The sequence below is a fragment of the Neltuma alba genome, unplaced genomic scaffold, assembly GCF_004799145.2.
Source record: "Neltuma alba isolate B1F8T4 unplaced genomic scaffold, ASM479914v2 tig00010970_pilon, whole genome shotgun sequence".
Classification (NCBI taxonomy): domain Eukaryota; kingdom Viridiplantae; phylum Streptophyta; class Magnoliopsida; order Fabales; family Fabaceae; genus Neltuma; species Neltuma alba.
The window spans coordinates 343,338-483,672 of record NW_021635733.1 but is presented as its reverse complement, the minus strand read 5'-3'; the positions used below and the strand labels follow the sequence as shown (position 1 = coordinate 483,672).

The window sequence follows — 140,335 nt, the reverse complement described above, 5'->3', positions numbered from 1 at the left end:
AGTGATTTCCCAACATAATAAAAAATCCCTTACTTTGTGTTTGGACACATTTTGTCCAAACCACAATAAATTAATTGTGTGTTAATTTAATTTTTTGTATCATTGTTTCCAGTCAAGCAAGAATGACGGAAAAGATCCATTATATATAAGAAAACATAATTAAGATCACTTTTTTTTTAACATTTCTTTTCATATCATTATCATTGTTATTGTTTTTTTTATAACAATTATTATTATTATTATTATTATTATTTAGATCACTCCTTATGTTTTCTTTTCCAACAAAAATGACTAAACACAGCCCATTCCCTCATTCCATCAGGGTGAGGTGGGGGTTCAACAACTCCTTATTATTATTATTATTATTATTTGGATCACTCCTTATGTTTTCTTTTCCAACAAAAATGACTACACACAGCCCATTCCCTCTTTCCATTAAGGTGAGGTGGGGGTTCAACAACTCCGTCCTCGTTAATAATGTCTGGCCCAGTTGCTCAATTGGCACAAAAAGGGGAAAAAAACACAACATAATAAGAATTGTTTTTTTATTTATTTTCTTATCTCTTATATTTTTATGGGGGATACTTGTGTCAATTGATAATTGATTTGTACCCTTTTCATCTTTTAACCTCCGATTTATAATACGAATAAATTGTTATATATCTTTTCATCGAGAAAAAAATTTAGGGAGAAGACTTTGTATGATTTTTGGTCCCACAACATTATGAAGATGCTAATCGGTAAGTTATTCTTAAGAATTGAGGCTTCGTGGGAAACTAGGAGGAAAAAAAAGCACAAAGAAAGTTATTCTTTTTTTTTTTGAATAAATAACAATGATAACAGTAAAAAGATACGACGCAATAAATCCCTATTTTAAAGAACAGGGGTGTTAGAGTTAAAAATAATAATAAGGTTTTTATCTCAAGTATATAGTTCAAAACTAGAATAAAACTGATAAGAGCACTGATATCTTCTGCAATGACATTTGAGAGCATAACTAATTGAAACTTGTAATGATAAGGAACCTTCTTGAAGCCAATTGCTTTTACCAATTCTCGTGGCAAATTCCTTGAGGAACTGTAAATCATAATCCAAGAGCAGATTCTTTGAAGGCACATGAGGAAAAAATTTGGCGATGTGGTACATACCCTGATTCCTTACCCATACAAAATGGTGAATCAAATCCCCGCAATACCTAATATTGATATTGATGAGAAAAGAAGTTTCCTTTCTTTTAATCTTTTTGATCCAAGTAGTCCATCATTGCAAAAATTCATTTGATTGGAAAGCTGACATTTAGCAAATCCAAAGGGTAGTGACAAGGAATTGAATTTCGCCATTTGCAAGCTGAGCTCAAGTAATGGAAAATGCCCTTGAATTCCATTATCATCATAGAATGAGGATTAAATGAACCTTTGAGTGTACTGCTTGATTCCTCTTCCTACCAATTAAATTTAGGAAAATGACGATTTGTGCCATAATTTGGGTGTTCGTGCTCTCAAGAAGATATGATATCATGTTTCTAACCTATACTATTGCACCCTACAGATAGATTAGGTCAATTCGGATACCAAAAGTCCCAAACCAAGCAGCTCTCACTACAAAAAACAACTAATTAGTGACAAAATTTATAACGGAAACAAATTCCGTCGCTAATTTCCGACGGAATTGCGACGAAAATTCCGTCGCTAATTTTTTTGACGGATTAGTGATGGAATTTTTCCGTCGCTAATAGAGAAAGGACAAACGAAAAATAAATGATCTATAGTTTCTTCATCATGACATGCAAATAAGCATAAAGAGGACACATTAAGATAATGAGCTATGAGAATCTTTTCAATTGGAAAAAAGCTTTCAAGAATTTTCATAAAAATTGTAAATATAATGAGTTACATAGATACATAGATTAAAAGGTATTTATAATTTATAATTTTTATTAATTAAAAATACTTTTTGATTATTTTGAAAGTGTTTTTTGAGAAAGTGTTTTTTTCTTACACTTAACACACGCAAGAGAAAAAGAATTAAGTAGTTGTGTCCTGCCCCACCATGGCACGTGAAGCAAGGAGTTTTTGAGTATATTTCTGAGGATTTGAGGATTTCAGCAAATGCCCGTTCTATCTTGCTTATTTAGATACAATAGTAATAGTAATTTACAAGTTAGTATGCATCATCGTGGGGATATCTTTGACGATTGAATACATTAGAATTTTTTTAAAAAAATTTTGTAAGCATGTATAATCTTTCTTTTATTTTCAAAATAATTTTAATGCCAATAGTTTGAATTTAATTTATATGTTTTAAATGAAAATATGGCATTAATTCATTCTAATAATAAGAATGCTATGCTTGTGTGTTTAAGAGAGTATGCGTAACACAAAAACTCTAACAAGAATGTTATTCCTAATCAATCACCAAGTTACTTATTTTAAAAAAAATCATGTTATAATTAATTGTATTTTGTTTAGAGAGTGTACAACGAAAGGGTGTCCTGAACTATTGGATGATTAAAACAAGATATCTACAAATTAATTTTTTAGAACTATTATGATTATTATTATTATTAAGAATAAGGAAATTATATAATCCACAAAGAAGATTAGAAATGATTATAATGTGAGAGTATTTTTTTTCCAACTAAAATTATGTGATAATCAATTGAGACCGTAAATACAAAAAAAAACATTGAAAATAACAATGTACTTGAATATGTGTGACAATTTTATGGACACTCTCTCGTTTGATACAAAAAAAATAAAATTTAATATAAAAATATCAAATAAAATTATTTTATGGGCATCCCATGAACATTGATTTTCAATAGCATCCGAAATTATGTTGCACCATATGTTTGGTTGACTTTAGAATCATAAAGTCTACCGTGAATCCTTTAGTTATGATAACCGAAATTATGAAATTAAAACTGGTCATAATCAAATGTAACTAATTATAGTTATGAATTCAAGTGGGGAAAAAGAAGAGTAGTTGGAATAGTTTGGATATTATTTGTCTATAAAAGGCCAAAGAATCACTTAATCAGATACACATTACCTATACTTCACTTTATCATTCAAAAGAATTGCAAACATGGCGATCAACATGTTTAGCCATACTTCCAATCTCTTTTTCTTGATTGCAACCTTGTGCGTCTCTATGTGTGCAAGAATCCCAACATGAAGAGTTGTGTTGAAACAGATGAGAAAACTCTTCTAAAGTTGAAAGCTGGTTTCATTGATCATTATGGAATTCTTTCCTCATGGAAACACGAAGTTGATTGTTGTGAGTGGAATGGAATTTCCTGCAATTATTTGACAGGTCATTTCACCAAATTGCATGTCCTATCTAATGATCTAATATATTTAGAAGGTAAAATCGATTCTTCATTGGGCCTGTTTGAGAAGGCTTAAGAAATCTCTTATAAGTACATTTCATGTAAGACAAGACAGAACTCCTCTCATATGCCTGTCTTGTATTCCTTAAATCACTATTAAAAAGCTATGTATAAGTTACTTATAAACTGTTTCAAACGGGTCCATTATGTACAAGATGTATACTTTTATAAGCTACTTATAAACTGTTTCAAATGGGCTCATTATGTGCAAGATGTAGGCTTAAGTTCCTATCAAGTAAAGCCCATCGAAGTTCGAGTAGTTTGGACCTGGTGTGTGTACGTATCTCAACTCAAAAGGCACTTTTGTCCCGAGGCACAAGGAAGTTTCAGTTTCAGCCCATGGATACTTGTAAACTGTTGGGCAAGATTTAAATGGTGCTGCCGTCCTTAATATAGACTAATAATTTGAAAAGATTAATAAAATTACTAAATCATCTAATTATAAGTTAGATACTTTTTTTCAAAATACTTCTTTTATATATCAATTTATGAGTGATGCAAATTAATTTTTTAAAAACTAATAAATATAAATAGTTTAAAATAATTTAGTAATTTTATTTTTTTTAAATTACTTAACTTGGTCTTATATTAAAAACTATAAGTAGTAATGCCTTTGATCCAACAAATATTGACCCATAACATATCTAATGTGCAGCAAATTGAGAAACTAAGATCACCAACACAGTAAACCATCACAAAATCAGGTTTCAATTTAATTCTATATCGGCGTATTGAGACCAAACGCGCATGCTTCGTACTCATTTTTATGCCGTAAAATAGTGAAAACAAATTACGGTCAAAGAAGCTGATGAACATATCATTGACCCTTCAAATTCAACCTGCCAGTTTCTGAGAATTTCTAGTGTCGATATAGCTTTGTTGTTGCAGCATGATTGTGCACGGTCAGAGTATGCACGTGCGCACCTATATATATTTTCTGCCACGTCCCTTGTTCTATCTGGTTTTTATTTTTATTTTGGGTTAAGATGCAATTTTAACAATAAAGTTTACCCAAAAGAGCACTGGGCACTATAAAGTTTATTTGGGTGCAAAAATATACATGAAGTTATTAAAAGGGAGCATCTTGCACCATGCCGTTAACATCTGTCAGTTTACCATTAGAGGGGCCCAGAAAGTCAGTTTTAAAGTGCATTTTTAACAACAAAGTTTGCATCAAGGGGCATTAGGCACCATGAAATTTACTTGGGTGTAAAAATATACATGAACTTTGTAAAAGGAAAAAAATAACAAAATTCTTCAACCTCCATAAACATCCATTAATTTTATTCTTTTTGGTCTCACCAAATGCTATATTTTCTCTCTATAAATTTCCACATTCAAGCCAATCCATCTTTCTCTCATCATAGTCAACACGCATACTCCCTCTGTCATGTTGTTTTCTGAGCCTCCAAGCTTTTTATATGTATTTAAGCAAAACACATCTTTCCCTTCTAGGATATGAGGTTCATTACTTGCACCCGAGTACTACCTCCAGTCCTTAATATAGGATCCAATGGACTAATTTGAGGAGATTAAAATAAATAAATAAATTACTTTAAATATTATATTATTTATTTATTTGACGCAATAGCATATAGTACATGATCTCTCTAAAATATTTATATGCATCATTAAATTATATATTAGTTTACAAGCCAAGAAAATTAATTTGAAGAAAAAACAATAAATATAATATTTTAAAGTAATTTATTTATTTATTTTTAGTCTCCTCAAATTAGTCAATTGGATTCTATATTAAGGACTGGAGGTAGTACTCAGGTGCAAGTAATGAACTTCATATCCTAGAAGGGAAAGATGTGTTTTGCTTAAATACATATAAAAGGCTTGGAGGCTCAGAAAACAACATGACAGAGAGAGTGTGCGTGTTGACTATGATGAGAGAAAGATGGATCGGCTTGGAAGTGGAAATTTATAGAGAGAAAATATAGCATTTGGTGAGACCAAAAAGAATAAAATTAATGGATGTTTATGGAGGTTGAAGAATTTTGTTATTTTTTTCCTTTTACAAAGTTCATACATATTTTTACACCCAAGTAAATTTCATGGTGCCTAATGCCCCTTGATGCAAACTTTGTTGTTAAAAATGCACCTTAAAACTGACTTTCTGGGCCCCTCTAACGTAAACTAACGGATGTTAACGGCATGGTGCCAGATGCTCCCTTTTGACAACTTCATGTATATTTTTGCACCCAAATAAACTTTATGGTGCCCAGTGCTCTTTCGGGTAAACTTTGTTGTTAAAATTGCACCTTAACCCTTTTATTTTCTATACAAATATTTCCCTTTCTTCTCCGGGGACAAAAAGAACGTTCATATAATAAATTGGAAAAATAACTGTTGAAATTTGAAATGACAAAATAGACATGCAAATAATTGAAATCACCAAATGAGCATGAGATATCAATATGGAATTTTGACAATTCGGTAAAAAGACTAAAATGTTCCTGACACATATTTGGAGCCAATTTCACAACTCTGGTAATGATAATGACAACATTTGTAATGTGAATTATAATTTTTATAATGAGAGTTATCATCTCGCTATTGCCATTTGCAACTCGTTTCTTTCAAACCAAATAACATGTATTTGGAACCAATTTCACTACCCCGGTAATGATAATGACAATATTTGTAATGCGAATTACAACTTTTGTAATGAGAGTTACCATCTCGCTATTGTCATTTGCAACTCGTTTATTTCAAACCCAAATAACATGTATTTGGAACCAATTTCACTACCCCGATAATGATAATGACAACATTTGTAATGTGAATTACAACTTTCGTAATGAGAGTTACCATCTCGCTATTACTATTTACAACTTGTTTCTTTCAAACCCAAGTAACATGTATTTGGAGCCAATTTCACTATTCCGATAATGATAATGATAATATTTGTAATGTGAATTACAACTTTTGTAATGAGAGTTACCATCTCACTATTGTCATTTACAACTTGGTTCTTTCAAACCCAAGTAACATGTATTTGGAGCCAATTTCACTACCTTGGTAATGATAATGACAATATTTGTAATGTGAATTACAACTTTCGTATTGAGAGTTACCACCTATTTATGTCTTCAAAGAGGTTCAGGGACATTTTAGTCTTTCTATCGAATTGTCAAAATTCCATATTGATACCTCAGGCCCATTTAGTGATTTCAGTTATTTGCATGCCTATTTTGTCATTTCAAATTTTAACAGTTATTTTTTGGTCATTTTTCCTAGTAAATTGTTAATATAGGATAAATGGTATCCGATATGTCATTGTATATTTAGTGATTTTATTACTTAAGAGTGCCCAGCAAAACAGTTAGTAAACAAAGAATAAAAATAACATGAAGCATCAATTGAAAATCGAGATCCCTTGGTGGAGATATTCATCCTTTTTTTCAACTGAAAGAGCTCAATTATTATTTATAAATAAATAATAAATATAGATTCCACCGCTTGATTTTGGGTGAATCAACATGCAAGTCAATTTGAAAGCCAAATGTTCCATGCATGTGCGTCTACAATTATTATAATAATTCCCAACGGCACTGCGATTAGAAAATGTGTACTCTAATTCTTTGTTTTTTTTTTTTTTTTGCCTGAATACTCTAATTCTCAATGTATGTATTACTTAACTAATTTAAATAACGTAAAAAAAATTAGTTAAATCAATTAATTCTAACTTATATAAAATGATTTTTCTAATTAGATTATATATTAATTTAAAAGTTGGATAAATTAATTTAAAAAAAGATAAATATAAAAATTAAAATAGATTAGAATCTTATATTTAGTATAAAAATCAATTCTCTAATTAGTTTTTATATCCAGAACCATAGTAGTATTATGAACCCAAAAAAAAACTTCAAAAAAAGGCATAAAAAGCATAGTAAATTAAGGGGGTGTTTGGATGAAACTAAACCATGGTTTGGAGAATAGATTCTGAAAAAATAGATTTTGTGAAGAATAGATTTTGTAAAAAAGTGATTCTGATAAATGAGAGTGTTTGTATAGTTGTTATCAGAAGAACTTTTTATATGTACAAATTTTACTAAAAAAAGCATAAGTTAATATGATAATTACATAAAAGATAGATTTTATAATATATTTTAATTTGAAAAAATAAAATTGTTAATAATATATTTTTTACCAACATAATTAATAATATATAAAATAATATAATTAATATGTATATATATTTATAAAATATAAAATTAAATATGTTTATAAAAAAATAATTGAGGAATGTTAAAATCATATTATCGTTGAGATCTACTCTATAGGCACAATTATACTCTGCCATTTGAGCCAGAAGCAGAATGGATTCACTTCTTCTGAAAACCATGGTTTTGAGTCAAAACCATGGTTTCTGTTTTTTCCTGGGTATTTGGCAAGTCTTGGACCCAAACCATAATTGTGCCTGACAAGCTGACAAGTAATTAATCTAGAGCAAGACCATGACTTTTTGACACAATCCTGCAAACAATACTCAATTTTTCCAACCCAAAAAATAATTATGTGTTGACTGACAAGAAGAGAAGATGGGGATGCATCATAACGTGAAATAGGGATTGGAAAGTTGGAAGTGGAAGAACTTGATCAGATAGCCCTATTTGCACAGTCCACAAATTTGACTAGATATTCTGCTATAATTACTTACGATAAGCATAATTAATGAAAGTGTTTCATTGTGATTACATGAAACTGTGAATATGACCATTAATAGGGTTTTTATATAGAGAAGTGGAATGTAACGATGAAATCAATCACTCCGCAAGAAAGAGAATCAATTTCATTAGTTTTGAGTTTCTGGCACTGAAGAAGATAATTTCAGAGCCAGACCATGACTTTTTGACACAATCCTGCAAACAAGACTCAATTTTTCCAACCTAAAAAATAATTATGTGTTGACTGACAAGAAGAGAAGATGGGGATGCGTCATAACGTGAAATAGGGATTGGAAAGTTGGAAGTGGAAGAACTTGATCAGATAGCCCTATTTGCAAGGTCCACAAATTTGACTAGATATTCTGCTATAATTACTTACGATAAGCATAATTAATGAAAGTGTTTCATTGTGATTACATGAAACTGTGAATATGACCATTAAGTTGGTTTTTATATAGAGAAATGGAATGCAGGTCAATATGTAACGATGAAATCTACTTCTCCTCAAGATAGAGAATCAATTTCATTATTTTTGAGTTTGTGGCACTGAAGAAGACAATTTTAGAAGGGAGAGAAATAATTTTCTGAACCTAATAGTATCTCCAATAGCTAGCTCGGGAATCAAGTTCATACTTTCTCGAATTCTTCGAGCTAATTTAACTTTTAATTTAGTCATAAATATGAAAACACAATTCACTTTGTCTTTTATATTTTTCTATTTTTTTAAGATAGTCTCTATAGTAGTTGAACATATTAAAAATTTCATTAAATAATAGTTTTAACTAATACACTTAATTAGTAAGTGTATTTTTGGAAAGATAATACATATTTATTATAGACAATTAAGTTAACTAATTTTCTCAATTTACTTAAACTAGTCAACTAACTCTTATATTAAAGATAGGATAGTACATAATTACAACTTATCTATACCATTTGATTTAACTAATATAACATAAACAATATTTTTTTTGGGTGCTAACATAAACAATATTTTTATAAATATAAAAAAGTTATGATAAAAAAAAAATGCCCTCGCTAAATAAAGACAGGGAATCTGTGATTACTTATTGAGTTCCTGATATTGATTTTGTTATGTAATTAAACAAACTTATAATTTTTAATTCTTGAAAAAATATATGATTTCAATAGGTATAGTTATAGGTATAATAACCAAACCTTCCATCTTTAAACTTTTATAATAAAGATATGAAAAAGACACAATTGATGGTATAAAATTAAACATTGTCTAGGTAGATTTTTTGAAATAAACAGTTCACCGATTTGGTCCCGGTACTTTTTTTTTTAATCCTTATATGCTTAACCAATAATTTAATTAAATTATTTTAATTATCAATAAATCTTAATTCATCCCTAACCTTACATGAAAGAGTCCCGATTCAAAACCATTAAAATCATTTTGCAAGTGGGAGAATTAAACCTTAAATTTAGTCAAATCAAAGTTACCAACAAATTAATCACTCCGACCTTGTACGTTCATTTTTCTTTGGATGCAGGGTTAAATATGTTATTAAGTGATAGTATTTATATATATATATATATATATATTTATATTGATATAACAAATACGTTGGCAAAAAAGGAAGATATAACAAATACATTAAAATTTAGTATATACAATATCAGGTCTTTCTTCAATGAATAAAAAAAGTTATTTAAGTTGCCAATTTCATTAAACTTATAATAACAAAAAATTTATAATATTTTATTTTTAAAAACATAATATAAACAATATTGTTATAAATATAGAAAATTTATGACAAAAATTGCCCTCATTATTAACTAAAGACCAGAACCTACCATTACTTGTTGAATTTCTTTGTGTTCTACTTGTCAAGTTCCTAACTGTTCGACGTGTAATTAAACCCTCATTGAGTTTGTTGTGTAATTAAATATATTTACGATGTTTTTCTTGACTGATTAAGTTCTTTTTTTATTTTTTTAAAATGAAGTTTAAGAAATGAAGGTTTTTCTAAGTACAAGAGCCATTGGATTTATTGAAAGCTATTATTTTTCTATAATTTTACGATTAAAAATTCCTGCATTGTATTAGCTCATAAGTTATATTGTCTATTATTTTATAAGTGGAATAATTAAAAATGAAATCTTAGTCAACTCAAGATTACCAACAAATTAGATAAAAAAAAATCCGTAAGCGTTTCTATTATTTGATATATAATTATATTACATAAGTCGCAAGAAATAATGATATGGCATAAATATAACTGTAGAATAATTAGATGTGCCTAGAAAATGGGACTACCTCGTTGGATGGGCTTGGCGGAGGAGTTGAATAAATATTAAATATACATATTGCATGCACTCCTCTTATAAATCTGAATGTCATTTTGTATTCAATTTCATTTTACTTATAATAAAAGTTTTTAAAATATTTCATTTAAATTATATAACATAGAAAATATTTTTAAAAACATAGAAAATTTATAATAAAAATTTTCCTCACTAATTAGAGACCTGAAATCTACAATTACTTCTTAGGTTCATCAATGTTCCGTGCTTAATTAAATTCTTATTTATTTTTTTATGCAATTAAATAAACATAAAATTTTTTTATGCTTGAAAAATATATGACTTTTATAATTAATTATTATATAACTAGAGGGCTAATAACTAACATTCCTATTTTAACATAATAAAGAAATGCAAAAGACATTTATAGATAGTTTAAAAATTAGTGAATGGCTGAGAAACCTTGACTGAAAAAAAATCAGAAGAGAAGACTCCATAACAATGACAATCCAACAATCTCCGAGCACAGCATGTGCTTATGCCCTCTACAACACTTCAGATGATTGCCGCATAATCAATTTAGAGTAAGAACTTGGCTTTTTGAAACAATCCTCGAAACAAAGCTTAATTATCTCAACACAAAGAATATCCATGTAAGTGACAAAAAAAGATTAAGATGAATATTTGTCTTAAAATTTTTCAGGGATAATGGCAAATAAAGACCCCTCAACATGTGAAATTATAATTTGAGACTCTAAATTTAGAAAATAGCAAATAAAACCCGGTCTTATATTGCAAATATGAAATCTTAGTGAAATATTTAAAATGCCCCTTAATCAAATAACAAGTTGACTATGGAAAATAACAAGTTTACTTTAGCGAATAACAACTTCAGTAGACCAAATCACAACTTGACTAAAAGGCATTTCAGATATTTCACCCAAATTTCATATTTACAATATATGATCGAGTCTTTATTTGCCATTTTCCAAATTTATGGTCCCAAATTGCAGTTTCACATATGGGGGTCTTTATTTGCTTTTTTTTTTTTTATTTAGGAGCGCGAGCACCCTATTTTTTTGGATGTAAATTTATATCAAAAATTTAAAATCATAATAATTTTATTTTTTATTGTTAAAAATTAATATTAACTGTCAAAAAAATAATATTAACTATTAATATTTTTAATAGTAGGAAAGAGAATTATTATAGTTTAAATTGTTTTTGAGTAAATTTGCAAAAAAAAATCTAATTGCCTAACATTTCTGAATACACGCAAGCGGAAAAGGAAGTGAAAAACGCGTCACGTCACTTTCTTACACTTAATACACGCCAGAGGAAAAGAATCAAGTGGTTGCGTCCTGCCCCACCCACTATTGAAAATAAGATATCTACAAATTAATTTTCTACAACTATTGGTATTATTCTTATTATAAGAATAAGGAAATTATATAATCCAACTAAAATAATGTGATAATCAATGGAGACCGTAAATACAAAAAAAAAAACATTGAAAATAACATTGTACTTGAATATGTGCGACAATTTTATGGGCACTCTCTCGTTTGATACAAAAAAATAAAATTTAATATAAAAATATCAAATAAAATTATTTTATGGGCATCTCATGAACATTGATTTTCAATAGCATCCGAAATTATATTGCACCAATATGTTTCGTTGACTTCGGAGGATTACTTAATCTGACACACATTACCTACACCTCACGTTATCATTTAAAAGAATTGCAAGCATGGCAATCAACATGTTAAGCCATACTTTCAATTTCTTTTTCTTGATTGCAACCTTGCGCGTCTTTATGTGTGCAGGAATTCCCAGCATAAAGAGTTGTGCTAAAACAGAATCTTTGTCTTATTTTTCATATCTTGATTTTCTCGGTTGATATATATAAATTATCCTGCCATATTTTTCTTTTTAGTTTCATATCATATATCATATATTATAATAATAATAAAAAGACTTATATACATCTGAAATACGCCTAACAAAAAAAAATAAATATTTTTAGGGAATGCTCGGGCAAAGACAAAATAGACCTCTTTTTTTTTGTTAACAAAAAAAATATCTAATGAATCATTATACATTTTAATTTGAATTAACAATTTTGCGTACAAATAGCTCTTCTAAAGTTAAAAGCTGGTTTCATTGATGATTACGGGATTCTTTCCTCATGGAAACATGAAGTTGATTGTTGTGAGTGGAATGGGGTTTCTTGTAATCCTGTGACAGGTCATGTCACTAAGCTGCATGTCCCATTTAATGATTCAAGATATTTAGAAGGTACAATTGATTCTTCGTTATGTGATTTGCAACATCTAACTCACTTGAATCTAGCTTCAACGATTTTGGAGGAAATGAAATTCGAAAATGCATTGGTTCTCTTAACCAACTAAAAGAGTTAGATACTTTTAGATGTTGGTCTCCGTGGTATTATCTCACATGAATTGCGAAATCTATCTAATCTTCAAACTCTAGATCTTGGGAATAATTATGATTTGATTTCAAATGACCTTGAGTGGATTTCTAACATTTCTTCTTTGAGGCATCTTGATTTGTCACAAGCTGATCTAAGTAAAGCTACCGTTGGCAGTCATCTTTATTAAGAAAAAGGTCCTCAATTAAGAGAGTTGATACTTTCAGATCTTGTTGGCATTATTCGTCATCAACTAAGAAATCTATCTAATTTGATAAAAATATATGAAATTTAAAATTAATTAATTATTGTGAGCATGATTATACTTCTGCAATTCTAAATATAAGACCTATTTTGTAGTGTAATTTAGTACAAAATATGTCTTATAATATCTAACATTTTTATGTTTAAAATTTTATAATTAAAATATGAAAAAGATACAGGTAATCTAAAAATTAAACAAAATCTTTCGTAGACTTGACTTGCAAAAATTGTGAAAAAGACTTCATAATAATGACAACCGGACAAGTCGACAAGTAATTAATCTAGATCAAGGCCATGACTTTTTGACACAGCCCTGCAAACAAGACTCAACTTTTCCGACCAAAGAATAATTATGTGTTGACCCGCAAGAAAAGAAGATAGGGATACATCATAGTGTGAAATAGGGATTGAAAAGTTGGAAGTGGAAGAACTGGATCAAATGGCCCTATTTGCATGGTCCACAAGTGTGACTAAATATTCTACCATAGTTACTTACGACAAGCATAATTAATGAAAGTGTTTCATTGTGATGATATGAAACTATAAAACGGAACATGTTGATTTTTAAGATTGTATTATGTTCAAGATTTATTGCAAATGTGTTTTGAGGATATAAAGCTGTTAATTTAGGATTAAAACTTGTTTAATTACAAAATTGAACTTATTAATTTTGGAGAATGTATGGTGATTAATTTTTTTTTCCAAAGACTTGCAGCAAATGAGTTGTAGAGACTAAAAATTATTAATTTATAATTGAAACGTGTTAACTGTGAAATGAAACATATTAATTTAGAATTCTCTTTTAGTTTTTAATGAAAGGGCATTAGAGTTATTTTATAAAAATTTTAAAGTCTCTTTTTGGATCATGTAACTTGATTAGGAGTTTAGCAAATTTAATGACTCAAATAAAAATTTAAGTCATTTAAGTTTTTTTTAAGAAATTTTCCCTGTTTATCACCCATATGCAGGTGATAGGAAGGAGTTTATAATATATGACACAATTTAATTGTTTTATCTCATATAACTGTGGATTTAGTGGCACCAATATGGGATCATTTCTTTGGACATCATCAAGTTGGATGGGGTTGGTGGAGTGAGGAGCTTGTTCAATCTTGAAATTATCATGTCAAGTTTGAATCTATAAAACTTTGATCCCCTAAGTTCTTTTTTTTTTTTTTTTAATGCATAGTCAAAATATATGTTAGTAAATTAATGACAGTATATTATATATATACACATATATATGTGTGTAATAAGAGAACTTTTTTTTTGCTTGAAAAATACGAGAACGTATAATTAATGGGAAAAATCCCAAAAAAATACCTCTAAATTTTCTAAATCTCAAATGACTACAAACTGTGTTGTGATTTATTTTTCAAATGTTGTTAATTGTTATTAAAATGCAGTAGATAAAACTGATTTGAAATTTGAAATTAAAATTTTTTCTTGAGATTCTCCCTAATTAGTATATATTATGTCATGTATTTGATCGAGATCCAAGTTATGAAATTGGTAATAGTAATGTGAAAAGTATTAGACCGTCGAGTCCTCATATAAATGTCATTTTATGTCGTATAAAAATTATTTTAAATTGTCAATTTCATCTAACTTATGATAAAAATTTTGAAATTATTTTATTTAAATAATGTAACACAAGCAATATTTTTCTATATATACTTATGATAAAAATTGACCTCACCACCTACAAAAGACCCAGAATGTATCTTTACTGATTGGGTTCCCCATATGTTCTATTTTGAATAAAAAGCTCCCCTTGGTTTTGTTATGTAATTAAACAAACTAATAATTTTTATTCTAGAAAAAATATATGATTTCAAAAATTAAAATTTGTGATAGAAAATATATAAATTACTCTCACTAACTAAAGTAAAGAGTCCTAACCAAAAATAAAAAACCTAAAGTAAAGACTCATAATCTACCAGTATTTTTTGAGTTCCCAATATGATCTACCTTTAACTAAATTATCATTTTTTTTAACCAGAATTATCATTTGTTAATAAGTAGTTAAACAGATATATAATATTTTTCATTCTTGATAAAAATATATGAAATTTAAAATTTATTAATTACTATATAAGTATGATTATACTTCTCCAATTCTAAATATAAAACATATTTTGTAGTGTAATTTACTATAAAATATGTCTTATAATATCTAACATTTCTGTGTTTAGAATTTTATAATTAAAATATGAAAAAGATACAGGTAATCTAAAAATTAAACAGGATCTTAGATAGACTTGACTTGCAAAAATTGTGAAAAAGACTTCATAACATTGACATTTGACAACCAGGCAAGCCGACAAGTAATTAATCTAGAGTAAGACCATGACTTTTTGACACAACCCTGCAAACAAGACTCAATTTTTCCAACCCAAGGAAAAATTATGTGTTGACTGACAAGAAAAGAACATAGGGATGCGTCATACCGTGAAATAGGGATTGGAAAGTTGGAAGCGGAAGAACCTGATCAAATAACCCTGTTTGCATGGTCCACAAATTTGACTAAATATTCTACTATAATTACTTATGATAAGCAAAATTAATCATTGTGATTACATGAAACTGTGAATATGACCATTAAGTTGGTTTTTATATAGAGAAATGGAATGCAGGTCAATATGTAAGTTTGTAACGATGACATCTACCACTCCTCAAGAAAGAGAATCAATTTGATTATTTTTGAGTTTCTGGCACTGAAGAAGAAAATTTTAGAAGGGAGAGAAATAATTTTCTAAGCTTAATAGTATCTCCAATAAGTAGGTCGGGAATGAAGTTCATATTATCCCAAATTTTTTGAGCTAATTTAACTTTTAATTTATCATAAATATAAGAACCCAATCCATTTTATTTTTTATATTTATTTATTTTTTTCAAGGTAATCCTTATAGTAGTTGCACATGTTAAAGATTTCATTAAATAATAGTTTTAACTAATACATTTAATTAGTAAATGTAGTTTAGAAAAGATAACACCTATTTATTATAAACAACTAACTTAACTAATTTTTTTAATTTAATCAAGTTAGTCAACTAACTCTTATATTAAGGATCGGGTAATACATAATTACAACTTATCTATACCATTTGATTTAACTAATATAACATAAACAATATTTTTTTGGGTGCTAACATAAACAATATTTTTATAAATATAAAAAATTTATGATAAAAAATGCCCTCACTAAATAAAGACAGGGAATCTATCATTACTTACTGAGTTCATAATATTGATTTTGTTATGTAATTAAACAAACTTATAATTTTTAATTCTTGAAAATATATCTGATTTCAATAGTTATAGTTATAGGTATAATAACCAAACGTTCTATCTTTAAAATTTTATAATAAAGACATGAAAAAGACACAATTGATAGTATAAAATTAAACAATGTCTAGGTAGATTTTTTGAAATAAACAGTTCACCGATTTGGTCCCGGTAATTTTTTTTTTGTCCTTATATACTTGACCAATAATTTAATTTAATTATTTTAATTATCAATAAATCTTAATTTATCCCTAACCTTCATCAATCACCACTAGTAATAATACATGAAAGAGTCCCGATTCAAAACCATTAAAATCATTTTGGAAGTGGGAGAATTAAACGTTAAATTTAGTCAAATCAAAGTTACCGACAAATTAATCACTCCGACATTATACGTTCATTTTTCTTTGGATGCGTTGATATAACAAATGCGTTGATATTATAAGTGATAGTATTTATATATATATATATTGATATAACAAATACGTTGGCCAAAAAAAGAGGAAGATATAACAAATACATTAAAATTTAGTATATACAATATCATGTCTTTCCTCACTGACTAAAAAAGGTTATTTAAGTTGTCAATTTCATTAAACTTATAATAAAAAAATTTATAATATTTTATTTAAAAATATAATATAAACAATATTTTTATAAATATAGAAAATTTATGATCAAAATTGCCCTCATCATTAACTAAAGACCAGAATCTGCCATTACTTGTTGAATTTCTTTGTGTTCTACTTGTAAGTTCCTAAATGTTCGACGTGTAATTAAACTGTCATTGAGTTTGTTGTGTAATTAAATATATTTATGATGTTTTTCTTGACCGATTAAGTTCTTTTTTTAAAATAAATTTTAAGAGATGAAAGTTTTTCTAAGTAGAAGAGCCATTGGATTTATTGAAAGCTATTATTTTTCTATAATTTTATGATTAAAAATTCCTGCATTATATTAGCTCTTAAGTCATACTATCTATTATTTTATAAGTGGAATAATTAAAAATGAAATCTTAGTTAACTCAAGGTTACCAACAAATTAGATTAAAAAAAAAAATCCATAAGCGTTTCCATTATTTGATAAATAATTATATTACATAAGTCGCAAGAAAATAATGATAATGCATAAATATGGCTGTAGAATAATTAGATGCGCCCAGAAATGGGACTACCTCGTTGGATTGCATAAATATTAAATATACATATTACATACGTTCCCCTTATAAATCTTTTTTTGCCAGGGTCCTCTTATAAATCTGAATGTCATTTTGTATTCAATTTCGTTTTGCTTATAATAAAATTTTTTGAAATATTTTATTTAAATTATATAACATAGAAAATATTTTTAAGAATATAGAAAATTTATAATAAAAATTTCCCTCACAGACCTGAAATCTACAATTACTTCTTGGATTTCTCAATATTCTATGCTTAATTAAATTCTTATTGATTTTTTTAATGCAATTAAACAAACATAAAAAATTTTTATGGTTGAAAAATATATGGCTTTTATAATTAATTATTATACTATAGGGATAATAACTAACATTTCTATTTAATATAATAAAGAAATGCAAAAAACATTTATGGATAGTTTAAATATTAGTGAATGGCTGAGTAACCTTGACTCAAAAAAATCACAAGAGAAGACTTCGTAACAATGGCAATCCAACAATCTCCGGACACGACATGTGGTTACGCCTCTTACAGTCCTTCAAATGATTGCTGCATAATCAATTTAGAGTAAGAACATGGCTTTTTGAAACAATCCTCCAAACAAGGCTTAATCATCCCAACACAAAGAATACCCATGTAAGTGACAAATAAAAAAAGTGTAAGTGACAAATATTAAAAAAAAGATTAAGATGAATATTTGTTTTAAAAGTTTTTATTTAGAAACGCTAGATACCCAATTTTTTCAGATGTAAATTTATATAAAAAATTTAAAATTATAATAATTTTATTTTATTGTTAAAAATTAATATTAATTATTAAAATAATAATATTAACTGTTAATATTTTTAATAATAAGAGAAAAAATTATTACAGTCTAAATTTTTTGAGTAAATCTGCACACACAAAAATTTCTAATTGCCTAACATTTCTGAATACGTGCAAGAGCAAAACGAAGTGGAAAACACATCACGTCACTTTCTTACACTTAGAGAATGTTTGGATGAAAATAAAATCATAATTTTAAAAATAATTTTATGATATATAAAATAAATATGTGGAGAAGTTTATCTCGATTTATAAAAAAATATTTTTAAAAAACATCTATGACAATAACGAAACACCCCCTTTTAATACACGCAAGAAGAAAAGAAACAAGTAGTTGCGTCCTGCCCCACCCACAGGCACGTGAATCAAGGAGGTTTTGCGTATATTTATGAGGATTTGAGGATTTCAGCAAATGTCTTTTCTATCTTGCTTATTTAGATGCAATAGTAATGGTAATTTACTAGTTAGTATGCATCATTGCAGGATATTTTTGACGATTGAATGCATTAGAATTTTTTTTAAAAACTTTTTGCAAGCATATATAATCTTTATTTTATTTTCAAAATAATTTTAATGCCAATAGTTTGAATTAAATTTATATGATTTAAATGAAAATATAGCATTAACTCGTTCTAATAATAAGAATGCTATGCTTGTATGTTTAAGAGAGTTGCGTAACACAAAAACTCTAATAAGAATATTATTCCTAACAATCACCAAGTTAGTTATTAAAAAAAATTCATGTTATAATTAATTGTATTTTATTTAGAGAATGGACAACGAAAGAGTGTCCTGAACTATTGAATGATTAAAATAAGATATCTACAAATTAATGTTCTAGAACTATTGTTGTTATTATTATTATAGGAATAAGGAAATTATATAATCCACGAAGATTAGAAATGATTATCATGTGAGGGTTTTTTTTTTTCCAACAAAAATAATGTGATAATCAAGTGAGACCGTCAATATAAAAAAAAACATTGAAAATAACAATGTACTTGACTATGTGCGACGATTTTATGGGCACTCTCTCCTTTGATACAAAAACATAAAATTTAATATAATAAAATAAAATTATTTTTATGAAATAAAAATTATCTTATGGGCATCCTATGAACATTGATTTTCAATAGCATCCGATATTACGTTGCACCAATATGTTTGGTTGACTTCAGAATCGTGAAATCTGTCATGTCTGGTTGTAATCAAATGTGACCAATTATAGTTATGAATTCAAGTAGGACAAAAAGAGAGTTGTTGGAATAGTTTGGATATTATTTGTCTATAAAATGCTAGAGGATTACTTAATCTGATACACATTACCTACACTACACGTTATCATTCAAAAGAATTGCAAGCATGGTGATCAACATGTTAAGCCGTACTTTCAATCTCTTTTTCTTGATTGCAACCTTGTGCATCTTTATGTGTGCAGGAATTCCCAACATGAAGAGTTGTGCTCAAACAGATAAGCAGGCTCTTCTGAAGCTGAAAGCTGGTTCCATTGATGATTATGGAATTCTTTCCTCATGGAAATATGAAGTTGATTGTTGTGAGTGGAATGGGGTTTCTTGCAATCCTTTGACAGGTCATGTCACTAAGCTGCATGTCTCATTGAATTATTTAGGATATTTAGCAGGTAAAATCGATTCTTCACTATGTGATTTGCAACATCTAACTCACTTGAATCTCAGCTTTAACGATTTTGGAGGAAATGAAATTCAAAAATGCGTTGGTTCTCTTTACCAACTAAGAGAGTTGATACTTAGCAATGCCAATCTCGGTGGTATTATCCCGCATGAATTGCGAAATCTATCTAATCTTCAAACTCTAGACCTTGGGTTTAATTATGGTTTGATTTCAACTGATCTTGAGTGGATTTCTAACGTTTCTTCTTTGAGACATCTTGATTTGTCACAAGTTAATCTAAGTAAAGCTATCAGTTGGCAGTCATCTTTATCAAGAAAAGCTCCTCAATTAAGAAAGTTGATACTTTCAGGTGCAGATCTTGTTGGCATTATTCATCATCAACTACAAAATCTATCTAATTTGGAAACTCTTGACCTTAGTGGAAACGATTTGATCATGAATGATCTTAAGTGGATTTCCCAACTTCCCTCTTTGAGGCATCTTGATTTGTCTCATATAAATCTAAGTCATGCTATTGATTGGCAATCATTATTGTCAGAAGTTTCCTCTCTATTTGAGCTTGACTTAACTGCATGTGCTCTACCTCAGGTCAATCCTAAATCTTTGGTCCACAATAATTATTCCACTCCTCTCACAAGCCTTAGCCTTAGCGCTAATGACCTTGACGCTTCAATCTTGTATTGGGTGACTAATATTAGCAAAACCTTGGTAGAAATTGATCTCTCTTTGAATTCTTTCCAATATATTCCTGCTGGCTCATTTTCAAATATGAAATCTCTTAAAATTCTAGATCTCTCGTCAACATCCTTGCAACATGTTGCTTCAAGCGCCTTTACAAATACCACTTCTCTTGAACACTTAGATCTTTCCAAAAATAATCTTACCAATGATATAGGGGAAGCCATCTCTCATTTATGTCTATTGCGTGAGTTGTTGTTATCCTTCAACAATTTATCTGGTCCATTAAGAGATTGGGTGTCACAGTCGTATTGTGCCAAACATAGTATAGAGGAATTGGACTTAAGCGACAATTCATTTAGTAGTGGGCCATTTCCTGATGTTTCGAAATTCTTATCCTTGGTCTCACTAAATCTTCACAATACTAGTCTTAATGGGCCAATACCACAATCACTTGGGCACTTACATCATCTTTCAGATTTGGATATAAGTCATAACAATTTGAGTGGGCCATTCCCAAAGCTTCATGAACTTTCATCATTGTCAGCCTTATATATGTCTGACAATAAGTTCAATGGTGTGGTCAATGAAGTACATCTATCGACTTTATCCAACTTGCGAAGTTTGGATGTCTCTAACAATTTCCTTTATTTCAACTTTAGTTTCAAATGGGTTCCACCTTTTCAATTGGATGAATTTTATGCGAGGTCATGCAATTTCAGCGTTGGCTTTCCAATGTGGCTCAAGCATCAAAGGGAGCTTTGGGCATTGGACATTTCTGATGGCTCAATTTCAGATTCAATTCCTGAATGGATATGGCTATTCCCGTATTTGTCATTTTTGAATATTTCGCATAACCAAATCTATGGAGAATTGCCAAAGTCGTTACCAAAATCTGGAATTGTCTGGGATTTTAGCTTCAACAATTTGTCAGGTGCCATACCGCAATTTTCACGACAAGTAACATCCTTGTTTCTCTCAAATAATATGTTCTCAGGCTCCATATCTTCTTTATGTGCAACATTGCAATCTCGATTACGTCATCTTGACATGTCAAGTAATTTGCTATCAGGAAAGCTTCCTCACTGTTGGAGTCAATTTCCTTTCTTGGCAATTTTGATATTGGCAAACAATAATTTCTCAGGGGCAATACCATCTTCGATTGGTGCTTTGGAGTTTATTGAAACTATCCATTTAAATAACAATAGCTTCTCTGGAAAGATACCATCTTTAATGAACTCTCTACTTTTGGAGTTCATTGATTTTGGCCAGAATAATTTGTATGGAGAGTTGCCGACATGGATTGGTCTTTACTTGCCAAATTTGATTGTTTTGCGTCTCCAATCAAACCAGTTTCAAGGAAATATACCTACAAGTTTGTGCAAGTTATCACTGCTTCAAATTTTAGATCTCTCACAAAATAATATTACTGGGACAATACCCCATTGCCTCAGTGACTTGAGTGCTTTGTCAAATTTACTACTTCCAAGGAATACCATTTCTTATATTGGAGACATTTTTTATTCTCAGTCTCAACGATCATCAGTTTTCATTGAATATGCAATGTTGAATTGGAAAGGGAAAGTGGTGAAATATGACAAGAATCTTTGGCTAATGACAGCCATTGATCTCTCTGGTAATCATCTGACAGGAGAAATTCCTCGTAGCCTAACATCACTTGCGGCATTGGCATCCTTGAATTTATCGAGAAACAACCTGACAGGATTCATTCCTAAAAATGTGGGTCAAATGAAAATGTTGGAATCACTTGATTTGTCAAGTAATTTCCTTACTGGTGGAATCCCAAAAAGCTTCTCGGCTTTGAATTTTTTGAGTTTCTTGAACTTGTCTTTCAACTACTTATCAGGAGAAATTCCACAAACCACTCAACTTCAAACATTTGATGCTTCCAGTTACATGGGAAATCATGGACTTTGTGGCCAGCCACTCACAAAAGGATGCTCAAGAAATAGTGACACTGATCCAAATCACAAGGCAAGTCTTAGTAATGATGCAAATGAAAAAGATGAACTCGTAACTTTTGGATACTACATCACCATGGTTTTAGGATTTCTTGTTGGATTTTGGGGAGTTTGTGGAACTTTAATCCTTAAAAGTTCATGGAGAGTGGCTTATTTTCAATTCTTCACCAACATGTATGACTGGATTTATATTCGCTTGGTGATTTTCAAGGTCAAAATTAAAAGGAGATTCCAAGACTAACAGGTATGTATAAATCTTCATTAGGTTATCATTTGATATACTATATGTCGCGTAACAAATTAAATGATCCAATGGCTTCATCCATTTTTAAATGGATATAAATTAAATAATTTGTGGTGATTTTTCTCCCAAATTATGCAGGTGGTTGGATGAAATAGTTGAAATCCCAATCCTTAGTGAAGACTTAGCCATGGGTTCTTGGAATTTCAAGTTTGCGAAAGCTAACGCTTCTTAGTAGTTTTTTTCCTTATTAAATCTATTAAATTTTGGATGACTGTACTGGATAAATATAATGTGGCTTCAATTTTTTTTCTTTTTAGCTTTTAGTTGGTCCTTTTGAACTTACATAGTTGAATATTTGAATGCTATGATATTAGTTGTGAATGTTGTTGAATTATGAATTTGTTCTGCCATTTAAAATAAAAGTATAGGAAACATATATATTATGACATAAGGGGCAGCGCTCTCTTCACTTGTCTCAGACCAGGGAAAGCAATGACGGCAAGTTTCATATATCTTCTCACATATAAGTGTTCTTGCTCTTATAACTATTTTATTTCTTCAAAAAATTATTTCTCTTAATTTTCAAATATTTGTCATACTAGAGCTTTAGCTTTTTCATATATCTTTAAATTAATTAATTGGTTATTTTTGGAAAAATGTTTTACCTGGTAAAATTGCTTATTTTGGGCCTTAGTTTGGTGGACCAAATTTGTGAACTTCAACCTGTTTTAAATTTTTTTTAAATATTGTTTCGTTTTATGTTGAGTTATTTATATCTACTTTTATTCGTTTTCTCATGATTCCTTTTGTAAAAACTTTTGAAACGGGTTAAAAATTAATGATTAAAGAAGTAAAGTTTTTCGTTGACTCTGATCCATGAAATTTACTTCATTATGCATGTTGTATTAATTCAAATTTGGATATACTTTTCTTAAATTTGTTATTATAACCAGGTAATTATCCTTGATCAAGTGAAAAAAGAAAGCCTACAGTTGCTGAATTGAGAAGATGAATAAAGTTTTTGAAGGAAGCAGATAAACAAGGGCAATAACAAAATATTTGTAAGTCTCCTGCTTGAAAATGAAAAATTCTCACTTAAAATTTCAAAGATTTTCAAAATTTGTGAAGGTTGAAAATGACAAGACATTGATATCATCATGTGAATTGATTTGAGTCTTATAGATAGCTGAGTGCGAAGAAGAACTTTCAAAAGGTGAAGACACGAAGCAGAACGTACTACAATTATTTTGAAAAATGATACAAAATATTTGTGGCACCTCATTTTTTATTTATTAATTTTTAGTCTGAGTTAGCTTTGTAATGGAGACAGCTATATGTAAAATTTAAGAGGGGAAGAGGCTGCTTCCCCAGTGCAAGTTATATAAGGTAGCATAATATCTTGTATTTTTAGTGATTTCCCAACATAACAAAAAATCCTTTACTTTGTGTTTGGACACATTTTGTCCAAACCATTGTGTTAATTTAATCTATTGTGTCATTGTTTCCAGTTAAGCAAGAATGACGGAAAAGATCCATCATATATAAGAAAACAAAAAGGAAAAAAAAAAAACACAACATAATAAGGATTGTTTTTTTATTTATTTTCTTATCTCTTATATTTTGATGGGGGATGCTTGTGTCAATTGATAATTGATTTGTACCCTTTTCATCTTTTAACCTCCGATCTATGATACGAGTGAGTTGTTATATATCTTTTCATCGAGAAAAAAAAATTAGGGAGAAGACTTGTATGATTTTTGGTCCCACAATATTATAAAGATGCTTATCAGTAAATTATTCTTAAGAATTGAGGCTTTGTAGGAAACTAGGAGGAACAAAAGCACAAAGAAAGTTATTCTTTTTTTTTTTTGTAATAAATAACAATGATAACAGTAAAAAGATACGACACAATAAATCCCTATTTTAAAGAACAGGGGTGTTAGAGTTCAAAAATAATAAGGTTTTTATCTCAAGTATAGAGTTCAAAACTAGAATAAAACTGATAAGGGCACTGATATCTTCTGCAATTGGGAGCATAACTAATTGAAACTTGTAATGACAAGGAACCTTCTTGAAGCCAATTGCTTTTACCAATTCTCGTGGAAAATTCCTTGAGGAACTGTAAGTCATAATCCAAAAGCAGATTCTTCGAAGGCACATGAGGAAAAAAATTTGGTGATGTGGTACGTACCCTGATTCCTTGCCCATACAAAATGGTGAATCAAATCCCCGCAATACCTAATATTGATACTGATGAGAAAAGAAGTTTTCTTTCTTTTAATCTTTTTGATCCAAGTAGTCCATCATTGCAAAAATTCATTTGATGGAAAGCTGACATTTAGCAAATCCAAAAGGTAGCGACAAGGAATTGAAATTGGCCATTTGCAAGCTGAGCTCAAGTGATGGAAAATGCCCTTGAATTCCATTATCATCATAGAATGAGGATTAAATGAACCTTTGAGTGTACTGCTTGATTCCTCTTCCTACAAATTAAATTTAGGAAAATAACGATTTGTGCCATAATTTGGGCGTTCGTGCTCTCAAGAAGAGATGATATCATGTTTCTAACCTATACTATTGCACCCTACAGATGGATTAGGTCAATTCGGCTATCAAAAGTCCCAAACCAAGCAGCTCTAGAGAAAGGACAAACGAAAAATAAATTATCTATAGTTTTTTCATCATGGTATGTAAATGAGCATAAAGAGAGTACATTAAGATGATGAGCTTTGAAAATCTTTCCAATTGGCAAAAAACCTTTCAAGAATTTTCATAAAAATTGTAAATATAATGCGTTACATAGATACATAGATTAAAAGGTATTTATAATTTATAATTTTTATTAATTAAAAAAATACTTTTTGATTATTTTGAAAGTGTTTTTCGAGAAAGTGTTTTCTTCTTACGCTTAACACACGCAGGAGAAAAGGAATTAAGTAATTGTGTCCTGCCCCACCCACTATGGCACGTGAATCAAGGAGGTTTTGAGTATATTTCTGAGGATTTGAGGATTTCAGCGAATGCCTGTTCTATCTTGCTTATTTAGATACAATAGTAATAGTAATTTACAAGTTAGTATGCACCCTCGTGGGGATATCTTTGACGATTGAATGCATTAGAATTTTTTTTTTAAATTTTTGTAAGCATGCATAATCTTTATTTTATTTTCAAAATAATTTTAATGCCAATAGTTTGAATTTAATTTATATGTTTTAAATGAAAATATGGCATTAACTCATTCTAATAATAAGAATGCTATGCTTGTGTGTTTAAGAGAGTATGCGTAACACAAAAACTCTAATAAGAATATTATTCCTAATCAATCACCAAGTTACTTATTTTAAAAAAAATCATGTTATAATTAATTGTATTTTGTTTAGAGAGTGTACAACTAAAGGGTGTCCTGAACTATTGGATGATTAAAACAAGATATCTACAAATTAATTTTTTAGAAATATTATTATTATTATTATTAGTATTAGTATTAGTATTATTATTAAGAATAAGGAAATTATATAATCCACGAAGAAGATTAGAAATGATTATAATGTGAGAGTATTTTTTTTCCAACTAAAATTATGTGATAATCAATTGAGACCGTAAATACAAAAAAACATTGAAAGTAACAGTGTACTTGAATATGTGCGACAATTTTATGGGCACTCTCTCGTTTGATACAAAAAAATAAAATTTAATAGAAAAATATCAAATAAAATTATTTTTATGAAATTAAAATTATTTTATGGGCATCCCATGAACATTGATTTTCAATAGCATCCGAAATTATGTTGCACCATATGTTTGGTTGACTTCAGAATCATAAAGTCTACCATGAACCCTTTACTTATGATAACCGAAATTATGAAATTAAAACTACTCGTAATCAAATGTAACTAATTATAGTTATGAATTCAAGTGGGGAAAAAGAAGAGTAGTTGGAATAGTTTGGATATTATTTGTCTATAAAAGGCCAGAGAATTACTTAATCTGATACACATTACCTATACTTCACTTTATCATTCAAAAGAATTGCAAGCATGGCGATCAACATGTTTAGCCATACTTCGAATCTCTTTTTCTTGATTGCAACCTTGTGCGTCTCTATATGTGCAGGAATTCCCAACATGAAGAGTTGTGTTGAAACAGATGAGAAAACTCTTCTAAAGTTGAAAGCTGGTTTCATTGATCATTATGGAATTCTTTCCTCATGGAAACACGAAGTTGATTGTTGTGAGTGGAATGGAATTTCCTGCAATTATTTGACAGGTCATTTCACCAAATTGCATGTCCTGTCTAATGATCCAATATGGGGGTGTTTGGATATAACCAAACCATGGTTTGGAGAATAGCTTCTGGAGAATAGATTCTGGGGAGAATAGATTTTTTGAAGAATAGATTTTGTGAAAAAGTGATTCTGAGAAGTGAAAGTGTTTGAACAGTTGTTACCAGAAGCACTTTTTACATGTACAAATTACTAAAAAAGGCATAAGTTAATATGATAATTACAGAAAAAATATATTTTATGATATATTTTAATTTGAAGGAATAAAATTGTTAATAATATATTTTTTATTAACATAATTAATAATACATAAGATAATATAATTAATAAATAATTAATATGTATATATATTTATAAGATATAAGATTAAATATATTTATGAAAAAATATGTTTATAAAAAAAACAACAAGATACATATCCTATAGGCTCTCACACTCTCCCTTTTTTTTTCCAAAAGCAAAAATTTTTTGTTTTTCCCAAAACCATAGTTTTGGTTTTTTTAAGGGTGTTTGGGTGATTTTTTCCCAAACCATGGTTTGGGTTATCACCCAAACACCCCCTTAGAAGGTAAAATCGATTCTTCATTGGGCTTGTTTGGGAGAGCTTAAGAAATCTCTTATAAGTACGTTTCATGTAAAACAAGACAGAATTCCTCTCATATACTTGTCTCGTATTCCTTAAATCACTATTAAAAAGCTATTTGTAAGCTACTTATAAACTGTTTTAAACGGATCTATTATATGCAAGATGTAGGCTTAAGTTCCTATAAAATAAAGCCCATCGAAGTTCGAGTAGTTTGGGCCTGGTGTGTGTACGTATCTCAACTCAAAAGGCACTTTCGTCCCGGGGCACAAGGGAGTTTCAGTTTCAGCCCATGGATAATTGTAAACCGTTGGGCAAGATTTAAACGGTGCCGCCGTCCTTAATATAGACTAATAATTTGAAAAGATTAGTAAAATTACTAAATCATCTAATTATAAGTTAGATACTTTTTTTCAAAATACTTCTTTTATATATCAATTTATGAGTGATGCAAATTAATTTTTTAAAAACTAATAAATATAAATAGTTTAAGATAATTTAGTAATTTTATTTTTTTTAAAATTAGTTAACTTGGTCTTATATTAAAAACTATATGTAGTAATGCCTTTGATCCAACATATATTGACCCACAACATATCCAATGTACAGCAAATTGAGAAACTAAGATCACCAACACAGTAAAACATCACAAAATCAGGTTTCAATTTAATTCTATACCGGCGTACTGAGACCAAACCCGCATGCTTCGTACTCATTTTTATGCCGTAAAATAGTGAAAACAAATTACGGTCAAAGAAGCTGATGAACATATCATTGACCCTTCAAATTCAACCTGCCAGTTTCTGAGAATTTCTAGTGTCGATATAGCTTTGTTGTTGCAGCATGATTGTGCACGGTCAGAGTATGCACGTGTGCACCTATATATATTTTCTGCCACGTCCCTTGTTCTCTCTGGTTTTTATTTTTATTTTCTATACAAATATTTCCCTTTCTTCTTCGGGGACAAAAAGAACGTTCATATAATAAATTGGAAAAATAACTGTTGAAATTTGAAATGACAAAATAGACATGTAAATAATTGAAATCACCAAATGAGCATGAGATATCAATATGGAATTTTGACAATTCGGTAGAAAGACTAAAATGTTCCTGACACATATTTGGAGCCAATTTCACAACTCTGGTAATGATAATGACAACATTTGTAATGTGAATTATAATTTTTATAATGAGAGTTATCATCTCGCTATTGCCATTTGCAACTCGTTTCTTTCAAACCAAATAACATGTATTTGGAACCAATTTCACTACCCTGGTAATGATAATGACAATATGTGTAATGCGAATTACAACTTTTGTAATGAGAGTTACCATCTCGCTATTGTCATTTGCAACTTGTTTATTTCAAACCCAAATAACATGTATTTGGAACCAATTTCACTACCCTGATAATGATACTGACAACATTTGTAATGTGAATTACAACTTTCATAATGAGAGTTACCATCTCGTTATTGCTATTTACAACTCGTTTTTTTCAAACTCAAGTAACATATATTTTGAGCCAATTTTACTATCCCGATAATGATAATGACAACATTTGTAATGTAAATTACAACTTTTGTGATGAGAGTTACCATCTCACTATTGTCATTTATAACTTGGTTCTTTCAAACCCAAGTAACATGTATTTGGAGCCAATTTCACTACTTTGGTAACGATAATAACAATATTTGTAATGTGAATTATAACTTTTGTATTGAGAGTTACCACTTGTTTATGTTTTCAGAAAGGTTCAGGGACATTTTAGTCTTTATATCAAATTATCAAAATTCCAGATTGATACCTCATGCTCATTTAGTGGTTTTAGTTATTTGCATGCTCATTTTGTCATTTCACATTTCAACAGTCATTTTTTTGTCATTTTCCCTAATAAATTGTTAATATAAGATAAACGATATGTCATTGCATATTTAGTGATTTTATTACTTAAGAGTGCGCAGCAAAACAGTTAGTAAACAAAGAATAAAAATAACATGAAGCATCAATTGAAAATCGAGATCCCTTGGTAGAGATATTCACCCTTTTTTTTCAACTGAAAGAGCTCAATTATTATTTATAAATAAAAATAAATATAGATTCCGCCGCTTGATTTTGGGTGAATCAACATGCAAGTCAATTTGAAAGCCAAAATGTTCCATGCATGTGCGTCTACAATTATTTTAATAATTCCCAGCGGCACTGCAATTAGAAAATACTACGGCCGGTCCTAATTATAAGAGTCAGTTAACTAATTTGAGGAGATTAAGGAAGTAAGTTGAGTTAGTTATTTGTCTTAAATATGTGTTGTTTTTTCTAAAATATTCTTACTAATCAGGTGTATTGACTAGAACTATTATTGTTAGAAAGGTTACTTTGAAAAAAAAATATAAATATGAGAAAAAAGTAGATTGGGGTCTTATATTTAGGACCAAAATAAAAGTCAAATAGGGTCTTATATTAAGAACAGGAGGTAATATGTACTCTAATTATTTTTTTTTTTGCCTGAATACTCTAATTCTCAATGTATATATTACTTAACTAATTTAAATAACTTAAGAAATTAGTTAAATCAATTAATTCTAACTCATATAAAATGACTTTTCTAATTAGATTATATATTAATTTTAAAGTTGGATAAATTAATTTTAAAAAAATGATAAATATAAAAATCAAAATAGATTAAAATCTTATATTTAGTATAAAAATCAATTCTCTCATTAGTTTTTATATCTAGAACCATAGTAGTATTATGAACCCAAAAAAAACTTTAAAAAAAAGGCATAAAAAGCATAGTAAATTAAGTTTCTGGTGACGGTAACGGAAGCACGCAAGGAATGAAATTCACGAACCAATGCGAGCGCGTGCGTGCCGCTGCCAGCCGCTGTTTCCAAAGCCCCATATTGATTAGATAGCACAGCGTCTAAACGCTGAGCGAATATAAAAGCACAACGAATGGACGTTCAAAAGCATACCTTTCTCAATTAAACAACCAAAAAGGTTGGGGGGTTTAGGGATGAAGGATCTGAGAAGTCAAAATGCTGCCTTTATGATGAAAATCTGCTGGTACATGTTAACTAAACCTGATAAACTCTGGGTTCAGTGTTTAAAAGCCAAATACAAATGTGGGACAAATGAGGTTCCAGAGATTGTACCCAAAAGCTGTGCGTCCCTTACTTGGAGATCAATAACACGAGTTTGGGATCAGTTTCTAAAGGGAGTAGGAAGGAAAGTGAACAATGGCCGAAACACACAATTTTGGCGAGACCTTTGGCACCCATTAGACCTCCCCCTTGCTGCCTATACCTGTCCCGGAACAGCCTTCAATGACCAAGACAAAGTTTGTGACCACCTTCTACCGAATGGAAGATGGAATGTAGATTCTTGGTACACAATCCTACCACCACAGGTAATCTCAACTCTTACCAAGATAACACCCCCAAACCTTCAAGTGCAAGATGGATTTACGTGGAGGAACGGTAAGGAAGGCTGCTTCTCTGTTAAAGCAGCTTACGAGTTCATACGTCAGAATGGCGATCCCTCACAAAACCACTTCTGGAAAAGACTTTGGAAATGGCAGCTACCGGAGAAGGTTAAAACTTTTATGTGGCAGATGTCTCATGACAGATTAGTTACCAATTCACTCAGAGCTAAAAGAGGTCTAGCTTCATCTCATGAGTGTCCTTTTGAGTGCCATCGTGAGGAGAGCGGTATACACACCTTGAGAGATTGCGACAGAGCGAAGGAAGTGTTGGAAATATTTTTTAAAACCTAACTCTTTTCCTAGTTTTTTTACTGGTTCTTTGCAGGGATGGTTGCAGTGGAACGTGACTCATAGCCCGGCCAACAAAAGATTCAAAAGCTGGTCTTGGCCTCGCGTGTTCAGCTTGGTATGTTGGTTGCTGTGGACATCCAGATGTCGAAAAGTTTTCGAAGGAAACACTTCATCACCCAAAGAGATTGTTCATAAATGCTTTCACCTACTGACAGAATGCGTCATCAACAATGAACTCAAACACCAAGTCTTTTGGGGAATAGAAGCACACGAAAGCCGATGGACACCACCACCAGAAAACTTAGTCCGTATAGACGTTGATGGATCAGTGTGGCCAGGACAACAAGCTGCTTGTGGAGGCGTCATTCGAAACTCCAGAGGTGAATGGCTGATAGGCTTCCACCAAGATATAAGCACATGCTCAGTACTGGAGGCAGAGCTACGGGCGCTTCACACTGGAATAACTCTTGGGAAGAATCTGAGGTTAGGAAACTTACTAATCTACACAGACTCACTTGAATCAGTTAACCTCCTTTGGAGAGGCAATACTACCGAGCATCCTCTTCGAGAACTCATAATAGAGTTAAGGGAGATGATTTATGAAGACCAGAATATTCAGGTTTTCCACACTCACCGGGAAAACACCAGATGTGCGGACTACATGGTAAGACAGGGCCACACAGGATGGACAGAAATGACTCTCTCTTGGGAGGTGCCTAACGGTTGCAAAGGAATATTCCTGGAAGACAAGATGTTAACATGATTGTTCTGTTGTTTGTTTGTGTAGCCTTTTAAGGCGTTATTTTCCTCAAGCTTCGGCTTGCCTTTACATGTTAAAAAAAAAAAAAAAGCATACCTTTCTCGGCCTTTTGGCTAAGATCAAGTGTAGTATCTGTTCTTATCAGTTTAATATCTGATATCTGATACGTGGGCCACAGGCCCACATGATATTAAATTTATTTTTCTAGGGGGAGGGTCCACCCAAGTAGCTTGCTATTGGGACTCTCAAGCTTCGGCCATGCGGTGCACTGCCGCACAGGCCTGGCGCGCCCCACCAAGCCCAACTATTAAACTTTTTAGGCCCAATTCTGAAGCTATGATTGGGCTTAAACATAAGCCCGCTACTCTCGGTGTAGGTCTCTCGTTTTGGTTTCTTTCGAGTCACCGGAGAGTGGAGACTGAATTCAAATTTCGGGGAGTGGACTGCAGAGCTGAATTTTCAGCATCTTTCACTTAATTGGAATAAACGGAATACGTTGCTTCCAGAAATTTTATTGCTTTTTTTTTTGTGTGTAGAAAATTAAATATTAGTCATCGGCCTTCAATATTTTATGGTGCTCAACGGGAGAAAATGCAAAATTATCGGTCAAAAAAATTGTTTTACAATTGCAATCATTGACTAAGGGAATCTTAAGAGTCATTACTATTAAATTCAATGTTCAATCACAATGAGAGCATCTATCAATTCAACAACCTAATTAACAACTCTCTTCAATTGAAATGTTACACGTCCTTTAAAAACGGGAAAAAACAAATACCAAATGTTTAATTTAAAAATAGATTAATATCGTCGTGAGAAATATCGTTTGAAGTTTCATTAAAAAAAAAAAAAGAAATATTGTTTGAAGAACATCATCATGTGTTTATCTTACTGAGTAAAGTGGACTTGATTAGGTATACATAGCTGTCCTCCATAAATTAGTTTATCTCTTAAGTAGCTTAAACACTCTGTAATTTCTGAATACAACAATCAAATATTGCATAGACAATGAGTCAGACAAAAGGTTAAAGATTTGCCAATTCCTTCATGCATCAGTTCTTCAGTTGGAGATTAAACTTAAAGAAATTGATTTATAATTTTAATTTAAAATAAAATTTTGGCATTTTGAAATATGAAGACATAAAGATTTTTATTATATTTATTGAAGTCCACTCAAATTATTTCATACATGGAATTGTTTGGTTGGGGGAAGTAAAGAGCACTCGGAACTTTTGGGCAAATAGTGAGATTAACATTGCTTGGTTTATTTTTATTTTTTTAAAAAAAGAACTCCGCAGAAGGTTATGATCCCAATTTTTCTAATTATAAAAAATTAACTTACTAACTAATATCTAAGGTTTTTTTTTTTTCAAACTGTTATTAGTTTCCAAACTTACCCTTACCGTATAAGCTATCATGTATTAGAAACTTCCCTAATATTTGTCTTCTAAACCAAAAAAATAATATATTCATTTGGAAAAGTAATTACTGGATAACTTTTTAAGAAATACAAAAGCAACCAAAAAATTTTTAACTTTTGAAAATTTTAAGTTTGCGTAACTAAACTAAGCGAGGCCTAAATGTTTGGTTTATAATTGTTGAACGAATTGTCACATGTGTAACTTTCAAAACGTAAAATATATATATAAAAGATAAAAAAATTTGTCAGACTATATATATATATAGACAAATAATTAAACGCTTGGTTTTTTTGTTTTTTTGTTGGCAAAAAAAAAGGTGCGACTAGTTTGGAACAAATCGAGATTGATTAACGTCTTAGGAGATTTGTTAACATCACGAGAGATTATTTCTATGAATAACAAGCTAATTGACCACCATGGTTTGCTCTAAGCATTTTCAGCATACTTCATACAAATAAAAAAAAGAATTTAAACTGTATTAACTCTCTATTAAAATATAACAACTTTTAAACTTTATTCTTATTTAATATATACACTTTTCGGGAAAAAAACTTCCTACATTATATTAAATGAAGGATAAAATAATATATTCATGTTAAAAATTTAATGAAATGATTTATAAATAGATAAAAAAATCTTCTCTCTATCTTATAAATAGAACAAAAAAAGTACCACTTCTGGTTTTAATTATAAGATCTCATTTATAGTCTACAAATGAGGTTTTATAATTAGGACATGAGGTAGTATATTACATTTAACTAATCCCTACCATTTTTATGCACTGTAATTTATCGACTGTCATCTTTAATTAGTGGCTTCAAATTTATATTCATTTAAGTATATAAAATACAAGTTTCAGTGTCGATATACTTCAATTAAGATAGGGTTATGGTGCATTTAATATTCTAAAGTATTTTCTCAAGTGCATCCAGTATTTCAAAATATTTTATAGTGTATCTAAGGCTTGAAGTATTTTCTAGATGCGTCAAGCATCCTGAAATATTTTTTTTGCCTTAGTACTCGATGCACCAAAAAATAGTCTTGGGTGCTGGACACACCTAAAAAAATATTTTGAGATGTTGGATGTACTAAAAAATACTTTACGGTACTGAATACACCTAAAAATATATTTTAGAGTGTTGGGTGTATTACAAAATATTTTATGATGTGGCATGCATCCAAGAAAATATTTTGATATGTTCGATGTATCTTAGCCCATCAAATAATTGTTCCACGGAAAACTTAATTCTGAAGTTTGAATTTTTTCAACAGCACCCATGAAACTCTGTAAAATCAAGTAATTTCTGCTTATAATGGGAAAAATTTCTGTCGGCAAGGTGTTTAGGGCAAAGCAGCTCTATAAGTTGTATTTTTTTTTTAATTTTTCCTGTATTTATTTATGAGAAAAAAAACTAAAATACACTAAAAAATGTTATAAAAAAAATTAGGTTATTTGAATTTCAAAATTTTAAATCAAGTCCCTTGTACTATTTTAGAATTTTAAAATATTATAAAATAATAACACTGTCCTTATCATCGATGACTACTTTTATATAGTTATTGACTACTCTAATTTAACTATTGACTATTTTTATTTTCAAAGTTTCAGTGACTACTTTTATATAACTATTAATTACACAAGATTAGTAAATAACCAAACAAAAAGTAGTCACTAGATCTCCAACAACACTTAATATATTTTTAAAATTTTTAAAACAAAAACAGTTAATAGCGAAATTAGAGTAGTCAATAGCTAAACAAAAATAATCACTCAAATTTTTGAAATGGAAGTAGTTAATCACAATACTGGAGTAATTAATAACTAAACAAGAGTAGTTATTGAAGTTCTAAAAACAAATGTAGTTAATAGCTAAAAAAATAGTCAATATATAAGAAAGGGCAGTTACCAGAGTTCCGGGAACATGTTGTCGAAGCTCCGGCAGCTGGCCACCGACAGGATTGCTGGTGTTGGAGCTTCAACGGTCGAAAGTGCTGAGGTAGCAATTTTTTTGGGAAAAAAAAAGTAAAAAGCATTTATGTAATTTTACAATATTAAAAAAATTTGAAAATGGTATAAAGGGTCTGAATTAAAATTTTGAAATTTATCCACACTGATTTGTCTTTTAACATTTTCTAGAGTATTTTATTATTATTTTTTTCCATTATTTATTCCTTTTAAATGAGAAGAAAAGAAAATACGTCGCATGTTTGTTAGGGGTCGAATAACGCCTACGCGCTCAAAGGGTCGGCGATAATCATTAGAATTTTAAAACTCGTTTTGCAAATAAAATAAACTGATAAAAAGTATTTGGACTTTTCTTAATTTTGGCAGTTGAGCACTGCAATTATACATACGTACATCTATGAACAAATTATATTTCTTCGCAGCCACACCATAATTTCTAGAATCACATTATTTTTTTTAATAAAAAGAAAACTTAAAAAAGCTGAAAAATTCATGAGAGTGATGCTCAATTTCTTTATAATACTTTATACAAATAAAGTGAACCTCATGTATTTAATATTTAGAGCTCAAAATAAGTTACGTGGATCTATAAGACAGTGTGCCAATTTTTTTAAGGACAACTTTCCATAATTTTTGTTTCATGTGTTAATTAATAATTAATTACATATGAAAATGTATTTTATTTTAGTAAGTAAAACGTCACACTTATTAGGTACTACAAATCAAAGCCAAAAGCATATGAAAATATCAAATACAAATTATTATGAAAAATGCATTTGAGCTGCCATGCATTTTTTTAATTTTCTTAAAAAACTACATATTACCAGGAACACGTCAAAATTTCTTCCCAGAAAATTATTTTTCTTAAAAGGAATAGTTTTCAAATAAACTCCGATATTCCGCAATACCCAAAAAAATAAGGCTGAACAAATGTTCTGGTTTTTAGATGTTGTTAATTGTTATTAAAGTGTAATGAATAAGGCTAATTTAAAATTTAAAAGTTTAAAAATATTTTTTGAGATTCTTCCAAGTAAGTATATATGTAAATATTGGTTGTACAAAAAGGAAAAAGTGCATGAAAAATAAGATAATTTCTCATGTAATTATATTTAATTATTTTCAATTTTTATTATCATTTTTAATAAATATGTGAAAAATATTGAAAGTTGCATGAATAATGTACATTCAATGCATTAGGAGAGCTATCTTCTAAGGTCCCTTTGGGCACATCTTATCAAGTTGGAATGACACAGTTATCTTCTAATGGGAGTCAATAATGCTCAAATTTGACTCACATAATTATATAAAAAATGTGGATTCAATTAATTGACAAAAAAAATGACTATGCATAGAATAAGTGGAATAAATTATAGGTGGGAAAGAAGAAATGGAACAATAATAGAGATAGGTGGTTCAAACGATCCTGATATAAAAAAACAATTATGAGAAATTAAAGAATAAGTGAATAACTTCATTTTTCTTCTTAAAAAGTATACTGATTGTAAAATAATAAAGTAACAGTAAATGTCGTGTATTTCTGTAATTAATTTTTGTTTTTTGCCAGCCTACAATTATTAGTTTATTTAAGACATGTAGTGATTCAGATATATAATTCATACATTGACGAAATGGAAGATAATGGGTCATATTTCCAGGTCAATGTCATGCACACGTCAGATGGATGGACCGATAATTCATCTCCGGTCATTTAATTACTCTTTCGATTCTTAATATAAAATCTAATTAAATTAATTTTGATCATAAATATAAGATTTATTTTTTATATTTATTATTTTTTTAAATTATCCTTCTAAATACTCCGGGGTGTGTGCATTAATTGAACAGGGACAATTGACATTTTAAAAAATAAATTATATTTTGTTTGAGATATTCAAATGAACACCGCTTTACTTTTAATTTTTCTTTAAGTTTACACTTTAATATTTTTCACAGCAAAAAGTTACTTTAATTATATTTATTTTTATATAAATATTCTTACATGTCATTTTTATATTATAATAAAGATTATTAAATATTACCTTTAATTGTAAATATAAGATTTTGTAATATAATTCGCATTACAACTAACATATATACAATGCAATTTTTCTAGGCCAAGCGTAAACTTAAGTCTGCAATCTTGCCAAGTTTTTGAGTGATGAACAACATAATTTATTTTAAAAAATTATATATTTTTCACAAGACGTTAATATTGCTTGCATTTTCAACTTGAAACACTAACTACATCTCACTTAGCCCATGTCATGTGAGTTTGTTTGATATTATTACTGCTACTACTAATAAGTAATACTAATAACGGTATCGTAATCGTGAATCAAATTTTTATGCACACAAGTAAAAAAAAAATTTATAATATATTGTTTAGATAGCAGGATATATCTATCGAGAGAGAAAAACATATAATTTTAGTTTGGTTCTTTCGTATTTTATGCCTCTAAATATTTATTTTTTTGTCCAAGCTCTAAATATTGATTTATGTTGTAAAATATCAAATACATTAATTACCTTATAAGAAATGATCATACGAGACGTTGACTTTATATTATTAGCAATAAAATCTTTTGAAAAGTGTATATATCTTTTATTCCCTCTAGTCCTAATTATAAGAACTAGTTGACTAATCTGAGAAAATTAAAAAAATAAGTTAAGTTAGTTATTTGTAATAAATAAGTGTTATCTTTTCTAAAATATTCTTATTAATCTAGTGTGTTGGTTAAAACTACAATTATTAGAAGGATTATCATGGAAAAAATTGCATAAATATGAGAGATAAAATGGATTAGGATTTTATATTTATGACCAAAATAAAAATCAAACGAAGTTTTATACTCCCTCCGTTTCTTATTATAAGAGACATTTGATGCTTATGGCATGTTCCTATATATAAGAGACACTTACAAGTTGTTTCTACTTTTTTATGTTGATTGACTATTTTACCCATATTTATTATCTCCAACTCACACTCTCTCTCCCTCCCACTTCTCTTTCTTTTAATAATTTAATTTTTTTCTCTCATGCTCTCTCTCCTTATTAATGAGGGCATTTTTGGAAAAAATTATACTTTTTACACATTAATTGTTTTTAACTAATTTTAACTGTTTTTTGATCAACGTATTTCGGTTATTGTCTCTTATAATAAAGAACGGAGGGAGTATCAAGTAGCGGAGGTAGTATAATGACAACAATAAAATAATCGCCGCCGGGAAACTTTATTGCCAAATGCAGAATCACTTCACCGTGACTCATTGACGGCTGCTCTACATACATACATATATTTTATGTCTATATATATATATATTATATGTATGTGTGAGTGTGTATATTTATATACATATATTTATATGTGTGTGTATTTTGCAAATTAATTAACATAATGATTTTTTGTGCATATATTGAGCGTGTATTAATTGACCTGTTTAGTCTCAAAGTTCAACAATGATATCATCCAGGATCTTGTTACTTGCTTATAGATAGTTAATCTTAAAAAATTATTTAATTTTTAGAAAAATAATTCCCTCTTATTCCCTTTTTTTTTTTTGCTTGCGAACTCCCTCTTATTCTTTCTCTATATTTTATTAAACTTGTTAATAATTTTAATTGTTTTTCAAAATCACCCTCAATCCCCCACAACTAATTAGTCCCTTTCAGTGAAAAAAATTAATGCGTCGGAAAATTTACAAAGGACCTTATGGTAACAACAATCATGAAAACCTTCTAAACAAACCCTATAATAAAAGAGCAGATGGGAGTAATATTTAATGAAAACATATAAACCCAATTAATCTAAAACAAAACCAAGATAATTAATTAATTGTATGTATCAATTTTGCATATATAGCAGACATGCGTCCCACATTTCTTGATAAAACTTTTTTTTTTGGGGGAATATTTCATAATACAATTTTAATTACTGGGTAACAATTTCAGTCCCCTGATTTGCTACCTAACATTGACTTAATATTAAGATCTGAACTTTCAAAGCTCAAAATTGGCAGGCACGTACATTTAGCATAAGGTCAATGATTTTTGTTGGTTAGGTTCTTGAATTATTAATCCTCAAATCTTGATACCAAATCTTTTTATATTTTGAACCTATGTGACTTCATGCATGCGTGTGAAGTAATCAGAAGACGATCGAAGGAAGAATATAAAGCGATATTAGTTTATGTTGTTTTTTTATATAAACAATCTGTGATTAGTATTAACAATTAATTTATTAATAATTAACATGTCTAACTATTTTGTCTGGGACCAAAGGGGTGGTTGCATAATTATTAACTTCTTGACATCATTTTATATATATATCCATTAAAAAAAATAATAGTAGCTTCATTTTTAAAACTCTATTAGGTTCACACGTATTCCTTGAGAAGCAAGAGACAATATATAAGATACAAAGTCACCCTACTAATCCCGCCTCTTCATGCACCCCACCTAAACTATAAAAGAATTAGAAAAATAATCTTATTGTTGAAATGTCTTGCTCTTCTCTACCAAACTAATCGTTTTAATATGTTCTTATATTTCAATTTATGAATCAGTAAGGATTTACAATCACATTCTCTGCCGACAGACTCCTTTGCTCTTAGTTTCATACTACTTTCGTGTGTGTTTCCCAGAAGTTCACACTTTGGTTGGCCAAAGCTGAACTTTTTTTAAAAAAAAATTTTTTTTTAACCAATTAATATAACTGAGAATGCCACTAAATTATATGGCCAAAAAAGATGGTCCCAATGGAAACTTTAATGTTGTTGATATCAGATATTATGGTTCACGCTAGCTTGTTTGCTCATCAAGAAAAAAATCCATTTGATGCAGAAGTTGAGTCTGCAAGTAAAATTTGACTTGAACCATGTGACACTAAATATGGGAGTGTAATGATTGATCTAAAGCTGTTTTAACGAAAGCTTTTTAGTTGGTTTATAGCTTTCAATGGTGGAACCTATGGCCGACACAGAGTGCAAAAAATAACCAAATATTAATCATTGAAATGGATGCTTCTCTCTCAACAGTGTCAGCCTAAATCTCCTTTTCATTCTTTTATCTTATCAATTTTAGAATAAAACAGAACAAAGAATAGAAGAAGAAAAAGAAATAAGATATTGATTAAAGGGCTAACAACTACGTGGGGAGCAACAGTTTATAGATATGGCATGTCAGGGACCTCCAATTGTCAAGTACAAGTATCTCAGAACATTGCTTTATCCTCTCTACTCAGAACAACCTCAAGGGTAGAGTATATGCCAAAACTTCATATCTGAAGAATGGCATTGCAGTTGTGAGAATATATATATATACGAAGATGATGTACGATTCAATATTTTCCAGAAGCTTTAACAAGCACGAGCAGAGAAGACTTAAATATGGAGCCTTTGTGAGCTGCTTTCTGCTTTTTCTAAGTCTCTGCACAGTGTTCAAGCCTTACTTGGGTCCTATTCAAGCTTGTGAGTCCTCAGCTCTCTCTCTCTCTCTCTATTGAGACTCTACAAACATGCATGGAGGGATGTCTCCTTCATTGTGCCATGAAATTCTGAAATGTCTTTTGGTTTTGCAGTGAATCTGAGGCTGTCAGTGGGTGATGGAGTCAAAATGAGAATGGTCAGCGACACCCCTAGCTCTCCAAAAATAGCAAAAGGTAATCTTTTTCTGAACGTAAATAAGATCAATCCACTGAGAGCTTGCTCAAGTTTCATGCATGGAGTATTGAAGGTTCTTGACTCTGACACTGACAGAACTAATGTGTGATTATTTTTTATGCAGCAGTTGAAAACATAGTAGCAAATATTATTGTAAATGACTCCAGAAGCTCTTCACAAGTGGAAGAAGGTAAGATTTTCTCAATCTTACAAATGGTTAGGAGGATAATAGGGGCTAAATAATTTAACACTAGGAATTTCTTTTTGGCTGCAGTTGAAGCCATTGAACCTAAGATCCTTGTCAATGACACTAGCAGCTCTTCACCAGTGAATGAAGGTAAATTTTTCTAAATCTCAATGAGGCTAAAAGTATGAGAGCTAGCAAATTAAAAATCCAAATATTCCTTTTTTGCAGACAAAGACATTATAATAAAAGTTCCTGTCAATGACACCAGCAACTTCCCGCGAGTAGCTGAAGGATCTGAAGGTAAGATATGCTCAATCTTAACAAGGTTAAATCCAGTAGAACTATTCCTGTTTTGGATGGTCAGACATGAAATTGACAGCAATGTCTTCGCCTTGTAGCTGAAGAAGACAAGTCGACTAAGATTCCTGTCAATGACACTGGCAACTCTCATATACAAACAGATCCAGGTAACTTATGCTTATTCTGATAACCTCAATAAAGCTAGATGAGATCAGCTTCATTCTGAATAGTAAAAGATAACACATGGTGTTTTGAGACTAATGGTTCACAAAAAAACTTTTTCTTTTTTTTTTTGGGTACACAGTAACAAAGAAAGAGGAGTCAGAGCTAGTATGTACTTCGGAAGTGAGAACAGATTTCTGTGAGAGCCGGGGTGACATTAGAGTCCAGGGAAGTTCCTCCACTGTCTATGTTGTGTCACCAGAAACAAGCACCTTGTCAGAAAACATGTCAAAGATCGTAAAACCTTATGCAAGAAAGGGTGATGCATTTGCATTGACCATGGTGAGAGAATGGTCAGTGAAACCATTAAAGGGTAGCAAGCAAGTCCTTCAGTGCTCTCAAAATCACTCTGTTCCAGCAATCCTGTTCTCCACTGGAGGTTATGCAGGAAATCACTTTCATGACTTCACAGACATTCTCATTCCCATATTTCTGACTTCAAGGAAATATAATGGAGAAGTACAGTTTCTTGTAACTAATTACAGAGCTTGGTGGCTTTCCAAGTACCAAGTACCTCTGAAGAAGTTGTCAAACTATGAGTTCATTGACATCAACAAGGATGACCAAGTTCATTGCTTTCCAAGTGTGACTGTTGGTCTCAAACGGTACGAGAAGGAACTGCGCTTTGACCCTTTAAAGCACTCTTATTCCATGAAAAATTTCAGGGATTTCTTGAGAAGTTCCTATTCCTTGAAGAGAGACAAAGCTGTCATCTTAAGAGATGGTCAAAACAGAAAGCCCAGGCTTCTGATCATAACAAGAAAAAGGACAAGATCTTTCACTAACCTAGACCAGATAGCCAAAATGGCAAAGAGGCTGGGTTTTGAGGTTATCACCATGGAAGGAGGTGGCAACTTGTCAAAATTTGCAGAGATTGTGAATTCCTGTGATGTTGTAATGGGAGTTCATGGGGCTGGCCTTACCAACATAGTTTTTCTTCCAGAAAATGCTGTTTTTATCCAAATAGTACCATATGGTGGGGTGGACTGGCTTGCAAAACAAGACTTTGGATTGCCCTCAAAGGAAATGAACCTAAAGTACTTGGAATACAACATAAAGGTGGAAGAAAGCACACTGATTCAACAATACCCACCTGACCATGCGGTTCTAAAAGATCCTTCATCAATTAAAGGATGGGCTGCATTTAGGTCTGTGTATTTGGAGAAGCAAAATGTGAAGCTTGATGTTGATAGGTTTAGGCCAACTTTGCAGAAAGCCCTTGAGCTTTTGCATGAGTAAGTTGGGTCGTTCGTGATCATTATTTTCCGTTTGTTTTTTCGACATCTTAGTGTACATAATAAAGGACAGAGAAACATAATATACTTATATACACGAAAGGAGAAAAGAAGTTCATCCACATGAAGACATTTTGCAGTAAGCTTGAGCAATGATGTTGATTGTTGCTGTAGTCTTTTGTTATTTCCCTTCATTAAGTTGCCTTTTTTGTGGCAAAATGATTTTTGTTGCAATGGAGCAAATTAAATTATTGATTTTAGTTTGTTATTGGAGATTTTATTCAATGTGGAAAAAGCTCAAGTTGCTAAGCATATTACAAGGCCCTGGCGTACGTTAATGGAAATGAAGTCGTGGATTTTCTGCTTTAAAATTGACACAATTATTATATGACATCGTCTCTTAATTTAAGGATACAACAACTATTTTCACTAAAAAAAGGACTAACAACTATTAAATAAAACAATTGTTGAATAAGATGACCAGCTCAAATTTTTCTACTTGTGACCATAAAAATCTACAAGATGCCTTAGTTAAATTTAACGAAGTAAAATAGACAACAAATTTGAGAGGAAAGTTTAAATTTCAATTCTTTCTTCTTTTTTTTGGATTTCTCCATCCGGTATCCCAGGGCAATAGGCATCTTTCAGCCGTGACAGCGGCCCAGACTAATCCGGATCAAAGGCTTGCAAGGAACCTTTCGGTCGGCGCCCTCTGGCTCCAAGGGTGCTGCATTCCCACGGCTCGAACTCGAGACCCGTGGTTAAGCTAGGACAGTCCCAGCCAGCTAACCTAACCCCTTAAAAGCTATGTTTGTTACCAATGTTAGCCTTTAGAAAAAAAAACATCAATGAGTACGGGAAAAAATAAAAGAAGTTAAAAAAAAAATCTTGAAATGGGGAAACAGTGTTGGAAGTTCAGAATTTTGCGGAGAATGGCTTTAAACCTTAATTGAATTATAAGGTATTAAGCCTTGTATAGGGAACATATTTTGGGAAAATTAATTTATAGATTCTCGTAGTTTCACGAAAATTTTAATCAAATTGCCGAATTTTTTAAATATATGCTGCATTGAAATTGTATATGTTTGTCAATTTTTAAATAGAGATGCGTAATTTAAAAATTACTGAATGCTAGACTATTACAGAGAACGATAGATCATTTTTATTTTTATTTTTCTTTAGAAGAACCCTTGTTTTACATGATCCTTGTCAAGGCAGTGCTTCCAACTTAAACATAAACCATGATTTCATAGTTTAATCACATGATTAAATATTTTGCAGAAAAAATTTACATACTACATATTTATTGAATTAAGTGGTAACAGACGGTTCCAAAAAAATAAACGTAAATAGTCATTTAAAAATTGAAAGAGAATAGGTCAGCAGAAGGGAAAAGTACAGTGAGATCCCAAGAGAAGAAAATAATTATTAATAAGTCCCAATAACAATGAATAGCTGTTGTTTATTACCTTATACTTCATAGCAGTTCTCCTAAGAAAATATATTCTGGATTCTTAAATGTTATTCCACTCAATCAGGTCAACAGCACCCAGATCCAGCGAGCCTTATTCATTTTATGGGCTTCAAAGAATACCTTTCGTTTCGTCTTATCTGTTGGCCGAAATTGTTCATCATATCAAACTCCTTCCAAAGTCTAGCTTACAATCCCAGCGTCGTGCAAGGGCATTCATTACCCTTTCTAAGTCCTAACATAATATATTATTTTACTCACTGATATACATCTTCCAATACATAAATTATATTAATTAATACATGATTAGCAGCAGGCGCGGTACACAAGGCTTACACAATATGTTCCCACGCATCAACGAAATGCCAAGGTACTATGGAGTATGGACTGTAATTTTTTTGCCCGGAATGGACCAGGGCAAATGGATGCCCTTGAAAAGCACATCTGCCCACAACACAATAGAATAAAAATAATATGAATCCGGATCCTTTATATAAATTAATGTATATGATACATCTAGAAAGAGTGAGAAAAGAACTGATAGTGTTAATATATGATGTGAACTTCACGAATAACTACATTCTTTTGTTTCCCTTTTTCCCCCCGAAACATGTAAAGGATCTGACCTAAACAAGGCATCATTGGTACCTCCGTATAATTGCTGCTTACTCCCCTTTCTAGCAAGAAATTATGCTCAAGTACAGAAGACACCTCAAGCAGCAGTTGTTCAACCAGTGAATCTCCGGGCCCACGTCAGGCCTAGACAATTCTATAAATATGCCATTTTAAGTGCCTAAAAATCCAGGAAGACTGGATACAATCACCCTTTACAAAAACAAGGGCTAAGGCAGTAGCTGTCAGAATAAAGTTCCTCAATAGCTCTGTACACTCTGTTTGACGTCAACTGGAAACAGCTCCGTTTCATCCAGTGTACCATAGGCTTCACCACAGACCAGGTCTTCCTCAGTGAATTACTGTGCTATACTTGTTATCTAATCAAGAGCTTGATCTTTTCAAGTGAAGGTACATCATCTTCTTTTAGCACCATTCAGTGAAATTTTGCTTCTTTTCTTGCTCTTTTTGAAAGGCAAAGACATATGGTCAACGTCATCATCATTTGGATGTGTATCACCGTTTAACCATTGAAGAGCCTCAGCAGCAGCATCCCTTTCTGCTTGTTTCTTGCTGTTGCAAGGGAGGCCAGCAAAATTCAAGCCATTGAATATAACGGTAGAGCGGAATTGGTTGTTCTCCAGTTGTTTTGTTTTGTAAGTTGGTGGTTCATGTCCAGCCCGGACAAGCAAAGTTTGCAACTGGCCTTTACAATCACCTCTCTCAACAGAACTACTTCTGGAGTCTTTTGCCTTATTTGATGGTTTATGTCGAGCCCTGCCAAGCAAAGATTCCATCTGGTCAATATCATCACTAGATGAACGTGTATCCCCCATTAACCACAGAAGAGCCTCAGAAGCAGCGTTCTGTTCAGCTTGCTTCTTGCTGTTGCAAGGCTGGCCAACAAAATTCAAGCCATTGAATATGACAGTAGAGCGGAACTGGTTGTTTTTCAGTTGTTTTGTTTTGTAAGTTGGCGGTTCATGTCTAGCCTTGGCAAGCAATGTTTGCAGCTGGTTTTTATAATTACTGCTCTCAATAGAAACATTTCCAGAGTCTTTCGCCTTCTTTGATGGTGATAGCACTTGACGACCGAAGACAAATTTGCCACCACACTGATCCTCCGATACCAGCAATCTGACAGCTGAAAGAAGCTCATCAGATGGTTGTATATCCAACTTGGGATCCAGAAGCTGCAAAATAATACAGTGCATGACAGAGTAACTATGTCAGGGAATTGCAGAGATGAGAATTCCAAAAAAATGATACCCCAAGTCTCGGAATATTAAAATCAAGGGATATGACATTTGCATAAACTTACTTTTCTATGTATTAATTCCTCCAGCTCCTTCTTCAGGCTCAAGTAAGTCTCAGCTAATGTAGGATTCATGAAAAACTCCAAATAACCCCCCAGCATTTTCAGGTGACCGTCCTATTATAGGTTCCATATTACACCACAGTATGTAAAAAGGAAAACACTTGCAACTCTACAATCATGAAGATGAAAACTGATCATAGGAAAAATGAACGAAAGTTAAGAAACTCACCAGTCCACCTCTGTAAACACTCCCACCAAATAACAGAAGCATTGAATCAGATATACCAGTTGAATCCCGGAGGAATACTGAATTCACCTTCACCTTTTCATTGAATACCAGCCACGGGAATGGAATTTTGGGTACAGCAGCATTTACAGAATTCTGCGTGTGCATGATGCAGCAACGAGCCATAATAAATAGTCAGAAGTACGCTTCGGAATTTGGATAGCTTACACCTCTCCAATTAAAACTGGATCATGAGGATTCAAGGATTGATAAATCAATATCAGGAAGAGAAACTTACAGCATACAGGAGAACTTGACCATCCTCCATTGTTTTCAATGCTATTGACTTTTCTTTGTTCTGTAAAATACAACTTACACAGACTTACTCCGCAGCAATCACTTAAAATAATTGTAATTAAATTACAAACAAACATTACAGAAACAACAAACTAGTCAACACACATTCTCAGAAACATAATTCTTCAATTCTTCATCATCTATAAAGAATATGAACTTAGTGTCCCACTTAAAAATTTTGCACAAGTTGAAAGAAAGATTTAAGTTCTTAACGTTGATATCACCAATAACAATCAGCTTTAAATGCAATATATTCTTTATGGTGAAGAAGACAAGTTTGTATAATGTTAATTTGTTGCTTTCAATAAAAAGAAATATGAACATAAGCAGCATGAGAAAAACAATTTAAGTGACAAGCAACGGCATGCATAGCAAAAGCTTCAGAAAAATGGAAGAGAAGTAGAGTGGATTACCACAACAGAGCATACTCCAGGAAACAAACCAGCTGAAATGACCGCCCGGACCAGATGCTCATCATGACTCCATGCATTGCAATTGTCAGTACTATGACCAACCAAACCTAAGTCTTTGAGCAGGTAAAAAAATTGCTTCCGAAGAGAGTCAATGGCTCTAAGTGTTTGTGAAGAAAGGAAATTTCTCCAACAGTACTCATAACCTGCTTTCTGTGTTTCTGCGTCACTCCAACCCTCATAAGCTCGAACAAGTGCAATATGATCACTATAGGCACCAGCAGCAAACTGGGCCTTGGCAGACTCCGCAAGCTGCGTAAGAGGTGAACAGCAAACATTCAAATATGAATTTATGTTCTTCTCGATCTAACAGAAAAAAGTAAGAATTCTATCTCGTTAATAATCTAAGATATGATTCAAGTCCCCACGTTTCATTCACCAATACAGTTCAAATATCAAAAGTCATCATCAGAATCGAGCTAAAAAGCAGCTATACAGTCAGATTTGGCAGTTATAGTTATGAAAGCAAATAATGACCACAATAAGGATCTTGATGTGACAACAAATACCAAAAAACAATATTTCTAAATAAAAAAAATAAAGTCTTGGTATAGGTGAGCAGATAGTTATTCTACAATTCGTGACTTCACACCACTTATTTTGATAGAACTCCACGTCCCATCCTAGTTTACTCTAGGAAAAAACGTTCAGTTTCAGGGTAGTTTTATGAAGTTCCAATCTTATCTTAAGTTTGAAAACAGTTATTTTCAGTTATCATGTTGTTAGTTATTTCCTTTTTATTTTTTGGCCAACATTATTTCAATTTAGTATTTAAACCTATCATCTAGAAGAACCTGTCTTGGTCCAGTGACAAACACTAAAAGCAAGATTAGTTCTAGAACGGAAAACTTGTCTTGGAAAGTGAGAGTATGTAGTTATTCAATAATTTGAAACTTCCCGTACTAAAATTCTTTTAGATAACCACACAGGGCATTTCTAGCTCAAATTATCTTTCTGATAAAAAAAGTAACAACTATTTTTTATAAGAAGCAAATATCATTATTAAAACAAAAATATTAGAAATGTTTTGTTAAAGACCCTAGTAGAAACCTCCAAAGGACTAAATGACTGAAGCAACATGAGACATCATTACAAAGGACATTTTTTAACCAAAAAGTTCACATGAAACTGGTCTTAGACATAATCTTTTGCGATCAAAGTAAGCTTGATGATCCCATGCCTCTTCCCTTTCCTCTGACCTTCATCCCCAGTTTCCATGTGTCGAGGACCTCATTTGTAGGAATATATACATGTGTGTGCTGTGAGGGAGAAGTGCCACAGTTCGTATTACTATAACCAACTAATTCATCTTGAATAGCCACTCTTATTAATGCCATTCCATAGCAAATGCAATATATTAAGGCCCTGTGTTCATTTTTGTTGAAGAGTGATGCACTATAGCCCTAATTCTAATGGCTTTGCGGCCAAAACCAAGGGCTCTCTATGTGTGTGGCGCCCCTCTGCAGATGGTGATGATTTTGTTTTTAAATGGGATAATTAATCCACAGCTCCTTATAGTTTCAACTAATTTTGAATCAGGTCCTTATAGTTTTTTTTCTTTTTATCAGGTCCTTATACTTTCACCTGTTTTTAATTAGGTCCTTGTATTTATTTTTCTTTTTATCAAGTCCTTATAAGTTCACCTTATTTTTAATTAAGTCCCTGAATTTTTTATTCTTTATTTTATAAATTCTAATAGTACTATTATATAAACATAAAATAGTATATATTATTTAATATTAGTTTATAAACAATAATATTCTAAAGATATTGAATTATTATAATGATTTTAATTTTTTCAGTAAAAAAATTAATTGTTCTAAAAAAATTTCCTGAATTAATTAATTCTATTACTTTTTATTACATAATTATTAATTTAATTTAATTATTAATATTTTATATTTCAGTATTAATCTATTTAATTAAGCTTATATTTAATTAATAAATAAAAATTAAAACTACATGGACCTGATTAAAAATTTAGTGAAATTATAAGGACTTAATTAAAAGAAAAATAAATACAAAGACCTAATTAAAAAAAGGTAAAAGTATAAGGACTTGATAAAAAGAAAAAAAACTATAAGGACCTGATTTAAAATTCGTTGAAACTATAAAAACTTGCAGATTAATTAACCCTTTTTAAATTACATCTCCGTTTTATTCTGTTTTTATCTAAAATATTATAGGACAGAATCAGTCTATCTTATCCGAAATAATTTAGGTTTGCCCTAGATTATCTAGCTAAAGGAGGGAGGCTTGTTGCCTTCCCTATATATGTTGCTGTCTAATGAGAATAAAACATATTGCACTGAATAGATTTTTAGTTCAGGCGAATTCTTCGATTTTAAAACTAAAAATGTCCACTGAAAGCAATGACCAGAGACAAGGGGGTGGAAGGAAAATGATAGACATGATCATAGAAGTAACTTACATCTTTCTTGTCAAATGGCATCAAAAATGGATCTCTTACACTAAGACCAGCAGCAACAGTCATTATGGGGTCTAAACAGTTGAAGATAGCTCCCAAGATAAGCATCTTTCCAAGCTTAGGCTCTACAGGGAGCATTGACAAGTTACGACCTGCAAAGGAATAACCCAATAAGTAACTTATCTCTAATAGGAAAAAGGAAAAAAGTTAGGATGAACCAAAGAAAAGAGAAAATGAAATTAACTTGGACTAATGTACAAATTTTACCTAAAACTGTCAGATTCTCATCTTCGTCCAAGGCCCCAATAATCTTCAAATATTCAACCGCATTTTGAACCTGCAAAATACAAGTAATAGGCAAAATAATAGATTGAATCAAATGCATTAATTATAGAGGTATGATAATATATCATAAATAGTACCATATAGAAATAGAATTGATTATTAATTAAGTCACTTCACAAACATCTCATTTCAGTGAAACTTCCGGAATAATCGGGAAATGATTTTTACCGACAGAGGCTCTGGTGGCTGCAGAGCTCTGGATAGGAATTCTGAAATACTTCCAAGGTTTAGACTTTTGATTTGAAGACACAAGGACTGTAAGGGTGTTCTTAAAAGCTCCGGCAATTGATAATCAGCAAAAGTATCATAAACACATCTAGGATAAAGATGGTAACATTCGCCGGGTTGAACACGACCTGCCCTTCCTCTTCTCTGCAAAAGGCAGTAAAAGCTGTAAATATGGCCGTACAGACCAAAAACTGCATAAAAAAATTGCATGCTGCAACACAATACTATTGATGGGAAATCTGAAGAGATATATTTTATGTTTTTAGCAATTTATTTTTTGTTTTGTTCCTTTATTAGGCTTATTTTTTGTTTTGTTCCTTTATTAGGCTCTCTGTTATCTGAAGTTGTTTCCTTCATTATGCTTTCTTTTAATTTAAGTTAGCGCTTTGGGCTTCAAATAAACAGCCCTAGGTTATTCTCCTTTGTTAGACTTCAATGAATTGCTATTGAGACTACTAGTATGCTATCAACGATCTCTTCTACTCTTCCTCCCTCCTTCCCCATCCCCTTTTTTTCCCTGTCCTTCATCAACTAGGTTAAGAAGCTGAGAAACACAAGTCAACCAATTACAAAAACGATTTTTCTCATCTATGTTGCATAGTTAACTGTGAATAAACACTCATAGTCCAGTCTCAGACCAGTCAAAAGCTTTAGTTATGAGCATCTGTTTCCAAATTCTATATTCAATAAGATGTGACGAAATATCTTGAAAAACCAGAATAGGGTTACGTTTAAGATACATCACTGAACACCTTAATTATTTTTCAGTGCTCTTAAAATATATCGCAAGGGAAACAACACCACCCAAGTATCACGCCAACAAATTTTGAGTTTTGTGTTGGAAAAAGGAGTCACTCGGTGAAATTCTTTTCTTTATAGTTTATTGCACATGTAAAACAATTCAACATCACAAGCTGTGATCCCACACGTAGCCAGAAGTCACCATTAAATATGTATTCAGTTGAAAGGAAAAAGAAAAGAAAATATGTATTTACATGATAATACTCAAAACAATTTAAATAAATCCCAGATACCTGCCGAGCAGCAGCCTTTGAGATCCAAGATGGGAGTAAACAAGGAGTGTTATTTAGTGCATCATAAGATGTCTCTTTTGCTTTCCCACAATCAATCACGAAGACAACATCATTGATGGTAATACTAGTCTCAGCCATATTAGTGGCAAGAACTATTTTCCTCACTCCTCCTTCAGGATTTTCAAATATCAACCTCTGTAGATGAAGCAAATCAAACATAATTTTGAGATGGAAGATCAAACAGAAATACAGCTTCAGTGAGAATCAAAACTATCGAAATGACATAGCTTCTTCAATAAACAAAAGGGGTTTAGTTATCTTTGACGAGTTCATTAATTGTTCTTTCTGAATTTGGCTTTGGGTGAAGGCACATTCAGCACCCCAAAGTATTTTATGATGCATCTAGCGTCTTAAAGTATCTTTCAGAAACAGAAAATAAAAAAGAATTTCAAAATGTATCCCTTTTTTCTCGAGGCAACCTCAAATGTAAAAGAACATCTTCATGATTTGACATGCTTATTCTTAATATCGGAAGACAAACCCTTTCTAACTTTTTCAAAGCTATTTGACCTACACATTCTACATAAATTAAATTTAATACTGCCGAATTGGATTCCAAACTAGATTGTGACAACTATAGGTTGTGTTCCCGTTCCCATTTATCACAAGTGAGTTCACCTGCTCAGAGCTGGCCATGGAGCCATGGCATGCAAGAAGCAATACTTTGCTCGGATCACCCAACAAAGGATGAGCCTGGAGTTGATCCTTTAGAGAATTTATGTCATCCCAACCAGTCATAAAAACCAAAATAGCACCTGGCCTTTCATTCTTGACAATGTGGCAAAGAACATGTTCAATAAGGTTAAAACCAATTGAATCAGGACTCCAGCAGGATAATGACTCCCGGGTGTGTAAGCTGTACTCCTTGAAATCAGCAGCTTCAAATGCATCCTAAATGAAATCTCAAGTATTAATGGATATTCATTTAACACCCCCCCCCCCAAAAAAAAAAAAAGGAGCATAATTTGTATACCTCAACGGCTGAAGCAATCTGGGTCTTTCTTTTTCTTAATGCTTGGACCTGTTTCTGCATTTTCCATGTCTTCTCTTGACCATAATCATCAATTTGATTATAAGGGGTCAACCGATATCGAGTCATTTCCAGAATATCCTCAAGAAAATGTGCTCGAACTGGATATGTAAAACCCTAGAAGTTGGGAAGACAGCCCACCCTCATCAACAAAATCCATAAAGAGGAAAAAAAATTAAAAAACAACCCAGACCAAAAGGGCAATAGAAGTGAACCTAGCATATTGTCCACATCATCCATTACAAGCACTTGTATTTTCACATCAGGTATCAAAATAGCTTAATGTGACGTTCGTATAAATGTATGAAAACCACAGGGAAAATAAGGCTGAATTGCCAAATTATTGATGATTTTCACTTTTCATGTGCTTATGCAATTACTAACTAGAAAGAAAATCAACATGTACTCAAACAATGCATATCACCACTCTAGACAAGTTCATGATGAGATCATGTGGGAAAGAAGACGTTTACTGCTGAAATGCATCAGTTTTACCAGACAAGTTAGCATAACAATGAACGGTGACTGATGTTAACACAACTTAAAGAAATGAGTATTGGAGCTTACAGGTATATGCAAAGTTGGAGCCCCACCAAAGTAGGAAGAAAAAAGCTCGGCATTTAAGGTCGCACTCATCAAAATTAACCTAAGGTCTGGACGGCGTGGAAGAAGATCCTTCAGCACAACAAGGAGAAAATCTGACAAAAATAAAAAACATTGGTAAATATAATATTTCACATAATAATTAACAACAACAGAAAAAGAAAAAGATGTAGCTACCTTCATTCATTCCGCGCTCATGAATTTCATCAACAACAACATGAGTCACACCTTTTAGATTTCTGTCCACAAGTAGTCTCCTCAACAATACACCTGTAGTGCAAAACAGAAGACGAGTATCCCTTCCTTTCATACCCTCCAGCCGAACCTTGTAACCAACCTTTTAGAGGATAGAAAAAGCAGAAGCTTAAGTTACTTTTTACATGATACAATGTAAACTTAAGTACTGCGATCTTAAGCCAGCTAAGTGGATTCAGAAACTCACAGATTCTCCCAATTTTTCCCCCCGCTCTGCTGCAACTCTTTCAGAAACAGACATGGCAGATATTCTTCTTGGCTGAGTACAAATTATGCTACAAAGAGCACCACGTGCAGCTTCAATCTCAGACTCTAATATATATTGTGGAAGTTGTGTGGTCTTGCCGCAACCAGTTTCACCTGAGACCACAACAACCTGCACGTTTCCATTTATGCTATCAATTATTATAAATTATAGTCCAGCAAAAGCAAAATATGGATTCCAATATGGCATTCTCAAATATAACTGAACCTACAAGGAAAACATTAGTATTATTTATGCCACATATTACAAGATTATTTGTTCAAAGGCCTATAAATTGAGATGTCGATGTTATCTTATGATAGCTGTGAGGCATAAAAATAATTTGCAGTTAAAAAAAAAAAATCATCATACTTGCGTCTATATCATAAAGCACATCATGTTTTTTTTTTTTTGGGGAGAAAAGTAACTTATTTTGCTAATTCATTAAAATGGTGCCAAAATCAAACTATGAAGAGAACATTTCTTGCATTTCTTCAATAACTGACCAGGTTTCCCTATGTGTGCTTGCATCTATTTTGTTGTGTTTCCATTTCAGTCATCCTTTGTCCTAATATCAAACTGAGCTTCTAATGGGAAGGGAGCCTATTCTTTCTTCTTGGTGGAAAAAATTATAGGTGAGTTAGGTCCCAAGAATTCAGTAGAATCATGGTGGTGGACCTCATAACTCCGTGGAGGGGAAAAAAAAAAAAAACAACAACAACATTCAGAGGTACTAACAAATTACCCACTAGTGAGATCCTTATATCAGCAATGGAATTTAAAACCATATTCTAGTGGGGTATAAATGACATCCTTACCAATTGAATCAATATTTAGCTTCATTGTTGAACTACGTAAAAAGAGGTAAGAACCGTTGCATGAGGAAGTCAAGAAAGCTGGTAAAATAAGCTTAGAGGGCCTAGTAGCAACACAAGGGGTAAATGAAGGAAAACAAAAACTTTGTGCTGACTTGGATGTCATAGGAGAGCAAAGAAGGGAGGTATAGTCAAGAATATAGGCAAGTTGTAGCCCAGGATGAAAGAAACAAGAATATCCTCAATCTGGGAGAGAGCCTACGGTCTTGAATAGCTAGGGTTGAGAATCTCTTCTACATTTTCTGTTCTTTTGTATTCCATCTCCAGAAATGTTGCCTTCTACCAAGACACTATGGCATAAGGGTAGAACCTTTATTGATATTAAAGACAAAGGAAATTTATTAGCTTCATAATAAAAGGGCAGCCAGTAAGAAGGGGTGAGCAGATAGTCTTTAGCCAGTGAAGAGAGGTAGAGGGAGACCAAGAAGGACACTTAAACAAGCCATTAATTCAGATCTCTAAGTTAATGACTTATTGGAAGAATTGGTTTCAGGCAAAGCACAACAATGCCATGTGATTCATATAACCAACCCCATTTAGTGAGATAAAGCTTTCGTTGTTTTTGTTGTTGTATAATAAAAGGGCAAAAAAGAACATAAAAAACCATCAAAATCGATTGATGAGTTGGCTAAATTTAAATCATGGATGTTGCAATCCATATGAAAAACTTTAGATCATTATCCACCTGCTTCAAAGTGCAACACAGTTCATGCCCACTGGAATGCACAAATTTTTTTAACAATGATGGACATCCTAGGGAAAAATAGATTAAAAACTCAATACATTATAAACCATTGTTTCACATGTCCCAAATTATCCATGATCAACAGCATTTTAAGAGTGGAAAATTGATTCTCATTCACAAGCACAAATATGAGATCATGAACACAATATAGTGTCTATTGCTATGTTCTATCCTTTTTCATTGCCTCTAGTAATGAAGCAACACTGCAAAAAAAAAAAAAGAAACAGAGAAAGAATAAAACGTTACAAATTACAGAAACAGAGCACATTTTCTTCCGTTTGTTCACCTGGTTCTCTGAAATGGCTTTCAATAATGTATCCTTTGCCTTGAATGCAGGAAGAGTTCTACGAAATTCAAGCATCTTTTGTCCTTCAGGAGACTCCTATGGAAAAACCAACATATGTTATAATATTTTCACAATTAATAAAAGAAGAAAGAACAATCACATAATAGATATAAAATTAAATCCGAACTTACATTAATAAAATCCAATGATAAACGGTAAAAATTGCCAAGGAATACTTCAAAAGTTTAACCTATTAAATATATGTGTACATATAACATGCCCTATGAAAATCTCCACCAAGGAACCATAGATCACGTTAAGCATTGAGAAGAGAACAATCAAGGACATGTAGTTCAAATTTCAAAGAGAAGACAGATAATAATTTCCACGACTTCTATCAAACGTTTTGTGTCCATACCACACAAAATATTTGCAATGCCAACATATGCATATTAATCTACCAAAGTACTTATAAAATTTAAAAAAGAAAACAGACTGAAGGGTAAACTCAAGGCATTATGACAAATGTGATGTGCATCAGTAAATAAACCTGCCAATCTTCCCGTTGAGAACGCAGTTGCAAACTTTTTCGTCGAAGAATTTTCTCCCTGACAACACTATGCTGTACCAAGGGCTCTGGTTCCTTGAGAATTCCTTCATCCAGAGGGATGCCAGCATGCAACGATGAATCAAAAACACCTCCAAAGCTTGTAGATTTTTTAGAAAGATGAGCATTGAGAAGAGAATTTACTTCTCCATGAACACGAAAAGGTATGACAACCTGTAAGTGCATAGAAAAACAGGTTGATCATGCTACATGTGCTGAGAGGACAGACAACCCAGCATCAAAAACATAAGTATTACAGTAAACACCATTAACAAGTTATACTTTCGGATAAATAACACTCCAATCTTCCATAAAAGAGGTTTTCTGCACCTAACAACTGCTAGTCAACCAACCTCACTTGCTCAGTCTATGACATATAGTATAAAATCAAGTACATCATGAGTCCTTAAAAAGGAGGAAGGGACTTCTTTTCCCTTATATGTCAACCCATGAAAGAGACCAGAAGAAAAGATAAGATGATACCTCCCTCTGTGGACGCTTATCATCCAGATCAGATCTGTAATTTGGCAGAGGTTCCTTGCTAAAGACGACCACTTTTGCATATTGCCGGCTGCCAAAGTACATCAGAAATTGGATGTTATAAACTAAAGGCAACAACAAATTTCAAAGTGTTAAGTTAAAGTACCTATATAAACCCATCCTAGTCGCTAAAGTTGAGATATGCTCAAAATCACGTCTGTCCTTTTTCTCCCTTGAAATCACTTCTCGCTCATCTTTGTTTCGAAGAAGCATGGTCAGCTTCCATCTCCACTCATCAATGTTATCAAGGGATGAACCGCCCTAATAGCCAACAGCATGCAAACACATCAGTGAGAACATGATCAATTTACAAAATTCCCCACTAATAAAGGTCACTGGTACCCTTCTCAGTAAAATAAAAAAGAAAGAAAAAAGGTCATCAGTAAGGCTGGCAAAGTTTTTCTTTTATTAAGGGGAGGATGAAGGGGCCAAAAGGAAACAGCTGAGAGCTCAAAAGTAAGACTAAATCATTGATCATTTATTCATTATTTAGTTAATATAGAAAAAACTCTTTTCATCAACCTAATGAAGAAATTTCAGCTACAAGGACGGATGAATAGCAACGCCTCCTAAGTGACAGGCTATTAAATATCTTTATGAAAGCAATACAAAATAAAACCAGATATATATGTCTCTATCAACTTGATACTAGTGCTTTTTAAATCCATAAAGCAGCATTATGAAATGGAGTCAGACAGTATAACAAACAAAAGGATAAATCATTATGCAAATCTCCATATAAGCACAAGCATAATCATAACCCCAAGTAAGAAAGGTTAGCTGATGAGCCAATAACAAAAAGCAAGACAATGTTATCCCCAGGTTAAGATCCGATCTTCAGTTTTTTTTGTTTTGCATGAAATGATATGCGTTTCAGATAATAACATAGTGTTCACCACCACCACCCCCAAAAAAAAAGAAAAAAGAAAAGAACATAGCAGTTTGTCAGCAACATAATTGTCAATTATTCATCATCCAACACATATTTGGATACAGTTAGCCCCTTCTACTTTGTGCAAAATGTTTCTCCATCAACATATAACAAAATATTATCATGTATCGACTATCCACAAGTTCATACCTAAATGTAAGGCATTTGCTGCCATTTTATCAAGAAAAGCCATTTCATAGTCTTCATCTACACAAGTATCAAACGCATTTTCAGCTAAAATGTTCATGCTTTATCCCACTAAGTGAAATCCGCTACACAAATTGCAAGATGCCATCATGCTCTATCAAAAATGTTTATACTAACAGAACAGTATCATTTCAAAGCATCCAGATTAAGTGAAAAACAGGTGAAGCATTTTAAGATATCCGATGAACAGTAGTGACTTCCAGGTTAAAGTTATTTAACCACAGGATTAAGGATAATAAGAACTTATATGGAGTCCCAACCCTGAAACCTAATTCTTCCATATAATCCTCCGTCAATGGGATTCGCGCATCAATTTTCAAGTCAATTTAACATGGAAAAATTTCCAGTAACCAACTGATAGAACAGATTATAATATCAGATTAGTTAGCTATCTATGAAGCAATCAAAAACTCCTATAGCAGCTGCTAATTTGCCTTGTTTTCACTCAAGCAATAAGGGGGAAAAAAAAAGACACATGACACTCACCATTTGTTGCTGAGGAGATTCCGACTCCATCTCGGAATCATCACTAGACACATCCTGATAAGCAAAACGACCATAACTGGAGCTCTGCTGATACCAAAATGGCAAGGCAATGCTCCTCCGCCTGAAGCTCACACCTTGCCTCTCCTTCCAATCCACCTCAGTCATCCTAGAAGGCGCCACTGAGCCCACGGTTATGTGTGACCTTATCTTTGAGGGCACATGAAAATTCCTCAAGCAAAGTGAAGGATGTCTCACGGAAATGGAGAGAAGTGAGAGTCTTCGAGTTCTGTGGCATAAGAGGAAAAGGGGACCCCTGAGGGACATAGTGGTTGAAGCAGAAGTAGTGGTTCTGATAAAGCCCTGAAAAGTGGCGGAGGAGACCATGGCGGCGCGTGGGAAATAATTTCAAGTAAAGAGTTCAGGCGACATCTCCTTCAACGTCCCCGGAAGCTCGGGGGCAGTGGCGGGCATTGCGTTGAGGCTTCCCCCTCCTAACAATATGTTGTTTTTTTTTTTTGCCCTTTTCTCATATTCTCCCGTCCGGACGAATGTCAAGAAAAATATTTAGATTTTTTTTTTGACAAAAATAATTTAGGGCTTTTTTATTTCTCATTTTAAAAATAATTTTGTATTTTTCTGAATAAAAAAATCAGAAAACTTGCATAGTAATTTATTTTTTGTTGATTGTTTTAAAAAAAATAGTAATAATAATATGTTTTTAAAAGGGTTAAAGTCTGTTTACTCCCAAAACGTTTTCTCAAGTATACCCAACACCCTAAAGTATTTTATAATACGTCTAGCATCCTGAATATTTTATAATGCGTTTGACATCTTAAAATATTTTTTTAAAAGTATCCAATATCCTAAAAATACTGGAAAAAATACTTTATAATGTTTGACACCTTTTGAGAAGTTAATGATGAAGTTAAAAATGCTCATGAAATAATTACTTTTTTAATTACTCATGAAAAGCATAATTACTTATGAGGAAATTACTCCTCCGGTCCTAATTATAAGACCCAATTGACTTATTTGAGGAGATTAAGGAAGTAAGTTAAGTTGGTTATTTATAATAAATAAGTGTTGTCATTCCTAAAATATCCTTGCTAATTAAGTATATTGGCTAAAACTATCATTATTAGAAGGATTATCTTGAAAAAAAATGCATAAATATAAGAGACAAAATAGATCGGGGTCTTATAATTAGGACCAAATAAAAAGTCAAATGGGGTCTTATAATAAGGACCAGAGGAGTAATACATTAATAGCAAAATTACACCACAAAATATTTTAGAATACCAGATATACTTGAAAAAATATTTTAAAGTGTTGAGTGTACTATGAAATACTTTAGAATGCTGAGTGTACTAACAAAATACTTTGAGGTACTTGACGCATCTTAACTCTTCTGAAAAACCAAAATATCAAAACAATTTTTAAACTTGTTTTGTTTTTGTCTTTTGTTTTGAAAAATTAGAAAATATTCTTCTTCTATCACTCAGCGCAGCCACAGCTACAATCTACCAAATGTAATTTTTTATATTTTTATTTCAAATGTAATTTTCTAAAATAATTATTCAAACATATTTTTTAGGGAAAATAACAACAAAAAAAGAAGCCTGAAATTCTTATTTTCCAATTCAGGAAGCTAGGGCTATGAAAATACAGAGAAGGAAGTGTTGCCTTATGTGGCATTTTTGAAATATTGTAAAATGACCCAAAAACCTTTTTATAACCCAAATAAAACGCATTTATAGAGAAGAAAGGTGCAGCAAGAGCTGAGAAAAAGCGGAAGGGAGGATGAACATGGAAAGCAAGTGACACATAGGTTGAAAGCACGTGAGTAGCTGTAGGGAAGGACGATGATGAGAGGGTGAATGTATGGGGAAGCAAAAAATTAAGAGAGAGGGGTGTGATGGTGTGAGAAGTGGATCAAAGTTATTAATGTTAGAGAATAGGACAATATTAAAGGGGAATTCGAATAATAGAGTGGCTTTGTTAGGAGAAAATGAAGCATAAGTGTAGACAGCAAAGAAATGAGTGTTTTGTTGTAAATTATTAGTATTAATGTGTTAAACTCTAATTTGGTTGTGTCAGTTGACGATGTTGGTATTCTTTTAGTGAAATTGGAAGTGATGAAATAAATGTGGTTGTTAACTCCTATAAACACATTATTGGTACAAGTTATGATGCAAAATGACTTTAAAAGTTGGGTCATCTTCTATGAAGGAATTGTTTTGTTATTTTTATGTGGGAGGAAAATTTGTGACAAATGGTGAAGGTGAAGTAAGATATAATGGAGATAACATGAGGTTGAGAAGCATTAAGGATGGGCTAACATTTAAAACATTGAGATTAATGATATGTGAATGTATTGGTGGTGATGGAAGAAATTATGGCATTAAATACATAGTAGCCTTTGATGAGAAGACATTAGTTGACCTCTATGATAATGCTGAAATGTATAACATTTTCCAATACAATAGAAATAGCGGTCATGTGTATGTGGCAAAAAAGGCGAGGAGGATCCCTAATCAAGGAAGAATCTAGAAATATAAGGGCAAGTTTGTCTTAATTATTTGTTGTCATTTGTGAATTTCATCTTGTTAATCGTGTTAATCAGTCTTGTCATTCAAAATGCAAAGTAGAGAGATTATAGCAAATTGAATTGGATGCATATCCTATTAGTTTTGGTTATGATTATGACTGGCTGCCTCAAGAAAATGCTGGTGAATGTGAAAATGATGGAGAAAGTGGGTTATCTAATGTGGACACATCTACTAAAGTTGAAGATATTGATAGTAGAGGGACATTAAGTAGTGAGATAGGTAGTGTGAAATGGAAAGGACTTTTTACAGGAGTGGGTTAACATTTACATGCCTTCTGGGTGTCTATATACAAGTTTGTAGTTGCACACAAGTTTGTGCATAAATAAGTGACAAATAGCAAGAAATGCACGTCAGTGAGATGTAAAGTTAAAGGCTGTTCATGGAAGTTATATGCAAATCATGTGGGAAAGAGTAGTTATGTGTGGCGAATAATGACATTTATAAATGAGTATGTTCATTATGTCCAAGATAGCATAGAAGGTATGCATGGTAGTAGAGATAGATTGAAATAATCAATACTCGCTCCGTTCCTTATTATAAGAGACAAATAACTAAAGTACGTTGATAAAAAAAACAGTTAAAATTAGTTGAGGACAATTAATATGTAAAAAGTATAATGTTTTTTCCAACAATGCCCCCATTAATAAGGAGAGATAGTATGAGAGAGAACAATTAAATTATTAAAAGAAAGAGAAGTGGGAGGGAGAGAGAGTATGAGTTGGAGACAAAATAAATAGGGGTAAAATAGAAAATCAATATAAAAAATAAAGACAACTTTTAAGTGTCTCTTATATATGGGAACATGCCATAAGCATCAAATGTCTCTTATAATAAGGAATGGAGGGAGTAATAATTAATAAGGTGAGAGATCATGTAAACAAACATCCTTTTGAGATAAGGAAGAAGTTAAAAAGAGAGTATGAGGTTGATCTAACATACAAAACAAGTTTGTAGAACAAAGAAAAAGGTATTGGAAGACATATATGATAGATTAGAACAATTGTACACACATGGATATGCCAAAGGCTGAAGGAAACTGATGACAAAACCATGGCTAAATGGACTATTATTGGTAGCCGTTTTGAGTGTGTTTTCATAGCATATAGCTCTTGCATTAAGGTTTTTTGGGCAGTGCGAGGCATGTTCTATATGTTAAGGAAACTGATTTAAGCACACCATACAAGGGGATAATGTTGTCGGTTTCGGCTTATAATGCATATAACAAGAAGTTGTTGCCTTTTACAATTACAATTGTGAAGAGAGAGACATCAGATGACTGGACGTAGTTTTTCTATATGATCCAAAAAATTATGGGTTTTGTGGAAGTGACTATTATCTCAGATTAACATAATGCTATCATCGAAGGTGTAGCATTAATATTTGGTATGCTTTTTGTTATAAACATATTAAAGAGAGTTTTAGTTTTGAACTCGTGGAATCGAATAACTAATAAAAAAAATTCATTTACTAGCAACAAATAAAGACATCCTTTAACATTGCAAGTTCTTTTTCTTCTTCTTCTTTGACGTTTTCATAAAGTCTTTCATTTCGTTCCACAGGTTGTTAATAATGTCTATTGCCTAATCATAATTTTCATACTTGTCCATCATGCAGCACATTACTTTTAACAAACTTAAATATATAGTTATACTTGAACTTGAATATAAGAAAGCTCCAATCATACAAAGCATAAATAGGAACTCAAAATTGTCATTTTCTATCCCAAATAATATCTTTTTTAGTATTGGATAAATGAAACCTTCCAATGTGTGTCCTTTAACCTCTTATATATTGGGTCATCCTCTCTAGCATCAAATTTCACTTCCTCGCCACCGTGAGGTACATCCAGAAACTCATGAACATCTTTTGCTTTAATCGGCTCTACTTGCCCACTAATAGTAAACTGAAATGTTGGTGAGTTGTAGGATTTCAGTAATGACACAGTTAGATCACGTGAAAATAACTTCACATCCACATTACACAGGCTTCCAAATCCCATCCTCTCAACTTTTTGCCTCAAGTCATCATTCTTTTTCACAAAGTCAGCTACTTAAATCTGGGCAATGAGCAATGTGTATGCAAGGGAACAACATACTTCTTTTTCTTATCTTTCTCTGGCTTTGATTTCTTTGCTCACTCATTATACCTATCACTTTGTTCCTGAGTCAGCCCCTTACATGCCTTTCCCACTTCAATTTTTTGTTATGCATTTTTAAACTTTTCCCCTCGTTTCATCATATACTTCCTTGTAAATATCACCAATCCACTGTGTATTCCTTTACTTAGGGATCTTTCCCTTCTTCCAACACCATCTTATATAATCCTGCAAAACAATCAATATACATTCATTAAGTATTAATTGTTCTACATATAATCAATGTATGGTCATTTCCTAATATATTATTGTCATTTTTAGTTCCTTCATCGTCATTATGAATCTGGTCATTGTTTAATCCGTTCTCGTCATTATCTATTGCTCATTCGTTCCACAAATTGCTTACTATCCACACATATCTTCTATAAAATCTAATCATTATCTAATCCATTAAAATCATTCCTTAGTCATTTCTATGAAATCGCAACAATCTTATACTTCATTTCCTACCATTTTTCAATCAATTTATAATTAATGGGATAACCAACCACAATCACCATTCCAGTCAATAGCAATTTTTCCTGCTTATTTCAAAACCCATTTTTCGCTGCCATCATCGTGCTCAACTTCACTCTTCAAACACTAGCTTGTCACATAGATTAACGGAAAAGACCTCTTCTTAATACAAAATTTATAAAACAATTTTAAGAAGATAACCATGGTAGGAAAAAAATTGAGTTAAAGTGTTAAAATACTACCATAATTATAAAGAGTTTGTCTTATTTTGAATGTATTATAAGAGACTCAGGATATACAAAACACTCATAAGTTTAACAACCTATACAATAAGGACTCAGGGCATAGTAATCACCCACAAGCCTAACATAAACATTCATCCCATAAAGACTTAGGGCATAAGAAACAAAGGTGCTCAGCCTAGCTCATAAGTTATACATATATTCAATCCATAAGAGTAATATATGCAAGAATGTCCTATAGCCTCTAACTATTCTAATAGCATCCATCAAATACAGTCATCTAACAACCAAACAAAAGTAAGTATACATCAACAAAATCATAGGTCCTAAGATGGCAATACACATAACATTACATGTCCAAAGCAAAATAAGAGTACTAGGCTATGCTCGCCTAAGGCTTTAGTTGCTTCCCTTTTCACTGAGTCAAAGTAAATAGCTCTTTTGAAAAGCATTGATGAATAACGAGGTGAGACAATTAAGTCCTAGTAACCAGTAATTAATTTACAACATATGCAACCAAGTTGATAAGTCAACTTATACATAAATTTTTAAGTAGAACAATGTACAATCACAGATGCAACAAACATATAACCATACAAATGCCCATCCTGTCCACCATACTCCTCCTTATAACTTCGTGACAAGGCCTCGTACTTTTCTGTGCTGAATAACCTGGCCAAAGGCCACCCCCACTTACATCAAGTTAACGAGATCCCTCCTACACCTACATTGCTCAAGAATAAACTATGGTGCAAAAGGTTTCTACCCAAGAGCTCGTTCTTAATTTCGGGTCGAGGAAAAGGAAGAACTATAAAGGTCTGATGATAAGACCAACCACTATAATCAATAGTGCTGGTATGCCACACGGGCTTCTAGAACAATTAACCTCCACATAACAAAATCCCAATCTTCATTTATGACCCTAATGCATAATCATAATATAACAATCTTAATCAATGCATATATCTTACAATTCATCATATAACATAAACTCTACTCATTAACATGATACAAACATTTAAACAATACAAACCAATAATATTTGAATTAACATATTTCCCACCTCAGCAATTACAATATATATAAATATATATTTTAGAAATAAACACAGGCTTCATAGTTTAGTTTAATATAAAAGGTTAAGAAAACCTTATAATCCACATCAAGCATATAAAATAAATTAATCCTGGTTACCTCTACTCCAAGCTTAACCTCACAGCTTGAGGAATAAAAACACAAATTACAAACTTTGAAGTACAAGATAATCTACAAATAATACAGACACAATTTAATATATGTACAAATAAATAACTTAAATTACACAGAATTTATTATTATTATTACTACTACCAATATGTACATATATTTACTACCCAAAAATTCTTACTTTAAATAACATTTTTCCTCCACCCAAGTAACTTAGTCAAATTATAAATAAATATTGGTTTTATTTAACTGATTCTCAATTTATAACTTAAGTTTCCGGCTTCAAAATTTTGCTAATAATATATCCTTAACCTATTTCATATTTTAACCTGATTAAAATCTCAATAATATATTAAATAACTCAAATAAGTTATTTAACTTAAATTTAATCAGTAAAAACATTCTATATGTCTTAAATAATACATTTTTCAACTAAAATCTTAATTTAAAATTCTCAAAACAATCAATAAATAAATATAAACTGATTAAAATTTCTTAATAATTTATTTTTAAATTTCTACAGTCATATATTGTTAAAAATCGCTACTTACTCTGTACTCAAACCACAATTTTTTCTAAACACTACAACAACATTGTCATTAGAAAGTTTAAAATACATAAAAAATATTCATAAAAAAGTTTGATAAAAAGAAATAATTTTGTGTACCTAAATTATTTCTAAAACTTGTCCTATCTTTTAAAATGGCTAAACACTTCTCTACCTCTCTTTCATTCTCTCTTTCTGTGCCTCTCACTCTCTCGTTTTCTCTTTGCCTATGCTTTATTTCTTATCCTATCATTCTTCCTTATTTATTTTTCAACTTCAACAGTCTTCTCCCTCATTTTTTTTTCTTTCATTAATACACCTCCCTCGTTTTTCCTTGTTCAATTAATAATTCTCACCACCCCCTTTTTCCATTGTAGGTGGCTCATTTTTTCTTCTTTCATTAATGCACCTCCCCCATTTTTCCTTACTCAATTAATAATCCTCGCCACCCCACTTTTTCCACTGTAGGTGGAAAAAGCTTGGTGGTTTTTTTTCCTTCCAAATAATAATAAAAAAAATATTATTTTAATTAATTATTTTTTTATTTTTTACATAAATTTTAAAATAAAATTTATGATGTTATATTGACATTCAACCAATCACCATTTCAGTCACTTACAAACATACTTGTGTCATTTCTAAATATTCACTAATCAATCATTTCTCTCTGTTATCCAAACATGTTGACCACCCACCAAAAACTTAAATCTCCAAACTTAGCTCAGTCAAACGCTAGTGATGCTTACTGTAATAGTGAATCACCAATCATGAACCTTCATCCTTCAACCCAATTAAGGACACCTAGTAACCTTCATCTTTCAAAAAACCAGCCTTCCACTTCGAACTCCTCTGCTCTCTTACACATACTATTTTTACTTCAGAAACTCTTCAACTTGCCGACATTTTTAGGGCAAGAATGAGGATGATGAATGCGAGAAAGAAAGAAGCACGACAAGGGTGGGGGTGGTTTCCATGAAAACTGTCATCTCTCTCTATTTTTTCAAGGGTTAAGGTGCGCTCAGCACCCTGAACTATTTTCCCAGGTGCACCTAGTGTCCTAAAGTAATTTTCGGTGCATCCAGTGTCCCAAACTAATTAAAACGGTGCATTCATATCTCAGACTAACAAAAAAGTTAAGTTTGACCGTTATTTGCTGACTCAGCAGAAGGTTGACTGACGTGGTGGACACGTAGGCGTTCGATGTGTATTATTTTGACGGGCCAAGGTGTGCCCAACACCCTGAACTATTTTTTTAGGTGCATCCAGCACCCCGAACTATTTTTTCAGGTGCACCCAGTGTTCTAAAGTAATTTTTTGTATATCTAGTGTCTCAAACTAATTAAAACAGTACGTCCACATCCCAGGCTAACAGAAAAGTCTCGTTTGACCATTACCTTACTAACTCAACTGAAGGTTGACCAAAAAATCCTAGATGGTGGACACACAAGTGTCTGATATGTATTATTTTGATTGAAAATTCAATTTATTTCCTTCTCTTCTAACATTTATCTTTTGCCAGTTTTAAAACTTAAAAAAAAGGAAGACCATTGATCCACCCTCTTAAATCTTGGTAGATGTACCACCCATTCAATCCCATCCTCGTCTTTAAGATTTTATCCCATTTCTTCTACCACACACTTCCATCTCTGTCTCTATCAACTCCTCATCTAACTCGCGTTTGTTTTCCTCCTCCTATAACGCAGTGAACTTTCCTCTGGTCACTTTGTTGACATCGTCGTCGCCTTCCGAAAAAACACCTGCTGCTACCGGGCTCGCCTTGGTAGCTTTAGTCGAAATAATACACATCAGACATCTGTGTGTCCGCCATATAAAATTTATTTGTCAATCTTTAGCTGAGTCAGTAAGGTAACGGTCAAATGAGACTTTTCTGTTAGCCTGGGATGTGGACGCACCGTTTTAATTAGTTTGGGACACTAGATACATAAAAAATTACTTTAGGACACTAGGCGCACCTGGAAAAATAATTTGGGATGCTGGGCGCACCTTGGCCCGTCAAAATAATACACATCAGACGCCTACGTGTCCGCCACGTCGGTCAACCTTCAGCTGAGTCAACAAATAACGGTTAAACTTAACTTTTCTGTTAGCCCGGGATATGGATGCACCGTTTTAATTAGGGCTATTCACGGGACGGATCGAGACCGAGACATGCCCGTCTCGGTTCCGTCCTGATGAACAATAACAGGATAGAAAATCTGTCCTCAGCCCGTCTTGGGGTTGTCTCGGTCCCGGGACGTCCCAAATTTTTTTTAAAACTTTTTTTTAATTTTTTTTAAAAAATATGGTTTTTTTAATTATATTTTTTTGGGCTTAAACCTTATAAAAACATATTTTTATTTTCTTTTTTATTTGTTTGGGCACTCTTAAATAAAAGCTCAAAATATTACATATAATAGTCATTAAAAACTCTAAACAAAAGCTTTTAACACAATAAAAACTTGCTAAAAATTCTAATAATCAATAATCTCAAATCATTAACAAATATAAAAACTCTAAATAAATATATCCATAGTTCCATACAATAGTTTCAAATCTTAAAAAAATATGAAAAAAATGATATTATATATAGGATAAAAATTAAAAAAATTAAAAAAAAGGAACCGGGACGGGACCACCCCGTCCTGTCCTGAAAAATTTCGGGACGGATCCGTCTCGTCCTAATAAGACCGGGATCGGAACAGGTCGACCGGGACGGGCCTGCCTTGAACACCCCTAGTTTTAATTAGTTTGGGACACTGGATGCACCGAAAATTACTTTAGGACACTGGGTGTACCTGGAAAAATAGTTTGGGGTGCTGGACGCACCTTAACCCTTTTTTCAAACCTGGCATTAGAGTATTTAGGTTATTTTACAACATTTCAAAAATGCCACATAAGGCAACATTTTTTTCTTTGGATTTTCATAGCCTTAGCTTTCTGAATTGAAATAAGAAGTTTGGGCTTTTTTTGTCATTTTTCCTTTTTTTAAATTCTCAATATAATTTATCCAATTTAATATTTAATATATTTCATATGTGAAAATTTCGTACATATAGGTATAGCATACATCAGTCCTTTTATTAGGCGACAACAGAAAAACATTAGTCCAATTCTATTTTTTATTTTTCGCCCAAAATTAATGTAATCATAGCAAAATGGAAGCCTCTTGAACTACCCGCGTTCTAGAGCAAGCCTTCACTTCAACTCACCACTTTCATTTCTAGGGTTTTGGTTTTCTTCTCTGATTTGGCTCTCACTTCTCCCCGCTTCCTATTTCATCCCTCTCCATTCTGTCTTCTCGCAAGAGGTTCAGTGGTAATCAATGGCTGCGATTGCAGTTCCCCAACCTCGAGCTTCAAAAACCGAGTCTTACGTCGACAACAAGCGCAAGGAAGACATACGCCATGCCAACATCGTCGCCGCTCGATCCGTCGCTAACGCTGTCAGGACCAGTTTGGGTCCTAAGGGTATGGATAAGATGATCTCCACGGCTTCCGGCGAGGTCATCATTACCAATGACGGCGCCACTATTCTTAATAAGATGGAAGTCCTTCAGCCCGCTGCGAAAATGCTCGTTGAGCTATCCAAGTCCCAGGATGCCGCTGCCGGTGATGGTACTACCACCGTCGTGGTTATTGCCGGTGCGCTGCTTGAACAATGTCTTTTACTTCTGTCGCACGGGATTCATCCTACTGTCGTTTCGGATTCGCTGCACAAGGCCTCGATAAAAGCCGTTGATGTCCTTACTGCTATGGCTGTGCCTGTTGAGCTTTCAGACCGTGATTCTTTGGTCAAGTCTGCTAGCACTTCGCTTAATAGCAAAGTGGTTAGTCAGTACTCGACGCTGCTGGCACCTCTCGCTGTTGATGCTGTGTTATCGGTTGTCGATCCGGCGCAGCCTGACATGGTCGATCTTCGTGACATCAAGATTGTGAAGAAGCTTGGTGGAACTGTAGATGACACTGAAATGGTGAAGGGATTGGTGTTTGATAAGAAGGCTAGTCACGCTGCCGGAGGTCCTACCCGCATGGAAAATGCTAAGATTGCTGTGATTCAGTTCCAGATTTCTCCCCCCAAGACTGATATTGAGCAGAGTATCGTGGTTAGTGATTACAGCCAGATGGATAGAATATTGAAAGAAGAGCGGAATTATATTCTGGGCATGATTAAGAAGATAAAGGCAACGGGTTGTAATGTGTTGTTGATCCAGAAGAGTATCCTAAGAGATGCCGTGACTGACTTATCTTTGCACTACCTTGCAAAAGCTAAAATTTTGGTGGTCAAGGATGTGGAACGAGATGAGATTGAATTTATTACAAAGACTCTGAATTGTTTGCCGATTGCAAATATTGAGCATTTCCGTGCTGAGAAGCTTGGACATGCGGATCTTGTCGAGGAGGTTTCTCTTGGGGATGGGAAGATTGTCAAAATCACTGGTATCAAGGATATGGGAAGGACTACAACTGTGCTTGTTCGGGGATCAAATCAGCTGGTGATAGATGAAGCAGAGCGGAGTTTGCACGATGCTTTGTGTGTTGTTAGATGTTTAGTCAGCAAGAAGTTTTTGATTGCCGGTGGTGGTGCCCCAGAGATTGAGCTATCGAGGCAACTGGGTGCCTGGGCAAAGGTTTTACACGGAATGGAGGGCCATTGTATTCGAGCATTTGCTGAGGCACTTGAAGTCATTCCTTACACGCTAGCTGAGAATGCAGGTTTAAATCCGATTGTTATTGTCACTGAGCTGAGGAATCGCCATGCACAGGGTGAAATAAATGCTGGAATTAATGTGAGGAAGGGGCAGATTACGAACATTTTGGAGGAGAATGTGGTGCAGCCACTGCTTGTGAGCACAAGTGCCATCACCTTGGCTACGGAGTGCGTGCGGATGATTTTGAAGATTGACGATATTGTGACTGTGAGGTAGTGTGGGCTGGAACAATAGTAGATTTGGAGAAACGTTAAATCATTATCTTGTGTTGCGTGCCATATTTCGAGTTGATAGTTTATGCACTTTTAGTGACCTTTGTTAGTGGTTTTGAATTGCTTTGGTTCCTGCTTTCTTATAGTTTCGATGGCCTTGTGATGCTTCATAAAGTCATTACAAGTCTTTTTCACTTAATGTGTTTTGGGAGAATATGAATCAGAGATCTCTTCCTTCGGACCACTACCATGTTATTTCATGTCTTTATATTCCCCTTACGATACAGATTTATTTTTTGTATGACTTTGTGATGAATGGGAGCCTGATGGAATTCATCAATTATGGTGAGGAATAGCCCAAAATATTTTATAAATTTTGTCTTCTTATGTGCTTATAGGTTTTGTGCTGCTTGATTATGTGATGACGATTATGATGTGGGTTAACGAGCGATTCCTATCCACTTTAGCTGTTGCAAGAATTCTTAGTTTTCGAGTTATTGAAATGTCAACATCTAATGACCTTTCAATGCATGAACCATGTGTTGAAATCTGGATTTCTTGAAATCTTGTAATATGACACTTTTAATAAGGCTCTCATCACTCCATTAAAATCCCAAGTTGCTAGTGTGAAACTCAAGAGGGAATCTCTTGGCCATGAAATGCTGATGCTCCGAATACGGGGTATTCGTATTATTCATATTCTACTTCACCGTTTGCTTAGGAAACAATTCACATGACCAATGCATTATTATTCATATTCTACTTCACCGTCTGCTTAGGAAACAATTCACATGACCAATGCATTGCACTAATGATTTAGGGCCCGTTTAGAACAGCTTATAAGTAGCTTATAAGGTGCTTTTCAATAGTGATTTAGGGAATACGAGACAAGTATGTAAGAGGAGTTTTGTCTCGTCTTACATGAAACGTACTTATAGTGAATTTCCATTGTTCTGCCAAAAAGGGTCTTAGAATATGAGCTTGCCAAGCTGTTGAGAGAAAGACTGGGTCTGCGTCCATATAGAAAGACTGGGGTTCGAATCTTCCCTCAAGTGCTTTTCAGCAATATCCAGGCAGCAAATGCATTTCCACCCAACTTCAGAGTTCAAGATATACATGTCAGTGAAATGTACAGTGACTCCAAGCCCCTGGACATTACACGTACGCCCACAACTAACCACATTTTGTTACTAATCAACACGAACACTGAATGGACTCGTCTTAATATGAATCGGCAAGCTTTCTCACTAAAGCCTGCTTAGCTTGAGCCCTTAACTCTAACAACTAATTTGGATAGGCTAAGTTTAGTTTTACTACCAGAGATGCCGCTAACAGAGGCACTATTCTGTGGACAAATGCATGTCAGGGTATGTCTTCTGCAGCTGCATCAACTCTTCTGGTCTCTTCAGAATTAATCAGTGGCTTGGTTAATGATGGCTCCTCTGGAATAGTCATCCGTTTTTCATGAGTTTTGCCCCATAGGACCAAGTAGAGGCCAAGCACAATAAGAATTGCACCAATGACACTGCAATAAAACAAATTCATCGGTTAGAATTAAAAATAAACAGAATTAAAAGGAAAATTTTTATGGTTAATTTTTCTGCTTACCCTCCAGAGTATAACTGATCACCAAGTATCAGGGCTGCCATAACAGCAACTAAAAACGTTTGCAGGGGCTGAAAGACAGCAACAAACACAGGACCGCCTTTCTGAATGCACCACGTTTGGAGAGAGATGACGATGCCAGATGCTACAACTCCCTGGAATGATCATGCAACAGTTAGTTGAATAAGAGTTTTAAACTTTCAATCATCACATTGCAGAAGTGCAGTAATTAGGATTACAGCGTATAAGATAGTAAAAAGCTCCTCTGTGGATTGTATTTTCCAATGCTCCGTATCAGTTTCTACAAAGGCTGCTATGATCAAGAACTGGATCAATCCAAAGAAGCATGTAAATGACGTGAGTGTTAGCTTTGCTGGATACTTCTTCACCACAGGAGCCTGCACAGAATTGTTTATCAACAACTTGGTTTAGAAGTATGATTTATTGGATGAGACTAGTAAAACTTCATGTTTTTATGGTGATGTAGGAAATTGCATGCCCACGCTTGGATATATACTAGAGTAAGGAGGAAGCCAGAGATTGGTTTTATTTGAATTTTATGATCATTATGGGCAGACCTGAAAAACCATCCAGCCAGCCCATGATAGACAATGTCCAAGCAAGTATATGCAACCCCATGTCCAATTTTGCATTTTCATGGAAGATTGGTCTGTTTCTGAGGTAGGGTTTGCTTGAACATGGTCCATCTGGTGGAGAAGAGGAGGTCCTTTGTAGAGTGTAATCACAGAAGCGCCTCCCACACTGGCAATGGTTCCTATAACTTTTGCCAGTCCATCTCTTCTTGCAATGTTGAGTTCCTCAAGCCTGGTAAAGAGCCATAAAATCTTCAAGATATCAAAACAGAGGAAGATGAAGCATGTTTAATAGAAAACTTGATTACCTTAGAGCTGAGGCCATGACAAAGGTGATGGCAGGAACTGAGTTTTGCATTGCAGAAGCAAACGTTGGAGATGCATAATATAGTCCCAACAAGTAAAACCCCTGGTTTGCAGTAATTCTACGATAAAGAAGATCAAGAATAAAAGATCAGAAACAATGGGAAGAAAATAAGAGCACAAAGAACTAGGCTTATTTCCATAATTACCCCAGTAACGCTAAAAGGAAGAACTGAACCAGTAAAGAAAAAGTAAGAGGTGGCCTTCGATTCCTGATTACAGAGACAAAAACATTGTTCCGAGTTAAACTCCACGATACGACAGAATATTAACAAGAAAGGTGAAAACAAGCTTCACATAGAAACTCACTTCTCCAAGAAATAAGCAAGAGGGCCCAGCAAAAACAGAGCGATTATATTTCTATAGACGGGATATACAACTTTGCTGACACCAATGTTTAGTGCAAGTCTAGACACAATGTGAAACCCTGCAAAGCAGAACTGGAGAGCCAGCAATGCCACAAGAAGCTTCACTTTTTCTGTTACAACACTTCCCATTCTGGTTATTCGTTCAAGACTTGTGAGGGATAACAACGAAGGGGAGGAACTTATATAATGAAAACTTTTGAAGGGACTTTAAAATAATAGATTTTTTTTTTAAGAATTTCATTGGTTAGCATATTATGTAATAATATTGATTCTAAGTTATTTATAAATATATATATATATATATATATATTGACTTCAAACTGAATATTTTGGAGGGAGACAGAGGGAAGGTGGATCACGTTAGCCAGGTAGTTATATAGCGGCCGAACTCTATCATTTGTATGATCATGTTCCCACCATCCCCTTATTTAACTATTCTACTGAGACTGCTGCGCGAATCTATCATTTTAGAGGAATCCATATGCATATACATAACATTAAATATAACCCAACCAATAACTGATCATGTTTTTAAAAAATGTGAAGACATCCAATGATTCCAACAATGATGTGAATCGGCTGCTTATTGTAGATAAATTGGGAAGGTCTTTTCATTTCATTTCAATGAATGATTCTCTACAATGAGCAAAATGATTGCATACTATATAGTGTCATAAGAAAGAGATAGAACTGAAACGAAGAATGAAAGTAAACAGAGAAAGTGGATCTAATTCATACTTTCACTTTTTCTGTATAACTTTCTTGTTTATTATTCTCTATAATATTATTACCTAAAGGGCATGTGCCACTGTTCATGATTTAGGGAATTGTTTATGATTCATGAAGAAAAGAAGAGGTCCTGGAAAGGGCAAAGCACATGTGCTAAACTTCACATTATGCCCTGAAACTATTTCAACTTTGTCATAACCACCTAACTGCTGCTAAGGGATAGCTTTTTTTGCCCCAACTATACTTGCAGCCTGAAATTCGTTCCTTACTCTTACTTTGAAAATATTTTTCTATAAATTAGTATTTATATCGAGGCTTAGTAAGATTGTGTAAAAGAAGAGGTGAATTTCAATTATTAATATCAATGGAATCATAGTACATACTACTCCATCCTAGATCCTTTTAACTAAATTATGTGGTTTAAAAAAATAGTTAAAATTAGTTAAAAGTAATTAATATGTAGCAAATGCAGTTTTTTTTTTTCAAATATACTCTTACATATAAATGGATAAATGTAAAAGAGTAATAGTGAGATAAATGAAGAAAGAGAATATATTAAATACATTAAATTAGGATAAAATAGGTAATACTGAATTAAATGCTCAAACAAACTCAAAGAGAATCTTATAAAAAGGGACAAACTCATTTAAAAAATTGGATCTTATAATAAAGGATGGAGGGAGTATATTACCAAACTCTAGTGTTTAGAGTGGGCTTAATTAGAAGATTTAGTTTTTGGGTGAAATGATTAGATGAAATTTACGTCTCATAAAATAAATTGTCCTCCTTCACCAATAAAATTAATATCATTATTAGTCTCTTTTATATATATATATATATATATATTCATGTATATATATTTATATATATTCAGACAGAGAAGCTTAGATATAATTTATTCATGAGGGTCAATATATCTTAGTGGATCATGAAGGGAAATTATTAACATGATGTATTCATGAACGTTGTTTAGATTGGGAAATTTAACAACCGGAATAAAAGATGCAATTTAACGATATTCTTGATTAATTGAATGAGAGGCTGCTTATAATTGAGAAATGAAATGATGCTTTTTTGCCTTGCTGCCTCTTCGGCCATAAATAAAAAGGAACAGGATATGTTTACTTGAATTATAAAATTCGCACTCATATGCAGTTTGTCGCAAGGCTCATTATTTGCCTTGACGAAACATTCATCTTCATGGCTTCACAACAGAATCATTTTATGCCACGCTACTTACTTCCGATTCTTAATATAAAAGTTAGTTAATTAATTTGGATAAATTAAGAAAACCACCTCAATCATTTGATTATAACAAATGTAACATGATCTCCTTAAAATACTCCTATATAATGTTAAATCATATTATCTCCGGTCCTTACTATAAGAACTAGTTTAACATTCAATGGTCCTAGATATAAAACTACAATCCACTTTATTTCGCATATTCATTCATTATTTCCAAATCAGTCCTTATGGTAGTTGCACTTATTAAAGATTCCATCAAATGATAGTTCTGGCTAATACACATGATTAGCAAGGATATTTTAGAGAAAATAATATATATTTATTACAAATAACTAACTTAACAAACTTTCTTAATCTACTCAAATTAGTCAACTAACTCTTATATTAAAAACCGGAGATAGTACATCAGTTTGTAAGTTAAGTAAATCAATTTGAAAAAATTATAAATGAGAGATAAATTATATTAAAATTTTATATTTAGAATAAAATTTAATCTTTTAATTAACTCTTTTAATTAACTCTTATATTAAGAACTAGAAATAGTATTTACTTTAAAAGATTGTCAAAATCTGCCTTCATAAGACGTCTCCATCTGGATGCATGAGTCAGTCCATGTTATGACTGCTTGCTTGTGACAAAATTTTGTTCCTTTCAAATGTGTAATTTGATTATCCGTTCTTGGGATAAATTCATGAAAGAGGAAGAAACAAGAGACTGATTAAAACTTCATAAGGTGCATCATAGGAAATATATATAAATATATATAGAGAGACTTAAAAAAAAAAAGTAATAATTAAGTAGCACCCACGTGGGTTTTATATGTGCAAAGTGAAAAGAAAAATCTCAAAAAAAATTGATTGTCAAATTTCAAAATTTTAAATCAGAAATTATTACAAAAATATGTTATCATTTGTTTTTTTAGTATAATCATTTTCTTTATGAGTATAGTAACCAATACTGATTTAAATTTTAAAATTCAACAGTTATTTTTCTGAGATTTTTTCAAAGTAAAATCCTTCAATTTGTTTTTCGTTTTTTTCAGTAAAAAAAAAATCAATTTGTCTTTCGTTTTCACAAGATCATAATTGTTGGGAGAGCCAATATATTATTTTATTGCCTTTGTCCCCAAAATAAAGAAAGAAAAAGAAAAGAAATAGCCAATTAAATCATCATTTTTTCCAATTAGAGAAACGAACCCCATTTGATTGGGGAGCGCACACTTATGATTAGCGTCCCTACTCCAAGAGATCCACGATCAATCATGAGAGCCAACGTGATTCGCTGAATAAATAGGGTTAATACTTTGTCCCCAAAAAAGGGCTTAATACGCCCAACTTTCTAATCAATGTTATTTTTATTTTTTTTCCGATAAACACAATATATAAAATCACTTCAATAATATATGTCACTTCAGTTATGGACCCACATAATATCCATTTCTCCAAAACTAACAAGAGGAGCTATGGACCCACTAAAACTTCCAAAGCTGAGAACTTGCACAGGACAAGACACTGAGGGGAGCCTTAGAAACATATCTAAACTAACAGAATTTCCCGCACAAAAAGGTTCGTAAAACCACTGTTTCCGAATTGGATCATAATCAGCCCTTAATTTCGCTGCCAACCACTTCCATTCGACATCTACTGAACAATCGTTTACTGGCATCTAAGGATGCCTTCTTCTGTTTTCTTTTATTTCCCCATAATAACTTGGGGCAAATGGAAGGGAGACTTAACGGGCAAAACCTCTCATCTTTCATGTCTCCTGTATGATCTAAAGATGGCACTTATATCGACCAATAAACTACTTTCAACATATATCACAATTTCAATAATCATGTTTCAGTTTTGATTAATAGCAAACCATTACAAGTAAACAAACCTACTACTGATGTGGGAGACTACGCTGCCATAACATTTTGCAGTAATAAGCAAGCCACGCATTGTACATTGACCTTGCAATGCAGTAGTCCAAAACAATCCACATTTCTATGTGTCATCACAGCAGCAATAAATATCTCAGGCAGATGTTCCCTTGGTAACTACTTGCGCTTGAATACAATAATAATTGCAGTGCAGTTATCCTTACAGCGCCGCTCACGAACAGCTTCTCTTACAAGATGGCGGGTCACAGTTGTGACAGGCAACCCCTCCTGCAGAAATTTATTGGATTTTTTTTTTTTAGCATGCAAGACAACCCTGGTAAACAGGAAACAAAATATGGCAATTCTTGTTCATGGATATTGGGCAGTTGAGACAATATTCTTGACCAGATCATGAAAGAAGAAAAAATACAGCCCCTAACTTCGTTTTCATAGAATGGCAGTAGTCAATTTACCAATAAAACTCATCACTGAAAATTAACTAGCCGCTACAAGAAAGTAAGGCCTTCATTTTCCTCCTTTTTTCTGTAATTTTGAAGCACCATAAGGGGCAAAATGTGAATTGCCCTGAATCAACACCGCTTCAGCAAAAATAAAGCACTTCATTGAAATGGAAAGGGGTAAAAGCATAGGCTATTTCAACAGAAGATGAAACTGTATCATTCCAATTCATTCAAGTCACATCCCCCCCCCCAAAAAAAAAAAAAAAAGAAGAAGAAGAAAAATATAGACTAATTCTTACACTCAATAGTTTCTGAACAAAAACAACTGCATCACTGGGACCAAATACCTGAAACAAACCCAATAATGCCATTTTTTATCAGAAGCGCCAAGCCAAGCCCATAAAATGAATAAAAAAAACATAATTGTTGCCCATGTGGATATAAAAAGACACACCCCCCATAGGCCATCACAGCCAAGGATGACAAAATGCTCTCTATCAGTAAGGTCAAAAGAATGGATATCCGGGGTTGCAATAACACCCACCTGCAAATATTTTCCGTTAGGATACCTTGTGATATTATACTGAAACACTAGTAGTTTAGCCAGTAAAAGTAAAATAGTAGAGTAAACCAGATGACCATATTAAAAAAAGCAAAAGAAGTAATTTTTATGGAGAAACAAAAATGGATAGTGAGGGCATTGGCACCGTTTAAAGACAATATGGATTTAGATAACACAGAAAAAAGAGCCCATCATGCAGCACATCTTGAATGAAAATCTGTTCATGGCATAAAACAAGTCTTTATGTTACAAGACTAGATAAATAGTCCAAGAGACTAAAGGAGATTTGCTGTAAGATGATATAGTTCAAAGACTTGTGCGATTCCCATAGGAGAGTTAGAACAATATTTCTCAATAAAGTGCCGAATTCAGTCTCTTAATTTAAATTAGAAGCTTCATATAAATTTTTTACTAATGACAGGAAGATAAAGTAAACAGAGAGTGAAAAACAAACCTTCTTGAACTGGCGATCACCAAATGCCCTGGAAACTTCTAGACGCCCTTGCAATCGTCCATTAGAGCTCACAAACCACCAGCCTGCAAGAAGAGTACCACCAACTTTGTTTGACTAGGATTATACGCTATCAAAATAAGGAGCATGGACAACTTTTATCAAAACAAAATTAAATACAGCTTCAGGGGAATGCATTTGGAAGTCCTGTAAAGGTGTTTAAACTGGGCATTCCATTTACGTCCACAAGCAAAATATTTGAAAAAGTTGCCCAGTTGTTTTTATTATTGAGATAAACATTAGAAAAGCGTGAAGTGCTTTTTAGCAGAACTTTATGAACCTTCATTTTAGAGTTCACTTCAACAAAATTCAAAACACTGCTGTGTGCAACAATTACTTCACAGTTCTTTAAGTTTGGCTCGTCAATTAGTCATCACTGCTTAGCTAAAGTTTGGCTCCATGATTATTAGACAAGCCAGATTGGGTTTAATGAGTCCTCAGTTATTGCAGCTTCTTACATCATCACAATTATTCTTGGTTGTTAATCATAATATAGGCACTTAAATTAACATCAGAAAAAGCATCACTTCAGTCAATTATCAGAGTGGATTCTTTGCTACTGAAAAATGGAGAGTAAGTGGATTGGCAGCCTTAATGAATGCTAGGAATTATTTGTCAACTGTATGCTATAAGCATTGACAAGTAGCAGCCACCGTTATGCTGTTATAGTAATATTATCATCCAGCATTGATGCAATCCAAACCTTCTGAATACGAGCCCGCTCCTGTGGGTAGATTGCCTTGTGTTCCCTTGTCAAAACAATGGCCTTCAATGCAGGTACTCCATCTGAGTGATTTTGGGAACCATCAGTTATAGCTGATCGAGCTAAAACTGCTTTGGCATCTCCTATATTTGCAACAAAAACCTAACAAACATCCATAGAACAGAACGTTAAGTATCTCTCCTAAAGTTGTTGCAAATTGTTTAATGGAACATCTACACTTCTCTAAGGGTATTAGCCATAAAAATTATCTGCACAATTGTAGCCCCAACAGTTATGGCATTCAAGCAGCATCAGATAAAGCGTTAGAAACTACAAGCTAAAATTCTCTCCATTGTATCGATTGTGTTAGCCTCTCTAAAAGAAAGACATTGAAGACGAGTGTATGCTTTTCAACTAACTACAATTGTGAATTATGACAACCATCATAGTTAATGATTCACAAATTTAATAACTGCAATTTTGTATTATTTAACCACTTGTTGCATGCTTCTTTTTGAATGGCTACCCATCAGCAATCATCCTCAGCCTCGTTCTTCCACTTTCCATAATAGTAATAAAAATGAAGATCCAGAACCTTGAAAACATATATAAAGATGGTATCCACAAATATTACCTGATCTTTAATATAAAACTAATTGACCAATTTGAGTAAATTAAGGAAGTTTGTTAAGTTAATTATTTGTGATAATTAACTGTTATCTTCCCTAAAATACTTTTGCTAATAATATATTAGTTAAAACTACCATTTGATTGAACCTCTAACATGTGCTACTACTAGAAGGACCACTTTGGGAAAAACGAATAAATATGAGAGACAAAATGAATTGGGATCTTATATTTAGGACCAAATTAAAAGTCAAATTACCTTTTATATTAAGAACCAGAGGTAGTATAAACTATTCTAAAAGCACAAGAATACAAAAGTGCTATTTCGCCAGTTTGGAATTATGGTGCCGCTAAAATAAGGTTGGGAATCAAAAACAAATATTATTCTACAGAAGCGTCTCATAAGGTTATATTTTATAACTAGAAACCAGTAAACACAGGCACAAGACTCAGATAATAAGAAATTTTGTTACAAAAATTTATTAGATCAAGATATTGTTAATGTAAGAACCCCTGATAGAGCAAGCATGATGCTTGAAACCTTAAGGGTATAATTTTTCAATTTTAAAATTTAAGGAGTCCTATGAAAAAATATAAAATAAGTAGTCCAAGCCTTACTTTTTGTCCCAATATCCAAACACATACAGCTGTAGCACCATCCTGCCATCCCCCTGGCAACAATTAACAGAATACAGTGAGACAAATATGATCTCAATTGAAGCTAATTAATTGACAGTAGGATGTTACAGTTGATAACAAGGTCAAATACTAAGTTGGATTACTGGTTCCATTACATGATGGGAGGAGGTCGAGAAACTTGAATATACACTTCTACAAAACATCAATGACATAAGCAAGTAATGACATGTTTTGTTTCCCATGCCTTCAGAAGCATGTTAACCTTTTTTCCTTTCATTTTGAAGAATCAACTATCATTCATGACTCCTTATGATAAGAGCTTCTAAGAATTCAAAAAAAATTTACGAACAGCTCAGTCTCAATCACAGTGTTTAATTTCCCTTTTGACACTACAAGCATATAAGTATATGCAAGAGGCGAAGTACATTAATTTATATCAAATAGAAAGAAAATAAGACCGCCCCAAAATGAATTTATAGAGATTGGCCAACTTGTGAGACGAGGAGACAATCTTTCTCTTTTAAGCAGTTGCACTAGGAGCAAAAGCTGATAAAGAACAAGGTCGCAATCCTTAAAAAAAGGGTCAATATCCCCGGGTACTACTTATTCTACATCCAAAAACTATGTCTTCAAAGTTCTTTTTTCTCAATTAAATTTTGTATTAATAACATTTGTAAGCTGTTACTTTCTAGAGCTTCCACTACCTAATCAATTTAAATACAACAGATCCATTTAACTTAAAATTCACCAACCATTCTAAAGAAATTAAACTTACCTGCGGCACTTTCTTGAAGAAGGGACTCATCAGTTTTGCGAAAACCTAATTTAGAATAAAATGAAAGCATTTAAATTATAGCAAATAAGAAAGAAGAAGAGGAAGAATAAAGGAGAAAAACAATAAAATGATTCCACTGGGCAAAACAAAAAAGCGTTAATTGGAAAACGTCAAATGAATGAATGAATGCATACCTTCGAGTATTGCTCTTTTAGCTACCTTTACATCTAACTGCAACACAGTGGTCAAACAACAAACAAAGTGATTAGATGGAATAAAACGATTTGAAGTGGAGCACAAAAAGAAGGTGAAATAGATCAAATTATTTTACAAAACAAAAAAAGTAGGTATAAGGATCAAATATTAGCAAAAATACTAACATAGATAGGGAAAAAAGGAAGTATTTTCCATCAGAATATTTTACACTTGTCAACAAATGTCACCGTACATCTTATTGCAATACTGCTTTTAAAACCAGCTATTGGCACACAGTTATTGGATGGCACTTTTACAGCTCTTAGCTTTGCTAATTCAACATAAACATCAGCAATATAAAACTGGCCCTCAACCAAAGATCAACAAGATCCATAGCATAAACAATAACTTAATGCTCAAGAATTTTTTTTTCACAAAATTAAGACTTTCTGCATTATAAACAATGAAAAGATTTCCCATGTCCATACTCCATAGCAACTGAGTAAACCTTCTGAAGGAAAACAAAAGGTCATACTGTCTGTCTACCCTTATAACTTCATTAGAATTACAAAATCAAAATTTTTCTTATGTCTTGCAGCTCCAATCACAAAACAGACAAACATTTAGCTTTTCCATGAACTCTTGGATCTATCAAATATGCTGCATAGCTATCCTTCTAGGCTCTCACATATCGCCCTAATGAGGATGTAAAGTAGAGAACACCCTAACAAATCATGAACCAATATATCATTGTGCAATATCATTGTGCATCTGCATTTGCTATAATCTAAGTGCCTGAAAGGTTCAGTATGCATGAAACTAGACCTAGCAAACACACCAACTCACGTGGTAATCCTGTTGAAAGAACATTTTCATGCAAATGCTTTTGAGCATATTCTGCAGCTAACCGGCCCCCATGTCCATCATAGATTGCAAAGTGTGCACACCTGAAAACCAAGCACCGGGAGTTACCAAGAGAGGCTAGATAAACTTCAGAAGCATCAAGCACGTGCTCAAATGAGATGAAATAATGAACCAAACATTGAACCATGCAGTCCTCCCGGCAACATGTTGATATATGATTATACATTGCCCAGGGACAGAATAATAATGAAGTCTGATCCCAAGAAAGAAACAAAATTTAATGCACCAAATTGGTCGGCTAGTCACCTAATAACTTCAACTATACCCTGACTTGCACTGAGCCGATGTCGACAATCATACCGCTAGCAAGTACTTTACTATTCAGTACCAGAAAATTCGACGCTTCGTTTCTTACAATCATTGTACTTAAAACAATAGACCACTAATGATGGGGAAAAAATAGCCCTGACTAAGACTTGCCAGCAATCCTGAACTTTTTGAAGTTGTTATACAATGTAATCGGAAATGTTTTAGTAATGCCATTCAATGTCACATGAACAGAAAAATAAGAAGAACCTCAGTTTTCCAGGGTGATCTAAACTGGCGTCCAAAAGCACTACCCAGGCATCTTCCATTGTATGCCTAGACCCCTTATCCTCAGCTGCGTCTGCCTCAATCTCGAACGTTAGTTCCTTGGCATTCTGTTGACCTTTGACAGCTCCTGAGTCCCCTTCTTTTAGTTCTTCGGCATTCTGTTGACCTGAAACAGCTCCTGAGTCCCCTTCTTTTAGTTCCTCGGCGTTCTGTTGACCTGAAACAGCTCCTGAGTTCCCTTCTTCACTGCCGAAAGCATCACGCACAGTGAAAGCTTCAGTTCTCAATTTCTTTGCTGTCAGATCATTAGCTTCTGAATAAGCCTCCCGCTTGTGATTAGGGTTTGATTTTGGATCCTGAGGCTCCACATTTAGACTTCCATTTCCAGTGGCAGACTGAGACTGGGAGCTTTCGCTCATCATATCTTCAGGGTAGAATGTTATTCGCAAGTTACAGAAAGAAGCGGCAAAAGCCCCCCAAAATTGTAAATCGGGGAAAATACTGGAATCTGTAAACAGATAGCCGGACTGGGATTCGGAAATGAAGATCCCTCTGGGTATGGATATAGCTTGTCCAATAAAATTAAAAAAACTTAAAAATAGAAAATTTTCAAATAAAAACTTATTGCAATATTAGTGTGGATTTTAACAATAATTGATAAGCAAATGACAATAATTTTTATAAACAGGTCTTTATATGTAATTTTTTAATTCTTAAGATTTTTTTCCCTAAATAAAATTAGGATGCTATCAGCATGAAGTAGCTGTGACATTTCATCTCATTTTAGTTTTGGTCCTCTAAATTTTAAATAATAGGTTTTGATTTTTCTTAACAGACAAAATGATCCAAATTTTTATTAATTATAAGGTTTAATGTTTTAAATGAAAAAAAGACTAAAACTTATGATTTAAAATTTGAAAGACCAAAATCAAAATAAGAACAAATTTAAGATGTTAAAAATTATACTACCTCAAATCCTTAATATAAGAACTAATTGACTAATTTGATTAAATTAAAAGAATTAGTTAAGTTAGTTATTTAAAATAAATAAGTATTATCTTTTTAAAAATATTCTTACTAATTAAATGTATTAGCTCAAACTGCTATTATTGCAAGGATTATTTTAAAAAAATAAATAAATATGAGAGACAGAATGAATTATGATGTTATATTTAAGATGAAAATATAATCAAACCACTTTTATACTACCTCCAGTCCTAATTATACAAACAAGTTGGCTAATTTGAGAAGATTAAGGAAAGAAGTTAAGTTAGTTATTTATAATAAATATGTGTTGTTTTTCTTAAAATATCCTTATTAATCAAGTATCTTGATTAGAATTACCATTATTAGAAGGACTAATTTAAGAAAAAATACATAAATATGAGAGACAAAATAGATTAGGATCTTATAATTAGAATCAAACTAAAAATCAAACAAGTTCTTATATCAAAGAGATGAGGTAGTATATATTAAGGAGGAGAGGCAATATTAACCCATGAAATACGAATGGCGGGGGAATCCAAAATGCGATTGCCAGTGGCCAGCCGGGGGGGGTGTTGTTTAAAAAAGTGGTGAACGTGGGATTTTTAGTTTATTTACATTTGATAAGACAATATGAAAATTTGTTAACAGCTTCTTAAGTTTAGGAATTAGGCATATGCATAAAATAGGATTGGTTCCATTTTTCCGAATGTCGAGGTTGAAATTGCGAATTTTTAATTTCTATTATGGAGGCATGGTTTATGTCTTCCGACCCCCTCTGCCACGGATTTCACATTCCTCACTTCTTTTGGCCAAACACATCCATGACTTTATTCTGAGCAATTTGTTATTCATGATTGATCATAAAAGGTTTTAATATGCTGAGACCCCTTGCCAGCGTCATACAAGATCCCACTTTGATTTTTCATCATTCCATTCACTTATCATAAGTGAATTACATCCATATTTTCACATTGAAGCCATGGTTACTTGCTAGAGGCCAAGAACACTTACTTTTGTTCCTGTTGTAAATTAAGTGTCTTGATTTGTTGAAATGTAACACCATTAATTTTCTTGGGCTTGGTGTTTCATTCTTCCCTCACTTTGGATTGTATGGCGCTTGAAGAGAAAATAAGAGGGTATCAAGCTCCAGCTCTTGTGATTCACTGATTTGGTTGTTCGACTTTCCATTACCTAATTACTCTATTTATATTTAATGTTAACATTTGTGATAATTTATACTACTTTCGGTTCCTGGTTAACTAATTTGAAAAGATTAAGAAAATTAATTAAGTTAGTTATCTATTATAAATATGTGTTGTTTTTCCTAGAATAACCCTACTAATTATGTATATCAGTTGAAATCACTATTTGATGAAATATATCACATATGCAACTACTGATAGGACTATCACTACTACAGAGTGAGGAATAATTGACGCTAACTACTTGACGGTTATAACAACAAACCGTCAAATATAGTATCTCAAGAGAAAACTTGACGGTTTTAATAGGAACTATCAAGTTTCATTCGAAAATACTTGACCGTTTTTTAAAAACCGTCAAATTTTCTTCCACAATACTTGACGGTTGTATTATAACCTTCAAGTATTTTTGAGGTAAACTTGACGATTTCTCCTTAAATCGTTAAGTTTTATAATATTTCATGGTTTTTAGTTATAACTGTCAAATATTATTCCAAGATACTTGACGGTTATTAAGAAAAAACGTCAAGTATTATGTTTTAAACCGCCTTCTCTATTCATTTCGCTCTGTCCAGTTCAAAATTTCTAGCGCCCCCTTTTGCTTTGAACCCTCTAAACCGCCATACCCGCCTCATTTTCGGCCCTTCCCTTTTGTTTTTATTGATCGTCCTCCATCATCGTCCCTCTCTATGTCCTCCTTCATCACTGCGGAGTCCTCCTGCATCGTCGTTGTCGCGTATTGTTCTCCAGATTTGACAACTTCAGGTTAGTCCTCATTTGTCACTCGCTCCCTTTATTTCCTTTAGTGCTTCCTTCGAAATGATTATAGTTGAAAGAGGATGATAGGATGATGTTAGGACCGTTTACAATGTGCACACGGGAAATGGGTTTTTCTGTTCAGTCGAGTGGGCTTTTTTGCATTTTGATCATTTTTTGGGTTTAGGATCTTTTCAATTTTTGTTTTAGTCATAAATTGTTTGCTAAATTATTGAAATTGCTAATGTTTCAATTTTTGTTTCTGTAATTGAAATTGACTAAGGCTGTATGTTTTATGTTTTTGAATTTTAATTAATTTGTATGTTGTTATATATTGAAATTACCTGACTGCTGGTTTTCTGCTTAATTAATACTTCATTTGAAGTTAAATAGAAGGCATAAAGCCTGAGGAATGCTAAGTTATAAACCGTTATGCTGCCAAATTTTTTTCAAATGGAATAGCACATCAGTAGTAGTAGAATATTTTTCAAACTGAAGTGAAAGTGAATTTTTTATTGAATTATTAGTTGCTAACAACTAGAATTACTAGTTGTTAACAAGTAGAATTAAAGAGGGATAAATGTGATCAATAGTGCCTTATGTATTAACTTCCTATTTTTGTTTAATTCTCACAATATCTTTGAGTCGCTGATCACATTTTCCTCTAAATGATTCATTTTAATCGGGGACCACGGGCAAGGAATGGATGTCCGCCAATCGTCTATCAAAGGAATACTGGGATAGGGTAGAAGATTTTATTAAGTTTGCGATTGCGCAGGCCGATGATCGCAACAGGATTATTTGCCCCACGTTAAGGAGGTCGTGAACAGGATGGTGAGTATTATTCTAAAGTAAATAATCCTCATGTTATTGTCAAATATCTTTAAGTATGAATAACTAGGATATATTGAGAAAGGCATTGGGGACTCCTGACCATCCTGGTCTTCTTAGAGGTGTCGGTTATGGAGTCACCAAGAGGAATTACTTCGGGTACCGACAAAAGCTCTCTTCATCATGCATGCCTTCCTCTGCTGAGTTCATGGAGCTGAAGGAAGAAACATGCTGGTTAAAGGAGCAAGTTAAAGCACAAGTACTCCTAATCGAGTAGTTGATCAAGAATCAAGCACCACAGCCGGCTCTGAATCTCAGCCTAAGTGGCAAAGACAGCTGCATATTCCCTTTGCTACCTGAGGGATAATACTTGTGTTTATACAATTACATTCAATTATTTATATATCTAGTTAACTTGTCTCCCATGTTAAATTAGGGTGAAGTAGACGTTCAGTATATGGCGGATAGCCCTAGACATCACACTTGGATGTCCACTGCCAGCCTCGCAGCCGCAGTGCCGCCGCATATGATTATCTGTCGTTTGCGCGTAGCTATCACGCTGAATGAAAGCACGTGGATGGCAAATTCATATTTCTACGTGACTACGTTCGTTCAAATAAAAATTGTATAACTAGTTTACGGCACTGAACTTGGCCGAAACCAGCAGAACTACCAGCTTTCACCAAAACCCTAAAACTACAATATAACGGAAAGCAAATTCTCCCGCGTAAGATAAAAACAGTCTAATTTCCCCCCAAACTGTCCACCTTTGTCGATGATATGAAGAATAACTAATTCACCACCTCGGGGCTCGGAAATGTCGCTCCACGGCGGACCTACCGACCGCCGGGAAGCGGCCTCGCCGGCAGCCGGTAATGCTGTCTCTGGTGGTGGAAATGGAGTCATCACAAGCGACTCTAGCAGGCCAGCGACGATAGTTTCGAGCCAGAGGCTGCGGTTGAATCCGAACAAGGACCACAAGCCAGATATTTACGAGGGCTTGCAGTTGGAGTTCAGTCCTTCGATTTTTAGCTCGCTGGAGAGTTATATGCCTCCTAGCATGCTCAGTGTGCCTCGGGAAGATAAAGCGAACTTCATGCGGGAGATTTTGCTTAAGTATCTGCCCCCTGGGGAGCAGAACAGGGTACGTTTCATGAGCAAAAATTTTCCTCCGTTATGAATCGGCATGTAAAGTCCAAAAATATCCATACTTGATTTGTTTTCTCGGAACAGCACATGGAACTCAAGAATGGGAATTGTAGAAGGTTTTTTTATTTAACCTATTTTGTGGGGTAAATTTCATGCCTTGCACCTCAGCTCACAGGGTAGCGAAACTGCATAAATGGAAGGGTGTTTCTAGTTTGTGCCAATTTTGGGTTTACCGGTCCAATTTGGATTTTCTCAAGTAATTAAACGGTTAAAACGAACTGCTTTGTAGACAAAGAGTAAGAAAAAAGAAAGTAAGTATGTCCATAGACACTTTTGTTTCTTCCGTCATTCTCTTTACACAGGAGGTGCTTTGTTATTTACTCAATTAAGTTTCTTGAAACAAACATTAATTCCAACTGGTGAGCGGAGTTTGCTCTGAAATGACATATTCATTCTCTTCTAAGAGCAATATATTGTGCTAGAGCTGATGCCTGGTTTGGAACTATATACTTGTCGTGTGGTAGTTATTCTAGCCAAGCATTACTTGTCATTCGTCTGTAGCAAGTGAAAGAATTTTTGGCCTTATAGTATTGGTCGATTTAGTTCTGATCTCCTTTGCAATCTTAAATGTCAGGCATAGGTGAAGATAGGATCCTTTGCAATTCTTAAATGTTAGGAATAGGTGAAGGTAGGAAAGGAAGTTTAAAGGACTAAATATTTGTGTTTTGAGGATGATATGTAGCTTTTGAGAAGTAGAGGTAAATGTATCAAATTTCCTAGAATGTCTTTTCTTCTTCTGGAACTTGATGAATCTGTGCCGATGGTTTGGTTTGGGCATGGTAAAAGTTTCAAAGGCAATGCATGGATTTAAAATTTTAGCTATTCCTGGATGCGTAGAGAAAAGGAAAGAAAAGTTATAACAGTTTTGAGGGTGGAGTGATGAGGGAGAAAGAGCGAGTGGATTATACTTAGCATTAAGATTCTAAATAATATTATTCCTATATGTAAATCTATATTAGGTTTTCTTTATGCTTGGAGATTGGAAGAGGGGTATGACTCTTGGAAATTTGCCATTTATGTAAATAAGTTGTAACTTAATTTGTTTTGGGTTATTATACTCACATTTGACATCCTCCTATGACTTTTCATGTAAATTCAGGCTCAAAAGCATAGAGATTATAGACAAAAGATAATATCAAATTATCAGGTATGTCACGTGATACTAATAGTATCCTAATCTTAAAATTGTACTTTCATTTGCTTGGCTATATGTGTTTGCTTGTATATGGGAATGCTATATGGTATTGAATGTTAGATTTTAAAAGGGCAACAAGAACATGAATTTTGGGTTATTAGAAACGAGGATGTTGCGATTTATAATGAACATATATGAAGAAGAGTTGGCGTTACATCTATTGAGGAGAAAAAGGTAGAACCATTTAAGGTGACTAAAACAAATACAAAGAAGGTCATTGAAGGTGAGGGTGAGGAGAGTTGAACAGATAGTTTGTGAGTGCTATGAAGAGAACTAGAGGAAGACCTAGAAGAACACTCAAAGAAGTTATTGAATAGGACCTTTGGTGAACAATATATCAAAAGATTTGATTGTTGATAGCGTAAAGTGACATCGTGTGATCTATGTAGCCAACTTCACTTAGTAAAATAATACTTGCTGTTGGATGTATGTGTTTGCCCTAATTTTGCATAGAACCTGAAAGAATAATTTGAGGGAGAGAATGTTAGAAAAGATGGAGAAGACTGTGTAATTAAAGTTTGAAAGCAAATATGTATAAGACGCCTTATTGTCTAAAGGGGTGTTTGGATAGAAACCAAACCATGGTTTCAGAAGTGCTTTTATAGATTACGAAGTAAATATGTGGAGGAGGTTATCTCGTTTTGCGGAAAAGTGCTTCTGAAACCTAGGTTTTGGTTTTGCCAAACACCCCCTAAATCTAAATATCTAGTGATGAATCCATATTCTCAAATTTAACTGACTCTAATCAGGTCTGATCCAAAGTAGATCAATTAGGTAAAACACTGAAATCAAAACAGATTTGCATAACTTGTTGTGTGTAATAGGCTTAAATTGAGGTTGGTGTCTCTCTTTTCCTCACTATAAAAGTGTCATGTGGTGTTTAAATTGATATTTACATATCATGGTAGAAGGATTCGAGTCTGTTTTATTTTTAATCTCTTTAGTTTCTTTCTTAACCAGCTCATCCTCCCTTTCTTCTAATGAACAAGAGTACGGCAGGAGCCTGCTTATGCTTTGAAACTGCATTCTTCTTGGGTGTTTTTTGTTATCATTATGAGAGTTGCAAAATACAGCAAGTGCATTTTCTGTTTATAATTAAGAATGAGAGTGTAAATACGTTATTGTCTTTCTTTCTCTTTGTATTTTTTTCCCCCCAAAAAATGTGATATAGCTGATTTAGGACTAGAGGGAGCATAAAATTTGAATTATGCCATTTACTTGGGAGGAAAACTGATATCTCCTTGGATGTGATTTATGTCTAGACATGTCTAATGTTGCTGTTGCAAATCTGTATCTAAATCTATAATTATATTCATAGCAGAAGACTTTTTGAACAAATGGTTTGGGCTTAGATTTCAGATATGCGGATGTATGATGGCCTCCTTACCTATGTCTCATGTTTTTTGTTATTTCTAAGCAACAGTGACTGGTTTTCTGTGATATTTGGGCAGCCTTTACACCGGGAGTTGTACACTTTGAGTCCTACGATGTTCTTTGTCCCAGCATTTCTGAAAGCAATCAATGATAACACAGAGCAAAGCTTTAGAAGCATAATGTCTGAGCCTATTCCGGGCATTTTCATATTTGAAATGCTCCAGCCTCGCTTCTGTGAGTTATTGTTGTCTGAGGTACTTAATCATTCTGACTATCATTTGGCAGTGGTATAAGCAGTCTCATTCTTCTTTTAGTTTTAAATTTGCACTTGCATATCCGTGCATAGGTCACTTTGATATGTTTAATTCTTTTTGTCTTTCTAGATCGAGAATTTTGAGAAGTGGGTGAATGAAACAAAATTTCGAATCATGCGTCCTAACACAATGAATAAATATGGTGCTGTACTTGATGATTTTGGCCTTGAGACAATGCTAGACAAGCTTATGGAAGGCTTTATCCGTCCTGTATCTAAAGGTAAAAGAAGTCTGTTTGATTTATACTTGTTAGTTCACGGTGATTTCTCCATTTTGTGTTTATTTTGCCAGAAGAAGATCATCATCCTCTATCAATTAAATGGATCACTCTTGGTGCATGCTCAATTAATTAATTTTAATCATCATGCAGTCTTCTTTGGAGAAGTTGGTGGATCAACCCTAGATTCTCATCATGGGTTTGTTGTTGAATATGGTAAAGATAGAGATGTTGACTCTGGTATGGTTTCTGCTTGATGCATTCCTTTTTACATTAATACTTAAAAAGAAAACTGTTATTGCTGAGCATTGTGGCTGTATTAAACATTTAGCAATATCTATAATTGACAAATGATAATACAGCTCCTTATGGCCTGTGTTCGTGATATTAGCTATCATGGACAAGTTTTTTGTAATGTGCTTATTCCGTTATGTCATAGAGTGTGTCATAAAATGGTCCTCACTACGTTGCTTCCATTTATTGTGGGCATCCCATTTTTATCATCTTTATGTTTACTATATCTACCAAGGCTATATTACCTAGGAAGAAAAGAAATTATTTGATCATTTTACAGGCTAAGTACAATTATACCGCACATTTATGCCAAAGAAGGCTAGGATCTTGATATGTGAACCCTGCAGTAACCTTATCTTGTTTCTGCTAAGGTGCTTGTTGGCAATCACAGCTCCTAAATGCTTCCTTTGTTTGTGTGCTGGAATTTCTATATATGCTCCAAAGCTTATACATAATTTATTTTCGGAGAACATATCGTTCAGTGATATTAGGATTCTGTTACTCCTGATCTCCTGAACTAGAACTTGTCCATTCAGTTTACTATCCATGAAGCAATGAAGTCTAAATAGATACAATCTTACATTTGTAGGTTTTCATGTGGATGACTCAGAAGTAACCTTGAATGTTTGCTTGGGTAAGGAATTTTCTGGAGGGGAATTATTTTTCCGGGGAACGCGATGTGATAGGCATGTAAATACAGGGAGTCAGTCGGAGGTATGTTAAGTCATAGAGATGGAATGACATAAACAAAGATTGGTATTGAGAGGATAAAATGCTTAAGATATTTGATTTATCGCTTTTGGGGACACACATACATAGTTCTACTCTTCTCTAATAGATGATTTTCCAATATTGATGATGATGAGAATCTGAGTTACCTCAAATATTTTTTGACTCGCAGCAGCCTGAATTGTCATAATTGATTTACTGTTTTTTCATGTTTTGGGCAATCATTGAATTGACTCCAGGAGGAAATAAGCATGTGATTCTTTAGAGAACTGAATAATTTTTATTCTGGGAAGTTTCTACTAGTTGTGTATTATTTGCAACCAGTATTATAATGAATTGAAATGGTAAAAGATTGCTTATTATGTGTTTTAAATGTCTTTGATTCTACCTATAGTGGCATATCTCTGCTTTGATAATGAAAATATATTATGCAGTCATTTGTATTTGGGTTTATGCTTTGATCCAATGGAATTACTGAGGGTAGTAATTTATAAGTGCTAAGGATATTTTTGGGCCATTGCTTGTTATACATCGTATATGGTTGCACGATTTTTTGATGCAGTCATTTAAGCAGGAGATATTTGACTACTCTCATGTCCCTGGACGAGCTGTGCTTCATCGTGGGCGGAATCGCCATGGTGCTAGGGCTACTACATCCGGTCATCGGATCAACCTACTTCTGTGGTGCAGAAGGTGCTCTTGATTTTGCTTGCCCTTATTACTAGTTCTATATCCCCTGTTATTTATCGAGAGTAGGTCCTCCTTTTTTAAAAAATTTATGTTGTCTCCTAATGGTGGTCACTTCCTTCAAGAACTAATGTGGGAATGGTCCACCACTTGTCTTTTCTGGTATGTGTATGTAGCTTGTTCTGAATCAAAATGATATATATAAAACTAAATTCGATTGTGTTGTTCATTTATAATCCTTCTGGGTTCTTAATCCATTAAAGAAAACCCCTAAAATTGCAGTTTTTATGGGTAAAGTGCAAACGTCTCACACGGCTGTTCTGTAATTGCAGCATCCATTTGGGATGCCATTTCCCCTCTTCTCTGATCTTTTTCTTGAGAGGATCAATTACTTTAAACCAGGATTGTTCTTTGTTTTTTATTTTAAAAAATCAAATTAAAGAAATACATTGCATTATTTCTTTGCAGCTCTGTCTTCAGAGAGATGAAAAGGTATCAGAAAGATTTCTCCGGCTGGTGCGGTGAATGCAATCGTGAGAAGAAGGCAAGGCAGCATTCCTTGATTGCTGCTGCGAAATTGGTAAATAATCATATAATTTACATTCTCCTAACACATGTATCATAAGGCAGATGGTTTGAATGAGTTGTAGCTTGTACGTACATGTGCATAATTAAGTTACTAAATATCATACTCTGTTATCAGTGATTCAGTATGGGCACTCAGTCAGAGTTAGTTGACTGCGGCTTCACGGAGGTTTCGTGCTGAAACATATGATGTATTCGTAGTAATATCACTATGTAGCATTCATTCCTGTCCATATTAGATACTCGAAGGGATACCCTGTACCAAAGAAAAAGAGGTGTGACAACAGATTTGTTCATACAAGACATCAAAATTGAGGATTTTTTTTATTGTTTTTGAAAATGGTTTAAACTGACTTTGAGCTTTAGTACATAAGCGTTCATATCCGTACAAAGAGTCCAACTTGAGTCCTTTTGATATCTTGAGTCCGTTTTATAAAACGAATTACATGGAGGTTAGGATCTGGTTTTCCGTGTGGGAAAAAAAATGGAGAATTGGCGAATTGCAAACTGTCATGGTGAGAGGGCAAAATATCATTACATGTGTGTTAAAGTAGATGGATCAGAAACTTGATGCCAGAGTATGCTTTGTCATTTGCAAACCTTCATTAATTTGCTTGGCCTTCACAAAGTAGTTCATCACATATAAAATTTGAATCATATTATACATCTTCGTTTGATTGGCATTTTAGAATATATCTTTTGAAGCTACATAATGAGTGACTTGCTACTGAGAATTCTTTCAAGTTTGTTTCTTTAGTCGCCATTGTACTGCTTGAAAATGCATGGCCGGTGTTGCAGAATTGAACTTCATTTTTGGCGTGCAGGAACTGTTCAAGAGAGAAGGAGAGGCTACCGCATAATCTGTGTCCAGTGGACAGTTATGGAGCTGTAATCTTAATCCAGATGACGAACTGATGCCGACAATGATGTTCAAAATTTTCTTCATGCTTCCCCGTCCGGGGGCCTGTAATAGTTTCCACTGGAATGATGTAGCTTCCTGGAAATAAGCTTCCGGTTTTTTCACTCCGAAAAATTGCTGCCTATTGAAACTCTTTCAGGTTGTAATTTAGGTCTATGTGCGGTAATATATTAATGCTCAATTTTTATCCGCATAGATTTAGCCCAGGATTGATATAATCATGTGTGACATTGCCGCCTAAATAGTTCTATTAGAATATGTAATTGCATAGTATAGCTGTTAGCATGTTCTACTTGTTAAGTTGCCCTTTTCAATAAATAGAACTTGGAAGGGAAATTTTAAACGAGCAAAATTTTAACGGGTCCATCATAAAAAAAGGATGAGCGTCAAATTAAATAAATTGAGTTTTTCATGTATTATACAGTTTTATATTATATCTTTCATAGAGACGGGAAAATTATAAATATAATACTTTCTTTTTTATTTTGATATCGATAGTGAATGATTTAAAAATAACAAAAGAAACATTTTAGTCCCCTCTGAATATTGTATAATTATAATATTTGAATGAATTGTTCATCACTTAAAATTAAAATAATTTTCTGCCTTTCCTTTTCTCCTACTTGTATGAGAATAGGTTCATCCTGATTGGCCCGTCTCAGTCCCAAACATATAAGGATGGGACGACTCGGAACGAGACAAAAAATAAGATCGGGACAAAACAGCAAATGGGAGAGGGTCGTCCTGTGTTGTTAGTAATATGTTCATATTTTTTATCATATTATAATTATTAAATGTTAAAAATACAAAATATTTAAAGCATGTGTAATACAAAATATTTAGAATTTTTATCATATCATATTGAATGACTATTATTTATTTAGAATTTTGATAGTTGCTTATGATTTTTGGAATAGTGAAAATGAATTTTGGAGTTATTATGTTATTGATATTTAGACATTTGTTTAAGAGGATTAAGCCTAAAGAACTAAAAATATAAGGAAAAAAATAACTTAAAATCTATTGTAATAAGTCCAATCACAAAGCAAACAATTTTTTTTTTTAAAAAAAAAGGTCCTAGTCTTGTCCCGTCTTGATCGAGATTGGGACAATATCGAGACAGGACGCAGAATAGATTTTCTATTCTGTCCTTATTTATTGGGACGGATTTGTCCTGATCCCGTCTCGTGAATAGTTCTACTAAGAAGGAGAAAATTTATGCTTGTCTAAAAATATTAATTTTTTTTTCATATAGTTAAATATTTTGTTACAATTGTGTATGAGCAATATTGAGCTTAATTAGAGATGACTTTTTCATTTACACTTGTTTTCTCTTCTTGACATAATTACTGTTAATTAAATATGTTCTGATGTACTTTAAAATTATACCTCAGACAAAATTTAATTGATGATATAAGTTGGCATCTGGCGGTATGAATACCGAATAATTCACATAAAGTTTGTAATCTAAAAATCATTTTTAAAATGTGACTTTTAAACTAAGGGGATGTTTGGTTGAAAACAATCACTTTTAAAAAAAATAATTTTATAAAAATCGAGATAAAACTTTTCTTATATATTTACTTGATATATAGTAAAACTAGAAATTTTTCCCCCATATGATTTATGGATTAGCATATTTGATTAGATTTTAAATTTTAATAAATTGCATTTTTTAAGATAGTTGAAGATTTACTTCTAGCAAGAGTATATTTTTTTAATTCATCTTAATGGAATTTGAATTATAGATGCGGAATTTATAGGGAATAGATGAAAATTTGAAATTAATTATTTATTTGTATATTTAAGTCTCCAATTGACATACTATTTAATTATGATACTCTCCATTTAATTTAATATATTTAAATCCCAATTAAGATATTATTTAAATTCAAAATTAATTATTAATTTCTTCATTTGAGCCTCCATTTGAAATTGTATTTATTTATAATATTTTCCATTTAATTCGATCTATTCAAATCTCAATCAAGATGTTATTTAAATCTCATTAATTAAATATATTCAGATCCCATAATCTCATACTCTACCCATTTTAAAACGAATCGAGTATTACAAGTGTTTAAGAATATAGTTGATGATTACTTTTAAAATGATAATTTGATTTCCATCTAAATACCCTTCAAAGCATTCAACTTTTTTTTTGGTTGCCCAGAGTATCCTCTCACCCGAACGGTAAGAGACTAATCTCTCGAGGTACTGTCAGGCGCTGTAGCGGGAACCCCTCCCAACAGTGTTTTTTCCATACACACCGCTTCAAGGATCGAACCCTGTTTAAGGAGCCCAAGTCCCTTTCACTTGGACCAACACTTGTTGGTTCAAAGCATTCAACTTTGTTGACATACGAGGAAGTATATCTTTGATGATGCTTATCATTTGTCCTTAGTGTTTAGGAGCCCATTTAGAAAAAATAACATAAAAAGAAGTTAAAAATTGTAATATTCTACTTCGGATGCTTAAGAAGTTAAAATCTCAGTTGAAAAAGTGGTGTTTGATCTAATATCTTGCAAATGTAATTAAATAACTAAAATGTCTTTGTATTAGTTTTTTTTTAAAAAAAAAGTTATCAAACCTGTCATTACTAGTACATTTATTGTTATTAGTTATTTAACATTTGTCATTACCAGTTCACAACTCATTAATAAATAACTTGTCATTCCCAATATATTTCTTATCATTTACTCTTTAACACTTATTATCAACTCATATCTCTAAATCGCGTACGAAGTCTCTCATTGGCCCACCTCAGTCTTTCCCTTCCTGCCATGTGCTCTATTCCAATTGGTCCTCTATGGATGAACATTATATTTTTATATGCGGGTTTTGCTTGTGGTGCTATCAATTCCCGATGCTACTACTCCTCTTTGCTATGCGTTGTCAATCAATTGCCATTATCAATTCCCGATGTATCAATATTTCCATCTCGTGAACCCTAATCGTCCATCTACATTTCTTGCTCACAATATTCTCATGTAATTTATTACCTCTGTGGTGCTATCAATTCCCGATGCTAATACTCCTCTTTGCTATGCGTTGTCAATCATCAATTGCCATTATCAATTCCCGATGTTTATAATGTCTTCTCATGTAATTGGCATTGGATAGATTCTCTCTTTTTTCAAAAAAATAAAATGAAACTTTGTAGAACTTGCAAGGACAATTAATGGCTTTGGCCTCTGTTCACACGCATGTGACTTCATAGTTTTTGTTTTTTCTTTCTCCCATGACTGCATAGATGAACATATATATATATATATCACGTTAGTTTGATCATTATCTGTACTGCCTATCACCCTGAATATCAAGTTACTATTATTGCGTCTTAAGGCACATCAGTATCTCTTTGCTGTGTGGAAGGTATCCATGCTATTAGTGGATGAACAGGTATTTGTTTATTTCATTTTCACCATGTTCCATCTAACTTTTACAAATACCCTATCACAGTTTCTTCTTCTATATGCAGGAAAGTAGGATTGAAGCATTTACCACTCAGAAATCACTAATTAGACGTATCATTGAAGAACTTCGGGAGGGGGTAGTGTATCATTTTGAGAACTTTGAAGTGCTCCTTAACAAAGATGAGTACAAGGTTACAGATTGTAAATATAAGTTAAGCTTTCATTGTTCAACATCGATCGAGGAAAGTGATCTTTCAATTCCATTTGATGCATTCAACTTCGTTACAATCAAGGATGTTGCTGAGTTTAATGCCAACAATGAAGACTTGATAGGTTGGATCACATACTTATATTGCTTAGCATTTTGTCATTGTTTAATTCTTTTAAGAAAAGTTGGATTTAAAGTCTTTTTTTTTTTTTAATGTTTTCCAGATGTTATTGGGTTTTTACAGTCATTTGGAGATTTGAAGGATCATAAAAAAGAAGGGGGTAGTACAAGGAAGCTCAGTTTCACAATTGCGGATGAGAAGTGATTAGCCCAGTTTATAGTTTATATTTTAAGATGTTTTGTGTTTTATTTTATTAGTTGTCCCTGTTACTATGTATTGGATTTTCACAATTATTTCAACCAGTTTTCTTATATATATTTTCGTTATATGTGCCTAGAAACAGGATTTTTTTCCTTTTTCTGCAGTGAGAGATCTGTCAATGTGGTAGTATTCGGTCAGTGTGCCAATGAAATATTTAGAGCCAAAGGGGAAGACTTACAACCACCTATTGTTGTGCTCCTTCGTTTTGCAAGAATCAACAGGGGAAAAGGTACGTATATGTATCATCACATGTTATTAAAGGTGTTACCTCATTGCAATTCATGTCTATCATCAAGCTTTAACCTTGAAAATCTAGGTTTCGGACATTTAACTAATCAGTTTGAGGGGACCAAGGTAGTTTTCAATCCTGACCTCCCTGAGACCAAGAAACTACTTGACAGGTTAATTTCATCAACCATTATTAAGTTATTACTTATTAAGATTAAGGTTAGCATGAAAGTGACCAATTATTAATAATTTTCCAACACTTATGTTTAGTCTTGAAGATAATCCAGTTGCAAGTCAAAGTTTATCCCAGGTATCAAGCTGTGTCATTGCAACTGCTACAAATGAGTCACTCTTAAGTTTCCCTTGCAGGATTAATGTAGCTCAGATAATGAACTTCACTGAGGTATAATTTTATTTACATTGATCGAAAAACAACTCTGTTATCAACTTGCTTTTAATTGAGGTGCTTATATATGTTTGGTATTTAGCCATGTGAGGTTGTCACTAAGTTGGTCATTGAGAAGCTTGAAACAGCATATGGTTGGAATTACGATGGATGTCCATGTGATAAAAAACCATTCTATGTCAATGGGAAACTTAAGTGTAGCGCATGCAACACAGAAGTCAAGATGACTGAACCCAAGTATGAAATATTCTTCAAGATAAATATACCATATTATTTTACTATTAGTGACTTATCTTTATTCCTTTTTAACTACATAAGTAATATTTACTTGGTTAATACATATAGGTTCAAAGTTCATTACAAAGCAAGGGATTCCACTGGTAAATGTTCAATCATTTTTTTCAATCGCTTAGCTTCTCAGTTATTGAACTGTGTTGCTACCGACCTCAAGGATCAAATGATTAAAGTGATCTCTTTTGGGAAATTTTGTCAAAATAAATTTGTTCTGCTGAATATCAGTACCGCATTTTAACACATTACACTATGTGATGCTAACAGATGGGCAAGCCTATGGGATTTCCTAAAGAGCTGTCCGATTGCATAGGGAAGGAAGTCCTGGTCAAACTTAAAATCAAGGACTTCAACATCGGTCACCCCAATAGTAGCATGGGTGTCTCACAGTTTTCTGATGATATGCACATAATCGAAAAGTTCACATATAGCGAATACCAGGAAAATCCTCCAACTCTAACTGAGGTATTAACTATTAATATTGATCATTTATACTTATAATCAAAGATCTTTAAGCTGTAATATATCAAAGTGAGGTACCTAATATACTGAAAATATGTTTAACAGGCTTCGCCGGTTGAATCGAGTGCGTCAAAATCCTCTCCAAAAATTGTCCTTGTGGAGGCAGAAGAAGATGATGACCTGACTGATTCACAGATTGTCACTCCAGAGGACACTAATGCAAAGAGGAGAAAACTGAGCAAAACCATCTCCCAAGCAGTTGATGACGGTGGTCTCTCAGAGATGTTGACCCCTACATTCAGCTCAACCAAGCTTTTGAAAACCATAAAAGAAGAAGTTTGTTGACTAAAGAGCAGCCTCATTTTGTTGCTTTAGTCACGCCATTTCAACTTCAATTTTTGGATTTAGTCTACTATTTCAATCATCCAGGCTTTTGTGATCTAGACATATTTTAGAGGCACCAAATTAATATGGTGTCATTATCATGTTTAATTGTGAAATGAATTTCAATTCCTTATGCTGGATGTATTTAAATTCTTCTAATAGACAAATTAATTGAAAATTATTGCCCACAAGATATGGTCAAGAAACATTAACCAAATAATGTAGAACTTTCCATCCTAATATATACTTTATAAATTATAATTCTATAGTCTTTTCCAAATGCTAAATTAATTTCTAATAATTTATTCTATGGACTCCAGTTCAGGATTTTCTCTTAGAACACTTATATTAACTCAACAAGTTAAAAAGTTTTGCATTTGATTTATTGAATATTTAATATTAATAATTGGTGCACAAAATGAATAGCATATTTAATATCAATACATATGAGTTTTGGGAGTATATCAATCAAATGTTATAATCATATCCAAGATTGCCATAACACGCTATTTTAATTATATGTCTTACCTCTCATTGACGTTAAATATATTATTGAGAGAATGTAAATAAAATCTGGCTAAAATATCTAAATCCAAATTATGATTTACACTTCTAATAAAATTCTAATTAGGCCATGCAAGTGGTCTTCATATCTTATGATTATTTTTCAGGTTGAAAAACGCATAAATAATTCTTAGAGTGTTTAAAATTTGTGTGTGTATACATAACTAAAACTTTCAAAAATATGTTAATCAAACACTTTAAATTACAATATAAGTTTTAGAGAAAAATATTTTGTTTAAAAAATTTTTTTTGTCATTGATAAAATAATATTTCACAGCAGAATAAAATAAAAAATATTTTTGACCTTTTGAATCAGATGCTTAGTTAATAAAACTAAAGTAATAAAATTATTTTTACTTATTTCATATCATTTATTCCTTACTATTACTGTTCTTTACTTTCTACGAGCATATTTCAATGTATAGGCTAATAGGATAACAGTGGTAGTGTCATCATTCCTTACAATGTGGGTTTGATAATGGCAGTTATTGAAAAGTTACGCTCAAAAAATCAAAGTTACAACTTTTAAAAAATAATTTTATCACCATATTTACCAATCAACATAATTCACTTGTAGTTTACTTTTTTAAAAAAATATTTATTTGTACATGGAACTTAGTGAGAATATTATTCTTTAAAAGTTTCCATCACTTCTTGGGTTTCGTGTACAATGACATATCGTTCTTCTGTGATCATGTTTACACATACAATTTACATGGCTATTATAGGGTGAGGTGCCAATCCTAATCATTATTGCATTTTAGAGTCCCAATGCTATACGCTGGAGTTCATTCTTCTATGCTCAGATATCTCTCTCCTTCCGATATGAATGCAGAATTAGCCTACTTTAATGATGATTCCTGAACGATTTCAAAAACCAATGGGGATGATCCTTATCAATATATAATAAAAAATTATTTTAAATGTAAAACTTTGACAATACTCCAACCATATTTTATATTTTTTAGAGTGTGATCCAAGTGATCAACGATACAGCCAATCAAAAATCATATTTGATCTCCAACTCATTAATCCCTTGTATGGATAAAGTAGCCAATAGTGGGTAGACCAATCACATATCTTGCTTCATTTTTTTGCTTGCCGAAACACATATCTTATTTATATTATAGCTCTTTTATTCATCATGTCAGCCTTATCAGTCCAACAACCTTCTTTGGGCAGAGAGAAAATGGTACAGCACAAGAAGATGACCAGACAACAGAGAAAAAAGAACAGTATGTTGTTAGAACTGTTCCAAATTTTCTTATGGCATTCTTCAAAATATATTTGTATATACTCTTCATACTAAAGTATTCTTCTTTACTGTAGATGATCATGATAAGGCATATCAGAATATCTCATCAGTTGAAATGCAGATGAAGGAATGCCGATCTCAACATGATGGCGCACAGAACATAATTCAGGATCATTTCTCTATAAGGTCTAAAGCGGTTTATGAAACTCCAACGAAACCAATTTTACCCGACATTACTAATTCCCAAACGCTTTACAAAGAAGGAGGCTTTGAGGTTAATCCAACTTCATTTGCAAATCATGCTCAACCGGAAGACATTCAATATTTCTCAACCAATGGGGAAAGAGCTTTTTGTCCCAAGAGACGTCGTATTGAGAATGTCTCAAGTCTTGCTGAGAATCTAACCCATGAGCTTTATCATGACACCAGAAGAGGTGTGTGCATGTTTCATCCATATATAATGTCCTTTACTATATTATTTGCATTGAATCAGCTAACATATTTCTGAAAATTTTGTGAAGAGGATATTTCAGCCTCAGAAGGTATTCAAGGAGATGACCACTTATATGATTCATTTAATATCAACCTTGATGGCTATCTTGATGAGGGAAATCCAGAATTTGAATGTCAATATTGTGGAGCTATGCTATGGTTCAATGAGAGAATAAAGAGAGCTCCATCTAATGAACGGCCAATTTTTTCAATATGTTGCTCCCATGGTAAAGTGTCTGTACCTCATTTACAGACTCCTCCTGAACAGCTCCGTAAACTTTTCTTTGACAAAGGTGATCCAAAATCCAAAAAGTTCCAATCAAGCATTAGAGCATATAATAATATGTTCTGCTTCACTTCAATGGGAGGGAAGATTAACCATTCTCTAAACAGTAATGGTGGGGGACCTTACACCTTTGTCATATCTGGACAGAACCACCACTATATAGGTAGTTTATTACCTGAAGAAGGAGCTAATCCAGTGTACTCTCAATTATATATTTATGATACGGAGCATGAAATAGCAAATCGGCTTTCAGCAATCAGGTATGTTTCTTTTACAAGATTAATAGCACCATCAGTATTTAATATATTTTTTACCAAAAAAAAAATTCAAAAAAATATAGCCAAATATTTGTGATTTGTAATAATGTATTCATTTCAATATTCTTTAATATGTATAGGAATTTATTTTATGGTTTCCTAATTGCTTTTCCATCATTTTTACGTAGTGAATATTTAACACTAACTTTTTTGTTAAAAAAATCATTAACTATTAAACAATGGTCCATGATACATTACGTCACATGATTTCTTCGTTTTTTTTAACATCTCTTTTAAATCTATCTATTATAAATTAAAATAAAAAAGTACTATTGTTGATTAGAAGTTAAACCTCACAGCTTATTTTAAATCACATAGGAATCACAGTGAAGTATCTCAAGTGGATGTGACTATAGCACATGAAATCAAAGAATGTCTTGACGAACATAATTCACTGGTCAAAAAATATAGGCATGCATCTGATATACTGAAGAGGGATCGCCATGCAAATGTCAAGATTTGCTTGATAAGGCATATGGGCCCTGACAATAGATGTTATAATCTTCCAACATCATCAGAAGTTGCTGCACTAATAGTTGGTGATTTTGACAGATCATATCACAAGAGAGATATTGTTGTGGAAAAACAAGGGACGCTCAAACGAATAGATGAATTTCACAGGTCATACCTACCATTACAGTACCCACTGTTATTTCATTTTGGAAATAATGGTTATGATCCAAATATTATGCACTCTACTCAATCTCTCTACCACACAAGGAAGAAGAAAAAATTGACTATTAGAGAATATCTAGCATATAGATTGATGAACAGGAAGAATGAAGAGTCTGTTATTTTGCATGCTAGAAGGTTATTCCAACAATTTATTGTTGATGGCTACACAATGGTTGAAAGTGATCGATTGAAGTACATAAGAGATCATCAAAAGGAAATAAGAGCCGACCTATACAAGGGAATCTCTGATGCTATTACAAGAGGTGAAACAAATGCATCAATGATTGGAAGAAGAGTTGTTCTTCCATCTTCATTTACAGGTGGTGCAAGATACATGGTGAACAATTTTCAGGATGCAATGGCAATTTGTAAATATGCAGGTTATCCAGATATATTCTTAACATTCACTTGTAATCCTGCTTGGCCGGAAGTAAAGCGTTACTGTACCGATTATGAGCTTAATCAATCAGATTGTCCGCAAATTTTATCAAGGATATTTAAATTGAAATTAGATGCTCTCATGAAAGTTATTAGGGAACAAAAAATATTCGGCAAGATTAGGGCAGGTAATCATCAATTGACCAAGTCCACCTCATATTTATTCCAAAATAAAATTCTGTTATACATTTTTATTATTCACAAGGTTGATTTGGAAGTATGAGATTTTTTAATAATTGTTATGTAATATCTTATTTTATTTTTTTATATTACTGCAGAAATATACACAATCGAGTTTCAAAAGAGAGGATTGCCCCATGCTCATATCATTCTCTTCCTTGAACATGATGACAAGCCCAGAACACCAGAAGATGTGGATAAATTAATATGTGCAGAAATACCAGATAAAGAGTTAGATCCTGAGTTATATGAGCTCGTGGGTAATTACATGATTCATGGTCCATGTGGACACTCTAACAAGAATTCACCTTGCATGAAAGATGGAAAATGCTCGAAGTACTTTCCAAAAAAATATGTCGACAATACAGCTGTTGATGAAGAAGGGTACCCTACATACAGGAGGCGCAAAGATGGAAGGACTATAGAAAAAAAGGGCATACCATTAGATAATAGGTTTGTTGTGCCTTACAATCCACATTTGCTTAGATTATTCCGGGCTCATATTAATGTTGAAAAAACAAACCAGTCAAGAGCAGTCAAATACCTTTTCAAGTACATTAGCAAGGGGAATGACAGAGTTGTTGCAGGGATTTACAGCAATCCTGATACAAGTAGCTCAGAAACTTCATTCGATGAGATATCACATTATCTCAATTGTAGATATGTTTCACCTTGTGAAGCTGCATGGCGTATATTTGCTTTTGACATTCATCATAGATATCCTTCTGTCGAGCGTCTATCCTTTCACTTGCCAGAACAGCAAGTAGTCTACTACTCTGGGAAGTCATCTGTATCATCATTACTAGACAAGCCAAGGATGAAAGAATCGATGTTCTTAGCCTGGATGGACTTGAACAAATCTGGTGGGCTTGCAAAAACAATGACATACATACAGATTCCACAATACTATACTTTTGATAAGAATCAGAGAATATGGAAACCAAGGCAACGAGGATTTGCAGTTGGGAGATTAGCACATGCATCACCAACACAGGGAGAGATCTATTATTTGCGGGTTCTCCTCACCAAAGCACGAGGACCTAAATCGTATGAGGACATTAGAACTGTCGATGGTATTATCCATCCAACTTTTAAATCTGCATGTTATGCCCTTGGTTTGCTCAACGATGATCAAGAATTTATTGATGCAATCAAGGAGGCCTCAATCTGGGCATCTGGACATTACCTCAGAAAATTCTTTGTTAGTATGCTACTTTGCAACTGCTTATCACAACCACTTTTAGTTTGGCAGAAATCTAAGCAACTTATTTTTGAAGATATGTTGTATGTTGCCAGACCTCAACAACAGCTACCAGGTAATGACTATCAAATATATTATCAAATTATCATTATTTTATAGCATGATATTTTTTAATTATTGGTGCATCCTTATTAATTAATCTTAATAAACTTTAATTTGTTATCATTACATGTAGGAATTAGTATAACTGATGATGAGAAGGAGGAAGTTGCACTGATTGAAATTGAAAGATTACTCAAGAGGAACGGGAAATCTTTGAGTGATTTCCCTTCAATGCCAAAGCCAAAAACAGATACACATATTGATATGAGGAACCATTTATTATTGCAGGAGCTGAACTATGACAGAGACAGCTGTAGATCTGAATCAGATAAGTTAAGAGCTTCCTTAACAGATGAGCAATTGAATATATTCAATGAGATCTTGAATGCAATTGACTCATCAAATGAAAATTTCTTTTTTGTTTATGGTTTTGGAGGTACTGGGAAGACATTCTTGTGGAATGCATTGACTGCAACTATTAGGGGAAGAGGTGAAATAGTGATAAACGTTGCATCAAGTGGGATTGCAGCAACGTTATTACCATCAGGCAGGACAGCTCACTCCAGGTTTGCAATACCAATAGATATAACTGAGGAATCAATGTGCAACATATCACACAACTCACCAATGTCTAACCTCATTAGAAATACAAAGTTATTCATATGGGATGAAGCTCCCATGGTTAGGAGATATTGCATTGAAGCTGTTGATAGAACATTTAAAGATATCATGAAGTGTGACCATCCATTTGGGGGAAAGTGTGTTGTCATGGGTGGAGACTTTAGACAAATATTGCCGGTTGTTCCAAAAGGAGGCCGTGCTGATATTGTTGATGCATCAATCAATTCATCTGAACTATGGAATCATTGTAGAATGTTTCAACTTACGAAAAACATGCGCCTATTATCAAGTGGAGATCATGGTGACAATTTGAAAGTCCAACAATTCTCAGAGTGGTTGCTTCAAGTTGGTGAAGGTAAAATAGGACTGCCAAATGAAGGTGTTACAGATATTGAGATTCCAAGTGAGATACTAATCCAATCATCTGATAATCATATTCAATCCATTGTGTCTGTTACTTATCCAAACTTAAAATACCATATCAATAATTCTGAATATCTGACCAACAGAGCAATCCTTGCACCAACTATTGAAGTGGTTGATCAAATAAATGATCATGTTTGTTCAATGCTTGATGGTGAATATGTAGAGTACTTCAGCTCAGATTCAATAACTGCTGCTGATCAAGACGTAGAGTTCCAAGAATTATACACTACTGAATTCTTAAACACCATCAACTGTTCTGGTCTTCCTCCTCATAGATTAGCATTGAAAGTAGGATGTCCTGTCATGCTCATCAGGAACATTGATCAAGCATCTGGTCTTTGTAATGGGACAAGACTTCAAACTACTTTCCTTGGTAAACATTTCATCAAAGCTATAGCATTGAATGGCACAAGTGTTGGTCAAGAAGTCCTCATCCATCGCATGGATATGAATCCATCTGAAACTAAGCTTCCATTCACAATGGTAAGGAGGCAATTCCCCCTCATTATTTCATTTGCAATGACCATAAATAAGAGTCAAGGACAATCAATGACTAATGTTGGTTTATATCTTCCAAGGCCAGTATTCTCACATGGGCAGCTGTATGTAGCAATGTCAAGGGTCAGAAGAATTGATGGTCTAAAGGTGTTGATCGTTGATTCGAATAATAAATCAACCAACATTACTACCAATGTTGTATACAGAGAGATATTTCAGAATGTTCATTGTCATTAGCAGACTAGCTGTTGTTACAGAACTTGAGTCCTATGTTCTTTTTATGCCACATGTTCTGTGATTAACATTAGTCATTATTTTGATGTATCTTTTTTGTTATGTTTAATAGCTCGTAGCTCAATAACACCATGTCATTGTATTATTAGCATCCAGTTTTTTAAAATCAAAATATTATCAAATGACGGTGGGAAATAAAAATTATGAAACATATTTTCTATCAGAATTTTTAGAATAACTAATATCAACTCCACCTGAAATAAAAAAATATGAAGAAGGTTATGAACTCAACTCCATCCTAACCTTCCTCATGTACAACTTGAACACGACTTCTTTAGCATTAAAAACAATATAACTCTGTCACCAAGTACGCAATATTACAAAACATAAATTCATATTTTTGTTAGAATGGCAACTTCGTTGGAATTATGGCAAAATGAAAGAATGGGCTAGGTGATCTTTATTAAAAAATTTGTTTACAAAACATATACACAACACGGAATAATATAAAATAGATATTGCTAACACATTTCTCTTCCGAAAAAAGTCTATCACAATTGCTTTGTTTTTACTAGAACGCAGTTTTAAAAATACTTACTTCCCTTAATTACTAATGTGTTCAACGCAATTACTTACTCTTTACAATTTAAAATATTCTCATCCTCTATTGAATCAAATTACTTTGTTAGTTTACAATACACTTTAGACAAATCGCGCATCGCGCGGGGGTATAAACTAGTTATCAATTCACAACTTGTTAATAAATTTTTTTTTAATATAATGACATTTTGATTATTTCACTATATTTGTAAAATACCAGATCAGATATCAAATTCTTTCCTAAGATTTTAACCTCTTAGGTGTTTGAATTGAAATATTTTAATTTCCAATTTTCTTATGTCATTTTTCCTATATTTTTGTATTATAATCCGATATTTTGTAGAAAGTTAGTTCCTTATACCTTTCCTGGGTTTGGTACTAGCTTTATGTGGACGGACTCATTTCCAATTAAAAACTGAAGAGAAGACTTGTATAACATTTTATTTATTTATAATTTTGATTTATTACTTTCTCAAGTCTTTTTTGCTCATTGATAAATTTAAATATTGCCTATAAATCTATCTGCGTATAATTTTTTTTTTTTCCATTGGCACGCTTTTGTTTAGGTTGACCTTCAGATGATGATGAAAGTAGCCTTGACAGTTGTTCTTTCCCCAGCCCTAGGCGGTTTCTGGAACTCCGTAAGCAGAAAAAATAAAAGGGAAAGAAGAAAAAAAATAAAAGGGAAAGAAAATCATTATCTTTTAAGGTAATTTTTTTGCTGACTATTTTTTAAGGTAACTGATCTACATAAAATAATTAATTTGGATTGTATGAGGATGCCTCTCAAAAATCACTTTTGCATTTAAAGAAACAAATTTTTTCATTTTTTTTTTGCCAACTTTCATATATTTATTTTACACAATGTGTTTTTTGTCAAACTTTTGGATAATATAAAATCAACTAAACTAAATTAGATTCCGATGATTAGAATAAACAATTCAGCCTTTTTTGTGTGTGGTAGAGACGAGTTCAGCTAATTCATTCTCTCTTCATTCACCAACTTAAAGTCACTATTGGCATCAATCATCGAAGTATCTCTGTGATCATGATCTGTACTTTAAAAATATCAGTATTATTTATATAGCGTCTGAAAAATGAGTGGAATTATTGATTTTTAGAATTTTTTTATTGCCTTACGGTTGAAAGGAGGGTGAACATTCGGTTTTTCAGTTCGATTATCAGTAATAATTGAATAACCGAATAGAACAAATTTTAAACACCGAATCGAAACCGATTAACCAAACTAACTGAAACCGAATTAATCGAAATATTTCTGTTCAATTAACTGATTAACCGAAATATATAAATATGAAAAGTGATTTCAAATTAAAAATAATAATAAAACACAATTACAACAATTAATTAATAAATATTTCATTATTCGATGTGATTTATTATAATAATATTTATTATAACCATATTTATTGAATATAAATATATTTAAAGAGTTCACATAAACCTACATATATATTTATTATAATAATATTTATTAAATATAAATATATAATATATTTATTTTGGTTTTTTGGTTATAACTGAAAATCTTTTTCTTCTAACCGAACCGAACACCAAAACCGAATTGTTAAAACAATAAAATCTGAATATATAATTGAAAACCGAAATAACCAATTGAAAAATCAAAATTCAATTGAATTTAATTCGATTTTTGGTTACGATTCAGTTTTGTTCACCCTTAGTTGAAAGTGGTATTTATTAACAATTTTTCCTTATTAGTTTATATTTATTTATATTTAGACATGAAAATATGAAATATCTACTTGAGCTTCGTGAATTTTATAACAGGGGTTCGGCACCATCATTTTTCCAGCGTTATCACCAACTGTTAACCAAAAAGCAAACCCACCGTTTCTCTCTCTATCTCTGCAATCTTTTTGTCAGTTTTTCTCTCTTATAACTCAGACTCTCGTCACTTCTTCCAGGTTTTAATTTCTACTGTCTGGAGATTTGAGGTTCTTCCCGTGGCTGATGTGCTACACCCACAAGAATTGTTGGAGGCAAAGATTTACAAGATTTAATCGCGTGCTCTTATCTGTTTATGGGGTCTATGGTTGCGTGGTGCTTATATAGTTTTCTAGGGCTACGGTTTGATCCGAATTGAAATCCCCTATAGGGTCTTTGTACTTTGTTTTGCCATTTTTGGAAGGAACTGATTCCAGATTGCTTTGTAATTTTTTTCTCTTATATTTTTATGGTCAAGGTCCACAGCTTTGAATGTTCCCCCTATACTGTGTAATCAAAAATCATCTCATTGTTATAGTGTTTTTTCTCCCGTTTCATTTTGTTCATCAAGTTATATTTTTGGGAAAAGGACTGTGATAAACCATCTATAACTTATAATTCCCTATCATTGACGCAAAAGATATACTATAATAAACAAAAATTGTATCAATTTATCGATGGGGAGTCCCGTATTGAGCAATCGCAGCAATTCGCAACCGCGATTAGGCATTACGGAACCCATTTCATTGGGTGGGCCAACAGATTACGATGTGATGAAGACCCGTGAACTAGAGAAGGTTCTGTTTTCACTTTCTGCTCTTAATTATTAGACATTTTGTAAGCTTTTTCATACTCAGTTTGGATTCTGGGTGTTCAGTATTTGCAAGAGGCGGGATTGTATGAGACTCAGGAGGAGGCTGTGAGCAGGGAAGAAGTGCTTGGCAGGCTAGACCAGGTTGAATTATATATTTTCGATATCATTTTGAATTCTGTGAAGGAACTTAGTTAAACATATATACATGTGAGTTTTTTCCGGGATGTGAAGTTTGCTGGAGTGACTGTATACTTTATTCTTTGAATTTTTATTTGGGTTTCTCTTCTGACCATCTTGGGGATGTGGTGGAGCTTCCGATGCATGTTGTTTATTCCAGTTGTGCTTTTCTATTATGAATTAGACTGTGAAGAATTGGGTTAAAGCCATTAGCCGTGCAAAGGGACTCAATGAACAACTGGTGCAAGAAGCAAATGCCAAGATCTTTACTTTTGGCTCCTATCGTTTAGGGGTATGAAGCTTTTTCATAAGTTTTCCTCATATTTATTTTTCTCTGTGCTGTTATCTTCTTGTATGCTTGATGGGATTGTCTGGCCAAACGTTGGGAGAGGCATCATGGGGACTAAATAGCCAAATGACATGATACTTAAGGTTTGGAACAGGAAACAAAGTTATGAAGAGAGGCACATCCTCTTTGCAAACCCTTAGCTCTATGATCATTTAGAGATCTAAGGATCTGAACAGATGTTATTTCACTTTTGAAACTCGTGCTGTTGTGTGACGTGAAGTCATATTTGAACATGATTATGTGCATTTGACTTTTTCTGTGTTTTGTCTAAGTAGTACTATGGATCTATGGAGTGTGAACTTTATGATTATTTTGAATTTATTTTATACAAGTTTTTTTAAAACATAATAATTTGTAGAGATACCTGTTTGTCTTCTTTTTTATATTAGAAATGGGATGTGACATGGTAATTTGTTAGTAGTTCGTGTCATTTGCACTTAAGTTTGATCATTATTTATTGAAATGGTTGCTATGTACTCTTGAGAATTTGATTCCAGGGAAGGCTTTTTAGTTTTTTCAAAGTTTCCAATGGCTCTGTCTGATAAGCTATAATCTCTTCCCCATACATCCACCACAATAAACTAATGCGGAAATTTTGATGCTTGAAACAGAAACAAAGATGAATGGCTAAAAACGCTTGCTATATATTACCTTAAATAGGTTTGCATCACTTTTCCTTCTTAAACTTCGTCTCCCATATTTTGCAGGTGCATGGCCCTGGAGCAGATATAGACACTCTGTGTGTGGGCCCTAGACATGCTAGCAGAGAGGTACATGCTGAGCATTTTATGGTGAAAAATTAATTTTCTGTGTTCATATCCCATGTCGATTAAAATTTTTATGCCTTGTCCTTAGGAAGATTTTTTTGGTGAGCTACAAAATATGCTATCTGAGATGCCAGAAGTGACTGAACTACACCCTGTGCCTGATGCACATGTTCCAGTGATGAAATTCAAGTTCAATGGTGTTTCCATAGATCTCCTTTATGCAAAGTTATCTTTGTGGGTTGTTCCAGATGTAAGTTGCTGATGCAAAAATGATTATTTTTATGCACAATTGTTGGTACTCCTCCGTCCCTTATTATAAGATCCAATTTTTTGAGTGGGTCTCTCTCTTTTTATAAGATTCTCTTTGAGTTTGTCTGAGTATTTAATGTATTATTACCTATTTTATCCTTAATTTAATGCATTTAATATATTCTCTTTTTTCATTTATTTCACTATTACTCTCTCACATTTACCTATTTATATCTAGGGGTGTATTTGGAAAAAAATTGCATTTGCTATATATTAATTGTTTTAAACTAATTTTAATTGTTTTCTTAAACCGTGCAATTTAGTTAAAAGGATCTTATAATGAGGGACGGAGGGAATATTTGTCAAGTTCCAGTACTTATTTTCCCTAGGAATGGACAAAATGAACCTTTTGGATATCTGACATGCATTATGGCGTTTTAACCCAAATATACCAGCATTAGAAAAAAATTCCTCCTCTAACCCATCACGGAGCTTAAATCTATGTTTACTTCTTAGTAATACTGGATTTTTTGGGGCGCAGGATTTAGATATATCTCAGGATTCAATATTACAAAATGCAGATGAGCAAACTGTTCGTAGTCTTAATGGTTGTCGGGTTACTGATCAAATTTTGCGTTTGGTTCCAAATATTCAGGTACGGGCTATTGATTTAGTGCAGAGATAGATTTGCCTTCCTTTTTGTCGTTTGTCATTTATTGTTGGTTCTGAAATTTTGATTGTGAAGTGCAGAACTTTCGAACGACATTAAGATGTATGAGATTTTGGGCAAAGCGCCGAGGTGTTTATTCAAATGTATGGTGACTCTGCTGCTCAAAATGGCTTGTTCCCTTGCTTTTTCCTTTTTGGCCCGAACTTGTTCAATGTATTCAGTTGTGTTCTTTCTAATGTATCTAATACGATTGCTTGTTAAATTCTTCTCAGGTTTCAGGTTTTCTCGGTGGTATAAATTGGGCATTGCTTGTTGCTCGAATATGCCAGCTTTATCCCAATGCACTGCCTAATATGTTAGTATCTCGATTTTTCCGGGTATATACTCAATGGCGCTGGCCAAATCCAGTAATGCTTTGCAACATTGAAGAAGGATCTCTTGGACTTCAAGTTTGGGATCCTAGAAAATATCCCAAGGATAGATTTCATCTCATGCCGATAATTACCCCTGCTTATCCTTCTATGAACTCCAGCTACAATGTATCATCAAGTACTTTGCGCATTATGTCAGAGGAATTTCAACGGGGAAGTGAAATATGTGAGGTATGATCTTATTGCACGAGACATGATTGTTTTTGGCCAAACCTTGATTAGTTCTTACTCAAAATTTCTTGTTCAGCATAGGAGAAGTTTGAATCTATGGTTCAAGGGACCCCAGAGTTGGTGTTCCTGTATCAAAATTGTGCTAGAGGTGGAAATTGGATATCGTTGTTTGATCAACTATGATATCATTGTGATCTTCACTGCTTTTGTTGTTCTTACTTTATACACTTTTGTGTAAGAAGTCTGTCCTAGAAAGCTGGGAAGGAAGAGTCTGAATAACCATACAAGTCTTTTGTGCGCGTGCGCATGTGTTTCTCTCTTTTTGTTTATTTACTTTATGTGTTGAATGTTGATTATAAACATTGATAAACTTTGAGTTGGAAGTTTTGTATTTCTAGTTTCTACCAAAATGTACCCCTATATATATTGAAGTTGTTAAGGAGGTACTGAATTCCCCTATCAGTGGATAAACAATTTGCTTGTGGGATAATCAACATTTTTAAATACCTCTGGCAGACATTTTTAGTAATTGTATTTAAAATTCTTCTTATGTGACATTTGAATTGTGTAAATTTGATATTTCTGGGTTTTGTAGGCTATGGAGACAAACAAGGCTAATTGGGATACTCTTTTTGAGCCTTATCCCTTTTTTGAAGCTTACAAGAATTATTTACAGATAGACATTAGTGCAGAGAATGCTGATGATCTTAGAAAATGGAAAGGCTGGGTTGAGTCTCGCCTTCGTCAACTGACACTAAAGGTGAAACACTGTAACTTGTTTCCTTATTATTTATTATTATAATACTATTTTGATAGTGATTGGGTAGTATATGACGCTTAAGTCTCGCATTGAGCAATATTGAAATACTTGGTGTTGTACTTAATACAAGTGACACTTCCCCCCTGATAGCATGTTTTCTTAGGGGCAGGTTCTTTGCACATCCTTAGGTTTTATCATTTGGTATTATAGCTGGTTGACCAATGACACAAGGAGGGCTACTTGCAGAGGATTTTGACCAGTTAAGAGGCCAAGGTGGTGTTGGCGCAACCATCAAGAGGTTGACTCTTTAGGGCTGTATGAGATTTTTAAGTCCTACACGGAGTATTAGGGGATGCTTGATATAATAGTTAAAGTGTGTGGTTGTTCCCCCTTGAAAGCGTGATTTTAAGGGTGGGTTCCATGCACCTCCTTGGGTCCTATCATATCTTCTCTTACCTCTTTTTACATGTCTTTTTCTTCAATTTAAATTTGTTTATTGAGATGTAGAGGGAACTTTGTTTCTTTGTTCATACATAACCTAATTTGGTTGTCTGTAAAAAACTAGCTTGAGAGGCACACATATGGCATGCTTCAGTGTCATCCACATCCTGGTGATTTTCCGGACAAATCCAGACCTTTCCACTATAGTTACTTCATGGGTCTGCAACGTAAGCAAGGAGTTCCTGTTAATGAAGGCGAACAATTTGATATAAGGCTGACTGTTGAAGAATTTAAGCACTCTGTCAATGTGTACAATTTATGGAAACCTGGAATGGAGATTCGTGTATCTCATGTGAAGCGTCGGAATTTACCTACCTTTGTATTTCCTGGCGGTGTTCGTCCTTCCCGCCCAACTAAAGTAACTTGGGATAGTAAGCGGAGTTCAGAATTGAAGGTCTCTGGCCAGAATCAAGAAAAATCTCATGAAAGTAGAGCAGCTGCAAGTGGAACAGATAATGAAAAGAAGAGAAAGCGAGCAGATGATGAATTGGAGGATAACTTGAGAAGTTCCAAGTCCCTGGCATCTTTACCTTCCTCCAGTAGGGAACTTCATGAGGATAGAACTATGAGCACGGCCAGTTCTTGTTCTATAAAACATGACGATTCACAAGCCAATGTTATTGGGGGACAAAAGAGTGAGAAATCTGATTTGAATTCTCCAGAGGAGATATCGTCTGAGAAGAGTGAAATTAATGGATCAGGAAGAGGCAATGTACAGGTCAACCCAATACTTGCTGCTTCTGATACGTCAAATTCTAAAGAAGCAGAAAAGCTGGCTATTGAGAAGATTATGTCTGGTCCATATGATGCACACCAAGCCTTTCCAGAAGAACCAGATGAACTTGAAGATGATCTTGAGTATAGAAATCAAGTGAAAGGAGATGGAGGAGACGGGAAAAGCAGCAGCTTAGACTCTTTAAACTTGAAGGCTGTTGTTGCAACTGAGCCAGTTATTTCAAATGAGGAAATGATTCATTCGACTCATTTACGCTCTGGTGGCAGCTTGGAGGAGCTCGAGGTTAACCTCTCATCTTGCTTTAACTCAGGGCTTTTTGATATTGGAATTTTCAATGGATGTTAAACCTCCGCCCCAAAAAAAAAATCCGTTGCCATTGTCTTACACTGTATGTGTTAGTGTTGCTCAAATCTGTGTCAAATCAAATATTAGCCATGATATTGTTAAAATTGCTCAGCTTCAGTAGTTCAGTTAGTCCCTGTTTTAGTCTCATCCAGTGTCTTTGCTGCATATATATAATAGCTGCTTGAGTGTTTGACAGTTTTGTTTTGTTTGTCCTTAGTATTCTAGGTAAAATTTGATGGCATAATATTCTACAAACAAAAAGATCGATAAAGTTTGATGATATGGTATTAGTGAAGCATAATTATATCACGAGGTTTTCTTATTAAAATCGATTATTTTATATATGCTATCAGATGATAATTTAGTTTGGAATTCACATTTTATCCTCCATCTCTAAAGGTTTTAATTTCCTATTGCCTTTGCCTTGTCCTATTTTTTCTCAGAGGGCCGTTCTCTGAGAGCTGCAAATGTTACTTTCCATGTGGTATTGGTTCGAAATTGAAGTTTTTCTGAATTTTTCCCCTTTTTTTTTTGTTTTTTTGGTTGGAATCAGCCTGCTGAGCTGACAGCACCATTAGTAAGTGGAACTCCTGCACCTGTGCCGCAAAAGAAGTCTCTGATTAGGTAAACACCAGTCTCTGTTGAATTGGATTCCCCCCCCCCCCCCAAAAAACATTCATGCACGTGCACTTAACCTGGGAGTTATTCTATAGTTTTTTTTTTTTTAAATAAAGGGGCAGATACTAACAGCAGGTTACAAGCGGGATCAAACCCGCAGCCCTCCACTTATAGAGGAGCATTAATGTCAGTAGGCTGCACTGTGTTTAAAGCTTCTGTTTTATTTGGTTCATGACCATTGATTTTCATTGCTATTTTTAGGTTTAACTTCACTTCCTTGGCCAAAGCCGCGGACAAAAGTTCGTAGGTACATCTAAAGTTTAGCTGAAGATAAGCTGGACCGGAAATGAATTTCAGCGATAATTTATATGAGCTTATTTGCTTATTCTATAATAGTGCTGATTCTGTAAAACTAATTGGGCTGGAAAAGCCACAAATTTTTACTTGCGTAAATTGATGTTGGCTTTCACCAGGACATGTCCTTGACATGTCTGAAATGTTATTTTTCTTCGTCTAATATCAATGGGGTCTTTCTGAATTGCAAACTCGCCATTTCTCAATCGATTGTTCTTGTTGGCACATTGCTTGCCATCAGAACTGGGAGTTGAGAAGTCAGACGTAACCTTTGGGCAATTCTCTGGTCTGCAATCTGGACAAGAGCTTTAATATTGAAGATAAGATAATTTCTTGGTTCCTTAAACTGTTGATATGTTTATTAATTTTTTTTTTTAAGTCCTTTCCCTGTTGCAAGTTGTGGTTTGTTGCCTCTATATACACAATTCATCACTGTCAATGACAGAATACATTTTTATTCATGTGTTATCTATCATCAATTAAAAAATAAAGCATAAAGTTAAATGAGCAAACCCGAACCCGAATGGGCCTGTTCACGTGTTAAATAATTAGAGTGTAAACGGTACAAAATCCGTTTTTAAATGGGTTATTAATTTTATTTTTTTTAACCAATCCCTTTGAAAACCATGGGTTATTTGATTCCACCCTTGTAACCTGACCAATGTTTTCAATTCTAATAACTCGATTTGATATGCTCCTCCTATCCTTAATTTTGATCACAAATGTAAGATATATATTTTTTATATTTATAATTTTTTTAAAAATTAACCTATTGATACTTTCTTAGGGAAGAAAGAGAGGATATTGAAAAAGATTATTGGGATGTTTTAAAAAAATGTCATGTTTTTTATGATTAATTAACTCATTTAATTTTTTAAATATAATTAAATTAGTTAAATATGGTTTATATTAAGGATGAGATGAATAGTTGTTATCAAATGCTTCTCATTATCAAAATGAATCAATGAATTGCACCCAAAAAATAAATGAATAATTCTTCTTAATTTGACGGTCGCCCCTTTGCCTGATGGGCATGTGGAATTTTTTCTGAATTTTTCTATTCAATTATGTCATATCAATGGGTCCCACAGGATTACGACCATGACAGATTTGAGCGGCTTGCATGTCTCAAAACATCATAAAAATGAGATTATAATATTTAAAGTTGACATAAAATATAAAAAAATATTTTAATTTTAAATATAAAACTCATTTTATACGTTGAAAAAATTATCTGTTCACAATTTAGCTGGGTGAGTTTACATTTCTTTTTTTGTTAATAGATAAAAACTACCTAGGCCCTGTTTGGATAACACATAAAACCATGGTTTTGAGACCCAAACCATGGTTTGGGTCTCAGACTTGCCAAACACCCAGGAAAAAACAGAAACCATGGTTTTGGATCAAAACCATGGTTTGGAACTCAAAACCATGGTTTCAGAAGAAGTGAATTCATTCTGCTTCTGGCTCAAATGGGAGAATATGATTGTACCTGTAAAGTAGATATCAACGATAATATGATTTTAACATTCCTCAATTATTTTTTTATAAACATATTTAATCTTATATTTTATAAATATATATACATATTAATTATATTATTTTATATATTATTAATTATGTTGGTAAAAAAATATATTATTAACAATTTTATTTTTTCAAATTAAAATATATTATAAAATCTATCTTTTATGTAATTATCATATTAACTTATACATTTTTTAGTAAAATTTGTACATATAAAAAGTTATTCTGATAACAACTATCCAAACACTCTCATTTATCATAATCACTTTTTCACAAAATCTATTCTTCACAAAATCTATTTTTTCCAGAATCTATTCTCCAGAAGCTATTCTCCAAACTATGGTTTGGTTTCATCCAAACACATCCCTAGTTCACACTGCCTGTAGTTTATGAAAAGGGGTAAAGGCAGAATCGAGGCAAACTCGAACGCTTATCTATAAATCTATAAAATAAAATAAATCACAGAAAACTATAAAAGAGGAGACAGCATGGTTTCGCTGCAAAGATAAAAGGGAATACAAAATAGTTTTGAAGGACAGGCATCTTTTTACAGCATAGAAAAAAGACATTATTTGCTCCTATTTTTATGTGATATTTATCTTTTATTTATTATTATGTTAATTTTATTTGTATAAGATATAATATATACTCCTCTGATCCTTAATATAAGACCCATTTAACTAATTTGATTAGATTAAAGAAGTTAGGTAAGTTAGTTAATTATAAGAAAAGTGACACAGTTTTCCTAAAATACCATAATCATCTTTCTTGATGCCCCATCTCCCGCTTCTACTTGATTATGGTTGAGGGAATATACATAGGAGTAATTTAGAGAAAATTGATAAATATAAAAAATAGGTCTTATATTTAGGATTAAAATCAACTCAAGAATTATGTCATATATTAAGGACTGGAGGAGTATTAAATATGAATAAAATTAAAAAATTATTAAATTTAAAATAAAAATTAGTAAATTTTCAAATTTTATATTAAAAATCACTTATAAATAGGTCCTAATCATTGTTTTAAGGTTTAAACTCAATTCTAAACTCGAACACGAAGGGGCAAACGACACGTAAAACGAAAACGGCGGGGATTGACGCTAGCTTCTCTTCCAAGGACGACAGCTTAATGGTTATGAGCTGTAACCAGGCGTAATTAATTGCCTTGTGCCGTGATTAGCTTCTTCGCCTTCGTCTCTTTGATTCACCCTGAAATCCCGGTATCGAATCAAGGGGTTTCCATGTGTCGTTGTGATCCAATCTATAATACTAACACCCACTGAATCCACAACGACAAAGAAGGTGAATGTGGTATAGTGGGGTTTGAGTCAGCCATCGAAGTCGAAGTGACGCGTGAAATTGCTCAGAATTACAAAACCTGGGGATTTTCGTGTCGTCTTTGACAGGGCAGAGATCAGAAAACGTCAAGGAGAGTGGCAAATCATCAGCTTTTAGCAGCCATACTGGCAAGTGAAGGTTATATAGGAGGAGTAATGGATGAGCAGCAGCTTGATGTCGTATTGGTGCCTCTGGGTCTGGTGGTGTTGGGGACATATCACGTTTGGCTTCTCTTTACTATACTTCGGGATCCATATCGGACTGTCATTGGCCTTAACGCTTTGTCTCGTCACCAGTGGGTTACTTCCATGATGACTGTAAGTAATTTCTTGATCCTTCTCTCTCTGTCTCGCCTCTTCTCTTTGTCAATTCGCAGTCGTACTCGTGTTTGTTGTCTTCCTGAAATATTTCATTGTACCGACCGACAGAAGTACGACTACTGTATCGAGATTGATTGATAACAAGTTGATAGCAATAATTGGCTCATTTTGGTGTAGGGAAACCCACAGGGGTTAATAAGGACATAATTTTGTTGTTGTGGTATGCCTTAATTGGATTTTATTTGCACCATGAGGTAAATTGCGTTTTGCGCTGTAACTTTTGTTGTCATCAATAGCAATACTTTTATTCTTGGCTGAGCGTTTTATTACTTCTAAGATTTACTGTGAGTTGAGTGGTATAACTCGTTATTATTCAATTTGCAGACCAGTTAGTCAGACTAGGAGAATTGATTAGTCTAAATCTATCGGAATCATAAATTGATCAACATCATCGTTGGACCTAGATCCAGGCAACAGACCTAAACATCCCTGTGCTGAAAAATTGAAAAATTAGTCCTAACTAATAGATATCAAAAGCTTGTCAATTTAAGCTATCTCTGGTCAATGTTGAAAATTGTTTCCGCTGTTATTTGAAGACTTATTCTTCTTCTTCTTCTTCTTTTAAATAAAGATAAAGTATTTGTCTCCGTGCATAAGTATTTGTCCACCGAACATGATGCGAGGTGTTGTTTAGGATCTTGTTTAATGGGTTCAGGGAAATAATATGTGCGGATATAGTACTGGCTATTTGAACTTTCAACTCTATGATCTTGTGAAGTATAAGTGCCTTTGCATGGAGGAAATTGCAAAATGATTTTTAAAGGCTGCAAGTCCATGGTTATGGAATTTCAACAAGGCAAATCTCTGGTTGACAAATCCATATGAATTTTCGTTTCTCTGGAGTACAGGATATTATGGATGCGACCTCAGGCATGTGAATTTTTGAATACATGTGTGTCATAGGTCAATGAGCAGCTAAAAACTACGGAAAAAACCTTTTGAGCATTGTTCTGCCTGTTGAGCACAGTAGCCAGTTATATTGTAGCTCCAGTTATTGAACATGGGTTTTATATGAATATTTAATTTGCAGAAAATTGGTTCTTCTGCATCTGCAGCCTATCATGATAGTGGTCATTTTTGTGCATCTTCCAAGAAGGTTTCAGTAGGTAGTTGTCCTAAATGAAAATTTGATGGTACAGTAGTTAATGATAGAATAATTTACCGAAGAAACAAAATGATTATTTTCTAAGCCGACTGATATTGGGGGAGTCATACTTTATCAACCAAGCTAATAGTATATATTTTCACTTCAAAAAACTGATACGCATTTTACATTAGGAGAACTAAGTCGAGAGGAGAGTGATTTGGGAATATTATTGGGTTGATTATACTTTGTTGATTGGACACGTTCTAGCTGGTGTGAGATTAGAGGCATTATTGATTAGATCTCTTGTGCTGTTTTCCTGCTCTTCTGTTTTACTTGCATAGCTTATCCGAGGTCAAATTTTTACCAGCCATCTTGACAATCATTTATGATAATTCATGTAATGAATTCTAAGTTGAACTCCATTGGCACATTTTCAGGATCCCTATAAAAACGGGGTTTTGGCAGTTCAGGCAATTCGCAACAATATCATGGCATCTACTCTTCTTGCTACAGCGGCAGTCACACTTAGTTCATTGATTGGTGTTTTTTCAAGCGATAATTCAACATCCAAATTGCTTTATGGCAATAGGGGATCTCTTTGTGCTGCAATCAAGCGCCTTTCTATCTCGGTATGCTTTCTTATCGCATTTCTATGCAATGTGCAATCTATTAGATGCTATGCACATGTCAGCTTCTTAATTACAGCACCTGCACTGAAAGGTAAAAAGGATCTTATTGAGTATGTTTCAAAAACCTTGAATCGTGGGAGTTTTGCTTGGTCCCTTGGTTTGAGAGCATTTTACTTGTCATTTGCTCTTGTTCTCTGGATTTATGGACCCATACCTATGTTTGCATGCTGCTGCTTGACTTGTTTTATATTGTACTTCTTGGATACAACGACTCGAATCACCCGTGATCTTCACAGCAAGTCATTCAAGGAGAGGGAAAATGAAGATGTAGCTGAATCAGCGTAAGTCTGTTATTGTATCCCTAGTTGCACCAGCTGAATTAGAATCAACTGGTGATGTCTTAGCCCCAAGTTTAGTTGTGTGTTGTGTATAGTAATCTATGAAATGAGGCTTATTGATAGAGCGTAGTCGAAGACACCTAGCGGAGTAAGTGTTGTTGTTAATCTCTGAAATAGTATTTGTGTGTATGTTTTGGGTGATAGAAAGGCTATGTAAAAAGTATAGTTTAGGAAGAAATCTTTTGTTGGAAGAAATTTAAATCGTGTTTACTATTAGATTTTCTGATAAAAAAGGATATATGGATGTATGCATTGATGAATTATAAACAATTTTAAAACTGCATAAATTATTATTTTTATTATTGTTGTCGTCGTCCTCGTGGTCGTCACCTTGATGCAATCTGTGCAAGTTTGTTGATCAATATTTATCACATGAGAATAGAAAGTTCTAGCAAACAAAAGTTACATTTGCATACTGTTGTTACCTCTAGCCAAGTGAAAATCTTGATTGATGTATAGCCGGGTCCTAAATATAAAACTCAGTTTATAGTGTAGATTATATTATAAACTAAATCTTATATTTAAAACAAGAGGTATTAGTAAATACTCTCTCCAGTCCTAAATATAATTTATATTACTCCTTCGGTCCTTAATATAGGATTCAATTGTTGAGTTGGTTTTGGTTCTAAATATAAAACTCATTTCTCATATTTATCAATTTTCTGTAAATTGCCTTTATAGATACTCCATCAACCATAATCAAGAAAAGAGGGAGATGAGGTATTAAAAAAGATAATTATGGTGTTTTAGGAAAAATGTGTCACATGTCTTATAATTAACTAACTTATCTAACTTTCTTAATCTAATTAAATTACTTAAATGAGTTTTATATTAAAAACCGAAGAAGTATAAAATAGGTTTTACATTTTAGACTAGAGGAGAGTAGAATTGTGATTTGTATGAAATGAGTAATTTTAGTCTATGCATGAAGACAAGGAGAAGCAGGGATATTTGCAATTGATAGAGACGGTTCAATAGTCGGCTCATAACTCACAAGGTCGTGAGTTTGAATCCCGCTGCCGATGTGAAGACCTTGTTAGTGGGCGATTTGTAAGTACCTTTTAACCGTTCTCTAAGTCTGGAGGCATGTCCTAACTTTGATGAGCTCTTAGGACCCAACTCACCTAAACTTTTTGAATTTAAAAAAAAATAAAAACATGTAGTTTGGGTCCTGGCTGGCAATTTGCAATTTTGCATTCTCTGTGTTGGATGTTGGCAGTTGGCACCCATTTCTGACATGAATGAATTTCTCAGCCGCCCTGAGGTTTTCGGCCCTGTGATTCTGTGAGCAAGGGCCCTACGATTGTGCTTTATCACAACACCAGCCTAAACTCTAAATAATATATTTGTACAGTCATATTATTTTTGTTGTATAATGTGGCATCAAAATAAATTTAATCCGAATACTATGCTTCAAAATTAATGTGGCGTTACTAAAATTAATATTTGAGAACTTGCTTTAGTCTTAAAATTGATTGATATAAGAAACGGTTTATGGCTGCATTTTGCTTGAATTCAGGTTGAGAGTATATAAAAAAATATGTAAATGCAAAACATTATATGCTTAACATATGTCTATATTATAAAAATAATATTTAAAGTATGTTGACATATTTTAAAATTTAAAATTTAGTTAAAACATTGTATATGTTACTGTAGTCTGTAAATTTGTGTGAAATAGATTGAATATAATTTCTCATACATCTTTTTTTTTTTAACCAAATCTCATAATAAACATTATCTCAATCTGCATAAAAAATTTCTTAAACATGACTAGCATATTACTTTTTTAATCCAATTGGTTGATCTATTAAGCATGCGAGTATCTTTAAGTCAAGCAATTTAGTTGAAGGTACACTAAATCGAAGTTCAATTAATTAAAATCTAATTTTGAGTCAATATATATTATATATTAAAAAAAACAAATAACAATATTACAAAGCCCCCTTGTTTCTTTCCCAAAATATATAATCAACAACGTAATAGTCACACAGCCAGTGTAGTAGTTGCATTGGGCGTCAACATATATTAACATGTTATATAGAGTCAATAAGACAACAACATATTTCATTCATAAATTAAAAATAATATTGAGGTTTTATCTTTCCTTATAATATATATTTAGTTTGACTCATAATGGGTTAAGCACCAACTAGATTTACTGATTTTTAAATTTTAAAGTTGCTACATTGATGTTTGGATCAAACAAATGAATGTTTAATTGTGATACGGCCACCTTCTTTCATATCAATAGTAAAAATTATTATATATTGTGAATCTCTTATTTTAGTACTTATCACATATATAGATAGATGAATCAATTGTGTTTCCGGCGGGACAAGTACAAGCTTATCAAACAGAGATTATACTAACTCTAATTTTTAATATAAGAGCTAATTAACTAATTTGAGTAGATTAAGAAAATCAATTAAGTTAATTATTTGTAATAAATAGGTATTGTATTTCTTAAAACATCCTTACTAATCAAGTGTAATGGCTAGAACTATTATTATTACAAGGACTATTTTAGGAAAAAATGAATATATATATGAGATAGATTGGATTGGAGTCTTATATTTAGGATCAAAATAAAAATCAAACGAAATATTATATTAAGGACCCTGGTTTAATTACTGTCTACACGAACCAATAAGAAAAATCTTTTAAAAAAATAATAAACTAATTTTTTCTGTCATTTCATTTATTATGGGTTGACTAACTACATCTCAAACAGGGAATTAAAGGATCAAAATGTGAGCTGGATTAGGTTCAGGATTTAACAGACTTGTCCTTCCTACAGATCCCATTCCAGTTGGTTTAGAAAATGAGAGGACTTTAATTAATTGTCCTCTCTCTTTCACCTCAATCCCTTCACATACAAGTACGAACAAATTAACATACACGTGAATATATATGTATATTTTAATCATTATTATTATGTGGCTCGCATTGTTTACAGGAAACCGTTTCTGTGTCTTCTTGGATGTTATCTATTCGAAAACGAAACCTCTGTGTCTCTGTGTTTGGTTCCACTGTCTTACGGTCGTATCCCATTTTTTCCACAACACACTTCCTGGCAAAAGCAAATTAAAGTCCCTCCAATAATTCACAGGGACCACCCTTGGCTTTTTTTCACTACTACTCTTTATATCTGCAGTTTTATTCTTGATCTGTGCTGTTCAGAGATGGTAAATAAATGATAATACAATCTTTGAAACATTTACGACGAGATCGAGATCAACGGGAGACTGATATGAATAATGCAAGTGGTACCATTGAAGGACCAGATAGATATATTCATGAGTGTCAAATCATTACCAGTGACAATTTTTTTTTTTTTGGACCCCTTCTGCTGTTATCTGCAGAACAACCGCAGATTTTTAGGATCACCTTAGCGAATCAATGAACAAGTTGGGGGCAGAGTAACTTGGAAGAAGAATCCGGAATAGGTACATGCCCACACGTACGTTGTGTCATGGTCAGTGGGGCCCTTCTCTGCTATTTCTTCCCTTATTTCTTCTTACCACAAAATGAAGTGGGGCTGTTCCTGCGAATCATTCGGCGATCATGATACTGCATATATAGCATATATCATCAGAGAACATGAGATTTTTCTTTCAGAAGAAACCAGAAGACATATACATATATGATCAAGCAAATGCTCAATGCCTTGCTGTTTTAGAAACTTTTACAGGTATGCATTGCATTATACACAAAGAGGCGTTCTTAAGAAATTATAAACTAAAAGCTTCTACCAAAAAAGAAAAGATCCGGTTACGTTTTATCAGTATTGTACAAACTCTCTAAGCTGCTTATATGCTCACTTCTTGAGATACACCACAAGATACTATCAGCAAAGGGATCAGTTAAAAATGCTATGTGTTCTTAAACCTCTTCCAGATGCGTTCTTAAGAAATCATAACAGCTTTCTACCCAAAAGAAGAGATCCAGTTACGTTTTACCAGCGGATTGCCAAAAACTCTTGTTAAGACATCATCATCAACAGCTGATTCGTGTGATCTTCATCCAACCTGTCACTGAGGGTATGTGTATATATATCTGACCGATGGAATGAACTCAGAAAAACAAAATGATTTAAATTTGTTCCGAGAGAAACAGTAAAACTTGAAAAGAGAGAGAAGTTAAGAGAGATGCATCATATATAGTATCGTGAATGAAGTAAAAGACATACAGTGATAATATAGGAGAGAACATGAAGAGGTGATGTAGAGGGAAAGTGATGAGAGATATTAAAGTGTGATGACAGAAGAATAGAGAGCACAAAGGAATGAAATGCAGTGAGAGTTTCATGTGATAAATGCATATCATCGTCTGTGCTCTCTATCTTCTGTCAACAATCTCATCATACCCACTTTTTCCCTCTCTTTTCTTCACCCCCCAGTTCTCTCTACCACCTTCTAGTTCTACACTCTACAGTATCAGAATCAGAAAGAAGAAAAAGTAAATCTCTTGATTTGCAGCTTTGGACTGTTAGCTCTCTCACCACAAGCACCTATTTATAGGAAAAAAGGAAAAGGCCTTAAAGGGCCATGAATCACCATTCTATAATAGACAAGCTATTTCTACTTCTTTGTACCTTACTTTTTGTAACCACTTTTCACGAGATAAAATATTTTCTAAAGGATACTCCTGTAACCGTCCATTTACGTACCTCATGTAAATCCATGCAAGCCAATACCTTTGTGGGAAACTGTACTTTCTATCAAAATCATATCATATATATATGTATATTCTAAGACTTATGGGTATTAATTTTTTTAGTTATTTTATTATAGTTCAAATGATGGATAAAATGTAATTTTTGTTTCATGCAAATAAATTTAATTTCCACCTAATCCTCCTTGGGTCATTTATTTATGCAGGAGGTTCGCCCATGTGCTGTGGGATTTTCTGTAAATCTTCTGATATCATCGTATATTTTCTGAAGTTGAAACTCACAATCGAAATCGTATAAAGTTGTTTTGATTTTACATCTATCCTGTTCACTTACTATAAGTGGTGTGTGAGGCCCACAATATGCAGATACTCCACTGAAGTAGGACCTTGAATGGGTCAAGGCAAGTGAAAGTGAAGCTGTCAAGTGGTTCAAAAATATTGTACAACATCATTAATATTAATATTAATACTGTTTACCTAACTAATGTATATTAAATGCTGACGAATTACTCTTTATCTCTTTCTTTAATTTTTCCAAAGTTGGTGACTGAGAAGCAAGGTGCCTTGAGTGATTTGCTATTCCTTATTTAGAGCCATTGGTTTTGAAAGAAACCTAACCACACAATGCTGGAAGGTTGTGGATGATTCTGTGTAATATGCGCGTGGTTGACAAGTCACCATCACCAAGCAGGCCATTGAACCAGATCAGTTTCAGCGTATATTGAACCAAATCAAAGCATATTTCTTATTCTATGCCCGTTATTTAATATAAGACTCAATTGATTAATTTAGAGAGATTAAAAAAATTACTAAATTATTTAAGTATAGCATATGTTACCCGATTTTTTAAAATACTTGTATATGTATCATTAGATTATACATTAATTTATAAGTGAAATAAATTAGTTTGGATAAAAACAATAAATATAAATACTTGAAAGTAATTTAATGACTTTCTTAATCTCCCTAAATTGCTAGGTATTATTTTAAGGATTGGAGTCTTGAATACCACACAGTACCAAGTGCTTCTTTAAATTTCATTTCACAGGGATTTTGTTTTGTGGCTATGCATGTGCACTGTTGATGTAATCTTATAAAAGTGAATGCTATCTTATAAAAAAAATTCTTTTAAAAAAGTTTAGCTTATATTTTGAACTAGAGGCAGTAATTAAGAACTAACACCATTTGATTTTATTTATTTGGGTAAATTCTGGCATTTATTTTTGTACTTATTCTATAATAACATTTATCCTTTTGAATATAAACATTTTTTTGCCATAACTCACACACCCATTATACCCTCCTTAGAAAGTTCAAATTAACAATCTCACGCTTGGGGGGGGGGGACAAAGCTTTAAGAGAGATGCTTGGTGTCAGTTAAGTTATAAGGTCCAGACTATAAAAACCCCTTATTACATGGTTTTTTTAAATCTTTTTCTTGCAGCAATTCCATTTCTCCAAATGCTCTTATTTCTCACATTATACATTTTGGGCCCCCCCCCCCCGGGGGAAGTTTAGGTACTTTGTACAATATAATTTTCAATTTTGGCTCCTCTCATGACTAGGCCTTCTAGAATATTTCCTTTCCATGATTTACGCCATTGGAACCGGTTTAATTATCTTTACACATGAAGTAGTTTGGATAGATGAACTTCAAATGGTAAATAATATCAGCTGCAAAAGAATTTTCTGCAGCAGCATTATTTACTGCTCATTAACTATGAACTGAACAGAGTATCAACCCACAGAACCAATTAATATGTAGGGTGTATCAGCTTCTTTCTGTGCCCTCTCTTATTTTTGCTAAAGGATTAGTAAAGCCAAGTGTGAAAACGTGGCTGTCCATTCTTGGTATGTTGACCTAAAAAAGAAACAAGTCTAAAATAGAAACTACGCTATCCATAGCAAAATGGGCCTATGCGCACATTTCTAGCATATATATTGTAAGTCGCAAAAGCATGAAACCACGTTATAACCCACAAAAGTAAAACCAAAAGATTAAGGGTAACCAATCAGTAAATAAGGAGAGAGAAACTGTGCCAGAAATCGCTTTCAAAAGGAATCACATCTTGAAGTTTCAGCTTGAAGAGAGATATGAAAGAGAAGATGAGCGTGTTTGGCAATAGGTTAAGGATATGCCAAAGTGTTAGATTCTCTATGAAAAGGAATCCAAGAAGCAGGATCTGTGCATAATTGCTATATTAGCCAAACAGCATCTGTGCATCACCATAATTGCTTTAAATATCTTCCCGCATGCAGCTGTTTGTGTGGCTGCCTCTCGGGTAGATTTATATTCTGTGTGTTCATTGCATAAATTTATTCTTTTATATGACTCTATTTCAAACCACGATATATTATTGTCGACGATTATCATTCTTTTGAAGCCTGCTTTGAAAAGACTTGATAAAGAGGTAGCGTTTAGACCACGAACACGTTCAAAATTTATCCCCACAAGGACTTTCGAAAGGGAATGTAATGTGAAATAATAGAATAAACTTTTCAATGACGAGTTCAAATAGAACAAGAGATAAACAGAACATATTCAGAGAATGAGAATGAATGAAGAATGGGGAAAAGCATGGAGATTTTTTTTTTAAATGAAAAAAAGACTAAAGCCAATATTTTGAATTCTACAGTAATGGTCTTACTTTCATTTTTCACTTTTTCAATATTCCTGAGAGTATGGTCCTGAATTCCAGATAAAGGCTTGATAAGCATGGAAAAGAACCAGTCAAGGGAAAGTTGTTGAGATGAATTACCTCTTGACTTATCATGCAAGAGATAAATCTTTATATATCCCTTTGCTTTTTCTTATAATTGTAGCAAGAGTTATGAACTGTGATATTCAGGAAACATGACAGCGGGATGTTTGAAATTTCTTCTTCAATATAATTAGCAATAATGAATCTCCTGTTGTAAAAAGAAGGAACAATAATATTGTGAAAGGTCATTCTCTGTTCCTCTAAACCTAGTTGAGCCCGATGTTTATAGTGTAGCGTGGATTAGTCTAGCAAGGATCCGACGAGAAGCCATAGCAACATGACAGTGAAAGTATATACATATTTATTTCAGACTGAGCAGTCATAAATGGAGTTGAAAGTGACACGATCAGATCAAAATTAAAGCAATCTGCTCCTCTTAATTTTCTCCTCTCTTCGAGAGACATCCACAACCTCGAATATCAACCTCACACGTGATTTTCCAATTTTTGTGACAGATCTTGCAGATCGTCGTCTCTTGCCAAGAGAATTTCAAATGCTATAAGAACCTCACATATAAATCTTGTTGACTTTTAAGATGTAATTTAGATGCACTGTTAGTTAAAAACAGGTATGTGAAGGCCTAGATTTGTCGGATTCAGATACATATACAGTGTGGCGAGTTACAGAAGGACATAGTACGGCAATCGAAGTTCTCGATTTGCGTCCCACATCGGCTAATGAAACGGCGAGACTTACAGGAATGCCTATAAAACGGAGGCTTGTACGACTTTAAGGCTTATCTTTGCGCTTGGGGCAATGACGCAGCTAGTGAGGTTCTAACCGAGGCGCGTCTATTGCTGGTTGAAAACTATTTCCAAACCCCCTCTTGGGCCTGGGTTTGGCCCAGGCCTTTGAGAATTTCTGGAAGGGCTCCCTTTGGGGTAAAGCCCTGCGATACTTTAGTTCAAATTTTCTAATTCCTTCTATGTGTTTGTTTGGGCCTTAGTCAATTGGGTTGTTCGGGCCCAAAGAGAGGTGTGGTAGGCTCTGAATGCCTATTGCACTTAATAAGGCCCATTTATAAATCGGCCAAAAATTCCATATTTCATGTGGAATCTAAAGGTACGTTGAAGAATTGGGAAGAAATCAACCCTGCATGCTATCACTATAAAACATAAATTTAGCATATAAATCTATAAAGAAAGGAAATACTTTTGTTACGGCGGATGGGACTGGAAAAATTTATAGGGGGCGAATGCCTGTATTCCATGTTAATATTAATAAAAAGTTAAGATTAATTTTACTTGAATAATAATAATAATATATATATATATATATATATATATATATAAAAGAAGTGCAACGCTGACAAATAAATGTAAATACTTTTAATCTTATATCACCAAGAAATAAATGTCTTTACCTTGACATACAAACAAGTTAGTTGTTGGCATTGGTTGGACGTTATTTGTATTTTGTTATAAACACTTGTTTGTTTATTAAGTTTAAATTTATAAAGTATAGAATGATTTATCTGAATTAATTGAATGGTATTTTTCACATGCCAACTTGAGTTGGACAAAGGTAATTAACATTCACCTTAGAAACATGTTTAATTTCTCAGAAAACAAGAGGCCATTACAATACCCAAAAGAAGAAAAAGATAAAAGAAACGAAAACAAGGTGAAATAAAAACAAAAAGAAAGAATTAAAGAAAAACGTCATATTATTGTTTGATCAGCGCTTCCAAATAAAATATTCGAATGATTAGTTTTGACATTCGACAGTTGAGAAGTACGCTAAAGCTTTTTTTTTTTTTTGGGGTACAACTGCCAAACCTTTATAAATTGAAAATGGAAATGGCGGATAATGCCATCACTAAACATTTTAATCACATATTCTGGTTCTAATTGTGTGTGTGAGTGAATATAAATGACTAGCCGTTATTACTCGGAGTCGAAGGAGGGGAACCTTGGGGGACAGGTGGACTTGTTGGCAACCCACCGAGTCCCCTCATCTTCATATCTGCAACTGCAAGCACATCACCACACACGCTAAACCTTGTGATTGGAGTAAATTTCCATTATACCTAACTCAGATGCCTAAACTTTATACAAATTTGATACTACCTTTAATTCTTAATATAAGATTCAGCTAATTAATTTGAAAAAAAATTAAATTAATTAATTATAACATATGTTACATGATCTTTTTAAAAAATTATGTGTATTATTACGTTATATATCAGTTTACAAGTCAAGCAAATTAGTTTGAAGAAAAACAATAAATATATTATTTTCAAGTAATTTATTTAACTTTTTTAATTTCTTCATATTAGTCAAATGATTTTTATATTAACAACCGGCAGTACATGCGTATTACCAGTTTCTAAATCCCAGAAACGCCCTTGAATGTACCCAAATTACAACAGAGAGTTAATAAATACACAGTATATATTCTGTTGTGGGACAAACAAAAGACAAACCTGAGGTAGCCTGAGCGGACTGAATGATAACAAGAATGGAGGCAATGAACACAACCGATAATAGTATCACACATCGGTAAAGAGAAGACACAACAGCCATGAATCTCAACTTGTCTTTATTAATTGGCAGGACGTTATAATGCTTCTTGCTTCTTGGTGTCGCCTACCAATTTATAGAGCAATATCCGCCACATGATTGAAAGAGAATCTGATTAGTTTAGTTGTGTATAATTTCCAACGTAATTAGTTGGGGAGACACAAAACACGCAAAACGCAACATTAATTCAAAGGAAAATTGATTGATGATGAAGTGTGTTTAACGTTTGACTGCCTCAGAATATATATTTTTCTTGGTCCAAATAATAACCACTGTTTTTTTCAGCTATTGAATTTGAATGTTATGAGTCAACGAAAATTTGACTCATAACATTGAAATTACATATTTATGAGACGCATGGATATTGCCCACTCCAATTTTAATTTATACCCTCCAACGATGGCACAGTGGATTTGGAGGGCATCTATTTGAGAGACTATCAAATATTAAATGTGAGTATCTTTTCTAACGAAAATTTGAATCTGGTGAGTTCGTCACGTTATGAGGAATTAACTTTTTCTGCTAGACTCAACTCCTATTGGTGTGGTGTGATGACAATATGATAGTTTTTTTCTTGGGATACAACAGAGAGGCAAAGTCCAATAAATCAATTAGCATGGCCTACAAATTAAAAATCTATTATTGGACAAATCTTGTTGCATATATATTTCTGCATCTGGTTAGAGATTTCAACGTGATCTTTATTCTAGTGTGTGCTATATAAGCATAACGAGCAAGTCATTCAGTATGTTAATTTGTTATAAAAACATATAACCATATATAAGTTATCTCCCAATCTACGTCTTAAATGAGAGCTGAATGACTTCTGTCTTTAACTTTTAATATTTACAAATAGCAGCCTCCGTGAAATCAAAAAACAACCTAATCTCTCTGTAACCCGGCAAGGATTCAAACCTTTTTAGATAAATTCCAAACACAGAGAGTGATTTTCCAATAATACAATCAAAGAAAATGCCATGTTCATATTTGTATTGAGGGCAAATTGGAATACATATTAAGCACTAGAAGTAGCATATTAAGATCAACGTTTATGAACAACCTGAGCACCTCTTATTATTTACCAGAGGACAAATTAGAAGGTTTAAGTCTTGGAAGCCTAAAGGGGGCTAATGACTAGAATGATTTCTTGAAGTGTTGAGAATGGTCCAAACTTCAACTAAGTTGTTATCAGAACTCATTTGATATGACTATATGAATCGCCTACAAAAGAATTTTGGCAAATAAAAAATCACTAGGAAAAATGATAAAAACAATATATGTGCGCTCGCACATCACACCAAAAAGAAGGGTGGGATCTGACTGATATTTAATTTCCTGCATTACATTAAATTACTAACAAGTAAAAGTTTATTAGCTATACTGAACCCTAGTTCGTACAAGTTGAAAAATAGTTTATTGCAATGTGGCTGTCCTTTTACACATGTTTTCTTGGCGTACATACTATTTGTTCACATAGCTATCGGACCCATCGGAGGAGATCCCGCGGGTGGGGGCGGCGGACTTGGCAAGGCACCCAGTTTCCTAATCCTCTTGGTCATCTCTGCGAAATGATCACCAAAACTCCCGTACACGATATTTAATGAGTTTACTTTCGGTGTCGCCTTTTCTGTGTAAAAGTTAAAAGAAGGAAAACAAAATTATTCAACAGAGAGACAGATTCGATCTGAACACAAACCGCTCTTGAGAATTTCTGGAAGGGCTCCCTTTGGGGTAAAAACCTACAATGTTTAGTTACCCTATATTTGGTATGAGAAAATTGGAAACAAGAAAAAGGAGAAATTTTTTTAATGAGTTTGATTTAAAAAATTAGAGAAGTTGGTTTATAAAATTTTAATAAAGAGAATATCTAAGATAAAAGAATAAGAAAAATTAATTAAAAGTTTTTAACTCCATTTTATCAATTTCTTAAATCAGGTTCGTTAAATTTTTTCTCTTCATCTCCTCCTCTCCATTTCCTTCATACCAAACGGATTAAGGACTACTCCCTTGTGTTCTCAATATAGGAGAGCTAACCAGTCCGATTTATAAGTTTCAAATTTAGGAAGAGGTATGACCCATTTTATAAGCTTCAATTTGATTTTGTCTTAACATTTAAAGCATTTTTCTATATTGTCCTTAATTATTTATTCTATCTCCTTTGCCATACTCTATTCTATCACATTTTCTAATATATCTCTTTCATTATTTTTTTTATTTATTACAAAGATATATTTGAAAGCAAAAATATATTTCTAACCTATTTATTACTTTTAACTAATTTTAATTAAGAATTCGTTATTTGTGAATTAGTTATTTGAAGCTTATAATAAAAAACGGATGGAGTAATTAGTAAAAATTAAGAAAATAATTGGTTTAGTTGATTATTTATAAAATGATATGTACCAGTGTTTTTTTTTGTAATAGCCTATTTAATCATCGCTTGTATCAAACCTCTTTGGATATCCCCTTATTGTTCGTATTCAATAGGAATAGTTCAAAAGAAAAAGTTATAAATTTAAAGAAAAAGTGAATTGAGGTCATGTATTTATTACCGAAATAAACTCTCAAACTAAACAGGAGTGGAGGGAGTATATCGTTTTACGTATAATAACATTGAATAAATTAGCACAAACCTACGGTGGCATGAATGGACTGCATGACAAGAAGGGAGGCAATGAATACGAGCAGTATCAAAAAAGGGTTCGGAGAGGCTACACCCATCCAATCTGCAATAAATAATGCTTTATCTAGTTTATATGCCTCGCCAGTGGCTTTGGATTCATATAGAGTTCAGTTTTTTTTAATAATTAATAGTTTTATAAAATAATAATTTTGAATTCGATAAGAAGAGAATAATTAAGAGGAAGAAGAGAAGGCAAGAAAACGGGGGGAAATAATTCCAAATTATAGTCTTAGTTCAAACCCAATTGTTCATGCTTTCAAACAATAATGTTGGTCAAAGAATAAAAAAATTCAAACAAGCCAAGGAATTTCTATTCATTTGCAGGTGGCGCGCTGAGTGAAACCAAAATACAAAGAAATGAATTAGAATATTATAAGAAGAAAACTCGTTTGTTGACATTGATTTCACTAGATCAACCTCTATGCCCTAGGAAATTCTAATCTAAGATTTGAAGACCTAAGATATATATGCACAAGGAAATTTTATATATATATATATATATATATATATATATCAATATATGGTAAAATTAATCTAAGCTTTTTATTTTACCAGCGGAACACCTTTTCCTACTTATCGTTTTTAATTTCGGTAATTTGTTTTAAATGACGGATTAAAGCTTTGAACATATCAAAACTATCTTAATCATACATTTCATATAAATCACCAAAAAAAAATTGCATGTGCTAATTTTTAAGTTTTTATGCGATTATTACCGTAAAATAAAAGGAACGCCGAAAGGGCATGACAACTACATATGGAGCTTACTCAGGTTAAAGTAAAAACTATATGTGGAACTTTTGCCCGATTTTACGGAAGACTTTCAATTTTTTGGGTCTGTCTTGTAAAACGAAATATTAAGATTTGCAGAAACATTAAAGAAATTAACTTCAAGTCCATACATGTAGCGTACGTAACATTTGATCAACTTGATCAAAAAGACTGACTTTAGTTTTGATCCTCTAGATTTGAAAACATCATATGGAGGCCACCCTTTACCTCTCTGAGTCAGACACAAAACCGCGTTATGAATTATGATTTGCTTATATTACCCTAATTGCGTGTATGACGGTAAGTAGAGAACCCTAGTTAGACCTTCATGTCAACTCTCAAGTCCAGTCCATCCACCTCGATTTGTATATGTGTTCGTTTAGTTCACTTCGTTTTCTTCTTTCACCTTTATTGATCTTATTATATGTGTTCGATAAAAAATCAAGCAATTGAAATTCATCTTACATGCGTCTTTAAAATCTAGGAAGTTAAGGGTGAGTTCTATTAGGAACACTCTATTTGAGGTAAATTAAGAAACTTGAAGTTAAGGTCATGTTTAGTTTGAAGTATGGGAAAATGGCAAATAAAGACCTTCGAAAATATAAAATGGCAATTTGGGTACTTCAATTCACAAAATAACTATCAGAGACCGGGTCCTAAATTGCAATTATGAAATATAGGAGAAAAGTCAAAAATGCCATTCCCTTTCTCTTCCTTCCGTCTCATCCCCTCCCTCTTTTTCTTTCTTCTCTTGCTCTCTCTCTCTTTGTCCTTCTCTTTGCTGCTGCTGAATCAAGATCAAAGCATTGCACTCTAGTCCTCACCTCAGCCACGTCTCTCACTTCAGAATTTAGAGGGAGAGAAAGGCGCTGCTATGTTCTGATTCTTCCACCATAGCTCAAAACCCTATCTCCATTTCCACCTTCCATAGCCACAAACTTGGTGCAGCGAAGAAGGATCTGTACCTTAGAATATTTGGTAAAGTTTCAGCTTGTACTATTATCTCTCTTGTAACAAAATAATATTGCGATGGTTTGTTGGATTTTGAATAGAAAATCTACTTTGAAATTATTATTCCTTGTCTCGGAGAGAGAAGGAACAGTGTAGCAAAGCATGTTGGAGCATTGTTTTATGCTTGTTTAAGATTATGTGTAATGCATACAGAGTGTGATATTCTGCCCTTGCTTGAACTAAGTACCAAATCTGCAACATTATTTGATTCATCTTTTATCACCTTGGATATATCAGAACATTATCAATTCATTATGTTTTTCTACTGTCTAAAACAGGGCTTTATGCATATCTAATAATTATCTTACCATAACTTATGAAGACTATATCAAAAGCTTGAAGATACTTACGCCTTATCCTTGCTTACACTCATTTTGAATTCCTCCTTCTTTCTTTACTTTGTCTTTGGTATTGTCTTTGTGAGTCAAGTAGTTATGGAGGAAATCAAGAAATGAAAATTCATGATTAACTTTCATTAGTCAATTTATCAATTTCATGGAGAAAGTCAAAGGCTATTTTAATGTGTATGTGTCTTTTTATATATAGTTTGAACTTTTTTGTGTGTACATACCCAGAAAACATACCAAGATCATATTGGATTTTGTCTTGCGTACAGGACAATTCTTCCAAATGGAACAAGGTGTCAAGAAATTCTTTGAGGACTATGGTTAGATTAGGAAATACATTTCAATTTGATGGTGACAAGTTCATAATCTACTCCTCCTTAAAGAATGAAAGCTTGGATGATTCATTGCATGTGAATGAGGAAGGGAAGTCAACTTTATGATGGAATGTAAGACTCAAGATTGCATGAGGTGCAGCTCGTAATTAGTTTCCTTGTACAAGGGGTTCAACTCACAAAACTTGTCATTAATCTTACTAAACTTGTCATTTACTGCTTATCAGAAGTAGTTGCTGTCAGAAATCTGCAAATTTTAATTTCAACAGAGAAATTTGAAATTGTATGAAACCTTATGGGAACTTGTTATTTGCTATACTCAATTTGTCATTTGTTATAGTAAACTTGTTACTTCGTAAATCAATGTGAAAATTCAGTCATTTTGACAGAGAAATTTGAAATTGTGTGAAAACCTGATGGGAACTTGTCATTTGCCAAACTCAACTTATCATTTGCCATAGTAAACTTGTCACTTCGTAAGTCAATATGAAAATTTAGTCATTTTAACGAAGAAATTTGAAATTGTATGAAAATCTCATGGGAACTTGTCATTTTCCATACTCAACTTGTTATTTGCCATAGTAAACTTGTCACTTCATAAATCAATGTGAAAATTCATTCATTTTTTTGAAATTGTATGAAAACCTTATGGGGACTTGTCATTTGCCAAACGCAACTTGTTATTTGTCATAGTAAACTTGTCACTTCGTAAATCAATGTAGAAATTAGTCATTTTAATGGAGAAATTTGAAATTGTATGAAAACCTTATGGGAACTTGTCATTTGTCAAACTCAATTTGTTATTTGCCATAGTAAATTTGTCACTTCGTAAATCAACATGAAAATTCTGTCATTTTGATAGAGAAATTTGAAATTGCATAAAAACCTTATGGAAACTTGTCATTTGTCATAGTAAACTTGTCACTTTGTAAATCAATGTGGAAATTCAGTCATTTCAACAGATAAATTTAAAATTGTATGAAATTCTTATGTGAACTTGTCATTTGTCATATTCAACTTGTTATTTGTCATAGTAAACTTTTCACTTCGTAAATCAATATGGAAATTCAGTCATTTTAATAGAGAAATTTGAAATTGTATGAAAACCTTATGGGAACTTGTCATTTGTCAAACTCAACTTGTCATTTGCCATAGTAAATTTGTCATTTCATAAATCAAAATGAAAATTCAATCATGTTAACAGAGAAATTTAAAATTGTATGAAAACCTTATGAGAACTTGTCATTTACCATACTCAGCTTGTCATTTGTCATAGTGAACTTATCACTTCTGATAAGGTTTTTATACAAGTTTACATTTCTCTTCGTAAATGATAATTTCCAGAATTCTTTGACAACAACCAGTTTTTTACAATGAAAGGAGGTAATAGTTGTTAATTCGAGTATATCAGTAGGAGATGAGATTGTAGAATAAAGAGAGATTATGGAGAATGAGAGCTTTTATATGAAGAGTACTATATTAGGCTATTAGCATTACATGTTTTGCAGAAAATTAAATATGGAAGCTACACGGTTAACATGTTTTCATTTTTCCCATTGCAAATCAATGGGTTGGGAAAAACATGGAAGAACGTCACGGTTCTGGAGAAGAAGAATGAAGTCGAAGGAGAGTAGAAGAAGGAAAGAGAAGAAAGAGGGGGGAGAGAGAGAAAGGAAGTTAGAAATTTACGTTTCTAATATCAGAAGAGAGAGGGAGAGGGAGAGTAGGACAAAGAGAGAGAGGAAGAGAAGAAGGAAAGAGAAAGAAATGGGGTGCTGGAAGAAAGAGAAAGAAATGGGGTGCTGGAAGAAAGAGAAAAGGAAGGGCATTTTAGTCATTTGGGCTTCATTTCATAATTGCAATCTAGGACCCGGTCTCTGATAGCTATTTTATGAATTGAAGTACCCAAATTGCCATTTTATATTTTCAAGGGTCTTTATTTGCCATTTCCCCTTGAAGTATTGCAAATAAGAGGTAAAGATTGGAATTGAGATTGAAAAAGACCATTGAAAAAGCATTTAATATGAATAATTGGTTGTTACATGAATTCAACAAACCTATAAAAATAGGATTGGAGAATACCACATCTCCTATGGTATTCCTTGATGTAATGTACATGAATTTGTCCTATTCCATATAATAAGCAATCTTTTATATTAAACACTCTTTTATTTTTTTTAAAATCCCAATCGCCATCTTTAATTATCTCTCATTTTTAATATTTTGTGCTGAACAAGACCTAAGTTATTAGTGAGCTATGACGCTACTACGAAATATTTACTTATGGGTGGGGCAAACTCGTTTATTTTGGTTCAAGGTTTCTCTTGACTATATGGTTCATCCAAGAGAGATGAGGTCCATTGCTTCTCTGCCTGAGTATTTCCTAAAAATATTCATTTTTTTGTTAGGCATATTCCAGATATATAGAAATGGACTATAATAAAATAGAGCCACTTTGAGGTTTTGTAAGAAATAGGAATGAAGCAGAAATTGTATAGTATATTGGAGGACAGCGTGAAAAGAGTAGACGGAACAAGTGGAAGAATAATGAGAAAGTAGTAAAAGATACTATTGAATTATATCTAGTTCACCCTTTGTGCATTAGGCGCAAATCCAATATAAATGGAACTACGATGTAAATAACAAAATAATGAGTCCAGAGCGGGAGTACTGCCTTTATGACTTAAAATTCAAATCCTAGTAATTACTTATACAGAAGACATGGGAGTACATATGTTTGAGGGAGT

The 140,335-nt window shown here is 33.0% G+C and overlaps 11 protein-coding genes, 1 long non-coding RNA gene and 2 other non-coding genes across 18 annotated transcripts; 10 read left to right on the top strand and 4 right to left on the bottom strand.

Annotated features, from left to right (window-relative positions):
• Window positions 1-19,695: 19,695 nt before the first annotated feature.
• Window positions 19,696-22,887, top strand: LOC114760311 (receptor-like protein EIX2). Its single transcript, XM_028949571.1, has one exon. The coding sequence runs from the start codon at window positions 19,696-19,698 to the stop codon at window positions 22,885-22,887; it is 3,192 nt and encodes a 1,063-aa protein (XP_028805404.1).
• Window positions 22,888-32,382: 9,495 nt separating this feature from the next.
• On the top strand, window positions 32,383-32,585 carry LOC114760370 (U2 spliceosomal RNA). Its single transcript, XR_003742047.1, has one exon. It is a non-coding gene; the product is annotated as a U2 spliceosomal RNA (small nuclear RNA).
• An 8,377-nt stretch (window positions 32,586-40,962) lies between these two features.
• LOC114760353 (alpha-1,3-arabinosyltransferase XAT3-like) lies at window positions 40,963-43,590 on the top strand. 2 transcript variants are annotated; one of them, XM_028949616.1, is made up of 7 exons: window positions 40,963-41,142; window positions 41,253-41,333; window positions 41,462-41,524; window positions 41,609-41,671; window positions 41,750-41,821; window positions 41,920-41,988; window positions 42,126-43,590. In XM_028949616.1, the coding sequence occupies exons 1-7, from the start codon at window positions 41,001-41,003 to the stop codon at window positions 43,280-43,282; spliced, it is 1,647 nt and encodes a 548-aa protein (XP_028805449.1). In that variant the 5' UTR covers window positions 40,963-41,000; the 3' UTR covers window positions 43,283-43,590. The 2 variants fall into 2 exon arrangements, with proteins under 2 accessions (XP_028805449.1, XP_028805448.1); XM_028949615.1 differs by having other exon boundaries at window positions 41,459-41,524.
• Window positions 43,591-45,210: 1,620 nt separating this feature from the next.
• On the bottom strand, window positions 45,211-59,107 carry LOC114760295 (DExH-box ATP-dependent RNA helicase DExH3). The gene is made up of 19 exons (XM_028949551.1): window positions 58,637-59,107; window positions 57,119-57,273; window positions 56,956-57,043; window positions 56,416-56,646; window positions 55,866-55,961; window positions 53,903-54,091; window positions 53,638-53,797; window positions 53,425-53,555; window positions 52,801-52,974; window positions 52,446-52,718; window positions 51,768-51,962; window positions 50,674-50,877; window positions 50,428-50,497; window positions 50,164-50,312; window positions 47,676-47,984; window positions 47,204-47,263; window positions 46,909-47,061; window positions 46,683-46,793; window positions 45,211-46,554 (listed from the first exon to the last, which is right to left on the bottom strand). The coding sequence occupies exons 1-19, from the start codon at window positions 59,018-59,020 to the stop codon at window positions 45,778-45,780; spliced, it is 3,909 nt and encodes a 1,302-aa protein (XP_028805384.1). The 5' UTR covers window positions 59,021-59,107; the 3' UTR covers window positions 45,211-45,777.
• Window positions 59,108-69,037: 9,930 nt separating this feature from the next.
• On the top strand, window positions 69,038-71,141 carry LOC114760296 (T-complex protein 1 subunit delta). The gene has a single exon (XM_028949552.1). It carries the CDS (start codon window positions 69,174-69,176, stop codon window positions 70,773-70,775), a length of 1,602 nt encoding a protein of 533 aa, XP_028805385.1. The 5' UTR covers window positions 69,038-69,173; the 3' UTR covers window positions 70,776-71,141.
• Window positions 71,142-72,133: 992 nt separating this feature from the next.
• Window positions 72,134-73,829, bottom strand: LOC114760293 (WAT1-related protein At3g18200). Its single transcript, XM_028949549.1, has 7 exons — window positions 73,642-73,829; window positions 73,482-73,544; window positions 73,278-73,394; window positions 72,955-73,201; window positions 72,616-72,774; window positions 72,380-72,531; window positions 72,134-72,296 (listed from the first exon to the last, which is right to left on the bottom strand). Exons 1-7 carry the CDS (start codon window positions 73,827-73,829, stop codon window positions 72,134-72,136), a joined length of 1,089 nt encoding a protein of 362 aa, XP_028805382.1.
• A 3,634-nt stretch (window positions 73,830-77,463) lies between these two features.
• Window positions 77,464-83,978, bottom strand: LOC114760287 (probable protein phosphatase 2C 8). Its single transcript, XM_028949543.1, is given in 11 exon segments — window positions 77,464-77,829; window positions 78,302-78,349; window positions 78,457-78,546; window positions 79,019-79,092; window positions 79,095-79,101; window positions 79,779-79,940; window positions 81,024-81,076; window positions 81,820-81,864; window positions 82,014-82,050; window positions 82,853-82,961; window positions 83,455-83,978. Coding segments are annotated over 11 exon segments (1,176 nt in total). The 5' UTR covers window positions 83,895-83,978; the 3' UTR covers window positions 77,464-77,718.
• A 3,916-nt stretch (window positions 83,979-87,894) lies between these two features.
• On the top strand, window positions 87,895-95,107 carry LOC114760363 (uncharacterized PKHD-type hydroxylase At1g22950). Of its 2 annotated transcripts, none has more exons than XM_028949628.1 (9): window positions 87,895-88,392; window positions 89,557-89,604; window positions 91,104-91,280; window positions 91,410-91,560; window positions 91,711-91,797; window positions 92,441-92,565; window positions 93,143-93,273; window positions 93,736-93,847; window positions 94,677-95,107. In XM_028949628.1, the coding sequence occupies exons 1-9, from the start codon at window positions 88,066-88,068 to the stop codon at window positions 94,710-94,712; spliced, it is 1,194 nt and encodes a 397-aa protein (XP_028805461.1). In that variant the 5' UTR covers window positions 87,895-88,065; the 3' UTR covers window positions 94,713-95,107. The 2 variants fall into 2 exon arrangements, with proteins under 2 accessions (XP_028805461.1, XP_028805462.1); XM_028949629.1 differs by having other exon boundaries at window positions 87,897-88,392; window positions 93,155-93,273.
• Window positions 95,108-98,152: 3,045 nt separating this feature from the next.
• LOC114760310 (replication protein A 70 kDa DNA-binding subunit D-like) lies at window positions 98,153-100,509 on the top strand. Its single transcript, XM_028949570.1, has 10 exons — window positions 98,153-98,173; window positions 98,253-98,520; window positions 98,620-98,716; window positions 98,882-99,006; window positions 99,094-99,178; window positions 99,276-99,408; window positions 99,494-99,648; window positions 99,757-99,877; window positions 99,970-100,167; window positions 100,270-100,509. The coding sequence occupies exons 1-10, from the start codon at window positions 98,153-98,155 to the stop codon at window positions 100,507-100,509; spliced, it is 1,443 nt and encodes a 480-aa protein (XP_028805403.1).
• A 1,792-nt stretch (window positions 100,510-102,301) lies between these two features.
• On the top strand, window positions 102,302-107,840 carry LOC114760309 (uncharacterized). The gene is made up of 6 exons (XM_028949568.1): window positions 102,302-102,347; window positions 102,442-102,801; window positions 102,889-103,405; window positions 103,874-104,703; window positions 104,854-106,071; window positions 106,192-107,840. The coding sequence occupies exons 1-6, from the start codon at window positions 102,302-102,304 to the stop codon at window positions 107,838-107,840; spliced, it is 4,620 nt and encodes a 1,539-aa protein (XP_028805401.1).
• A 2,442-nt stretch (window positions 107,841-110,282) lies between these two features.
• On the top strand, window positions 110,283-117,468 carry LOC114760328 (nuclear poly(A) polymerase 1). 2 transcript variants are annotated; one of them, XM_028949586.1, is made up of 12 exons: window positions 110,283-110,977; window positions 111,058-111,135; window positions 111,356-111,463; window positions 112,228-112,290; window positions 112,376-112,537; window positions 113,078-113,191; window positions 113,287-113,349; window positions 113,479-113,808; window positions 114,404-114,568; window positions 115,134-116,087; window positions 116,704-116,774; window positions 117,030-117,468. In XM_028949586.1, the coding sequence occupies exons 1-12, from the start codon at window positions 110,858-110,860 to the stop codon at window positions 117,073-117,075; spliced, it is 2,274 nt and encodes a 757-aa protein (XP_028805419.1). In that variant the 5' UTR covers window positions 110,283-110,857; the 3' UTR covers window positions 117,076-117,468. The 2 variants fall into 2 exon arrangements, with proteins under 2 accessions (XP_028805419.1, XP_028805420.1); XM_028949587.1 differs by lacking the exons at window positions 110,283-110,977; window positions 111,058-111,135; window positions 111,356-111,463 and having other exon boundaries at window positions 112,380-112,537.
• Window positions 117,469-119,722: 2,254 nt separating this feature from the next.
• Window positions 119,723-122,785, top strand: LOC114760350 (uncharacterized). The gene is made up of 2 exons (XM_028949614.1): window positions 119,723-120,306; window positions 121,894-122,785. The coding sequence occupies exons 1-2, from the start codon at window positions 120,145-120,147 to the stop codon at window positions 122,428-122,430; spliced, it is 699 nt and encodes a 232-aa protein (XP_028805447.1). The 5' UTR covers window positions 119,723-120,144; the 3' UTR covers window positions 122,431-122,785.
• Window positions 122,786-125,737: 2,952 nt separating this feature from the next.
• Window positions 125,738-126,967, bottom strand: LOC114760352 (uncharacterized). 2 transcript variants are annotated; one of them, XR_003742039.1, is made up of 2 exons: window positions 126,676-126,967; window positions 125,738-126,520 (listed from the first exon to the last, which is right to left on the bottom strand). It is a non-coding gene; the product is annotated as an uncharacterized LOC114760352 (long non-coding RNA). The 2 variants fall into 2 exon arrangements; XR_003742040.1 differs by having other exon boundaries at window positions 125,738-126,514.
• Window positions 126,968-130,660: 3,693 nt separating this feature from the next.
• Window positions 130,661-130,811, top strand: LOC114760372 (U4 spliceosomal RNA). The gene has a single exon (XR_003742048.1). It is a non-coding gene; the product is annotated as a U4 spliceosomal RNA (small nuclear RNA).
• Window positions 130,812-140,335: the final 9,524 nt, after the last annotated feature.

What these genes read in the sequence shown, in the direction of transcription:
- LOC114760311 (XM_028949571.1), top strand. Translation starts at nt 19,696, where the DNA reads ATGGTGATCAACATGTTAAGCCGTACTTTCAATCTCTTTTTCTTGATT.
- LOC114760353 (XM_028949615.1), top strand. Translation starts at nt 41,001, where the DNA reads ATGATGTACGATTCAATATTTTCCAGAAGCTTTAACAAGCACGAGCAG. An exon ending in CTCTTCACCAGTGAATGAAG is followed by an intron (nt 41,672 to 41,749) that starts GTAAATTTTTCT and finishes CCTTTTTTGCAG; the next exon opens with ACAAAGACATTATAATAAAA. An exon ending in AGTAGCTGAAGGATCTGAAG is followed by an intron (nt 41,822 to 41,919) that starts GTAAGATATGCT and finishes TTCGCCTTGTAG; the next exon opens with CTGAAGAAGACAAGTCGACT.
- LOC114760295 (XM_028949551.1), bottom strand. Translation starts at nt 59,020, where the DNA reads ATGGTCTCCTCCGCCACTTTTCAGGGCTTTATCAGAACCACTACTTCT. An exon ending in TGCCATTTGACAAGAAAGAT is followed by an intron (nt 47,985 to 50,163) that starts GTAAGTTACTTC and finishes CCTCTTACGCAG; the next exon opens with CTTGCGGAGTCTGCCAAGGC. An exon ending in CTGGAGTATGCTCTGTTGTG is followed by an intron (nt 47,264 to 47,675) that starts GTAATCCACTCT and finishes TGTATTTTACAG; the next exon opens with AACAAAGAAAAGTCAATAGC.
- LOC114760296 (XM_028949552.1), top strand. Translation starts at nt 69,174, where the DNA reads ATGGCTGCGATTGCAGTTCCCCAACCTCGAGCTTCAAAAACCGAGTCT.
- LOC114760293 (XM_028949549.1), bottom strand. Translation starts at nt 73,829, where the DNA reads ATGGGAAGTGTTGTAACAGAAAAAGTGAAGCTTCTTGTGGCATTGCTG. An exon ending in CTTGCTTATTTCTTGGAGAA is followed by an intron (nt 73,545 to 73,641) that starts GTGAGTTTCTAT and finishes CTCTGTAATCAG; the next exon opens with GAATCGAAGGCCACCTCTTA. An exon ending in GATCAGTTATACTCTGGAGG is followed by an intron (nt 72,297 to 72,379) that starts GTAAGCAGAAAA and finishes GTTTTATTGCAG; the next exon opens with TGTCATTGGTGCAATTCTTA.
- LOC114760363 (XM_028949628.1), top strand. Translation starts at nt 88,066, where the DNA reads ATGTCGCTCCACGGCGGACCTACCGACCGCCGGGAAGCGGCCTCGCCG. An exon ending in TATCCGTCCTGTATCTAAAG is followed by an intron (nt 91,561 to 91,710) that starts GTAAAAGAAGTC and finishes ATCATCATGCAG; the next exon opens with TCTTCTTTGGAGAAGTTGGT. An exon ending in CTACTTCTGTGGTGCAGAAG is followed by an intron (nt 93,274 to 93,735) that starts GTGCTCTTGATT and finishes ATTTCTTTGCAG; the next exon opens with CTCTGTCTTCAGAGAGATGA.
- LOC114760310 (XM_028949570.1), top strand. Translation starts at nt 98,153, where the DNA reads ATGCTATTAGTGGATGAACAG. An exon ending in TTCACAATTGCGGATGAGAA is followed by an intron (nt 98,717 to 98,881) that starts GTGATTAGCCCA and finishes CTTTTTCTGCAG; the next exon opens with TGAGAGATCTGTCAATGTGG. An exon ending in AGATAATGAACTTCACTGAG is followed by an intron (nt 99,409 to 99,493) that starts GTATAATTTTAT and finishes TTTGGTATTTAG; the next exon opens with CCATGTGAGGTTGTCACTAA.
- LOC114760309 (XM_028949568.1), top strand. Translation starts at nt 102,302, where the DNA reads ATGGTACAGCACAAGAAGATGACCAGACAACAGAGAAAAAAGAACA. An exon ending in TTATCATGACACCAGAAGAG is followed by an intron (nt 102,802 to 102,888) that starts GTGTGTGCATGT and finishes AATTTTGTGAAG; the next exon opens with AGGATATTTCAGCCTCAGAA. An exon ending in ACCTCAACAACAGCTACCAG is followed by an intron (nt 106,072 to 106,191) that starts GTAATGACTATC and finishes CATTACATGTAG; the next exon opens with GAATTAGTATAACTGATGAT.
- LOC114760328 (XM_028949586.1), top strand. Translation starts at nt 110,858, where the DNA reads ATGGGGAGTCCCGTATTGAGCAATCGCAGCAATTCGCAACCGCGATTA. An exon ending in CTAGACATGCTAGCAGAGAG is followed by an intron (nt 112,291 to 112,375) that starts GTACATGCTGAG and finishes CCTTGTCCTTAG; the next exon opens with GAAGATTTTTTTGGTGAGCT. An exon ending in GGGGAAGTGAAATATGTGAG is followed by an intron (nt 113,809 to 114,403) that starts GTATGATCTTAT and finishes TGGGTTTTGTAG; the next exon opens with GCTATGGAGACAAACAAGGC.
- LOC114760350 (XM_028949614.1), top strand. Translation starts at nt 120,145, where the DNA reads ATGGATGAGCAGCAGCTTGATGTCGTATTGGTGCCTCTGGGTCTGGTG. An exon ending in GGGTTACTTCCATGATGACT is followed by an intron (nt 120,307 to 121,893) that starts GTAAGTAATTTC and finishes GCACATTTTCAG; the next exon opens with GATCCCTATAAAAACGGGGT.